A 104,066-nucleotide genomic window follows, 5' to 3' on the forward strand; every position below is an offset into this window, starting at 1 on the left:
AAATAAAAATGAAGTTTAAAAAAACATAAACTTTTGAGACACACCTTTTGATGGTGAAGGGCTTTCCCACGTAGATTCCACCAGCGGCCATCACTCAGCACTGGCAAACAGCAGGTGCTTGCCACTCTGTACGGGGAGAGACACACTCACCAAACGAGAAAAGTCAGGGGCTAAACAAGTTTGCAAATAGCAACAATTCCAGTCCAAAAATCATTTCCACAGCAGAGGAAGGGAGCGCTCCCTGAGGACAAGGAGGCTGGCTGGCTTTCGCTTTTTTTCTGCTGAATAGATGTTCTTTTGTATGCGGTAAAGAAGGAAAAATAAAGGGAGAATGGGACGAAATGTAAAAATTCGGAATTGCAGCGTAAAAGTTACCACCTGCTCCTGCAAAACAGGCTATTCTTTATTTCCAAAGTCCTGGGAGTTGTAAACCAGGATTTCTCAATAAAGTGTGCTAAGCTAAAAGGCATGAAGATAGCGACAGATCCAGACTTGTTAGTGCCATGAACATTTGTCTTGGCCACAACATACAATGTGTACACAAAGTGCTGCATCTACCATCTAATGCCTTCCATGTTATACCCAAACCTGTGCAGAAAGTCCCGCCTCGGAAATGTTCAGAAACTGAAGTTAAATTGCATGTCGTAGTATAAAAACAAACCTAGCACTTTAAAGGCCAGGATTTCTGCTGTAAAGTCCTTCCTTTTAGGACTCTCCCAGAGTCACCTACACCCAGACTCCAGTTGTTTGAGATCTCCAGGACCAAAGCCAAGAGCGTAACAGGAAGGAGAAAGTACAAACCTCATACCCAGTAAATGGGAACTTTATTAAACTACCGAGTTACTCCGAAATGTATAAATGTTCCATTAAATACATTCAGTTTTCTTTTACACAGATTTATAGAAATTTATTTACATATTCCAAACACATTTAAATTATTTTTCAAGCTTGCTACCAATAAAATTTTTTGGTTTTGTTTTTGTTTTTTTTTAAAAAAGGAAAAAAGTCCATCATCTGCTCTTGCAGATGTGCATACACACACACAGATACAAATAAGAAGGGAGACGCTTTTGTATCTAACCCACAAAGGAGGCAGTATCCAAAAAGCTTATAGGGTTTCAAGCAAAAATTCGCCCTTGCCAAAAAGCGGGCTATATAAATTCTCCCTGTGGGACAGACTCAAACAAGAGGCCCTGTGCAATACTTTATGGTGTTTGGGTATGATGTCTGCATCAAGATTTGCTGGTACGTGGGAAGAGCTAAAGGTCCCTTGCCAAATTCAAAACACAAAGCTAGCTGTCCCCGATACTAGCCTATGAGAAGCATGTGAGCAATTAAATGGCTCACTCCCATAGAATTACGCTCTCCCAGCACTGAGTGATAGAGCAGACAAACAGAACTACCACTAGTAAGTCAATGCCACTTGTCCGAAGAGATTTTCCTTTTATTTTTTATTTTATTTTTAAATGAGGCTTCATTCATAAGTGAATAAAAAGGCAACTCTTCAAATAAGATGCTTAGGAGAACAGCGATCAGTTTCCCTACCTACCTACATTTCTCTTGGGAAGATGCACAGCATGCTGAACGAGTTTTCCCTCATTCTCTGTACCTTAGTCTGACAGGAGTTAAAATTTGTATCTGCAGGAAAAAAGTGGTGGTTTTATTTTGTAAAAAGCTTATCAAATACTAGTTTAATTCATCCTTTAGAGTCTTTAAACATTAAAAACCACATCTGAAGCAACCAATGAAGTCTACAAAAACATTGTCATGCGTAAGCTCTGTGTTTCATGCTAAATACTCATGTTGACAAGGAGAGGGAGAAGAGGAGGAGGCGGCGGTGGCAGGGAAACCAATGGCTCAATCAGAGCCATTGCAACATTCAAGTAATTTAGTAGTAGATAAACCAGTGGAAACATGGAATGGTAAGAAAGTGCTCGGCACTACATCGCAGCCTTCAAGAGTTGAACTGCAAACATCCTTGATATGTATCATAAATATATGGCACTTCTGTATGACCAAAAGCTGGCAAGTTTGCTTGTGACCAAAACAAGTCAGGAGTAGTCATCGTCCCAATGGTTACTGATGGCCCTTCCAACAGGCACAGCCTCCAGCCGCACTACTCAATGCAGCACCAGCCATGTCTACTTGTGCATGCAAGACAATGCTGCCACATTCTTGGAGAATAAGCCTCCTGCCCAGCAGAAAGCCTTCTCCAGACACACATACACATTCATAACACATGCTATCAATTCTTCAGTGAGGTTAAAGACAGTCAGAAACAGCAAATGTCTTGTTTTACTATTTTTTGGCCAGCAGGTCCCAGTCTGTCCAATTGCCAGCAATGGACTTCACAACAGGCAAAAAGTGTTCCTGAATCCAAGGAATTGAAAGCAACGGAAAGCACAATCACCTAAGTTTGTTTTCAGTACTGTTCCACAGGATTCACTTTGACATCGAATAAGGAACCAAACAGCACAAAGGCTTGAGTCTTAGCAATAATCTTACGTACACAAAAACTGGCCTTTATCCATGTTTTCTGTCACAAAGCGTTTCATCTTGTAGTTTAACTTCTTAAAACTTTTTGGCTTTTTGTGACCTTCTGTATCACAAATACGCAAAGATTTGCTGTTATGCTCGCATTCCATCACAGTAGCTTCAAATACATTCAAATTCATAAAAAAGGATTCAGACCAGAACACAACTACTTGCCCTTTTCCAACAGTGTGCCGTACTTTAATGAGCGTATGATGTTGCTTATCGGCAATGTTACTGTTTTAAGGAATTTCACGACACAGACATCCAGTGCATGAACAAGTGTTCACATTCCAAGATTCAAAAAAACCTCTCCCTTATTTCAGTAACGGCTTCAGTATTTTACCAATTGTGGTCCGGTTTGCATCTTTCAGTTTGAGAGAGGCCTTTTCCACTGTTCCCTGCTCCTTTGGCGCAGGCTCTACTTTAGTGCTGACAGCTTCTCCCTGCAGGATGCTTCTTCCAACCACTCTGGCACTACTTGCTCTCTTTAAGGTACTCACACTGTTCTCCTTTGGACTCGGATCATCAGAGGTCGCTGCTGGCTTCGCTTTAGGCAGCCTCTGGGACACAGACCTCGTGATGGTTGGAGGTTTGGATGAGCTGGATAGATCCACTTTTGCACGCTTAGAAGAAGAAGCCACTGTATTCCTTGCAAAGTTTGGGACAGCGGATGGTGTTTTGGGAACAATGACTGTGGTAACCTTGGTGTCATCTGTAGGGGTCTGGGCTTTTACACTGGAGCGACACATCTTCGTTTCGTCTATCTTTGATTTTACGTTACTTCTAACAGGTTTAGAGCTTGGCTTCTTGAGAGAGACTCTGTCCCTCTCAAAATGAGCACTGCTTGAAGTGACAGTGCCCCTTTGTAACTTTGGCTCTTCTACTGACATGCTATGCCTGTAAGGACTTCTTGGCAGTGTGTCTGTTGTGCCTCGGACAGAGCTGCGACGAGACAGCCGACTTTCCACTGTACTAGTTTCACGAAGTGCCGGCTTGGCTTCTGGCTTTTTCACGCTGCTCGGTGCTCTGTTTGACCGAGAAATAGGCACCACTTTCCTCATACTTTCGTTCTCAGAGGCATTCAACGTTCTTACAGGTCTGGAAGGAGCTGTGTGGCTAGGGCGAGTGCCACTGGATTTTGAGGAGCTTGGAGATCTATCTTTTAGAGAGTTTCTCTTTGGTCCTGCTAGGTCTTTATTTTTTATGGGCTTTTCTTTAGGAAGGGTGTGCTTGCTATTGGCATCACCCTTATCATTTGCAGAAGCGTGAAGAGACATATCCTTGGCAGAAGCAGAATTCAGGTTTGAGAAGAATGTTCTAGCCCTGTATTGAGCATCATTCCCAGAAGAGCGTGCTTTGCCAGCTTCACTTCTTATTTCATTGTCTGCTGACTTAAAATCATTTCCCTCTTCAGAGTCCAGTGTCAAAGAACAATCAGTTGTTGTATCTGACACGTAGAACATCGGCCCATCTTCCCTACTTCCCGAAACACTTGTATCCATAGACATGGGGCTGCTGCTGCTGGGCTCTGAAGCTTCACTCTTGCAACCCACTGCCTTAGCCTTATGGTCGTGGGCCTCTCTGGAACTTCTGCAAGCTGGAGGCAGGTCGTCATCGGCAGTGCTAAGGGAATGAAAGCTTAGATCATCTAAAGTCTCCAAGTCTGTTCCACCAGCATCCTCTAAATATATTAAAGGTGTATCCTCTGCAGGTTTGGCTCCATGAATATCAAACTTACGTAATCCTTTAACAAGTTCACGCTCCTCAATTGCAAGGGCCAGAGCATTTATATCTGTGGACTCCTCGCAGGACACATTGGAAGTGTGCATGTTGTAGTCGGTGCTTCTCCGTGAGTAACGGGCACCAGAACTGGTTGAGCCACTGAAGTGACTGGGCTGAGCTGGAGGCACCTGCAGTAGGCTACCACTTTTCACTTTGGTTTCAGACTGTTGGTGTAAGTGCAAGGTATTTAAGTTGAGATCTCTCGTTTCTTTGGATTCAGTCCAGGCTACGTTTGGTCTTGCTTGTCGGGCGTTTGTACGGGGAAGGCTGTTAAACTTGTTTGGATCCTCATCTTTGGAGATTTCCAGGAAACTCTGCAACTCTCTGTCTGCAGTAATCCCCAAAGAAAGTCGAGAGCGTCTAGAATTGGGGTTTCTGTACGAAGGGCTTTGAGGTCTCTGCTGCAAGAAGGGAAGAAATTCTTCAAGTCCTTTTTTGGCCAACATCTCCACATCATTTTCACTGCTGCTCCGCCCAAAGCTCCCAAGCTCTCCAGCTGCCCAGGATCGCCGCTTCTCCTCCAGCTCCTTTCGCCTTTGCAGACTATGAAGTTCCTGGATCTCTCGTTCCCTATTTTCCTGATGAGGAAAAGCATAAATACATGTCTCAGAGGACAATGTCCTATGCATGAGAACAAGTCACGCTCCTTTATCCTTCCCTTTATTTCTTCCCCTCGAAGTTAGCTCCTACTGCTATCACCCTCCCCCTACCCCCAACACATACACACATGAAATCACCATGGCAACCACAGCCTGCAACCATTAACTGTATGGAGAGCAGTTCCCTGCATAACTAATGCTGGCAACAGATCAGTCTGGTCAGCATAAGAAAAAAAATGCACAAGTCCCTGCAGAGACCAAGAACGTGACCTATCAAACCCAAGTAGATGTCAAGTCCAGCCAAAGAGTTCCTGCTGCAAGATGGAGAGCTTTAAGTCCCCACTAAGTTTAAAGCTGGCAGTTTTATCAGGTGAGCAAACCTCTACCTGATCACTACATTCATATTTTAACACAAACTTGTCTGACAAGCACACAGCCAATGTGTTCCTTCCATCCTCCCTTATAACAATTGCAATTGTTCCTCAGCAAGTGCAGTTTCTACAGGGTGCTACTTACCTCTCACTTGAACGTTAATGATTAGAAATTTTGTGAAAAGACATTACTTAATTGCATATGAAAGCAAATGGAAAAGTTTACACAATGCCTCACAATCATTAGACATTAACTGACACCACTCAAGGACCATTAATCAATGCCTCATTCCAGTTTCGGATCTACTATTCACTGTTGGCTTCGAAAACCGGCAACTATTACACAGAAGTTGCCCAGGGCAGTCTGGAGATTTTGGCAGCTAGGCTGAGGGGTTTTGGTCAGGAAGCCATAGAGAAAGGTAGTTTGTGTTTGAAAGACAACACAGTAACAACACCTTTTTACTAAAATCATTAGCAGTGGATTATTGCGAATATCAACATTTTAACTGTCACCTCTAGGCTTCATATTTAATCTAGCTGAACCTTCGGTTGAACTTCCCAGGTTATTTTCTGAAATGAAGACCTTGGTTTCTACAGCCAGTACAGCTATAGCAAAAGAAAGAAGGGGGAGGCTAGTCTTGACAGAGGATTCAAAAATTACACAATTTTCCAGCACTGTTAAATCTGTTCTGAGCAATGACACACTATTTAAAAAAAACACACCTATATTTGTCTGAAGCACTGTCTAGTTTGATCTTCCCATTGTTGTGACAACAGAAGAGCTGCACAACTAGAAAAAGTCACCTGAAAGCTTTCAGTAAACAAAAGCCTAACGCTTGAAGTTCTTTTTGATGAACGGGTTAATCTACACCTCTTGAGGTGGATTTGAGACGACACTGGGCTCTGAAAGGTAAGATGTATCAGAGACCTAAAAAATCTGAACAGCTAAGAAAGGAAAAAGAAAAAAACTTGCATTTCAGGAAAAATGTCTGTGGCAGGGAGCTTTCTTTCACAGGTATGGAATTACAGAATGAATTCTTGCCAAATGCTAAAGCTCAACTTTAAATATCCCATTGTAAAGAGAAATGGTTAAAAATAGTTGTAGATATCATTATCATATTCCGTATTAGACACAGAACATTTTAACCCCACCCAAAACATGCTTCAGGAGATTTTATTCAAATGAAAAATCTATTTTAAGCACACATAGGCATGTTAAAAGAATTGCAAAAAATGTTTAAATGTTTGAAGTATGTGCACATGGCCATTGTGGTATGAGCCATCTTTTTAGACTGCTGGCTGTGCTGTCCACACATCACATTCATTTGTCAGAACTGCAATCTTTATTCTGAATTGTTCTGTTAATTTTGTAGGGACAGAGGTTAATCGCCACAACATACTTAGTAAGCAAATCTCAAAATTTGCAAATAAGAGACTAATTTGTCATTTTTAGAGTGCAACTACTTATTACAGAGAGAGGAAGAAAGATCCCCATTGGACCTTGAAGTAACAGCTATCCAACAACTACTTGTAATGTGTGACTATGAATTAAATCCCCAATCCCAAATAATAGACCATATATGCATGAAGTCACTTCTCACTAAAATGTCTGCAATAGTTACCACCATTTGGTTTTATATATTTGTATAATGTTCACACACATGCATAACTACACGCTGTCTTGGGTGGTAAAGGTTAGGTAAGCTAATGGTACAACAGGCATGTTAGCTGAACATCCTGTCAGCTTGCTACAAATCAAGATTGTTCTCTCTATTCTGAGCTAAAGCTCTTATACAAAGTGCTGTCAAATGCAGATTGTGTAAGGCAGAAGAATAAAGAAATGTGTGGATCCACCTATTTCATGCTATTTATAGAGGCCTAAAAAATATTTGCAACAATAGGCAGACTTTGCTGATCCAAAACTGTAACCCATGCCAATACTGCTCCTTCATCTCAATATACTTCTTGAATTATTTGGGACCAATTCAGGGTACTTCTCAAGTGAATGGTAACACTGGAGATGAGATATCTTGGTACTGCAATTTTCACTCACAAAAAGCATTTGAAAGAACAAACTAGAATACACAGTCCTTACTTTACTTGGCAAAGTGTGTCTAGTCATGTAAAGGAGGGCAGTGGAGAGCCTGAGCTAGTGCTGATTCAGGCTGATATGTCCATGTAATGGGCTGCCACATCTCAAGGCCTTTCCAGTGATCTAACATTACCAGTCCAAGGCCTGAACAGTGAGCACTAGTCAGGAAGTCTGTACAATCTGTCTCACCGCTCAGCTTAGCAATCACCAACCTCCTCACCAAAAGAGGAGGAAGGAGCCCACTTACAAGCTGGCCAATAGACCACCCTGACATATCATCTCGATGGTCTAGTCCACCTGCAGCAGAAGATGCAGAGCAGTGGGACTGCACACAGGGCTGGGCAGAATGACCATTTCCCACCTGGCTTCTGGCAAGGAATTCCTACAGGAGGGCAGTTTGCTGCCATGCAGCCATTCGAGCAAATATATCAAACACCACGAGATAAAAAATGTCCCTTAAGCAGAAAAAACAACTTAATTCATGTGAGCCAATATCTATTTCAAATGCGTGAGAATCTCATTCAGTGCTCTTACCTTAACAGCTTTGTTGAATCTTATGCAGAAGTCCCTAAATATCTGGAAACATTCATCCAACTTCATAGTTTCTTTGTCTTCACAGAAAAAGTCAATGAGAGCATTTCCCTCCTTTTGTAATTCTCGCTTCTGGTGTTCAAGTTCCTTTAGATGTCTTACAGCAAACTGTAGCAAAACACATACATGGCATGAACCAGACAGAAAAACTTAAGTCACAACAGGTCATATATACATTAGGAACTCATGAAATTCATGTTCCAACCTAGGAGCTGTTACAGAGCACAGGACATTAACACGTTGAAGGAGAACTCCTACTAACAAAAGGAAACATGTCATTTCAGCAAAGTAAGGAAGGTCAGGGAAAATGGATCAATCAAATTGTAAATTCTAGTGACTAGGATACAAACCAGGTAAAAGTTCAAAAGCCCTTGAACAAACTTAGAACTTCAATTTTTAGATGAGTAAAATCAAAGACTGTACTAGGACACTGACAGACCACCTGGGAGCCCCTTGAAAGCTCCACATGCCTTATTTTCCCTGCAACATTCAACGCAGCATAAATGGATTAATTCCTCCTCTGCACTCTTCCCCAAAAACCCCCATGTGGATAAATTCATTGATACACATCACAGAATCAACACCTTCCTAAGTTGACCCTAGACCACAATAAAAAATATTTTCATTCTGGAAAGGTAAGGAACCACTGGAAATATGTCTATTTAAGACATCCAGAAAATGTCCCTATAAAGTAGCACTTTGAATCATAAGTGTAGAGCTATACAGACAGGGTTGGAGTAGATTACTGGAAAAAGATTCAGAAGGAAGAGAATAAGGCTGTGGTTAGACTTTGAGCAGCAGAACTGCTTAAAACACTTTCAGCAGTTGCCCCTCTGTCTCCCCTATCTGCATCACCAACCGTACACTCCCATCCTTGCACAATCCCAGATCTGAGACCACATGTGGCTTAAAGTAACCTGGGGAGAAAAGTTAATTTTCAGACAAATCTGTTCTCTGACACTGTGTAACTCATGATCACCTAAATACTTTTGATACTGCAGCACTGGGATGGGAATAGACAGCTGGAGGCACTGGTGACCATTTAAGCCAACCCTGCAGCCAAAAAGCTACTTGGCAAATTATGCCAGTAGGGTAGGAACAAATCTTACTTGTTAGTCTCATAAAAAAAAAAAAAACCAAACCAAAACCAAAGAACCAAAACCCTCAAAAAAAGCACCCAATAAAAAGCTGGATTGAAGATAAAGAGGACAATTGATAAAAGCACACATAGAAAATTAGTTCCTCCCACATTTTTCAGTAATTTATGCACAAGGATGAGATAATGAAAGCTGACTTTTAAATCAGCTTGGTTATCACTGTAATTTAGAAACAAAAACCGGAAGTGTTTATGTAAGGTATGCATTTGTAAAACGATTTTTTCCCCCAACATTTCTTTTGGAATGCGGCCTAAACAAGGCTGTAGCGTTACATAAAACCAGCTATTAAATTAAAAAAAAAAATCCCAAACATGTTAGAACATAACATTAAAGAGTCTGGGTGCAATGGATAAAAGCCAACAATTCAGAGTGAATGAGGACAGGTATTTCAATCTTAACCTGTCCCTTTCTTCATCAACTTCTCATCACCTGAAAAACTGCAGGGACTACTAAATACATTTGCAAGTTGAAAATCAGGGCGGGTTAAGTTCCAGATCAACACCTGCTTTCTTACTTTTAATAAAATTATCTATAGTGTGAAACAGAAAAATAATTTAATTGAAGTATAATATGTATTTCTCCAGGCAGCACCACATACTCAGAAAATACCAAGAACTCTCATTCAAAGTTAAGTGCTATACACGTTCATGTCTATAAAGTCACTGCAGTACTAAAAAAGAAAAGGAGAACCCACCCAGAAGTAATGGTATCGCTCAGAATAATACACTCTGTGCCAAGAGTAAATTAGTAGAGAAAACAGTCCCTTAACCTTCCAGCTTCTAACAATATCTCCTCAGTCACCCAACAACCAGGATTCATAGGCATAGCACAGCCTCAGTTAAAACTGACATGCTCCAGTATAGCATAACATGCAGATACTATATTTTGGGCAGCTGCGAAGTACAAAACCAGCGACCAATCCAAACTGTCTTATATTTTAACTACTGATCTTCATCAGCCATTTCACAGGCATTAAACATGCTTGCCTAACAAGCCTTGGGCAATGTACGCTCAATATCCCTCCCTGTAAAAACACAGTCCTTCCAACACTCTTACTTGACAAACAGCATGCAGTTGGAACACCTTTGTACAACTGATACGGTAGACATATTAAAACAACGCTTCTGTTTACTAACACATCCACATGAATTACATTCAGCTGAGGAATGCTCCTGTCTTCAGGTGACAGTAACACATTAACACAGATACCCTACAAACCTGCAGAAAGCTTTCCATCTGGTGAAAGAGTTTTGGGTCTCGCCGAATGCTGTCTTTAACAGATCTTGCCTTGAAAGACAGCGACTGTAGCTCTGCTTCTACATTATCAATGGATAACCTAAAAATAGCATATACAGAGAATGTTTATTGAGGGGGAAGGAGTTGCCTACAGGTTAGCCACAATATGCTTCAAAAATGGATGTTTAACATGAGGTGCAACCTGGCTATCAAACAAGACCTGCCTGTTCAGGAAATCTTTCCAGAGTAGACACTGAAAGTTAGGAGAGAGATAAGCACGTTTCTTCTTATTTGCAACCTGAAAAGATTCCCATGGGGTGTGGTTTCACGATTAACTCCAGCCAGTCCTACCCAACCTTACCACAAGAAAGGGTAATGCTGCCCTGCCTCTGACCAGGTGTTCCTTTTCTCTCCCTGGTGCCTGTGCTAGCACTCATTTTCTAGATGGCCAGCCATATCTGTATACTGAAAATTAACCTAGGAAAAGCAAAAAACCAATTTGCTTCCAGATGGATCATTTGCTTGGTCCAGCTGATTACTGGACTGTTCAAGTACAGGAGCTGGCACAAAAAGGAGGTCACAAGGGATCGTCAGCCAGGACTACCCATTTTGGCAGTAGCATCTGGCATCATGAAACTGCATGTTACGTTCTTCTAAGCAGTCACAGCAATGCAGCCTACACAGTCTTAACCCAGCAGTTATAACGTTTCATCCTTCTACCACATACCAGCAGTAGAGCTGCTCCTGTGGAGAGGTAACTCAGAAATCAAAGACCAGAGGAAAAAGCTCTGATCTGATGTAATCTAAGCTTTATCCTGGGAGACCCACATTCCATACAACAGGAGCTCTCACCCAAATCTCTCAGTCACTTTGAGGGTAAATGTTCCTAAATCTATGGCATTTCCTTCACAAGAGAACTGAGTTTTGCCTAGGAATTGAGGCACTACAGTTTCCAAAACGAAAAAAATTAACAACTGTACACATGCTCCTAACTAAGGTCATTTCACCAGCAGCATGACTTTAAAACAGTAAAGCTGAAGAATTTGTGGCAGACTGAAGTGCACATGGCAGCGGATGGTGACAGCATGCATAAGTTTGTCAGTGCACACACAAATGAATATAATGTGTGCTGTTTTTTCTCTGCTTACTTCATCTGCAAAGGTTAGTTCCCTGTTCTGGACAGATCATGGGTGTTTTTGCAAATAAGAAAAGCAGTAGAAGATACAGGCTGTATTTTTCTGCCTGTGAAGGAGGAAGAGGATGGCCTACAAGTAAAGAAGGCAAGACAATAAAAAATAAAGAACATAATGGTAGCTGTTTTAACATGCTGTAATGGGGACAATTTATGAGCAACTTGTACATGACAGTTGTCTCTAATAAAGATCTTCCTCAAGCCCAATGGTGAGACATGTATTTTGTTTTGTTTCATTTTCCTGTACAGAATGCATTCCCTGAATAGATTTCAGCATGAGTTACAACAGAAGATTTCCAGCATTAACAAATATGATCAAAGAACAAAGTGGTTAGAAAAAATATCACCAGATTTGGGATTCTGCCTGTTCCCCTGCTGTTTGCCAGGGGCTTGGATGCTGAGGGAAGCTACATTCCCCAGCAGGCCACATGGCACACTGCCAAAAAGGTGTGTGGGTTGGATGGCAGAGAGCCACACAGGTGGTCCCTCAAAAATTTTCTGATTAACTCCATGGCCACTCCTTTCCTCAGAAGATTTCAGAGTCCTATGCAGACATTACTTAACCCTGCATCAGATCTAAGAGATTGGATCCATTTTACAGCTGGGAAAAGAATGTAAATAGATTGCCCAAAGCTCAAGAGTAAGGAAGCAGCAAAACTGGCAATAGAACTCCAGCATTGCTAGCTTCCAGTTTGGGGTTTTAGATCACACTGTCTCACAAAAGCAAGTACAGTTATCGAGGTACGAATCAGGTTCAGTTTAAAATTATGCAGCTAGAGACTTTAAGACGAAAACAATACAGAGCCCCAAACTCTTCAGATTCTCCATCCAAGACAGAAATGGAGAAGCAAATGAGATATCAAAAAGCATCTAACAGAAGCCAGGGCCAGTACCTGTACCTGGTACCAGATTTGGAAAAGTATTACAGCCTGCTCAGAGGCAGATGAAAATTGGTTTAAGGAAAAGCAGTAACATGCTTTTAGTTCAATCCCTTAAAAGTAACATACATGCACATGTATTTGACAGAGACAAAACTACCAAAAACCTATGGAGATCATGTCATAAAAAACCTCATACCTGAAGGCACATTGCAGGCATACTTCTGCTAGCAAATGGAAATAAAGCCCTCAAAGCTATAGTAAACAGTTGTAAAGATCTCAGTTTTTGTGCCAAGACTTCTCTGAATAAGCCTCATTGCTTCACAAATAAGAAAATTCCAAGTCACAGTCTAACCATAAGTTCTCAGGTTTCTTTTGACATACCTGGCGGCATCATGAACATCCCTAATTTTTTCTGAAAAGTTGAGAAGAGCAGCATCTTTCTTTTGGGCTTCCTGAAACAAACAGAACAAAACCAAAACACACACAATCCATTAACATTCCACCACCATGCCAAAGTCCCTAAGTCCAGCAGTTCTAAAGACCCTGGGAGGGCACTTAAAGGTTTCTCTCCTGCACTGTTTTTCTTCCCATTCAATCCTAACACAATTGACTGGAGGACACCCCTGAACAAAAGGCAGGGATCAGAACTGGAAACTTTAAACAACAGCTTCCATTTTGCAGTGTACAATAATAGCTGCTTCTGCCAGTGAACACAAGCCACGTGTATTAATAGGGAATGTCAGGGAAAGAACAATTTACTGATGCCCATTGTTTGAGCAGATACGATGTTTCCTGCACAAATATCAATTAAAACCCTATTGTTAGCTGACTGGAAATCTGTTAAACCAGTTTGTACACAGATAACCAAAGTCACATATAGAAGCATTTAAATTCTCTCCCTTTTAAAATCAAGAAGTTTGAAAGGAAGGAAAAATAACTTGAAAAAAGTCTGCAGCAGCTTTAAAAATACATGTCAGTCACTGAGGGAGAAAAAAACCCACCTCTACCAAAAACGCTGCTCAAAAGATTCAACAGGAAGATTGAAAGAATATTTATCAAAATAAGCCACTTCCACAGTGTAAGAATTCAGGACAATAAGAGAAAAGCTACAGTGAAGAAGTTAGATGAAGGGAAGCTTTTACATGATATAAAAGACTTAAGTTTTCCATGGGTTTCTGGATAGGATGACCAGACATAGGTAAACTGGTGGATTTCGTGGCAGGAGAAGAAAGGTGACAATTAGGATCAAAGCTGTAAAAAAGTTGCTTTTTCTGAGGCACGTGGCCCCTTCTATTGTCTATCATCTGTGGCTCTACATTTGTAGCAGTTGCTTATACCAGCAAAATAGATTTTCTATACCAGAGCAACAAAATGCAGCAGACTCATCCCAGGTTTGTTTGCTTTTGTGTCCGCCAGCTTGAGCAGTGACGACAGTTTAAATCCAACCGCATTGCCAGCGTAACCTCCCTAAAAAGAAACGAGCAAACAGCTGAGGCATGACATCAATGGACTGCAATACTAACAAGGAAGTTTGGTCAATCAGCCATCTCCATTTTGGATGTCACTTACCGCATTCATAATATTCCCAGCCTGGAGGACCAAGTGCAATATAGAATGCAGTTCCTCACAAGTCATTAACTCTGTACGGAACAAGAAAATTGCTGTCTAACAATTGTTTGTTTAGAAATACACACAGTCAGTTACCAAACTCCTCTTCATCTCAAGCTTTTAAAGGTGAAAATTTTTATTTTAGCAGAAAACTACAACAAACTGAAAAGGTCATGGGGAAAAAAAGGGTACTATATAATTCAATTTCACAAGCACAGTTGACAAATCTCAAGTATATGTTCAGACTTTAGCTTAGCAAGTGTAGTATTTCCAAGGCAACCCCAGCAGCTAACAAAACATTTGGGGCCTAATCCTGCAACGTGCAAAGTGTCTCATGCAAATGGTTAAGAATCCTCACCACCTACTAATGCCAGTGTAAGGCAAGTATTCTGCACCCTGCAGGATCCATTTGCCATCTGCTGGGATTGGGCTTTTGAACAATTATTCTTTTTTTAGGAGACTTAGCCATCAGGCCTGAAAAGATAACAGGCAATGTTTAAATTTTCCTTGCTTATCCCACTCCCACTATGAATCATCATTTTATTTTGGTATGATCACCAACTCAGAGCAGCATTTATTTTACTTCAGTCACATCAGAGATGATTTAGCACAAAGTTATATCCAGTGTGATGCAGAGTCAAATGGAATAATAAAGTTTTTCCATCACAGAAGCCTGTTTTGTACATATGTCCATTTTTTGCAAAATGCACAGTAGTGCTCTATCTGAATTCATACACCTTTTCACCTAGCCACATATGAACACAAAACAATACATGTCTTAAAGTCACCAGAGGGATTGCCTTAGAAATAAGATACAGACATTCACAACTGTGAAGCGTTAATAAATTAGCATTATGCAAGTGGCACAGCAAACCAAATAACTCCAAATTTGCAAGTACGCATATGGCAAGAAAAATAACATGAACTGGTTTTAATGTAAGGTACTATATTTTACACTGATGAACATAATAAAAGGTGGAATCCTTCTGATTGCAGTGTAAATACTTTTAAAAACTATTTTGCTTGGAAGCTCACATTCTATAATTTACCCTGCATTTAACTGCTCAACACAATACACTAATCTATCATTTTGGAAGCAGACAGCCCTTGTATTTTTGGATTTCAGTATTAGCGGCCTAAAACCATAGAACTAATTAAATAACCTTTGATCTAACAAGCTATAGGTGAGGAAGCAAGAAGGAAGAAAGAGGAGAGAATACAAAAGAGAATACCAAATTTCATAAGGCCAAGAGGAGAAGGCAACTTCTAAAGATTTTGCATAGTAAGTGCCTGCTCAGTGTCACTATGAGATACATCCATTAGCAGGCTAGATGAGAACCCATCAGGCTATTTAAACCATCTTAAACCTTAGTGATTATCAGCGTTAGAATTTAAGTAAATATTCTCTCAGCTTAATTACAAGGAAAGAAACATAGGAGATGGGAATAGAAAAGTAGACATAATTCCTAAACAACTTTGGGCTATCAACAAACCCTGAAGTGAAAAGACCAAATGAAGAAGAGCACATGACACAAGTGGACTGAAAACAGGGAAGCTCAGTCAGTCTGATTTGCATGACTGGCCTGATGCAGGAGCTGGAGACCAAAGCGTCTCCTCTGGAGGGAATGAATTCATCAGTTCACAGATGTCCTGCGTGAAGGACATGAAGGACAATAGGGCGCGGCTGCTTTTATACATAACATATTCCCTCACATATGTCTGTTGCTCAAAACACAAAGAACACTGATTTGAAAGAGATCCCAATAAAAGCCCAAACTCAAACCTCAGCCTAAGCTAAGGCACATTTTTCTCAGTCAAGAAGGACTAGTTCAATCCCCACTGGTGGGAAAAACACACCAGGCTTTTCTCCCTTTCGTTGCACTAAAAACTACTATCCTAAGCACTAGTGCTCATAGTTGAGCATTTTTACTACTGTGCCTTTTTACACCACTAGAAGCAGTCTAAACAGCGCTCTAAAAGCCTGTCAGAAAATTTGCCAGCATGAAATAGGAATTTCATATTGAGGAACAGGACAAATAGGCACTCAAGGCATTTGAAAAGGTCAGCATTAATGTTTAACTGAAACCAGGAAATGAACTATTTTCCTGCAGAGTAGAAGACACCAGATTACCTTACAAAAAACCAGCTGCAGCATTTCAAAACTTGTGAAATGTAGAGAACGAAAGAAAAATGTAGAGAAACATAGAGAACAAAACCAGAAAACAGAGGAATAGCAACAGTATTGTCTCTACAATAAAGATTTTAGCCTATCAATATTGCCACCTCAAAAGGCAATGGCATATAGAGAAATTTGGAAACTATACAATGATTTTCTCTGTAGATCTCTGAAAGAGTGAGCAGAGAGGTGTAACAACCATATTCTATCAGAGACGATGCATGAATAATGCATGAATGAGCAAACTGTACTCAAAAGACGATTTATCCTAATTTGGCCATGGATGCCTTTACTTCTGTCAGTTTCAGATAGACCACTTGTAGGCTTTGGTCATGAACTCACTGCTAGTGTCCAAAGTCTCCAGATTTTTGATTTTGGAAGCAAAAATTCGCTAGGCACACCCTGAAGGCATTTGTCAGAGGGGAGTTAGCTTCCTTTTAATAGCAAAGGTACCTGAAATTCAAGCTCTACTCTTCATAATGCAGACTAATTAACACGCTAACAAAACCAAGAGTATTAGGCATGTCCCAACATGCTTCATTACCTTTTGTTGCCCGTCTTATAATTTTCATGTCATCCTGTAGAGAAGCACAGGAGGGTGAGAACTCCCTCTCTAACACCATGGCTTCAATCCTAAGAGCATAGCTGGAGCACACAAACAAACAGGTTTAGAACTGACAGCCAAAAGAGAACATTTATCGTGAACAAAATAAACCTACTATCTCCTTACTTTGGCACCTGGATTAGTAAATACATGAAGGAATCAGCTTGAGACAGTTTTGATACATCTCCATCAAAGGCTTTTAATTTCTTTACCTAGAAAAGAGAAAAAAACACTAGCAAAGAATTTTATCAAAGATCAAGATTAACTTGACTTTGGAAGGAAACACCTTGAAAAGCAGTAAATTTAACAGGAGGCATTAGAGAGTCCACTCAGCGACGGACTGAATGGCATCACTGTACAAACTCCCGTAATTTGCACACATCCCAATCACAGAAAAGTAAAACCACTAACATCACTCTTCTCCCAAAAACCTAGCTACGCAGTCCAGTGGAAGAAATATGATGCCATTGTTCTGATTGGTGATTCTGATTTCTGATTTCCGATTCATTGTTCTGATTTCTGATCAATGATTGCTCTCATCACTACGTTTAGGTCACTGCTGTCCCAGTTTCCCCAGGAGAACTGGCTCTTTTCTTTCCGACTGGACAATTTGCTGTTCTCTAGCTGTTCACCCACGCAATAGCTGCTTAAGTGATGATCTGAAAAATGATCCTCGACTCTTCAACAACTGTGATGATACACACTTGGGCATAGCTTAAAGTTAACTGTGTTCAGCATTTCCAGCACAGGACTGCCTAGATCTCTTTGGCACAATGCAGCCAAGGTTTAAGTTATGGGTTTTTTTCCAGATATTTCCTTCAACCATTTCCTCTAAAACTCTCTTAAGGGGTAAACTTCATGCTCTTGAGTTTGTATTTTTTTTTCATTCATACAAAATATTTTAAAGATAAATGCAATCTTGCATTTTAAGTTATTTGTTGCCAGTACTTTGAGAACACCATTTACATGCAAAGGAAATATCACTGCATTAATTTTGTCGATCTTCCTTCCCAGCTCCACCAAAATCCATATATTTGCATGATCTGGAAGCCACTGATCTGCTCACATACTTACTATTTGTTTATATAGAAGAACTGGAAAATACATGCATATAGTTTTAAGTGTAACTGGAATTGCTTCCACATCTGCCAACACAGCAACTGTGTCCAAAAGCAGAGCTCGCTTTCAATTACACTATTTCTTCATTCAACCAACAAGTTCACACCCAGTATCAGTTTTATGTTTCCACTGACTTACACACCAGCCCATCATCCTTCCTTTTTACAACACTACACTTAAAGCCCATTCACAACCACATTTACACAGATGGTCTTCAGTTTTGGAAATCGTATTAAGCTATCCTGGAGAGAGGCACACTACATCAGGAGATTAACAGCTATCAGGTTGCCATGATTTAGCAAGATACCCACAGTTTTTTAAAGCATCAGGCTCCAAATTAATCACATAAGTTATTTTTCTGCTTTCACAGTAAAAAAAGTAACTGATTTGTAGTGGAAGACAACATACGCTATGCTAAATCACGATTTAAAATAAATTCTGGACTAGCAGAGGAAAAGGATTCTTTTAACAGCTTTGTTCTGCTTTATTTCCATTCTTTCTCCACATCATAAAAAAATAAAAATGTTGAGAGCACATTAAGAAAGAGAAAACAAAAACTACAAATTAAATCCAGAACAGAAAAAACTTGCTTTTCAAATTAAAAAAACCACAAACAAACAAAAAAACAGCAAAAACAAATGACTGAGAAAGAGAATTCTAATCAAAGAGCAATTTTTATTCAGGCTACCTAACTCCATTTGCTAACACACCACACCACCCCCCCCAATTTAACTCAAGACACTCAGACAAAAGCTCCTTCTAAAGAAAAACGGCATACTCATTTTTTTGAGGCCTGAGAAAACTCCTAATTTACAGAGCCATTCAAGAAGTCTGCCAACAAAAAAACAGGAAAGACCAGACCTGACTTTCCTGATATTTCTAAGGTGTTAAACGAGCAAGAAACAAAATAAAAATAAACACTTTTTCCTACATCATGAAGTGGGGAGTGGGAGACGTCTACTTTCTCAGTTAGTCTTTGCAAGTGTTCTTTAACCTAGCTTCCAAAAAATAGTGGTCTGCAACCTAAACAACAAAAACTTCAAATTCTCCAGCCTCATTTTAGTATGTTGTAAACATGAAAGTTTGCCTGAAAAGGATACAGGCATTCAGAATTGGGGGCGGGGGGGGGAGAAAAGCAGCCCACCAAAAAACCCACCCCAAATCACCAAAATCAAGGTCATGTAAACCACAGGCAATTATAGGAAGGTAGAATTTTAAGATTTAAATGCACAAAAAGTGAACAAGAGATCCTGAGATACTCACAGGAATATTAACTTATTCATGCTACCTGTACTATATTTAAATATACTTTTGACAGTAAGTACCAATCAGTTATCTATGTGGAATGTTAATTTTACAGACATTGGATAAAATCCTCTTTCTTCTACCCTCTTATATTAGGAAAAATGCCTGGAGTGGTACAAGGGAGTACTAAATCCTAGAATTCATCCAGAGGAGGAACTTTCCTATACATGCACAACAGAAGACATCGATGAGGCTGCCTTCTGATGGGTAGGATGGGATGTGAATGTCACAATGCAAAAAGCTCTGGGCACTAGTCAACCCAAAAGACAATCTGTGTAATCAGCCTTAAAACAAAGATGTGCTCACCGCCTGGTTACCCTTTTCCAGCCCACATCAGCCATTCTAACCCCCACTGTGTTTGCCTTAGATGTCCAAAACTACCTTTATAAGCAGCAACAAAGCAGCTCACCTGACAAGCCCAAAACCCAAGCAAGGTGGAGGATAGTGACCCATTCCACAAACAGACAAAACAGAAACACAAAAGAGTTGTAAGGTCCTTTTCATCCTGGAATTCAGCACAGCATAGCCTGGTTCTCCCTATGTGTCAAAGTTTTCAACACAGGAGACTAAATCCTCTGTTAACTTGGCCTTAAAACAGTAAATAGTCTGGGGAATAGCTAAGGTAAAGTTAGGACAACAATTTATTTTGTGTTCCCTCTGTATTACAAATTTCATAATTGAAAAAGACCAGTTACATCACCATGAAGCTGAAAAAAAAAAAAAAGTTATTTGACTTAATTGACACTATCTATAAACTAAAAGAACAGCTTCTGAACTCCAAAGCTAAAAATTACTGAAACACATTTTGGATGGCTGCCCCTACACGTTCCAATGGAGGCTACTCAAAAGCCCGTGGAATTGGTCTCTTCTCTCTGCAGCCATGTTGTCCAAGTCTTCCCAAAGAGAACCAAGACTCTCAGGGTTCAAATTCAAATACCAAATGCAGCCAGGAACTGCAAAGAAACTATGGGGATTGACAACAATGTTCACTATTAATCACGTTAACAGATATAGTAGGTAGGTTTATAATTAGTCTGAAAACACAAAAGAGCTAAAAAATGTGGTTTATTTTAGAATCACAATGAATAACTCTATCAGTCCTGGCCTTGACCTCCTCTCTTCAAGCACAACAAAATCTTTTCCACAACAGTATGCAGCCACATACCAAGATATGGCAGTGTAACGTATACATGCAAGAGAGCATAATTACATTGTATGCTCGGTTCTGTATTAATCAAATTGGGTGCAGAGCTACTAATTTAATTTTTCATTATATTTGTATATGGAATATGCATTTGCCCTGTCCATGCACGCCCATGCACACTAAATCAGATTTTAGATACAGAAGGTTCTCACATATGTAATTTGCTTCATTTTAAAAACAGTTATGAAACAGAGAAAGCCTGATCTTTGATTTGATTTGTGAACAATTGGAGTTGATATGCCTATTGCAAGTATCTCATTATTCTTCACAGGCAGGAAAGCTACTGCAGGCAGGAAAGCTACTGCATTCCTGCCACTCAAGTTTTCAATCATTTTTGAGCTACCAGTAGCACTTCTTTACAACTAGTGGGATTTTACTTTATGGCATAAAACAGGTATGTTGCACTCCTATGCAGGATCTTTGAAGAAGAATATAAATCAGTACACCACTCATCCTTATATATGCTTGCAACTAAGTATTTCTCTGCATTCTGATCAAATAAGTCAAATATCTGCCACGTTACAAACAAGTAAGTAAAGCCGAGTGCAAGAGTCCAGAGAAGTAAACATTTTCTTGGGATTTTTTTTTTTTTTTTAAATATTTCCATACCATTGCAAACATTCAGGACACTAAAGAAAAACAGAGTTAAAAAAATACCAAAACCCCAAAAGCCATCACAGTGGAATCCAACTACAAGGGCATGTAGGAAAGCAGCTAATGTATTAGCTGTATTAGGCACCATGGGGCACATGCCAGGGCAGTGGCAAACCTTTATCAGCAAATGATAGAGAAAAACCTACAGCTATCACAAGGGGCGAAAAAGGAAGCAGCAGATGAAAGCTATTAAGGATGGTCAACCATATAACAGCACTGGCTGAGGAAAGGAGGAGGCAGTTACCTACACAAACATGGTTTGAAAAGGGTAGAGCTGACAGACAGAAACAATTCCAGTAAAGCAGGTGACAGATGATGACGGTTTTAAAACAGAGTATACGAGCAAAGGACAGGCTTGAGACATTATAAAGGAAGTTAAGACATTGTGTTGATAACCTGGGTGTGCATGTGTGTGGGTGAGCTGATTAGCAGTATGATATGCTCTCTTCTGTATATATTTAAAGTATAAATTCTGGCTATTCTAGCTCGTTAAACACTGGACTCTCTCAACTTTTACCAGTCTGGGCCTGCTGATGAGTGCAATGATATGCACATAAAAGGAGCTAAAAGCTTCTCCTCTGTTTTGGTCAGGATGCCAGTAAATGACAGCTGTCAGCCATTTTAACAGTATATTGTTAAGAAACAGCTAGGAATCTTTTTAGAAGTGATATAGCAGAGAAGGGCATTGCTTCAGTCAAGACAAAGGCTCCATGGAAAAAAACATGAGCTGCAAAAGGGATGAAGCAAAGAGATTCCAAATTGGCATTTCTTCTTCTTACAAAACTGCTTACCACAGTAAGGTACAAACAGCAGGACTTCTAACAAGGCTTACACAAAATCAGTCATCTTATCTTATTTGTTAATGTATTGAGAATTTTTATACCTTTTCTTGCTCTTTTTTTTTTTAACCACTGTATGATGGTTAGGCTGGTGCCACACCCACAGCCCTAAACAAAACATTGAGTGGAACCTTGCAGCAAGCTCCAGGTTTGCCAGCTTCAAGAACTTAGCAAGTTTTTCAAATTAAACATTTGAAAATACCCAAACATTTTCAGTTTGACAAAAGACTTCACAGCAGTGCCAATATTTCAATAATGGTCTTAGTTTGACAAAAACATCCAGCAAAGAGTCAGTATTTGCCATTTATACACAAAAATCCCAACAGCTTTCATAGCTGTTGGGATTCTTCATCGAAAACAGCTAGAAAATTACTAGAAAATTACAACACCTATTTTTGCATGTAAACAGAGTTGCCACATTACAACACTGCAAAAAGAAAAAATAATTTTAAAGACAACAGATGTTAAATGTATTTGTTAGCTCGAGTACTTAGCCTCCATTGTGAAAAAGCTGTTCCATTTCAAAACTCTGGAACATCCATCAGGTGCCTGAGATAATATAGACTGCAATTATGTAAAATACGTCACATATGTCAAACTGGTGACCAGGGGAACATTCAGGTAATGTGACTATATATCACAGCACTTCTACATAAGATAAGATTGGAGTATAAATCCAGTGTTTATTCACACTAGATAAAACTGTAAAGGTTGTTGGTAAAAACGAAGAAACGTGACGGTCCAGAGTTGCCCTTTCTACAGCTATGACCAGAATGGTGTTCCTCTCTCCCTCCTTTCACTTTTACAGACTAAGGATTTATGGTACCGTATAAAAGAAAAAGTAGAAGACATCTCCAAACACAGTTATTAGGGTGGAGCACATGCCTGGCAGGGGGTACTTGGCTCTCATTGCAACCTGCAAGACAACTGTGCTACTGGGAAATGTGACTGTAAATACCTGAGCTGCTGAAAAGAAGAATATATGGAGGAACTGCAGAAGCCCATCCATGGTTAACCACCAATTAACCTTTTCGGATCTGACTGCTTAAGTCTCTGCTCAGAGTAATTCTCAACCCCTACAACACCAAAGCAGGTCTTTAGGAGAATAGTAAGTATCTAAGCATAATCCCAGGGAACCCTTGCTGAGGACAGGTGCAACATTCTGCAGGAACAGGCCAATGTGATGACACCTTGCCAAAGCGCTCTCATGTGATACGACAACCAGATCAAAAAGACATTAGGGACTATTAAACAGAGTAGGGAACAGCAAAACAAATAACACCACTTCATCCGATATCTCTAGTGATTTTGGATTATCTGTATGTGGAGAGGGACCGTATAGTTTGGATGGCTTCCCCATAGCTCTGATGGCTTCCCCTTAGCAAACGGTGGATCGCTATTCCAGGAGACAGGTATTCAGACTAGGAGGCAGATAATAAACTAACAAAAAAGAAGGGGACATACAAGGAGAACGATGAACATACATTTAGGGGAAAAAATAGTGCTGAGAAAGACGAACAACAAAAGCTCTGAGGCTCCTAAAGAGAATGGATTTTTTAACTGACTACACTAAAATTTTAGGAGTCATAGTAGTAAATGAGTTATTAGACCTGCTTATTCTTTGAACACTTGAAGCATGAGGACATGAAGGCACTGAAACATTTTTCCATATCAGCAGGAGCAGCAGTCCCTCACACTTGCGATCTTCTCCCTGTCCCCCCAGCTCTCACCGAGAAAACTCCCAAGAAGTTAAACAATTACAGGGGAGTAACGAAGGGAAAGGGGGGGTCTTTCCTTTTCCTGACGGTGAGCAATGAAATCTCTGAAGCATGGAACTAATTAAATACATACAAATACCTGCACACTGGGAACAAGCCTCTTTCCAGCCTTCTCTTGGGAACAGCAACAAATCTAATGTCTATTACCCCTTAATTTCTAATACTCCTCTGCACCATAAAAATCTCTTCTATTAATTTCTCAAGCACCTCCTTAAAAGCACTTCTTAAGTGCTCTGGCCCCACTATCTTGAGGGGCAGGCCTGTTGTCAAATCATCTACTAGGAAATAAATACACCTTTTCCTCTTAGCAGCACCTACTGGATATCTAAAGCATCTAGCTGAGTATTGCAGACAAAATTCTGATAAAATTCAACAACTTACATTACAATTCTATCTGAATTACAACATTTATGTAACATATGAGTATGTTATTTGAAAGATTTTCTACTTGTCATAAAATAACAACCAAGATATAAACCAGAAAGAGGAAAAGAAGAAAAAACACCTTCCTTTCAGTCTAATTTGCTGAATATACACAAAGTTAACTAGGAGTCACTTTCTTTTAAGTTAGTACTTCACCGTTCTCCTCTGTCTGACTCTTTCAGGAAGGAGATAAATTCTGCTTAAATACAGGAATATGTACTGAAAGTCGAATAAAGAGGGAATGGGGAATAGTTTTGAGCTCCCAGAACCAGTTACCTCTTTTTTTCAGATTAATTACATTTCAACTTGTTAATATCCCCCAACTCTAAAAAATTATTAATGAAATATAATAATGTAACACAGTTTTTACAAGATTCCCTACAAAAGCAGCCAAGTTTAGGGTTATATATTTGACAGCAAAATAATACAACATGCTATGCTGTTGACTGGATCTGAGATTTGCTGCTGCACAGAGGAAACAGAGTGCTTCGACAGTATGACCTTGAAGTGGTAAAGCATGGGACTTGAGGCTGATGTGTATGTGGACGTTAACTAGCAATTTCCCAGGTTTCAGACATCACTTTGATGTGAAGCACTCAAGCAATTCTAATGCTAATTTTGTCAAGTTTGTGGTATACATTTCTCTCAAGTACATACAAATGGGTCAGTGGAAATACATGAGCCGACAAGGAACTGTGCATCATTAAGCAGGGCTCCCAGGTCAGTGGATGAAGCTTCACCTCTTTAATCATGTGAATGGACTTGAAGGTTGGGACTGGGAGGGGAGAAAGCAGCACTTGCATGTTGGTCATATGGTGAGCACAGGGACATTGCAGAAGGTGCTGCTGGTAATTCTGTGCCTTCTAACATGTCTCCTTCGGAGCACTAAGTCATGTTAGCAAATTCTACGGGTGCTGTACAGCAGAGCAGCCTTTCTGCCCTGTTGGAACCCAGTGACCCAGGTCCAAGAGCAGGCCCATCCCAGATGCACCAAGCAGGCAGCAAACCAGAAGGGAGAAGAGACAGTAGCATAGGGCTACCAATACTCAACTCGCAGGCATTGCAATGGGAAAGCATAAGGCAGGTGCCAAAGAAGTGAAACTTGGTTTGTTTGCATTAGGATATACTTTGAGTCTGAGTTTTCTGACCCCCCTCCAGAGCAGATTTATCTGCACACAGGAGGGTTCTAGGTCTTGCTTAAATGTTCATGGTACAAAAGGGACATCATAAGGGACATCAGAGAAACAAAAATACCTTATCACTACTTTCATTAAGAAGCACCTTAAAAGTAGGTGAAATTACTTGATGTGAAGGGAACAACTACATTGCAACCTCAATACCACATGTCAAATGAAGATTGAACCTTTGCACTCAGTGGTTTCCTATCCCCGTTCTCAGGAAGGCCTTGGGATTCCTCTTTTACAGACCTTCATGTTGGAATCCCAGGCAGTAGAACTCTACAAAAAAAGAAGTTCCATATAAAACCATTATTTACCTCCTCTGCTTCTGGTAATAATTTAAGAAATTCATGCAGCAGTTCAGAACCATAGGGCTCACTTCTTCCATGATAAATATCTTCAATGATAGATTCAGCAGACCTTGAAAAAACAATTGAGCATACACATTTCTAACACTTGCAGGGTGAATAGTTGCAACAAATTGAAAAAAGCCATGCCCAGGCTACTCAAAGAAATTATAATGAGGTTATGTATCAGTGTCCACAGCAGCATTGGTCTAACACCACTTTCAGTGATGCCTTTACTGAAGGGCAACATTATCAGTGAATAAAATCAGCATTGAAAGAGCTTGCTCTTAAAAAAAACAACCCTCATCTCACTCCTTTCTATTAATTCTTTATAAAGAAAGGAAGCCAGTGAAAAGCGGCTCTCATGCAGTATTACATGAGATATATGGGCTTCCCGTAACTATACATGAAAACTCACTTTAACTGGTTAACAGTAGCAAACTCTAAATGTTTGGTGCTAAGTCATAATGGCACTCAAAACTAAACATATTAGAAAACAAATTATGAAATGTAGTTACTTATGACAAATCTGTATAGAACTGTAACGTCCACAAGGAACAGAGCACAATATACACTACATTTGATGAGAGCTACAAAGAATTTCACGTATCTGCAGCTTGCACTAGCTGCATGGAAAAATCAAATCTTACTTTTTGAATTGTTTGAGAAATATCCCAATGTTCATACTTCTTTTTGCATCCAAAATGGAAACCTGAGAGAGAAAGCAAGAGAGATTAATCTACCAATACCTAAGAAAATAGTATATAATGCAGGTATCATTTCTTAAATTGCTACAGATAATTGTTTGCAGTTGCCACCAAATCACAGGCCAAATTAATACACAGTGTCACTTCTTATCAACAAAGATCATATATTACAGAACTAGTTTTTACCAGGGAAATACACAGCATACCCACAACACCTTTTTCCAAGTGAAGAAAAAAACCACAGCAACATTTATAGAAGAAAGGAATCAAGGTAAGTTCTATTTCATTACAAAGTAAAAACATTCTTCTTGCTCATTTCATAATGCTGCATCTGCAAAATGTTGCTTATCAAGTAATACGTTGTATTGCATTTGAAGCTCCTGTGGTTAGTGAGCACAACACTTCAAAACCTACATATATCAGAGGTTTTGTAACAAATGTGAGGATGGTCTTTCTAAGCAGAGGTCAGTATGCACTACTGATTTCATTCACACAAACTAACAGCCATGCTGATCCACAGAAAGATAAGTAAGTTGATCTTGAATCAAAACTTGAGACAGATAATGCTCAAATCTGTTTGCTTTATCTAGAAGCAAACAGAAACTCATAATACAATAATAGTCTCCCCCTGCTTTATATTTTAAAGTTGATTTGCTGTATCATCTTATGTGTACAATTCCAGAGATTAAGCAGAGAAAAAACCCACAACTTTTTTTCCCTAATTAATTTTAAATTTTTTTTAAAATAAAAGTGTTAATTCTTTTTATGCTAGTTTTTCTTCCTGTAACAGCATACAAGTTCAAACCTGAGATGTCTGCCCCATTCTAGCAAATCGCATCCTTAAGGTTAAAATTTTACCACAGCTATTTTGGTGATAACAGCTATACAAAAGTCATGAGATTTACAAGGACAAGAGAATTGTTTCACATTAACAGTGCCACCTGATTGCTACAATAAAACAACTCAGTACACACAGATGTTCAAGACTGCTGTTGGACTCACATGATGTTTGAGGTTTTGACAACTGTAAAGGTGTCTTGACCTCTGTGACAGTGCATGAATTAGAAATACATATATAAATGCAATGTTGGCATCATCATGAAATTGAATTAGCCTGCAGTCAGCTGGTGACAGTGAAAATATAGGTATGATTAATGTGCTATCCTCAACATACACCCAGGAGACAGCTTCCTCATCTGCTGAAAAGAGTGAATCAGATTTAAAAGTTTTCTGAAATTCTGGAATTTCCTCTCTTCTGAAACCAGCAAAGACTAGAAAACACAGGAAATATCAGCTTATTAGTTTTAATTAGATGATTGCTAGCCTGAAGCCCTTCAGTTTTAGCATATGCAAAGATAAGAGGACAGATTGTGTTTTATTCTCCTGTTATCTTAGGAGTTGAGAGGCCCCCAACAGATCATTAAGGGAAAGCCCTTTAACATAGGACAGGTTCAACTACCTCTCCCCCTGCAGTATCTAATCTTTTTCAAATGTTTTACTGCAGGGACCTCTCACTGACCTCTCAAACTCCAGCTCCGGTCTCCAATTGCTCTGGTCACTCCTAATTCTCTGATTTCTCTGTACTAGTTTAAGCCTATAAGCTTTGCCATCATGATTTGGGTTTTGGTTTGTTGGGGTTTTTGAAAGCATATTCACAGTTAACCTTCTGTACATATTATTTTCAGTCACAGTTGGTAACTCTTACAGTAAGGCTGACCATCAGCTGCATAAACCTCTGGTTTCCATGGCACAACCCAGATTAACAGTACAGCCTCAAACAAAACTAGAGATTTTTTTTAAACATCTTCCCTTGAAGAAAAACAACAGATGGCAATGTATACAGCTGCATTTGCCTTATCAGCACAACATAAAAATGTCATAGCTGTTCTTAAGTACAAGGATCTTAGACACACTTCTTGCTCTATATATGACTGTACTCTATTTTTTTCTCTGATTTCTTGTTCAAGCACACAATCAAAACACTTGGCTCAGTTTTTGGTCACTCTTTGCTTGGGGTCCACTTCAAGATTATCAGAAGTGTTTGAAAAAGCTGTCATTACTTAACTACCTTCAAGGAGTTTCTAGCTGGGAGCGTAAGGAGGAGAAAAGGGGAACCTGGCAGATACTCCATAAATACAAGTTCCTACTCCTTGCACACAAGTACGATACTTTCCATCTCACATTGTTGCAATATTAGATTCATAATCTTAGCCTTAACATATTTGTAATGTCTACTCTTCTTCCCCACCAAGCTTTCACTCTACTTTGTCCTTGCAAAAAGCTGTCTGCATATGACTTCCTACCACGCTGTTGCTTTTTACCCTCTAAACATTACCTCAGCTTTTTATAAATTCTGCTCAGTCTGGTCCTATCTTCTGTTCATACACACCTTCAGCACTGGTGCCAGCACAGCATGTTCCAAATCTCTGTTCACCACCTAAAGAGATTTTAAAGTGCTGTCTACCAGTAATACCCTTGGACTTCTTGACTCAAAAAAGTTGCACTGGACTGTAAGTAAGAATTGAAAACAGACTTTCCTAGTCTCACTGGGATTCTTCATACCAAAGAAAACTCTCATATCGTTTCTTATGATTTACTTCAGATAAATTCAGGAGAGTTTTCTCCATTGTCATCTTCCTCAACTCTCCTGCCAGAGAAAACTATTAAATTTTTTTTTTTGTCCTACTCTAGAAATACTACAATTCTCTCAGATACTTCGCAATATCTTAACACCTGCACTTTGCCAGCCAATGCAAGTGTCACTGCTTCACACACTTGCCACCTCTCCTTCATAAAAAATGCAATCTTCGAAGCAAGGACAGTTGATTGACTCATGAATCTGCTTCTCATCACCATAGTATTCAACTCAGCGTATTTCTGCAATCTGCAGCAGGCATAGATCATGTGGGGTAGTAACAGCATCAGTTTGACAAATGTTAATCTACCACTGAAATATTTGCTGGTTTAGATGTATTAAGGGGAACATTAGCTTGAGTACCATGGTGAAGTTGTGATGATGGTAACAGGAAAGCTACTTCTGAACTCTCACACAAATTCACAACCAACACAAGAGATTCAGACTGTTCTGGGAGACACAAAAAGCCCCACATCAATACTGACTTCGTAGTGACTGCAGAAATGCAATAGGAGTTTCTTGCCATGAGACTGTCAATAAGGAACAGGAACATGACGAAGTGGATTTATGACAGATCAGTGAAAGCAAAACATCACATGTGTTCTTTGGATAAGAACAATGGGGTTTCACATGGTGGGATACAGTTTACAAATTACAGCAAGTGTGGAACAGCCTGCTGGCGCAGGCTTGGTGCTGGAGGTTAGGAAGGATATAAACAACCTCCTGCTTCAGCTTCCACTTCACCTTACAACACACTAACCATCACTGTTGAGTTTAATATTTTGGCCTCTATTCTCTGAGCCACACGCACTGCCTGGAGTGGTTGTGGAAAGGTGCACTTCCACAGTGCGGCAGAGTGAACCTCGAAGCTTACTACAGCACTGCCCCACTCCATGTCATCCTCCCTTGTCACATTCCTAGCCTGCTCTTTCCCTTAGGCAGGCACTGGTACTCATCTCATTGGTTTTTTGCTGTGTTAGTCCTCTGCTGGATTAACAGGTTGAATCAGCTCTCAAGAAGGTGGAATGAGCATCAGAGCCAGCACAGGGAAAACAGAAAGAGGGCATGACTAGGAGAAGGGAGAAGAGACATCCTGTTTGCCCCTTCCATCTTTCTTCTCTCACTAGCCCCTTGCACGGGCTCTGGAATTCACTGCACCCTTTCGCAAGCCACCAAAACTCACTAAAATAGCAGAAAACTACTCCAGTTGAAAACAAAACAAAAAACCCCAACAGCATTCTGCTGAGCTACTTAAATCTGTTTACAGAGGGTCCAATGTCTGCCAGAGCCAGCGCACAGATGGGGGGAGGTGAGGGACAGGAGCAGAAGGACAGTTCGAAGGAGAAAGCAAGAGCAGCTCCCTTGGCTGGCAACAAGCTGTTTTGCCCACTCCGCTGCCAGGCTGGCTATAGCCTAGGTGAGTGTATGTTGTGCCATACTGTGAAACCACTAAAGGATAGGAAAAGTAAATTGGTGCGTAAACTTAACTCTACACCCTCTATTTTTCAGAGGCTCAAATCACATGAAATCATAGGGCAAATTAAGCCTTTAGTCAAGGCAACATGTTAATTAATCGCCTAAGGGTTTGGTGAGGGATTGTTTACAAAAAGGATAGCATTTGCTGTAGGAGTTTGACTCTAATCTCAAAAGAGAATTCTGTTATAATGATGATGTTTAGTGCTAAGCCTCCATAATTGGGATTCAATAACCTGAGTTGGGCATCTGAATTCCCTGTATAAATCACTGACAAGTGAGGAATTAAAAGGACATGCAGTATTGTAAGCTCCTACATGAAGAGAGGGCTTTTTCCAAAACTGCTTATGATTCCACAATCAACAGCGATCTCTGGAGAAGGTATGAAACCCCTATCCCTACCACAGTCTCTGGGGGAGTGCCCTCAACACTGCCTGAAGAGTCACTCTTCACCATTTCCACTGAAGCTATGCCACTACACTGAGAGGAACCCCACTGAGCCAAAATAATAGACTCTCCGGCCACGCACTTTTGTACAGCACTTTTGGCACATGCTGGTTTTTTCGGATTTGGATTTAAGTGATACTTGAATTTATGCACTTGAAGTTATCTTGAAAATTTGCTGCTGACATACTATGCCAACTAGACTAATTCCACTATTTAAACTGCAAAGAACATGTTTCACTGCTAGACCATAAAGCACTTTCTAAAATCAACTGTGTTTTACACAAAAGGAATAGAGGTAGTGAAACACAAAATGTCTTGCCTATCTTCTGCTGCCAGGCCAGCGATGCAGCCAGGAACAGAACTACAGCTTCCTCAGCCCCACACTAACGTGCTTTCCGCAAGGTCACATGGATGCTGTGTACCTCGGCCTGCCCCCAACTCCTTTCAACCCCCCTAGATTTTACTACAGTGAACTGAGGATAACCGTCATACATTAAAGGAAGTGAGCAGCAGCTGACAGCACTGATGACGGAAATCACACACATTGCCTATGCCTTGAACCTCCGTACTTTTGCTGAATGATGCCTGTGGTAACGTTAAGCATGTGAGCTGTTGCGTATCTGTGCTTCCGCACTTCCAATAACACATAGCTCTTCTGGATTATCTCCTTCCCTCCTTGCTAAGCAGCTAGTACTGCAAAGTCCATTAACATACAAGAAACTGCTCATCGCTGTCTGACACACTGCTGCAGCATGCTTGACAAAGCTTAGCAACGGAGTTGAACATTTTGTCACTTAAGTAGCATAACTCAGAGACAAGTACTGTTGCCTCAACCACCTGCCATGCGCAAAGGCACCATGGGAGTCCTGAACCAGGCTGGACAAGCATCAGGCAGTGGAGGGAGATGCATTGAACTACCTTATCAGCTCCAGACGGATGCACAAAAACATTAACTTGTAGCAAGGCAGGTTTTCGTTTCCAAGGCACTGTATCTTGGAGAAACCCTTGTTTTGCAGGCCTGTAATTTTAATCTCTAACACTGCTCTTAACCTTCTCAGGATGCCCCGAGTTTCAAGCTGTACATGAAAACGCGTGAGTTCTGGAGCACGCCGGGGTTTTCTCTGCCCCAGCTACTGTACGCTAGGGACCACATTCAGTTGCTTATCGTCATTTTTGCTATAACTAGATCTTCTCCATATGGCAGTCCTGAAAGGGGGAGCTTCTAAGGAAACACACACGGGGCCAGAGTTGTGTACGTCTGCATGCAGTACAGGAAGTCCACTCACTGCAAGCCGGATTCGAAGATGAACATAGCCTGAAAACAGCACAGAGGTTAATGACTACCTCTGACGATGGCCCCAATTACTCCTTCCCGATGTCAGGGTTTCAGAGTCTGCAATACCATGTCTGTTTTAAACCCCTTATTTTAGTCTATGTACAACATGCACACTATCAGTACATTGGTTTCTCTCCTTGTCCCTGCTGATCTTATTTTGACATTCTCTGAATCCTGCAAGATACCATCAACTTCAAGTCCCTATTTTCTCACTAAAAACTGATACATTGTTACATCTCTTAACCCCATGCCCTCTGTATTTTGTTTACAAGCTAACATGTATGTAGAAGCACACTGGTGATTAAATCTGCATTTCAACCCTGCAATTACTTCACAGAAAGATCACTTGAGACAATTGAATTCAGGCTTCACAAAGAGGCTGTCTATACATCAGGATTTAAGAACTAGAAAAGCTACTTATCAGTTCACCGGAGAGTATTTCAACCTGAAAGTGCTTGGTATATACCTTCTCACCACCAGAACTGAAATCAGTAACAATCTTCAGACCTTCTTAGAAGGTTATTTTAGTGTCCAGAAAAAGCAGGGTAGATGAAATAAAGTTTTCATTAGCAGGAAAGCAATGTTTATGAAAGTTGAAACTTTAAAATTATCTCAATTAAATAACAAATTCCCTTAATCACTATATTATGTTTTATTTCCTTGCTGTCATACTGGTACTTCCCTTCCTGAAGTCTCTAGGACATCAAGGATATATACACCATTAACCCTTACAATAGGATTCTCTTCCTTCTCACCTGGTGCATGTTTGCAGGTAGAACATTTTGTTTGTACAACAGCCATAGTGGAAGAGCTGAAGAAAAAAGTTACAATACACCTATGTTTCACACTGAAAACTCAAGGGCTATCCAACATGAGTAAATACAGATGCCTTCAGCTCCCTCCATTTATTTATATTTATTTTAACAGGTGACCAAATCACAGCACTTACCAGGTAAAAATAATAAAATACTATTAGCTCTTTGAAAAACAAATGTGTGCCACTAAGAACAAATTGCTTATCCTCCCCATGGTTCCCCTCTCCATCAAATCAAGACAAATTTGACTTAAGGATAAAACATGACAGAGAAAGAGACAAAGGGGAGTCAGAATTCACACCAATTCCTACAGCATTATGTAAAAGAGAGGTTTTACTTCAATTCTTACCTCCTCTTTAGTCTCTTTAAATGAAGACTTTAAAGATCGACTTCGGGGGTCCTGGGGCTTGGTTTCTTCCTGCTGCCCAAAAAGTTCCTCGATTGTCTTTGTATCGATCTGATACTGCGGTCTTGCAGCAATTGTCCAGATATTGTTTTTACCACGGACTTGTTCTTCAGGAATAGTTTTCCAGAAAAAGCTCCGCATTCGTTTTTTTTTGCCATGGTTGTCATGCCCATTTATCAGCTGTGGAGGCAGAGGTATGTTTGGCCCAGGCAGTGGAGGAGGGGGTGGGGGAGGTGGCGGCATCCCCGGGGGGAGCGGAGGGGCTGGGGGTGCCCCTGTGAGGGGACATGGCGGGGGGGGCGGTGGTGCTGCAGGCTGAGAAAGTTGAGATGCTGTCGTCGTATCCTCATTCATTAATCCTGTTGCAACTGGAATAGCCCCATTTTCTTTATCATTGACCAAGGAGAGACAATTCATAACATGCATTTTATGTCCTCTCCAAAGAGGAGAGTGTTACTTCCTTGGACCGGTTTGAAACATTGAACAGTGAGCGCAGCAGCAGCAAGTATCACGCTCTCTCAAACTCTAGTCTGCCAGCAGTAGCAACACAAGAGAGGACTGTACCATCTTCGCAACCTACAACAAAGGACAATAGGGAGACTCAGATCAGAGAGACCGGATATTGTCCCTCGCACTGAGGCGACACTAAAATTAAGGTATAACAGCTATCAAGTTTTTAATCCAGAAGCGAAATTTAGTGAATCAAAAGTCTTTCCCAGGGCAATTCTATAAAACTTATCTACACCAAGATTTCAAATAGCTTTAGGTACCTAGATTTCAAGAACATACGTAAAAATAAGAATACCTCTTAAATTGCCCACAGTTGATACTGAACCCACCTATTAATCTCAGTTCAGTGCAATTTTGTAAGAGGATATATTTATGTCAAATTATTAAAACAAACAAATATTATTCCACTCCTAATTTCAGATTATTTTTTAAAGGTGATTACACACAGTTAGAAAATATAAGTACTAATTATGGTACTGGATTAACTGGATCAAACAGACCTTGTTTGAATCCTTTTAATTCATTACTTAAATCCAAGCTGCATTAAAATAATGAACAGTATGTTGATGATTTAACAGCCTAGCATAATGTACTGGTTTTTTGCCTTCATATTTTTCACACAATTGTCAATAAGGGAAAAACAGTGTGCAGCCCCTAAACTCTCTATGTTCACTGAGCATAAACATACAGTATTTGCATTTTACCATTACTGGTCTGGTTACACTACCTCCCAAAATGCACTAAGAGAAGAAAGACCACAGTTTGATTAAGCTGCCCCTTATAATTTACTTATAGGTTAACGGAGCCAGTTCAATAAGGGGCGACAGATTGAAAGGACAGAGGAGCTGATAGGAACAGTAACCTACACATCCTAAGCGCTGCACGTATGCAAAGCCTTAAATATTTAGGAAAGCTTTTACATCTAGATTACCTCATGAAGCAGCTTAACAAGAACCACAATAGTTTTGAGCAATTTTTCTTATACTGTCACCTACTAAACAAAGATGCTGTTATCAACAGTAAACCTTCAAGTAAGAGAATGAATTCTGCAAAAAAGCACAATTTTGAAAGCCAAATCTATTAAAACAGATTTACTTCGTAAGTCTCAGAGAAAACAGATTAAGGCGTTTCAAATACAGACCAATGAAGAATCCCATGGTTTTATGGAAATTTGTAACTTATCTCAAAAAAAATTTGGGAATTTACAAAAAAAAATACCAAAGATACCACACAATACAAATGTAGAAGACAGCCAGTCCCTGAGCAAAAATCAGTCACAAGAAAGCTCAATAGACAGAGCTGAAGTAACGCACTGGCACAAGAACAATATCAAATCACAAATTTGGCACTGATTTAGCTGTATGCCTCTTCAGCAGGGTTCACATAGAGCTAATAGCAACCCAGATCAATTTGACATTGTATAATAGTGATGAAAACACCTTCTCTATTTTTGCCAGAGATCCATCACTAGAGTGTACACGAACAAACAGACCCAAGTCACAGAAACAAGCCTTAGGGCAAATTCTCTCTTGGTCTGCAAGGACTCAGCCACTCACAGCTTCACTGAAGTCAATGTAAACCGACACAAAATGATCCACTGTACCTTTTCTTCTCAAAAGCTTGCATAGGTAGCAACAAACTCCTCTTTCCTGCTTCAGATTTTCTAACCTTATACCTTACATTATCAAGGTATTAGCAAGAATAGAAAACATATATAAAAACCTGTATGAAGTTTAAGTCAGTCATAGGAACGATGGAAAATATTTTAATGGCAGGGTAAAAAGGGGAAGAGCTACAAAGAAAGTGGATCAGGATAGAGGGTTTCAAATTTAAGTCAGCACTAATACCCAGTTGCTATTACACAGCTCTGTATGTTCATGCCTCTCCTCCTAAGTTCATGATCATAGAAGCAGAGAGGCATAAAAAAGCAGGTGCAAGGTGGTGGAAAGAGATTAACCACTCAAAGCAATTAAGTGTTGCATTAATTTAAAGAAATACTCAACGAGGAAAAAATCTTTTCTTCCCTACCACTTATTTAAAAATGAAAAATGTATTAGGTAGTCTTCCATCATCACAAAGCAGTATTCAACAGTTATTATTTTCTAACTCAGGTTCCCACAGAGTTAAAAAAAAAAAAAAAAGGAAAGAAGGAAAGAAGGAAAGAAGGGACAGACAGACCAACCGACCATGCCCCTGGGCGATGTGCAAGAACGTCATTTTGAAACTTCCAATAAATCTAGATGTTTTAAGAAAAATGGGATCAAATCCTAATGAAACAAAGTTGTAGGCGATGAATCATCAGAGTCCCGGCACTAACACAGAAGAGTGGAAAACGACTGATCTCAGACCTAAGCATTTCTAAGTTAGACAAGGGACACTCCTAGTGAAAGGAGTGGAAAACGCAAGGGGAAGAAAACATCCCAACCTAGATGTAAAGATAGATAGATAGAACAGGAAAAACTGTTTTCAAGCCAATGAGCCCTGTACTGCTTTAGATGAGGTAACCGTCACCCAGAACCAGGAAAGGGGAAGAATCAGCATTTAGAAGGGAGGCATGAAAGGAAAGGCACAGCATAAAGGCTGGCATTCAGCTTTGTCTTCTGACAGATAAGCACGATGCAAGTGACAGAGGTCACCTGCTTGTAAGAGGACGGCGGTCTCGAGTTACCAGATACCAGGAGACTAGTCAGAATTCTCTTCTCCTGCTGCCTCTCAGAGGAGCGGCTTGAAGACGTTCCCAGCGCCCCCGCCATTACCGTGGGTGGGAGAGAAGAGAAGCTGGCAGCCAGGACAGGCTCTGGGCCGCTTGTTGGTATCAGCAGGTGCCTCCAAGCAGGAAGTACAGCGAGGGGAGGTGGGGAACAAGGCAGCCGTTCCGACTGTGAACTACAGATTATGCCGGGACTGGGATGCATAATAAAACCCAAGCAAAATTTTAACTCCTAAGGAGCCTCTCTGCACTATTCAAAGGATTAAAGAGATAAAAAAGAAAGGGACCCAAGAACAAACATTTAAGATGTCTCAATTACACTTCATTATTGCATGTTTGTTATCCAAAACATCCCAAGAAGTGCAAGAGCTTTACTGCACGTTTTAATTGTGTCCATATTTGGCATAAAAGCAATATTTTATTTCTTTGTCTCGTTCATTGTTTTAGGCAACCTAATCTAAATTGGAAATGTATTTCAAATTTAGAGGGTGGGGACAACTTTCTCCCCAGGTAAGAAGACAAACATTCTGAAGTAATTCGTTTCTTGCAAAAAAGGCAGTTGCCACTGAGACGGGACATACATTACATTTGCATACACAAATTAACAGGTGAAATGCACGATGCGCTGAAGGGCATTTCATAATTCATACTGCAAGATATTACTCCCTTTAACTCACACCTTATGTTCTCTGCTGCCCACGTTTGTGTCAGGCATCGTCCAAATTCTCATGAGAACAACGCCGATTTTGACACCAAAGCCCAACCACAGTATTTGGATGTCTGGGTCTCAACAACAGCCACACAAAAAGGTAAACGGAGCAACCAGTTGCTAACTGCAGATAAAGAAACTGCGAACGCTGCCTCATATAACTAGCCGCTGATCTTGCCAAAACGTGTGGGTTACAAGGAAGACGCAGCTCGCGCTATCACAGCAACTTAGCACTTCACCGCTTAACGCATCCGACAAAATCCCTCACACGGCACGACCTTCCTGCCAGCCAGCCAGCCAGGATGGGCAGGGAACCCCGAGCCGGTTCACCACGCAAGCCTGACGGGCAGCGGACAGAGGGCCCCCGCGCCAGGCAGGGACATTACGCGTTTTGTCAGGGGGGCTCGATTCCAGCTGGTTTTTGTCTGGGCTCCCAGCCGCTGCGCTCACCTCGCCGCAAGGAAGGGGACGCCAGGGGAACAGCCCTCAGCCTTACCGTCTTATTTTCCGTCCGGAGCGGGTGTTTTAGCCCGGGTGTCCGCGAAAGGCGGGCAGCGTGTCTACGCGCCCGCCGCGGGGACCCTGCCGCCGGGACCACCCGAGGGGCCCTGAGAGAGATCCTTACGTCGTAACTCCCTTCGACCGACGCCGCAGGCCACGGGGGAGCGCCGAGGGCTTTTCGGGGGGGAAGCTGCGCGGGGGTGATGCCGCCCTGCCGGCTCGGCCGGACCCGGGGTACCACCGCGACCCTCTCTCACCTCAGCCTCCCGCCGGATCCCGGGCACCCTGAGGCGCCTCGCACCCGCCGCTCCCTCGCGCCCCGCCCCAGCGGCCGGGCCGGGCCCCGCCCCGCCCGCAGGGGGCGCCCTCGCGCCCGCCGCTCCCCGGCGGGAGCTGCCCGACCCCCTCCCCTGCAGGAGGTGCGCGGCGGGGGAGGGGGGACGGACCACGCTCGTCCCGGCGGAGAGAACCGGGGTCCCCGAGGCAGCCCCCCGTTCTGCCGCACACGCCCACCGTGCGAGGGGAGCGGGGGCGGCTCTCGCCCCTTGACGGGGGGGCGGCCGGAGAGGTGAAAGAAGCGGCGGGGGGCGCCGGACCCCGGGGTCCCGCGGGGGGCGGGGGGAGAGAGCGCTCTCCCCTCCACCGTCTCGGGAAGGCGGAGAAGGACCCACGGCAGGCGGCGGCGACCCCCCGGCCGCGCCCCCCGGCAGCGCGGAGCCCCCACCCAGCCAGGGGGAGACCCGCGCGGAGCACACACACGCACACCCCCCCGGCCCCCTCCGTGCCGCGCCGCTCCCCTCACCTCCGCGCCCGCGGGAGCACGCGGCGCCGCGCGCAGCAGGGCCCGGTGCCGCCGCCGCCGCCGCCTCCTCCTCCCATCGCGCCGCGGCCGCGCCGCCGGAGCGGGCGGGGGCGGGGCCGCGCGCGCAGGCGCGGCGCGGGCGGGGCCGCGGCAGGTGACAGCTGCGGCGGCGGCGGCGGCGGCCCCCGGGAGCGCCCCGGCCTCCGCCCGCCCCCCGTCTCCTTCCGTCGCCGGCCGGTGCTACCGAAACGCCTGTGCGGGAGGAGGGCGACCCGCTTTTCCCCAGCGCCCGGTGCTGCCGCTGCCGCCGCGGCGTGCGGAGGTGGGCATCGGCGTCCGCGGTGGGTCGTGTTCTAAGCAAGCTCCTGCGAAGCTCTCTGGTGGGCATAGAAATATGTATATATATATATATATCTATATCAATATCATTTACCGCATGCTATCACCGGACTCACAGCAACTATTTCCGTAGAAACAGAGCGGCAGCGCTCTGGGCCACGCTCCCGGTTAGAAGGAACGGGCTCCCTTCCACGGCTGAAGCCTTTCACCCTCTGCCCTGGCTCCCGGGCAGGCATCCCCTTTTGCATCCCCTTTTCCATCCCCTTTTCCATCCCCTTCCCGCACCGCCGCCTCACCCCGGCGCTTCCCCGCCAGTCTCCGAAGCGGACGGGGCGAGAGAGCATCAGGCAGACTTAAGGTACCATCGCAGCCCTGGGTTATTGTCGCCCTAGGCAGCTCACATGACTTGCGGACACCTGAAAGCCAAAGTACCATCCACAGATGATTCAGCAAACAAATACATCGTCTGAAAATATTTTGCCAAGAGATTGGATCACATTTCAAAAATAAAACCATTTTCCCAAAAAGAGTAAAGGTGAAGAGCTTTGCTCGAGTAAATATAGAGTCACGGCTGTAAGGAACAAACACAGCGTCCACACCCCAGCACTACTTTTTACGGGAGGCCAATTCTGAGGCAGGATCAGAAACGCTTCCTTTCCTGAGAAAGGAGGGAGGGAGAAAGAAAAAACCTCACCTCCAGCCTTGCACAATCAGCCACCAGAGCTTCTGAGCTGAGCGCGAGAGACAAAATAACACCTAGTCCCAGCCAGGGGTGGGAAGGCAGGAGCGGGAGGACGAAAGGGTGTCTCATCTTGGTGCGGAGTGCTTAACCTGCACTGCTGCCTCTGCCCGGGGTTTGGGAGGCAGGAACCGGAGGAAGAGGGGGAGGCCAGGCAACCTCCTCCGGACCCAGACCTAGAGCTCATGCCCGTGGTTGCTGAGGTTACACCATCCTGGCTCGTGGTTGCTGAGGTTACACCATCCTGGCTTACAGTTCTGCGGCCAGAGATCTGACCTACTGGTCTGGCAAGACAGCCTGTTCGAGTCACCGATTTAAAAAAAAAAAAAAAAAAAAAATTAGGAAGTATTAGAACAAAAGGAAAATTTAAGGAATGCGATGTCAGAACCTGGTCATTTAAGCTCAAAATTCACCGAGTGAAAAACAGTTCAGCTGCGGAAAATGGCAATTCATATCACGCCACACATCTCCACTTGGCAGAGTTAGCGGCAGCTGGGGAGGACACGCTCAGCTTTGAGCCAGCACGGACATTCCTCGAGAGTGTCGGGTCACCCCTGAGGTCGTCAGCGAGGAAGCGCATTGCTGCTTGGACTGTAGCTGCTTGTGTTGGAACCAAAGAGACTCGTTTTCGTTGCTGCCAGTCACGAGCACAAATGTTCACTCGAAGTAAGATGGAAAGAGCAAGCCAAACAAGAGACTTGCATAATGGCATTGTCTTAAAAAAAACCAACCCAAAAACCAAACGGGGCAGCAGAGGAGCTGGGAGCCAGTCTGGATGTGAAGTTAAACTCTTAACTTTTCCTCACCCTGTGGATTTTTTCCCCAGAGCTTTTCCAAAATACAATGTTAGCAAATTAAGTTTTTAGCTGATATTTCCCCCTAAAAATGTGGACACTCGGCAGGCAAAGATTTTGCCCACATGGCTAAAATTAATCTGAGTTACAAACAACTGAAAACAGGTCTTTACAGTAGGAAGTGTTAAGCAACTTTAATAATAGGTAGATCAAGCAGCCCCACCTATAACAAGCAACAAATGCACCTCCCTAGAACAGATAGCATTTAGATGTGTTGGTATAATACAAGAACAAATCCTACTGTTAATATTTTAAGATTTCTAGTTAATAAAATGCTCCAAACGGTTTTCAAGATGACTACTTCTTTTAAGGCATTACCTTTTTTTTCTTACGAGGAAAAAAAAAATGTCTTTTGTAAACTCTGCTTTTCTTTAGAGCACAAAGAGCTTCTAATGCTTTAGGCTGAACACAAATTTAATGGCCAAACAGATCTAATGGGAACAAAGCAATTTATACCACCTGAACAAGAGGTGTCATCTTCATTACAAGCACTCATTTCTACAGTGTTCGGACAAAGGCAGGAGACAAAGTTGATTGTGACACGCCAGTCACATAAAAACCAGGTTCTATTTGGTTTCAAAATTAAGCACTGTGGTAGTTAACCTCTCGAAAAAAACCCCTGCAATTCATTACCACTATCACATAAAACTAGCATTATGCATACACATATGTAAGAAAGGCAAATCAAGACCGAACAGGCAACACTAGTTTTTAGCATTATTTAACTCTTAAGTGCTTGAATTTACAGCCTTCAGTATTCTTTAAAAGGCAGCAAGGTGTATAATTATTTTTTTTAATTAGCACAGTAGGACATACCATTTGTTCAGTACCATTTACTAGGAACACATTGCTGATAGCTGAACTGTTCCTGACTGAACCAATGCATTTATGCTGGCATAAACAGTAATAACAGGGCAAACCTGAACTAAAAATCTGTTTCAGGTTTACTCTGTTCTATATCTGATCTCTGCACTTAATTAAGAAACGTTATCATACAGCCACACTGGTACCCATCTAAGTTCTACCAACCAATGATGCAAGGGAACTCTGGAAAGATACTCTTGAACTCTTTTTCTGCCTCTCCTGGCATATCAAATATTTCCATTCTTCCAATAGCTACTATCTTTAAAGTGGGTTCTCATAAAGAGATGAGACTGAGTTTATTTTCTCAGAAAACAAAGTTTTTTCCACAGACAGCAATTACAAAAAGTTGAACACATTTTGCTGAGTGCAAGTACTTAACAGAAATACGCAACCAATAGCAGACACCACAGAATTGTTGCTGCTCCTGCCCCCTTCGTAAAAAAAATTTTTTTAGAAAGGCAGCTAAGTGTAAAAAGTAATGCTTTTGTGCCAGCACTCTCAGCCGTAGGAAACAAAAGATCTGCAAACTATAGATTGAGCTTTTATATCCAAGGCCATTACTCTGCAAGGTTCATACACTGCTTCTCTGCATTTCAGTATAGGGACTCTGATGAAACAGCAACACATCACTTTTCCCTTCCACTGCTGCTCCATCAATTTATGCCCCCCCTCCCCAAGGAAGGCACAAGCCATCCTACTTGCTACTCTTATGCTACAGGGTAAGGTACTTCCTTAATTCACTTCAAACTATTGCCATGATGACAAAAATGTGTAAAAAACACCCCATCTACCTGGCCACTTGGTTTCTATATAAGACTGACAGAAATGCAGAGGAAGGACCTTGGTGAAAATAGGTGCAGTGAGGTGAACAAGACTGCTGTCACAGACACAGAACCGTGCTTTCTATGCAGCACTAGCTTTAACACCAAAACAACCTGAAAAAACCACAAAGATGTCAAAGAGCTACTAACAAGGCCAAGTAACAAGGAGAACAGAGAAAAATATAAACCAAGCAACAGTCAACTCCTCTGTGGATCTTCTCATCAAAAAAAATAAACTTCCAATTTGACACAACTTAGCTGCCAGTAGTCGGATAAGTTTGGGGTGGGGACAACAACAAAATATGAAAAGATTAATGACAACTTAAAAATCTGTGACTAGTACAACCCCCACATCAAGCATACAGCATGGAAAAGATAACCAGACTAAAAAAGAACCCCTAAAGATAATTGCAGATGAGGAATGCTAAATAATTATAACATCTTATTATTCTTATAACACCACAACAAGGAACAAGAGCAGATAAGCAGAGAATAGAAACTGAACATGCCCCCCGTTCAGTTCAAAACAGAGTTGAGGGGAACATTTAGCTTTCCTTTTATATTACTTTGATCATTTTTTGAAGCAGAGACAGAACAGAGATAAGGTTGCTGGGAAAACCAGTTGACAGAAGACTGAAATCAAGCTGTTACTTTAATGATACTAGTGTGTTACTATACTCTACTTGCATAGATCTCTCTTCAAATATAACTATAGATACATTTTATAACCAGAAAGGTTCTTTGTAAAGGCTTGACAAAGGATTAAATATGCCAAAGAGCCTTGTTAGAGAAAAAAAGGCGTTTGTAGAATTCATACAAACAAAATAACAGGAGCTACAAGTTTCATACAAGCCAGGAGTGCAGATAACTTACAGTATGGTCACTAAGAAACGAAACAGCTCCCTGGATCTCTGTTTGGTAGAGCAGCTACAATAGCGTATCTGAAACACTATTAACTGCTTTAAATTCTTCCTGAGAAACCTCGCACAACACTAGAAGCACTAATATGGTAACTTGCAACAGAGATGAAATCTTTCACAGACAAGACTCTACTAGGTAGGTATGGCGCCCTCTTCAAACAAACAAAAAATCCATCCTGACAACTGTCTACCTAGATAAATGCCAGCATTACAACCTTAAGATATTTATACAGCTTTTTTGTTAGTATCAGAAAGCCTAACAACCATAATTACTTCCCATTAGAAACTTCAGAAGTGTCTTCCTCATAAAATCACCAGAAGCAAAAGTTTCTAAATTTGGTTAGATGTAAAGAACTAACTTTGAATATACGACATGAGCTTGAATTATTTCATAAGCACATATATTTGAATGGGGGCAAAGGAAGAAAGTTGAAGTACTACAAAAAGCAATCAATTTAATATCCTATCGATCAGCTGAACACAGAACCCTCCTCACTGAGGCTATCAATTAGAACAATTGCTTGGGTGAGCAAAATGGAAGTAATTCTTCCTTCCCCTGGTATTAAACAATACACAGACATATTTTAGCAAGTAGTTTCTTTTGTCCAACCTTTTCTTCCAGGTGAAGAGCCTCTAGCAGTTTTAAGCCATTGCAAAAGTTTGAGGGTTACACAATGCCACATGGGTCATTCCTGCATGAGGCGATTTGATTCAAGTTCACTTTTACTGTTTCTGACAGATCAGTTCCTTCTGGGCAGGGACTATCCTCAGCAGGAAACGCGTGAATCTGAGATAGAAACCAATAGCACATTTTCCATATGTATCCTTTTCCTATAGTGTTCTGAAAGCTGATATTTCAATTGTAGTCAGTAGGTTTGCATTCTTCATCCTTGCTATAATGCTATCTGCATTTCCTAGCTCAACTGTACAGTTATACAGCTAACTTCTTTCTTGTACCATCATACCATATGCATGCCAAGATTCAGAGACAGTGGAAGTCAATGGCTTCGTAAGAGTTGTAAATGTAATGAAATTTCCTTTAAAAGTTTAAGTCAAGGATTACATATACTGAAAGATTTGTTTCACTATGAGTTTAAATTCAAGTTGAACTTGCACACTATTAAATCACCCCGAAATAAAACACCATCGCTGTTACCACCTAGTACTGCTTTACCAGAAATTCTTGGGCAGGGATGGCAACTCAGAAAAACAGGACTAAGCTTTCACTGCAGAAGCTGAGTTCTACTCTTAACCATCACAAGTCAAGGAAGTTTGACTGCAAACACCTTTAATATGAATACAAAATTCACATAGGATATACATTCGAGGGAACGTAAATGAACTATTACAAGAGATTCTGACAGAACAAAAACATAAAGAAGGCTCTGTCAGGCCAAGAATTTAATGAGGAATGATTAAAAAGTTTGATTTACAGTTACATTACAGTTGTGTTAAACACTGAAAACTTTAAGAATGTGAGCTGAAAGGCATTTGAACATACAGTACATAAATCATACAATCCACACCGCTGTAAATAGCAGATTTGAAGTATTTCATTTTACTTAATAGAACGCAAAGCAACGTAACGTGCAAATGAGGACTCCAATATATTGAATTTAAAATGTCTATAATAAAATTGACACAGAATTTTACATTTAAGGACTACATGATTGATGGAGAAATTAAAAAAGTATCCTCCATGTTACTCCCATTACTGAAGTACGCTTTTCAATTAAATAGAAAAACCATACTGGCCCAATTTCCTCTCTCAAAATCATACCATGAAGTTTAACTAAAGCTTTAACTTGTTCTAAGTGTACAATGAAACAGCGTTTACACAGTCTCTTTCCCCTTGTTGGGAACTGACAAACCATTATGTGAAAGGGTTCTTGGACTATGTACACTGCTGGAAAATATTATCTAATAAAAAGGCACATACCTGTGATTTAAGGCTAGTACGGTATTTGTTTCATAGAGAAAGTAAAATTTTAAATGAAATTAGTACATTGCATGGTTGGCCTCACTCAGCAAACCACTTGGTGCAAAGCAAAAATATGTGCTTAGAAGCCTCAGACTGACAGTGATTCTTGCTTTAGTGTTTCTCTTTTTTTTTTTTTTTTTTTTTTTTTTGAACCTATGATGGAAAGGTACATCTTTTAAAAAGGCATTTGCTGCAATTCCACTAGTCAATGAGCCATCTGCTACTGTTGCCTTATATGCAGATATCGCATATAGGCCTTATATTATTAATCTGCAAAATACTCTTTTAACTCTCTCCTTTTTAAAAGTCATATGAAAATTACTAAAGATGTTTTCTATATTCATCTATAAAATACCAGATGTTGGTACAAATCATGTAAACCTCCATATGGAAATATTTTGACTAGCCACCAAAATGACCAGATATCACAAACATAATTTGTCAGTGCAAATCTATAATAGTTTTGTTTCCCCTCCCTCCCTCCCCCATCCCACTTACAGAAATAACCACCAACCTTTACATAAAAAAAAAGGAGTGCTTTATATTTGAAATGACAGAAATTATGTTTGGTTACCTTAAAGTCACCCACTTTCCCACCAAATTCAGTTTTACAGTATTAGAAAAGGGGAAAAAAATTTAAAGCTGTCTGTGCAAGAATCACTACAACAGTCCTTCAACCCCAACCCTTAATTATTATCAGATTTAAAGATTTTAGGTTAACATTGGGTCCTCTTCTCTAACCCGATTACTGTTCTTCAAGCCAGGATGGGGCATCTGCTCCAGGAGTTTTCAATTTGATGTGGAACTGTTTAAGTGTCTGTTCAAGCTGCTTTTGATTCCCAGCAAAGTACGCAGCAATGGCATTGTGGAACAGAACAAGCTGATTGTGCAACACCTTAACCTGCAGGCAAGGATAGAGATAGGTTAAGAGGAAGAGGCAGATGTTAACCATATCACAGGTCAGTTAAAAAAAATAGGTGTATTTAAGATGCTCAGACTTCATACAGGTTTATTTAATAAAAGTTTAAAAATACAAATACAAAATTCTTTAACATTAAAGCAATTTAGAGTTTTCATAAAGTATTCTTAACAGTCAATACCGACTCAGTATGCATGGACCAAAAGCAATTCACTAAACAGCATAATGTTATCAAATATCAAACACTTGACTGCAAGTACTTGATTCCTTGAAATTAGATGCCAAACCTCTGTATAAGATACCTACCTGCAGGCTGAATGGACTTCCCTGAGACAGTACATGACAAATGCATTATCTAAGTATACAGTTCATTTATTTGCCCCCCTTGCAGAAAGTTGCTCTTTTCCAGCTCATGTATACCTAAGTCAAATGAAACTGATGTTCTTTTCCCAGAAGTATTTCTTGACCATCTCCTGTAACACAGGATTATTTACAGCACTTGGTCAATATTTTGACTGTAACATTTGTGCAAAGTAGTCATGAAACACGCAGGTCACAGCTGCAATCAAAACTTGGGGAGAAGAGCACAAGAGCAGCTGGAGGCCATCACTGTTTTTCTCGTCCAGTCTAGTCTATGGTGACAAGCTATAGCACTGATGAAGTCAAAGTCAAACAAATGTTACATTCTCATCCTAGCACACCAGTAAACCTGAAGTTGTGAATGATGAACAGTAGTATGCTGAAAAGGCATCTGTCCAGTTTCTCCTACAATCAAAACTTGCCCTTTTTCTTCTTGAGTGCACTCTCAGCCCAGCACCTTACTCTTGTGTCAGAGCCCAAATCCCTAAGGTGGTGGCCCTGTAACTGTTTTCAGCCTGCAAGACCTTGAGCTCAATAGCATTTAGCCAACAGAAGAGAATGGAGGAACAGGGTGGCTGACTAAGCCCAAAGGGAGCATGTGGTAGGTAGCAGATTAAGCTTTCTCTACTCAAATTTTGGGTCATTGCCTCATCTCTCAGCACAATCCACAAGGGACAGTCTACTACTGTCATGCTGGGAAGCAAAATTGTCCTTGGGCCAGGTCTGGCCTACGCCTACCAGTTGGCCATGCCTGTTCTAACAGGTTATTGGGCTAACGTTTTTCTGAAATGCATGTGACTCAACACAGACATACTTCATTTAAGAAAAGATCTCAAATTAAAAAAACCCAACATATATTAGACATGCTATTACACTGGAAGAGTATAACATTTACACTGTTACAAAGACATGTAATAATATACTTTTAAAATAGAATACTTTGAGAAAAAATGGGCTGAGCGTGTGTGTGTGTGAATGCATGCACACAGGTGTATATAGAATTTTCAGCACTAAAAGTTGGAATTTCTTTTATGAGTATACAACAATTTTTTTTTTTTTTTTTTTTTTTTTTACTGAATAGCCTTATTTCGTGAATTAAGTTTTGCCCATAAACTGACAACTGTACAGACCTTAGTATCCTACTTAAGTCATAACCTCTCTTTGGTGGCCCAAATCTTGGTCTAAGTTGCTCTGACAATTTGAAAACTGGTATCCCTATGTTTTCTCCCCTAATAATTTAGGCTGATTTAACTAAATACATGTCAAAGAATAGGCTTTTTACCTCATTAATGGTGTAAAATGGTAGGTTATTCCATTAAAAGGGTCTCCAAGAAAAAACATAAGAGGTGTGTATGGTTAGAAAGGAGTTCACCAGGCACATCATATCTTGAGACAATGTTTTTTTCATTTACAATAGACTTCACAAAATTCATCACGTACAGACGTTTTAACATATAGGAGATAGAGAATTTAGCTAACTACACTTGTTCAACAAACATAGTTCAGCTTTTCCAAGTCATAAAAGATGGCTTCTTTTTCAGTTTGTGTGGGAATGTATGTATATAAATACATGTATTTTTTTAATCTATAAAAATTTTCATCCCCAAAATATTACATCATACAAGTGGAAAATGTCACAACAACATGAAGGGTTTGCTTTTAAAAGTTTAGAGAGCAAAAAATTTAGCAGTTACAGTCTTGAGCAGATTCTTTCATCATTGACACAGGAGACTTCACACAATCCAAGCTAGGAATTCTACACAGAAGTACACTTGCTATTCTAGCATATTATTAAAATGCTGCAGGAGTTTTATTCATACTGTTTATAGGAACTGAAATAAAACAGGGGTTATTAACCCACCTTCCCAGACCAAGTTCATTAATTTGAGATCAAATTTGGTACTTTCTTAGGGGAGCTTTTAACAGAAAACTTCTGTGAACTGCCCTTAAGTCTTCTGATAATTTTATAAATTCAGTCAGGCCTGGGCTCAAGCATGCATGCACACACAAACAGAGGCAGGAACTGACAGTGTAGAGGCAGATGATTTGGACTGAAAAAATATGTTCTGTTTTGGTGGGGTTTTTTGAACTACCAGAGCTACCTCATTGTATGAGGTTCTATCCCCAAGCCACATCATTGTGGTGTAAATTTTGTGATCATTATCAAACTGGTTGCAGAGGTTCAAGGTGTTACAACTTCTGCTCTCCTCCTTCAGAAGCTGATTGCTAATTGAATCCCAAAAGTAATGGTGGGATCTTCTTATCCATACCTTCATTCAGGAAACTTTAAGATTAAATTTCTAGAAAAAGACCACTTAAACTGTCTGACACTGTACAAAGAAGCTCTACTATGAAGCAGCAGCCAGCTAAGAGAAAAGAGAAAACGCTGTAACATCTCAAATCACCTGATGTCCACTGCAAAAACACCTGCAATCACAGCTAAGAATTGGACAACAAGTATTCACTTAAAGCCAAGTTCAAACCTAACCAGTTTTCCCATGAAAGAATCTCAGCCTTACCCACTCCCGTATCCAGCCATTGATTCCTACTTCCACACTATGTTTCACCTTAGCCCTCTGTTGGCAAAACATTCATGCAGTTATGTAGTCAGTTGGATCAGGGAACAGATCTAGATTAAAACTAACCAGACAACAACATATTCACCTTAACCTGGATCCGCTCCCCAATCTGATTCTCTGCACAGCTGCAAAAACACTTTTGTAAACACAACAGAGAAGGCAATGTGGGGGAAGGGGGATAGAAGATGAAGGGACCACTTTTTTTTTTTTTTGCAGCCAAGCCTTGAAGTGACTGTCAGACTACAGCGCTGAAGGCCAACTCTTGAGCACCAAGCTGTAGCACCTACTCCAGTAAAGGAGCATTTGAAGATTTGCCCTTCAAAGAATGTTAATGGTATGTTGCTAAAATATGGGTTCCAATGTATGACTAGCATGCCTGTCAAAAAGCCATCACGTTTTACAGCTGAACATCATTTAAAATCATTGTTCTTTGTTAATTAACTACATACACCTATTTGTTCCTAATTACGAGCAGAGTAAGCACTCCATAATAGACTTGGCAAACTTAAGTCTCAAAACAAAACTGAACTTTGTGGATAAGCATAAAAAATGGGCATGCCCTAAACAGAAGACTTAAGTTTCATATACAAAAGATACTATAGGTTGGATACGAGTTTTCACATTTCCTCTGGATGCACTTAACATTTAATTTCTTTTTAAATACTGTCCTCTTCCCCCCACCTTCCTCTGAACGCCATACATTCTGTGGCACAGCAAGTACAAATTTCTTTACATCCTCCTCATTCAGATTTTCAGCCATCTCAACAACCAAAAAGACTACCCTGATTCTAACCTTTCTGTCAGTTTGTACCTCTTCAAAACTATCAGAATCCTTTCCCCTAACTATCTTTATTTGAAGTGATTCAGTCTAAACAGTTACATCATCTGGGTTTCCATTAGATGGCATATTGCTTTCATTTGTAAAAGCAAGCATTTAAACATTAAACTCCTGAAGTACAACTCACAGAAATGCATTCAATTTCTTTCTCTACACAGAATGATATTTGACATTTCTCAAGTGCATACATAAATCACAGTTTTTCCTTTCTCAAAATTACAATGCCTTTTCAAAAATTTTTCAGTGGCAGAAATCTTTAAGCTAAGAACAGGCCACAATCCTTATTAGAAAAAAAGAAAAAAAAAAAAATTAACTATTTGTAAGCTACAGATTTTGACTGCGGGTATTCTTATACTCATTACCCAATACCACAAACTGGCACAGAACTCTGCTGGCTGGGGATAGCACCAATACAACCTTGCAGCAACATTAAAAAAAAAAATAAAAAAATCTAACTTCAAGATCAAATGCTATCTTGAAAGTGAATAGAAATCTTGTGTATCTTGGTTTTACAGATGGAAACTTGCAATCCCAGCTTTACTGTAATGCAGTTCTCTGAACCTTTGGGGGCTTTTAATTGAAATGCTAACATGTGAACCCAGGAGAACAGGCACAAAGAGACTGCAACCACATGATGCCTTTTTTCCCCTAAACATAGGCTCAGCTAGATTACGGCTGTTTGGTGACATTTGCAGCAATGCACCGACCAGAGCCCACCAGCCAGTTAAACTGGCTTTATAGTTCCTTTGCAGTGACAGCTTGAATCACCTCCCCGTTTTCCCTGCTCTCCTCATATGTCATGCTTAACCAAATATGGGACAAAACTTTTGAGTGGGAGCATAACTGAGTGCATCTAGTGGAGGTACATTTACAAAAGAACACCTAGGATACCGTTTTGACATTAATTTGTCAGGCCAAAGATACACAATTTACTTTTTAAAATGTTTAATATTGGTCAGACTGTGAAAACATATTTATTGGGAGATAATCATGAGCTGATTTATCTAATCTAAAATTAAACCCTAAATTGCTTAATTGCTTTGCAATGGCAAGGTTTCATTACACAACTCTGTTTTCAACACAGAAATGATAATAACATCTAAGCTTGAGTCTACACTGTACTACATCCTGTATCAACATATACAAGACTTGAAGCCCAAAGGTTTAAAATCTACAATAGAAAAATTATATGGCTACCATACCATTTTCTTACCTAAAAAAGCTTCTTTAATTAGACTCAGAACAAATAATTCACATCTGGATTCAGCACCATGAGAATATGTATTAATAAAATTGATGATTAAAGATTTGCATGTTCTAGTATATTGTAACATGAGTCTGGCAAGGCCACACCTTGATATAGCTGCTCAAATACTAGCCCCCATTTGCCTTATATGCAATAAGCCTGCAACAACACAGGCTTTCTAAACAGGCTACAAAAAGGCCCTTTGTGAGAGACTAAGTAAAACCAGTATTCTGTCCATCTGATCTTCCTTTGTTTTGATCTCCCATTCTATTAATGGGCACTAACGTGGTCCTGGGGATAGACACACAAAATGGCAAGCTCCTGTTACTAAGAATATAGTATCAGTATAACCAGTATAATTCCCTCCCTGGGACTACGGAAACAGCTTAACAATACCAAAATCGCCCTTCCACTTGGGAGTTCAGCATCATATATGCTCTTCAGTTTAAGCCATCTCCTAAACAGTGCACTCCTCCCACAGCTGAAGCAGCTGTGTTACAGACACACTCATACAGCTGTAGCCATTGTGCTCTTTTCTTGTTTCTTTCTTCTCCTTCATGTTAGGCACATGCTATATTTATAGATGTTTAAATTATGATGGATCATAGCAACTGTTATCGTGTACCTTTGGAAAAAGTAGAACATCTGAGATTATTAAATCTAACTGAAATTAAAATCTAGTTGCTATACTTACTGATCCTATATTTACTGAGTTAATAATCCGTTAAAATATAAGAAGTAATTGACTTAAGAGCAGTCACATATACTTTGTATGAGGCTAAAAATTAAAAGTAATATTTAGAATGGTTATATAGCTGTCTGGCAAATCAATTGTGCATTCCAATTCCTTAATTGGACTAGCTGCAGTATAAGAATGAGGTCTAACAGAAGCCCCGCCCCCATTGACATTAATTTAAAAAAAAAAAAAAAAAAAAAAAAAAGGTTGACACCAGAAAAAGGAATAAAGACTTCAGATTGGTAAGGAATCTCAGATAACCACTCATCTCTCAGATAACCACTGCCTCCCACTACAGCCCAGGAAGCATTCTGGGCAACAGAATAATAAAAACTAATCAGAGACAGATGCAAGCTCGAAAAAAAAAGTGCTCCTGAAATGAAAATAAATTTAGGATTAGGATTAAGATTACATATTGTTTACTATGGAGAATCCTATATAATAAATAGAAAACACCAAAGTAAAGCTTACCTGAGTAAAGTTTTGAGTAGATAATTATATTTAAGCCAATATTTGACTGTAAGGGAAGTCCTTTCTATGGCTTATTTGGGAACAAAATTACATCCACCCTTTAGTAAATATTTTGACATCTCTAGTGTCAAAACTGAGAAATGTCAACTAGTGATAAAAAGGCTTAAGCATGTGAAAGTCCTCTATTAATCTAAAAGCAAAGGCAGGAAGGAAAAAACAATCTCCTTCAGAAACAAAATTTGTAGGCTGTGACTGCTAACAGGATGCTTGATCTAATTCAAGACTGTCACTAGGAAGACAACTTCATTAGTGTTCCCTAAATTATCTCATTTAGTTTTTAGAAAAATATGGAAACTTTTTTGTACAAAATGGAAATAAAATGCTTTCACTCTGAAGCTTTCCTATCTGTATAACTGTAAATTGATCAGTCAGCTATACAGTTAATGCAGACCAAGAACAAGAGGAAGCAGGCTAAGTGCTATTTTCAACCAATTTGAACTTAAGCATCAGAATTCCTGCACAGATATGAGCTGGAAGGATCAAACAATTTCAACAGAAGTACATGGTATTAGTAGCAAACAAACAACTTTCTAGAAGATGAAAACAAAGGGCGGGGGAGACACACCTTTAGTATACCTGTGTTCAACCTAGCATAGTTTTAAAACTCAGTTCTTATGAGCATCTTCTAATTTAAGCATAACTATCAGCATTTACAGTAGACTTCAGCTTGTTCAAGAAAATTAATTTCAATATGGATTTTTTCAATTTGAAAGTTAATGGGCTACAAGTTCAGCAAGAACAACCAATGAAAGTCAGGGCAATACCAGTTCTTAATCATCTGATGATCTGGTTCATCAACTCTTCATGGCTATGTGAGTCCAGACCCCTGGTCCTAATGCAAAATGCCTATATGAAGTAACAGTGCTCAGGAGGTACATTTTTAGCATATATTGTTTTGGAAACCAAAAGGTTTGTTGATTTTCTCCACTTCTTTCTTCTCATCTGTTGACAGTTCATGTTTCTTCCCTGTCTTCCATCTTTATTCTAAGTAGCTGACACAACTGCGTATATGATAATATATTTAAGAATTCAGAATAATAATCAGTTTTAATTGGTTTAGCTTGTTCCCATGATTTTCCCTTAGTTTCTTCCTTCCATGCAAGGAGCATGGTTTGCTACTGTTGTCATTTGGGGCCACTCCTGTATTTTCTGACAGGCAGTTGTCGCCTACATTCAGATCTTTAAAATATATGAACTAACACATACTGAAAATGTTAATCCACTGCTAGACACGGACAAACTGACAAACTGCTATCTTTTGTGTAAATTTTTATCATCTTTTCCTCCCTCTGAAGACATACATCTGTAGCCACAGATGATTATAACCATTTCATTTACTGTATGAACAAAAATCAGATCTTAAAAGACACTAATTTTTACATCTAATTAGAAACAATTTAGAAGGACTTGTTTATCAATGAAAGCACATTTTAAAAGTGTGTTCTGTATGGTAATTCTATTTTTGCCTGGTAGTCAGAATAAGAGGGGTAAGAATCCCATCGTTAAGAGGGTATAGATGAAATGGTATGGTTGGAATAAACACATATGGGAAAAAAACCTTCAACAGTTCAAGAGCCCTGCTTAGAATTAAGAAACAATAAGGGCATTAATTATAGAAAGTTGTATTTCTCAGTTCAAATTATTAGTTTAAAGAAAGGTTAATTTTCAAGAAGTCTCTTCAGAGTTCTCTCACTTTCTTTTTGCATATCCTCCATGGCAGTGTCATCAAACGTAAGTATTACTTTGAATCTTAAATCAGTAGTTATACAACTCATTTTATCATTAAATGCAATAAACTGGAAAAGTAATGCTTTTCCAAACTTGAAGCCTCCCATATCAACAAGAGACTTACTGCCAGAATGTTTGCCATTTGTAGCTGGAGCAGCTTGATTAGGGACTTTTAAGGTTGGCTGCTCTAAAAGCGTGTCCTCCAGTGATACAGCAAGAACTCAGAAAATTCAGCTTATTTTCTTTGCTCACTCTACTTTTTAATTACAATATATTTTAAGATCTAAAAACTAAAGTATTTCTAGCAAAGCAGAAACTTACAAGTCAAAACTCCTAAACATAGCATCAGTTGCAGCTTACCTTATTTTCTTCCAAAAATTTCAATTTGATAGATACATCATTACGCATTTTATCATATTTCTCTTTATGCACTTGAAACAGTTGTTGTGATTGCTCAATCTTTGGCAGAGTATTTGCATCACGAGGGCCAAGATTCAGCTCTTCTAGGTCTGTTCGATAGGCATCATATTCAATCCTGAGAAGAAAGAGCACAAGGGAAAAAAAAATCTGAAGGCAAAGCGTCTCAAATCAGACCTTACATATGGGGCCAAGTACAATAGAAGATGAACAAAACAGTCAAGTACAGAAAAAATAAAAAACCCAGGCAAGTTCCCCCCCCCGCCCCCAGCCATTTATCAAGCAAAACCTCCCGTAAGTACATTGTATAAAGCCGCCTCAACAAGTACCCTCCCTCTTCTGCTCCTGTCTCAGCCACATGCACCCAACCCTCTGTTTTGCACTGGCTTCAGTGGTCAGAGCCTTTCCTGGGACATCTCAGCTTATTAACCCAGATAAAGCTAGTAAATTTTTTTCAGGTTATTCTTCTGCTGTTGCATCACTTCAGTGAAGAGTTTGTGTTGAGAGCAAGAGAAGCGCCAAGAGCAGGAGATCCCCTTTAAGCAGATGTTTGAGCAATGGCTCACTTCTACCAAACTCTGTCCCAAGGCTTCTTCAGCATGCTCTAGGCTTCTCTGTATGCATTAATCATAACAGTTTTATAGTTCTTCCACAAATAGTTTTGAGATAACTTGTCTGCCCTACGGAAAAAACAGGCTGCAAAAAGATGATGCATTACTTATACTCTGCTGAGGGCCTATCTTATTTTCCTACGGAAGTCAGACTCTCTGGATCAATACCATCACTGAAGGAGATAAGGGAAGAGAAAGACAGAAAGTTAAGACTAACAGCCAGGTAAGTATTTAAGCTAACTCTGCACCAAAAGTATATATCCCGCTTCTAGATAAGACAGATGAAAAGTTTTTTTGAATTTATTCTTGTTCTCCCCAAAGGATCTACCCTGGATACTGCTAGCAAAAACAGAATTGATGTTACGGTATAGGCTCTTGCCTCCAGATACCTGACAACGTTTTAATTGAACCAGTTAGTCTTCACACACCACTATTTATTAAAATAGTTATAAACCTCCTTGATATCCTTCCATATTAGACTATACCATTTTATTATATGAATAGAGATGAACCAGTCATACATTCTTTCTCATTTTAATGGCAAAAAATCAGAATGTCTTAAAAGTATTTTTTAATACAGAAGTAAGTTTGAATATTCAGTTTTGTCTTCAAAAACATTAAGTAACTTCCCCCCCCCCCCCCCCGAAAGTGTATTTAAGTTAAGCTTTCTATTCATCAACACATAGCATTTAGGTGGGAAAAGCACCTATGGAATCTTCATAGTTTAAAGAATGTATCACTAAATTAATCTTCTGCTTTCCAGTGTTACACACAAGCCTACCAAGCACTGGATCCTTGCCAGATAAACTGTTTTTATGTTTTAAAATGTTATTGCAAATGAGTGAGACAAATGTAATAATAGCCTCTAACTTTTTTCTTCCTCCTCTCCTGCAACATGTGCTCCTTTCTTCACAGCTATCTAGCACCTGACCAGGTAAAGCAACAGACAATAACCAGAAATCACTCAAAGGCCGTGGGCAGCCCTGCCCAAAGTCTCACTCTTCCTTCCATACTTCTTTGTAGCTTTCAAATAATGGAACCTAGCACATCAGCACGTGATAGATGCCAATTTTAATGTAACAAACCAACCTATTTCTGGCTTTTTCAAATATGCTTTCTCACAGACACTGCTAAAACTGGAAACAAATCAGGATTAAAAACTGGTTATAAAAAACTTTTCAGTTGGTATAGCTGCTCCAAAATAAAATACAACATTTTCAGAGGCAAAAGGAGTAATATTCACAGGGCTGTTCCTGATTCTCACTGCCACTATGATTCAGGCTTTATTTAAAGAGTTTACGACTTAATTCCAAAAAGGAAACAAACCAATAGAGAGTTGACAGAAGAGGGGAACAGATGAATGCTGAATTGCAACTGGGGACAGGGAAGAAGAGGCACAGAAATAAATGTGACCTATTTTCACATTGCAAAATGATGGACTGGCTATGTAAGGAAAGAACCTCTGTAATTTATTTGCCTTATTGAAATGGCAAAATACTTGATTTCTTTAATAAACAGAAAGGGAAAGTAATGAAGGTATTTCAGGAGGGAATAACCGTATATTGACAATGACTGGCAAGAACAATTGTAGCAGATTTATTTTGTGTAAATTTTCAAGGGGATACCTGGAAAACGTGCGAACTGATTTTTTTTTCTTTTTAAATACTTTAGTGTCAAAAATAAAGCAATATGTTATGTTCATATTAATTCTCCCTTTCATGCCTTTTGAAAGTTTACCTAAATATCAAAACAATAACCTACTATTTTGCTTATAAATAAGCATTAGAACAGAACAATTTAGAAAAACGGGGGAAAGAACTTCAAAACTCAAGTGGCTTGCAATTTTTGACCAAAAAAAAAAAAAAAAAAATCACAAAAAATTATATGCATAAGCTACAGCCTTTGGCAAATTAAAAGAAACACACTTTATCCTGTTAAGTGAAAGAAAGTCAGAACGGAACCAAGCATCAGAAAGGAACACAAGTCCAAACCCTGACAGGAAAAGGGAACCTAGCTTTAGAGTACTATGCTACATCCAGAAGTAACCTTCTCCAGGGCAGGAAACCCATTATCTACTGCTAGATGTTATTCACTCGCTAAGAAATTTCTTTTTATTTTCCCCTTTCTGACCAAGCCTGCAATTTCTGCATAAAAATTGAAGTATGAATTGCACGTATTGTGCATCAACAGAAGCACAAAATTAAGTATTTTTCAGTCAAAGAGATTATTTTACCTATTGCAACGCAGCTGGATAAAAGGGTTAATCTTGCACTGTCACGCTGCTTAGAAAGCCACCTTAATCTAGCACGCAGGAAAAGACCACGTAATTACACCTAAAGCTAACAAGTAAAATTAAGTCTACAACAGAACGTTTACAAAACATTTGAAGATATGTGCAATGAGGCAGTTAACTGTAAATCCTAATTATATGAGAGTTGTGTTACAAGGTTTCTATCTGACAGGTTAGTCACTAAAATACAAGGACTAAGCTAATACAAAGTCTGTTTCCTGAAGATTAGTATGTAATGAAAATAGCTAGACACAGAATAGCTACCTGGCACTTTCATACTGTTTCACAGTCAATAAAGTATCTTCAATTGTTTTATTCACCAATGTATTCACACTGGCAATAAAAAAGTTAATAGCCCCAAGAAGAGTTTCTCCATTTTTAGCTAGAAGTTTCTGTGTTTCTGCATTGTAGCCAAACTCCTCCTATAAACAAAGAGCAGAGAAAACAAAACTGTAGATTATTTAAAGTCATAACATTCATCAGCAACTATATAAAAAAAATACAAACACACAGATGTGGCAGTTCTTTCACTTCTGTTTGGGTATGGTTATGATTAAACAGATAACATTTCAATAAAATATTAAGTTCACAGTTTTTATGAAATCTCTCTAACATCAGTAAACCATAGTTCACAATTTTGTTACCAGGCATGACGTTAAATCCTATTTTATAACGTGATTTTTCTGCACTCAGAAGTCTTGAATGTTAATTAGAGGTAAGCACTAATGTAATCTTTACATTGTCATTAAGCAGGGTTTTAATCCAGCATCTCTCACGTGGTTGTCTAGGTAATGCTTTAATACCAACAGAGACACGACTACATTAAATACAGTAATATAACTAAATTCACAAGGGCACACAGCATTAATTAGCTATTAAGTTTTATTCTTACATTCTGGAAAAGAGAACTGCAGAAAACCCCAACATCTATCACAGTTTAACAGGCTGTAAATAATTGAAGAGCAGAGCATTATAATGGATAGCAAATAAAAATTATGATGCAGCTCAGCCATAAATTTTAAAGGGACAAGGGCAAAATTATTTCCAAGGCATTTCAGTCACATTTGGATATAATATGGTTGTTCACATCTTTTTGTTAAGAGCAGTGTAAGCCCTGATCAAGGCTGCAAAGATTTTCCTAATGCATGGATGCCAAACGAGTCCAATTATTATATTTATGTCATCCATATGGCATCTTCATATTCTGCAGATGGGAGTTCTCACAGAAGAGTGCAATCTCTGGTTGTAATGGCTGTAAAACGCATTAGGTTCATATTTGGAACTTGGTCTTTTTAGGCTTGCACACTGCCAACAATTGACTCAGAAGTGCTGTATTCTCCCAGTTTCCTTTCATCTGTCTAGAACACAAACAGCAAAGCCAAATGATATTTCATGTTAACATTAACGACTTCATGAGGGTAAGGGTAATGGGCAATGGTAAGGGAAGAATCCTCTAGAAAAGGAGGTGCAGTGGAAGTGAGCAATTTGAAGAAGAAAAAAGAGAACTTAGGGCAAGTTTTCATGAGCTAAGCCCTGTAAACACTGCGAAAGATCTGTCGCCTTTGCTTTGCACAGCTGCTTGGGTGGCAAAAGCAGTCAGCCAAATCACTACAGATCTTGCTGAAACAAAAAAGTAGTCTTTTTCAGCAGGTTTTGCTCTAACATTGCCAGATACACAGTAACAGAAGCACTAACACAGGGAAGAAATAGAGTATACAGGCAGAGACAACAGCAGTAGGACTGCCCCTTTCAGCAGTGTTTGGTCCCATCTCTTTTCCCTCCTGCAGCAAGTCTGCAATTAGTCTTCCAGCTGGTCCTCTGACCCAGATCATCGCAGGCCCAAACGAGCAACACTACCAATTCAAAAAAGGGGGGTAAGAAGGATGGGAATGCAGTGGCCTGCAGTACTAAGAAACATGCTAGCCACCGAAACTGTCCTCCTACTGGTTTGTAGTTTCATACAAAAGCTTTGGAGTTTTGTCCATGATCTCTGCAGATACCTCTTACAAAACAGACAGGAAATCCTTTCTGTATCAAGAGTTTACACTCAGTTCATGCTCTACGCACAGGTCAATTAAAATTGGAATTCATCTCTCTGGAGTTGGAATTCATCTATAACTGGAGGCGCATGAGCGTGGAACCAGGAGTTCTCTTTGCGTCCAAAAGAGAAACAGTAGAACATTCACATTAAGTAATACCTCTGCAGATAACACATCACAATCTTGTTATCATGTATAAAATAAGAAATACTACCTTAAGAAGTGGTGTGGGGTTTGTTTTTGTTTGTTTGGGGGTTTTTGTTGTTGGGTTTTTTTGGTGTTTTTTTTTTTTTTTTCTTAGACTTATATCCTGTTATCACATTAAACATTAAAGACTACCTGTTCAGAAATTTTACTTTTAGTCTTGCACAAGTTTTAGAGGCAACAATGCTATCCAAGCATCCAGGAAGAATAGGCCAGGCTACAGATGGTAATACAGTATAGGTTAAACAAAGGGGAAACACAAAGAGGAAAGAGACAAACATCAGGCAAGTCTCCAAGAGGCAAGGTTAGATAACTTTTATTACAGCAGCAGAAACCTTTATTTGATTTTCATCAACAGCCCCATTCAATAATCTACACAAGAGATGAATGACTGAAACAAATTCCAAGACCAGTACAAGATGCTGAAAGAATCTGGAAGGACAGTATTCCCATTAGAAGTTACAAGCTATTCATGGAAAAGACCCGCATTCATTAAACAAGAGCATGATGCCAGATTTAATCCAAGTTTCAGAAGAAACATCCTGCTTCAGCACATACGTCATAACAATCACTAAGTTCTGCCACAAACCACACGCCCATATTTGTGTCAAGAGTAAACCGATTATTAAAAACTTCTTCTTTTAGCAGATTATTTAATTTCTTAGCTCCTAGTAGTGCTCTACTTTCACAGATTTTCATCTATCAGACTGTAATATTAAAAACTCCTGTACTCCAGTGCAGGACTCTCAATTTTTTTCAGCTAGCTATCAGTTAAGGTTCCTCTGTGCAAGCATGAACTCTACCTCCTCCCTCAATGGGAATAGACAATCATGAAAAGGGAAAAACAAACAGACAGAGGTTTTAAGTTTAATAACCACAAAGATAATTTGGGCTGTTTCAGCAGCTATGTTTTAGGGAATCACTGAGCCCCTTAATACTGCTTTTCCAAAGGATCAGTAGCAGTATCAAATTGCTTTAACTTCAGAAGTACAGAACAATCAATGTAGAAGCAAGCCAGCTACTATGTTTCTTATGCAACATCTACCTTCTGTCTCTTTACAGCAGACAGTTTTATTATCGGCACAAAAAGTGCCAGTGTTACATAAACTTCTAAACCAAGGAATCATAACAACCCAAATGCATATATCTAAAGATTGCCTCTCTTGCTCAGAAACTCCAAACAACGTAAGAATATGGCTTAGTCCTATTAGTAGCAAAATTCTGATTAAAAAAGGACTTTGAGATGAAATCTCAATGCTTAAATATGCTACAGAAAAATAATTTACTGACATTCAATGTGCACAAGTGAAGTAACGTGCTCTATTCTACTTACTCCCAGGCATATTCCCCAAAGACATCCTGTAATTGAAATGACGTAACACTCTGGAACACTTTGATGACACTTCATTAGAAGCAAAAATGAATAGTAAAATGCATTTTCTATACAAAGGAAAGTTGTCAGTTCTTGAGTCCAACCATCAACTAAAGGCAAACATTTAAGAAACAATAACGAACTACAGTAATTTCAATAATTTCCTATAGTTTTAAGTGAATTACATAAGCTTTTAACATAAAGAGCATGTAATATATTTTTAACTACAATGTTTAGTAAAGTAGCTGCTAACTACTATATACCCTGCACGAGTCAATTAGGCTTATCTTCATCTCTGCCATTTTATTTTTTAACACTATAAAAGTCTTACATGAAGTTCCAATGATTTCAAACTCAGGTCAGCAAATGCATCTCCAAGTTGCCTTTGGGTATGTACCATCTGGAAGAGTTGTGTGGACAGTGTCTGTGCCAGTCTCAAGATATTTTCATATTTCTTTTTGTTATCTCTCAATATATCTATTTGAGCTTCTAGTTCCAGATCTACTGTTCTTGAGCCACGACCCAATTTTTCAGAGATGATCTGACGTGTACACTGGGGAAAAAAAATTTAAAGAATCAAGTATATTCAAGACAACACAGCATACACCCATTTTCAGCTTCAAGGGACGTATAATTACACACAATTCTTTCACAATCACCCCTCCCAATATAAGTTTGCACAACAAACTGAAAAAACAACACACTCTTTAGAAGTTTATCTGGACTCAGCAAGAACAGTTGGACAAGTCTCAACTCCTACTAAGATGAATATTCAAGTGAGCAAATCAAGAGCATAACTAATTGTTTCTCAAGTAAAAGAGCACTTATCTCTTTTTAGGTTTGGTGAATCTCATTAAGTTAAAAGAAGCAATTTAGCCCACTGCATTAAAGTCAGTTAATGGGAGTATTACTAGTTCTGCATAAAAATATCTAGTTAGTGATCTTTTGGACTTTGTCTATCAACCACCTAATTCCAGATCACCCATGGTATGCTTTCCAAAAATGTTATTTTTGGAGGGTTTTTTGGGGAGAGGTAAGGAGGTGGTGGTTTTCAGCATGTTTTTTAAAGCTGACTGGGAAACTGGGAACTCCTACTGAGAAATATGTAAAACTATTAAAATGCATTTCTCATTATTTACACATCTATAAAATGGAGCTGATTGTCTCAGAAAGACTTAGTATTTCTTCTCTGTCACAAGTCAAATTCTTAACAGATTTGCAGTTCATTAACACAGTGAGCAGACAACGTGCTCTTACAAGGCTGTAGACACTTTCACCCAGCCAATGGCTGTGACAGCTCAGGCTGCTACCACATTCCACTTATCTGCCAGAGATTTGAGCCCAACTTGGCAGTGAGCCTCCCAAGATGCACACTGGGGTTTCCCTTGACCGAGACATAGGAGAAGCCATTTGCAAAGCACATGTGTAGCAAAGCCACACAATTTCTCTATGGAAAGCAGAAATTATTTACTGTTATGGCAAGTTACTTGAAGTTAATCTGTGGTCCCAAGCGGTGAAGAGATAACCAAGTTACACATATGAAGAGTTACTGCTAGAAACCAAATTACAAGGAAATGAAGTTAGCAGTCAAGGCCACAACTACTCTGAAGGGACTTAAGTGCAAAGCTGCTATTTTGTTAGGTGAAATAATGCCCAAGCCTATCTTATATCACATTCCCCAAATACATTACAGCACTGGATTTCCTAGGGTTTCTAAATTCAAGGACTTTAGTTTAATCCAGTCTTTACTTACATCCAAAGGAGATACACATTTAACCCGCTAGAACTTTTATGTCCTTTCTAAATTTAATAGACAAACAGAGGAAAGACTCAAGAATCATCAAGCTGAATGAGTTGGTCATAACTCATAAGCTCTAGATTGGAAAGTACAGACTATTTGGGCTACTTTATTAGATTCAACCAATTAACAAGAAAGAGCACAGCTAATCTAGGAGACATTTGTCTGTCAAGAATCAGAAATCTGGGAGAGCATAACACATCATATCAACACAGAATACAACTTTACAGTCTTCATAGAAATTGCAAAATACAGCTTAGCAATGAGTGTGGTCAGAGCATAAATAAGCATTTCACTAGGAACTATGGAATTGGTAGGCAAACTTTGGCTATTTTTCAAAAAAAGTTGAGACACACACACCCTTCTATGGATGGAAATGCAAGAGAAAAATCTGAATCACGGAAGGCAAAACTTGGAAGCAAGAATAAATTAAAGGAAGGAATTATTTTCAACCCAAGAGTATTTGCTTCAGAAGTTACAGTAAAACACCTAAAAAACCCCAGCAGCCACAAGTAAGGAAAAACTAGTAATTGGAAAGACTTAAACTGCACACTTTATCTTTAGCTACATCTCAGTTTAACAAAGTTGAACACTGAGACTGAACAAGAATAATTGAGAAAGAAGATGCACCTATCAATTTTGATTTACTCTGGTTCTGAAGAGACTAGTACAGACACACAAGTTGCTGTATATTCTCACTAGCAAATGGAGAAAATTCCATATATTAATTCCATTTTGCTTTGTTCTAAAAGAGTATCTATAAAATAACACTGTCCTCAATAAGACCATGCTCCTCAAAAAGAAGTCACACAAGGCAAAGTTTAACAAAAACAACTCTCTCAAAGAAAAAACTCCACCAAAATACATTTAAGAGAAATATATTTTAAATTGCATATGTTAAAAGATGAACAGAGACATTACTGGACATGTCTCAAACAGATGTTCCACTATTAGCTCAGTATTAGAGAGAGGCTTGTAAAACAGGCATATAGGGTTTTTTTCCCCCCCTCAAAGTTTAAGAATTTTTACGAAAAACAAAAAGATAAGCTTTTTATTGGAATTGCTGAAAGTCAGGAAGAGTCACAACTTTCTTGTGCCTATGTCTTTTTGCTAAACTGAAAACACCTTTCTCATCCAAAGGGGGAGGGAGGGGAAGGGAAAAGAACAGAAAAAGCTCTTGCCACTTGATTATGGAAAGAAGGGCAATTTCTTTTGACGCTAACTCATGATTCCTAGGGAGCATAAGATTGGAGAGAGTGAAGAGGGACAGTAGTTGCAAAGGCAACAGAATAATCTTATCAGGTTATAAATTATGGGAAAAAGTTAAATACAGTCTATGAAAATTCATGGTTAGGCTAAACAGAAGAGCAGTTTTAACCTCCTGTGATTTTCAGTTGGAAACAGTTTCTTGAAACAGAAATAAAAGTGGGAGGTAACAAAAGCAATTGTCTCATTCACAGAAGTGCATATGGGACAAAATGCAAGGTCCTCAAAATATACGAAGGCATACTCAATCCTCTCTTCACAGATGGGTATGACTTCTGAACGTATCCAATTTAGATTTCACAACTCCTGATACAGACACCATGAGGAACTACTCATGTCAGATTCCTAAAGAACTTCCTAACAGCAAGTTTCACCACTAACTCCACTTGCAGATTAACGTCTGGTACATTGAATAGCACAGATTTCAGCTCAGAGGGGTTCAACTGCTGACTTCCCTCCACTAACTATTTACTCCTGCCCTGTATTTCTGCATCTTCTAACCTCTGATCAGTTAGCTATTATGAGATAAGGAACAGACTTCTTCCCGTGACCTTCCTAATGGGAACCAAAGCAAGCCAGTATGTCTACAAAGTGAAATACTGTCCTTAATCAAATTAAATATGCTTTTTGCACATAGCCTACATATAAAGTGTTTTCAAATGTATGGCACCTCCAGGGACATTTGCATAATGCTCCCTCAACTCAGAATGAATTCATAAGCTCTCTCTGAACAATCCTATTCCTCAAAAAAAGCTGTACAAGAAGTCAGTATGGGACTCTAGAAAGATCATAACTGACCTACCTCCTTAAGACATATTTGGGAAACAACTTCAAGCTTATAGATTTCAAGCAAACAGATTCATTTAAGTTCTCTGAAAGTGCTAGTCTTTGTTTGCTATGCCATAACTGGTGGGATTCTGGATTTCAGGGAGGGGAAGGTTTAAGCCAAGAAAGAAGTCTAAAATTCCAGACTTTGCAAAGACTACTGCCAAAGAAATAACGTTCTAAACAAGGATCTGAGACCACTTTTCCCTGCATTTTTCACTAGTCCTCTGGCTATTGCTTCACATAAGTGGGTTTGCAATCATTCCGCAATTGAGACATGGGGAAGTTCTGGGTTTGTTTTCTAAATCAAGGCACCAAAAAGAGAGAATAAGTTCAAGTTCTCTCCTATTTAGTTGTGGCATAGCAGATTCAATCTCAAGAGTCAATGTTTCTTAAACAGAATTTTAAAGAACAGCTTCAGCTGAATAGCACATATTCTGATTAGATCACAGCATACTCCAGGAGCAGCTGACAGACATCTGCAGCTGCTACAAAATTTAGATTACAAGAAACATAGAAATTCTAAAAGCCATTTAATTAGACATTAAAAAAAATGCAAACTTCTGATTCTAACATAAAGAACAGCTTAAGCATTTACTAGTGGGTAGAATGTCTTCATCCCTACTTCCCATCCTCACTGGGGAGGAAGTCCTTACCTGGACTTAAGAACACTGGAGGCATTCAGACCTGTGTTTTACAAGAAGTTTTTTCCACAGATTCTTCATTTTTTCACAGTTTGATGTGGATCCCACTGATGCACAACCCACCTGTCCACAGCTCTGTCATTTAAGTTGCAGGCATAACAAAAAGCTATTTTTCAAAACTGGTCTTCATTTAAAACTCCTGAGAGTAACATATTCCCTGACAATTGTTCCTTACCTTATGACTTTTTAATATGAGTCACTTCTGGCAAACCGGTGTGCTTTAAGCACCTTTTCTTTATTCTTTTGTTATTATTTTAATTTCATCAAATCCCAATTGATCACAAAGAAGCACCATACAAGAGTAAAACACACGCAAACTGAAGCAACAATTCCAACACTAACAAAAAACAACCAGCCAAGACAGAACAAAAACATCAGAAAAGCGATTAACAAGTATGGAATTTGTAGATGGGTCTTTTTTCCCCATCAGCTAAAATTTTATTGTATCAGCAATCAACTCAAAGATAGCAAAAAGATTTAATTACAACCATTAGTGCTGAAATCTGTACATTCTGTATGTTGAAGGGGACATTAGAAATGGAACATTCTTTACGTTGTTAAATCAGTAATACCTGTGAAAGATTTTCCACTTAAAACTAAGGATTTAAAAAGGCTTACAAAGAATGCTACATGGGAGAAAACTAAGCCTTCCCTATGCATTCTTGCTTATGCTCACTGCAACAACAGATTACTTTCATACAGTAGTACAATACTTTGAAAGCTTTAGTCCGATCTAGCAGCAAATTCATTTCTAGAATACATACATACACACACACACAAATATATGTCTGCATACCTTGTAAGTGTTCAGGCTCCACTTTCTCACCAATTCCAATTTCTCCATTGCTGGATTCTTTACTTCATCTGCTAACACAACAGGTCCACTCTTCTGCTGAGCTCTGCCCCCTGTGTCAGACACAAAGCAAATCTTCAAGGCCTTGGGGTTTTTTTGTTTTAAGGGATCAATAGCAGGCATGAAAGATTTGTGCAATTGCAGAAAAAAGCAGAGCAAGATGACAGTAAGAACTTAAGATGAATATGCAGATTTTCAAAATCAATTCCAGAGAGAAAGAATTATTTTAAAACTGATATAAAGCATGTAACTCTCTCAGTATTTCATGTAGTAATAGGCTGAGTAAAGCTTACCTGAATGCACAGTTTTACTAACCAACCTTAAAACAGCTTGAGATATATTTATTATTTAATCTATGTTTTAAAGTTCCAGCAGTTGAACAACCTCTTGGATTTAGCCAATCTAGAAGACTGTTTACAACCTGCAGACTATTAAATGAAAATTATCGGCATATAAAAACTGTTGTCAGAGTACAACTAATAAATTTCAAAACAGATTTTTCATCTTTTCCAATGAATGCCATCCTTTCCAGAAGATGTGTTCAGCCAATATTTAACTTATTTATTTCAACTTTATTAGCTCATTGTATTAGGAATAATTAATTATACAAACCACCAGTATAAAAACAGCAACAAAGAAAATATTTAAAGCAACAAATTAAAATATCTAGGGCAAACCACCACACGTTAATTGCCAATACTTAGCATTTTCAAGCTAGTACGGGATATCATGTGGATTCCAAGTTTTAATTTTGCAAAAATATTTCTTAGTGTCCTAAACAGTAAGAACTGCAAAGCACTACCACTTTTTAAGGAACATTTTTATTTATTCATATACAATTTTGACTACTCCTGCTTCTAATCCCTACTGCTACTTACAGTCACCTTAGCCTTGCCAGGTTATTTATGTAAATAAGAGTTTGGAAAAAAAGTCTATACAGATGCCTCAAGATACTCGTTTAGCATCAAGCTCTACTATGTTCTTTACGTCTTCAAAATGCTGTGCAAACATTAAGTAATTAATCCTCTCAACACCCTTATGAGGTAACTGAATAGGTTTTCTCCTTTTATATAGGAGGAAACAGACAAAGATGTTAAGTAATTTGCCCATAGGCACAAAATGAGTCAAGTGGCAAAGCCTAGATTGGGTGTTATGAATTCCTAATGGCCACCTCATACTCTATTCTACTGGAGTATGTGATCATTTTGGCAAAAAATGCCAAAAGTTTCAGCTTTAACCTAAATAAAAGATTTTGATTACTCCCATTTTAGCTACTGTTTATTATTAATATTTGGTAATTATTTTTTAAATATTATAGAGCAAAAAGCAGCATACAGAAAGGAAAGCAGAGGTTACTTTGTGAACTGTTAAAAGCCAGAAATGAGAGCCACCAAAAAACCCCAGAAGTTATATTTCCAACTAACAGTAAATCAAATTATTAGAGACATGGAGGAGTTAGTACAGTGTCAGCAGAGACAAGGGCGTTATCCATTCAGTGCTATGATACCTGTGGGAATAATTAAATCGCAACCTTGTCCAGCCAGTCTGCTAGCTGCTGCACTGCTAGGAGATATAACAGATGATTTGGGTGATGCTGAGGAACCTGAAAAGGGGACACATTTAACCATGAAAATCCATCATCTTCCCTTCAAAGGCAATGTGCACTTTTACACACATAGGGTTTTTTTCAAAACAAAGAAACATTTGCTTCAGCAACACACTAGATAGAAGTGTTCGCAGAAAAGTTACTGGAATTTCTGATGGAAATGCTTTTTAAGAGGTGCAGCTGTTCATGTGAACTACTCCAAGTTTTCATGATTTAATCTTTTTCTCTAGGTCATGATGCCAAATTTATTTTTTTTTTTTTGTAAGAGTAATCAAAATGCAACTGACAGCTTCATGAGTAAAGTATATACTATCACCAGAAAATTCCAGGAAAGATTGTTATATACAGCTTCCACAGCTGAAACCTCCTTTTTCAGGTCTAGGTAGATTTCACTCTGCACTGTCACTGAATGGTACCCACAGCATTAAGGGGTGAAGTAAGCTCTGAAGTCTGTGCCAATTTCAGATATACTTGATTAACATCTGCTCCTAAGTCTGTGTAAACACACAGCAATAAGCCATCCTGAAGATCATACCAGCCATTAGTTGTTAAGGTGTGTAATCTCCTTCCCAAAAGAAAGATTTTTACAGCACTTGCTTGTTCTCTTTAAAAAAAAAACAAACAAACAAACAAACCCAACTTTAAATGACCTGCACCATGTGTGTTCTCTAAGCTGTTCCAGGATTAGGCTTTTCAGAGCTTTGCCACTTTCATATCACATAAATGTGAAGTGGCATTCTTATGAAATTTTCAGGATTGAAAAAACAATCAAACAAGTTAACTTCTTGTCTGTAGTGATGAGTAACCATCCTATTGGGGGGGAGCTTTTATTACGCTTGCTGAGAAATTCGGAGATACTTCAGGGCTAACAGTGTGCTGGGAGGGAAAGGAAATCAAGCCTAAACTTTAGCCGTTTCAACAAAATTATCAGTAATATCAAAAATATCACTCAACGTACCTGAATCAACAATCAGCTTTTGCCTTTTAAACATACCACTGAGCACTACTAACACGGGGTACATGAATCCAATGATTTGGATCCAATTACACAGAAAAGATGAGATTGAAAGACGGCTCACTCGCTGTGTCCTTCTATAGCAATACATTGCATAAGAGCTGCAACTGGATTCATCCAGGCAGAGAAGTTTGACTGCAAGATCCTGCTAAAGGCCTAAAGACTGAATCACTTCAGCAAGCGAGCCAAGACAAGCAGTTAAAAAAATCCTTATCATTTGACAGAGTATTAATGCAGCTTTATGCATGCTTCATCATTCAACATCCCCCAAATTCTAAAAACCCTTCCCCTCCAGTATTGTCTACTTTGCATTCAAAAATGCAGCCCTAATAAGGACATTCAAACAGAAAATAGAATTTCTAGAAACAGGACAATCATTCTACTTTTGTCCATAGTTTCATAAGAAGCCTTAATTTCTACCACTTCTCTCTCCCTCTGATTTGGTTAGAGCATTAGGAAAAATCTGAAGAAAACATTCTTGGAGGAAAACTGTGGTATCTAAAGTGTTAAAAATGACATGTCCAAAACTCATCATTTGTGTACATAACTTTCTACAGAACATTTGGATTTCAAACATATTAATGTAGCTTGAAACACATTTTAGACACTTTTTCCCTTACAGGTTAATGCACTTAACAGCTGCTACAGTTATCCTGCTAATAGAATACAAAAAGGCAAGAATGGTGAGCAGTTTGCCATCTGGCCAGTTTTTAGCTAGATATTTTGCTAATTTCAAAGACTTAAAGAAACCACAGCATTCACTTCATAATATATGTAAAGTACAGCATGTAAATCACTGTTTTCATAAGCACAGAATTTTACCAAACAGGAAATGAAGCAAAATGTAAATTAAATCTATGACTACAAAGAGACTTATTTTCACAGCTGCTCATTTGAGATCATTTCAAACCTTTCAAATTCAGAAATTGTAGAAGCTACACAATTCATTAAAATATCACTTTCACATACTATATCGTGGCACTCTTGTTTTTAGACAGATGGGAAACACTGACATTACTGGCTTGTTTATCACTTTATACTTCTCATTGTTTAATACTAGCTTAGATTCTCTAAAACATACATTAATACTTGCATAGTGAATTAAATATTAACTAAAATCCTTCTGGTATAAACAACCGCAACTTTGTGCTAAGAAAATATGAGAACAGACATTTTTTCATTACGTAGTACCTAGAAAAAGAGACCCAAATACATTAAAGTAATATAGGCACTATAACAAAAAAAGGAGAGACAAGTCTCAGGGACAACAAAGAACTCCACTCATTAATCTGCTCCAGATAAGTGAGCTGTGTATCAAGAAATAAGTAACTCTTCAGTTATGTTTCAAATCAGAACAGTACCTACAACATTTAAAGAAAGCTTCAATGAAATGTAATAGTAAAATTCTTCAGTCTGACACCATTTCAAGGTGCTCAAGGACTTCCCTTTCTGTAAACACAGACCAATTTAACACTAAGTCGCTTCCACTAGTCCCTTGACAGATACTACAAGTGTACCATATTCTCTCTATTTTAACAACACAGCTACCAGAGAAGATAAACAGGTTGTCAGTAATGCATATCTCAATGTGTACATTTACACCAAAATGCTCAAAGCAGCTACAGAACATTGTATACCTGACCATATGAAAATATGCCTTAAGATTTTAAATTGAGAAGTAAAGACAAAAAAAGCAGTTACCTTTACCTGGAAATGGTCCTGCCTCAACGACTCCCTCTTTGGTGCTGTCAAAGCCATGAGATGTTATTTTGGTTTCAGAAAGTCCAAGTCCAACTGGTAATGAGTGTTTCAAGTCCTTGGAAATATTTTAATAAAAATGGAAAGTTAATGTTTAAAAAAAGATAAAAGTGACTCAGAAGTATTATAATGCAATTTCAGCAGCTCTCAGACAGGCAATTCTGCCTTTAGCCTGGGATGTCTTCACTGGTGTCACAGCATTCTACTGCAATGCACAAATAAATGAATGAGAAACACTGTTAAGTATAGCCTGTGTATTTATTCTAGAATTTTCTTTTATATTGATGAAGAACTAGAATGCCATCTCTTAGAGCAGCAGTTACCAAAAACGTGGCCCGCAACATCATGTTATGTGGTCTGAAGCTGGTCCAAACAGCCATATCAGTTTAATAATGTTTCCAGTTAAAAACCAACAGGGGTACAGAATGATCTAAGACTAAGAGCAGACAACATTTTACAAACCAAAAATGTGGAAGCAACTGTCATAATGTTAAAGATAAAAAAAAATTACTTTACTCTAAGCAAGAAATAGCTTTAAAATTCACAGCATCCTTACTTAATTTCTACAAACAGCACATGAAATCTCTTCAATATTTGACATGGGAGAAACATCCAGAAAGGCATCACTTCAACAGCTTCCTTCTGAGCACCTACTCTACATCATCACAAGTGCTCACAGCACAAAGTTGCAATTTACTTCTGTTTGCTTTTGAAACTCATTGATTTAAAATTGCCTGAGATCACCTTGTTTAACTTTTGAGAGCTAGGTTAACTACTACAACCAACTTCAATGCAACTGAAGTTTTCACAAAAGCCCAATGCAGGCCTATAACTGAGCTATGAATTCACATATCAATTCACATACCATCCTACTGCCCATTTTTGCTATCTTACCCACCTCTACAAATAGCTCCTAAAGGTTTCCGGGACTATATTTCCAGCCATCTGATTGAAGTTTAAGCCTCTGGTGTTATGGAATATACTTAGGGCTTTAAAAAAAGTTCAGGTATTCAAAGCAATTTAAAACTACTAATTTGTAAAAATAAGAAGTGGGTGAAAAGCTACTCTGGAAGCGAAAGCAAAAAGGTAAAATACACTTACAAAAACTTAAGCATCAAGAAATTGGAAAACTGGAAGTTTCTGGAGTCAGGTACTCTTTTGCATCCCCTTTGCTTCCATACAAAGGCAAAAAAGATGAAAAAGTATAGAGGAGCAATAGTGAAATTTGCAGAGAAAAACTATACATAGCTTTAAGATGTCAGTGTCTGGACATGTGCAGTAACTATTTATGATATACGCAATGCTTCTAATTACAAAGAAAACACAACCTTTAAAATCCAATCTATGTTTGACGTATTACTGTAGTCACTCGATCCACAAACCAGAAGCAAGCTAGTACATAAGAATGATACTGCCTAGAGGCTCAGACTGTCAAGAACTGGCTTTGAATCACATCCCCACAGATTTAGTTAGTTGCCTTCAGTTTAAGACAAACTCCTGGGAGGAGGAAAAAAGGAAGAGCTACAAACATATGAATTCCAGCAGAACAGAAATCTTGTTGATATTGAAAACCCAGGATGTTACTGCAATCAGAGTAACCAATTCCTATAGCCATACTTTCACTCACATGAACTGGCTACTTAACAGTAGATTATGCTATATTTGTGTATCTGTAGCATTATACAAAAAAGAAAAAGGAAAAATAAACAGCATGAACAACAAATAGTAGTCACATGCAGAACCTGATTTCACAAATTAAGCATATAACAACATTGGATACATACTGTTTCCAGTCTTCACAACTGACTTAACACTGGTGCTTCCATTTAAGTACTTGCAGTTGGTGGTATGCTGCAAAGCCTTTGCTTCAACTTAGGTTAGCTAACAGAGTCCATTTAACTAAAAATGTAGTAAGTCAATAGAAGCTGAAAAAGCAGACAGACTTGAAAAGGGATAACCAGACTGCAGAGGAGAAGATGCACTGATATAACAAAAAGGACATGGCTTTTTTTTATTTTCCTGAAGGCACCTTGGCACATTGCATAGTTTTCAGAAATACCTAAATCTGTAGCCAAACAAATGTAGACAGCTAACCTGCTTAAGCATGTTCGCAATAGGAATCTAAGCAATCATCTGTATTTAAGGTTAAAATGCAGAACATCTGCTTTGTAAAGACAAAAGTTTCGATATAAATTTAAGCAATTGTACTACTTCTGTACATTCAACTTAATTCTAATTTGAAGCTAAACATAGGCTGAACAAACTACAGAGTTAAATAAATCAGCATATTACAACACATCCTTCTCTTAAATAAAAACCTGATATTTGGATCATGAAAATTACTAAGATCTACAATTGTGTATATATACATATCAGGTTTTTTTCCATAAATATATACATATGTATGTATAGGTACACAAACACATATTTGTTTGAAGAGATCTACACTTTTTTCATTAGCAAAAAGGCAAAGTTCACTGTAAAGAACTGCATTCAAAGCTGTGTTTAAACACCTAATTAACTAATTGAAATATACCCTGCTGAAGAAAGTTATCCTTGCATATGAATTTAAGATATTCACCATTTGTCCATTTATACATGACCAGAATTGTCATAAAAAAGTCAGTGATCATCAAAACACTACTTTTTTTGTTTATAAACATGCAAGTTACTGTTCAGTGGAGACACACTTCTGCATGTAAACTTCAATTTTTAACATGCCATTCTTGCAACTGATTTTGCTTGCCTTTTTTTTTTTTTTACACAAGTGTAGATAAAAAAAAAAAGCTACCCAAAAATCTGTAATCATTCTGACAAAGCAATTTATCCCTTCAATAATTTACAAAGAAGGATGATTTACAAACAGCCTTAGACTAAGAAAAGATTGTGCATAAAACCCCACATTTAAGAGAAGATATGACAGTACTTAAGGAGATTTTAGAGTGGTAAGAAGGCTAGGTAAATAGCCTGCTATGTATTGCTCTTCTAGCTAAGAGGAAGATTTTGATTATCAGAAGATCTGCTCTCAAACTCGTAAGTGATTTCCCCCCTTCTTCATAAAAGGGAAATCAAGTCTTTAGAATTCATCAAAATTTGTTGGTGTATTTCAAAACTACAAATCTGTTAAGGGATCACCATCACAAAAAAAAAAAAAAGAAAGAAGATGCTTCATTCATAATTTTCAATTGCATGAGGCTGAAAACTATTGCATGTTTATGCAATTATCATCTAGCAGAAGTATTTTAATATTGTAACTTCACTGAGACCCAGAGCTAGAGGTCTAAAATGTCTACAACTCAGAAGATTCCCAGTTGTTAAAAGGTTGGATTACCTACCCCACCCTCAGCCATTTAGCATGCTAAAGGCTCAAAGAAGCAAAAGCATGAAATATAGGTACGCAGAACAGCTGCACTAGCTTAATTAGATCTAGTCAAGACAGTGCAAACCTGTATTGAATAGAGCATTTAAAGCACTTTAACCCTTTGTTAAAATCCCATTTTAATTTGTTCAAATCACCATATTAAACTAAATGTGTAAATGAGACTAACCTTACTAAAATACAACTCTAACAGCAATATTCATCAGGTTATTATACAGATCATCCAGATGAACCAATATGTATTTTTGATATATCAATCCTGTTAAGACAGTAGACACAGCAAAGAAGGTGCTCAGAATGCATGTTCATGAAGGAAAGCTGCCTGAATTACAAGACTACCTCCAAAAAGTTACTTCCCATCCATGCTATCCATAATGATCTAAAACGAAGAGGGGAAAGATACCAGAACTGTATTGTTTCTCCACCAGTACAAACCAACCTAGTCAGAAACAAACCTAGTCAAAACTAACTTAGTAGAAACACAATACAAATACTCAGGACAAATGCGCTCCGGAGAAACTCAGTCAAAACATACTTCGAAACTTAACAGGGACTCAGTTGAAACATACTTAGTACAAACTTAGTAGAAACTCGGTCAAAACACACTCAGGAGAAAGGCGCTCAGGAGAAACGTACTAAGAAACTTAGAAGCACAGTCACTCTGCAGCAGCTTAGTAGAAACTCAGAAGCAAGTATTAATTGTATTAATTTCTTAGTTATGTCAATCCATTATTAATGCATGACTAAGCATTACCTTTTGCTTAGTACCAAGAGTAAGTTTAACAGATATGGTTTTACTTGCCTTTACTATCTTGAATAAAGGTATTTTAAAAACCGCATATCACTAGCTAGGTCAGGGAGTCCATTAAAAGTGGAGTGACTAAACTGGGAACAATCATATGCTCGTTTATTTTTTAATGATGGATGACATTTTAAATAAAACTACTCAAGTAACCTTCAGGAAAAATTTGCAACACATCTTACTGTAAAGTTCACAGTTTAAAGTTTTAAAGACTACAAGTCCCATGAAATAAAACATAATGTAGATAGACATAACATCTATCCAGTAAGATAATTGGCTCTGAACTTTAGCTTCTTATCCTAATTCATGTGCAAGTGGAGCTCCTTGTACATATTCAGCATTTTCTTCTTCTCTTTGCCCTATTATATCACTCAGCTCCTATCTTCCATTAATTAAGCCACTAGATCCTCACATCAATATAAATTCAGGCATAAAAATAAATGGGAGGAGAGCTGAAGGCTTTAATTGATGCTGAAGTGGCAAACAACATGGACTGACATATTTCTTCTATTCTCCAATACATTGCTCTTCACTCAGAAGACCCTTTCTTCTACTACATCCCTTTTGACTTACTTAATATCATACTACAATCCAGTTTTAAATTAGTTTCCCTTCTACTCTCATCATTAACATTGATATTTTTTGTTTTTAAGACTGTATGAAGCAGACCACTTGGCAACAAAAAGAAAGACTGGTCTTTTTTGTTCCATCTCCTAAAACCAGTCTTCTAGAACTGACACATAGAACTGTATTTTAAATCAGTCTACATTAATTAAAATGTAATTGCCCAAAGTAAAATCTAACTATGCCAGTCAACATAGCAAAACCTAAGAGATTAACTTGGATCTTTCAGGTAGAATGTGAGTGACAAGGCTGGCATTTTTTTCAGAAGGCAAAAGACAAAAAAGAATTGACGTTATCTATTTGTGCAGCCTGGCAATGGAATTACAGAACAAGATGCTGAACACATGCACTCAGAATCATCAGATCCCAGAACTTACTTCCTAATTTTAATAAGATAAATTGAAGACTCACAACAAAGTTAATTTATCTTTTGCAGCCTAAAGTTTATTACTGGTATTACATACACATTTAATAATGGTTTTGCCCCCATAAGAATAAAAAAAGAGCCAGGAGAAGAGAGTCTACACTGAAAATGAAAGGAAACAATTGGAACAACAATTTCAGAGACTCAGACTGATAATAACTTCATATAGACTTTGTAGAATAGTTTAAACATAACAAATAGCTTACAGCTGCCTGAATACCTTTACAGGCAGACCAAACAGTTTTGATTAATTTAATTTATTTCTATGCAGCTTTCACACTATATGGCATGTTACTGAATTAGGAATAATATACTTCCTCACTCCTTACCACAGTCCTCAGCTCCCAATCCCTTCAGTGACAATAAAACACCACTGTTCTAATCACATAATTATAATAGCATGGGAGGAAAACTGTGTTCCAGGAGTCGGGGATAAGTGAGATAAACCAGTGCAGAAAATAAACCAGCAAGACTTTCTTGTATGTTGAGTTTTCTTGTACAAAGTAGTAAGAAAAACATGTTTGATTAGGAAATGCTGAAGTCCTCTGTTATTAAAACAGACTAACAAACATCCCAACATTGGCTAAACGGTTCTATACACCAAGCGTTTAAAGCTTAAGCGAGTTCCAACAGAGCTTGGAGAGCTGAAAAGCACTGGGTCAAGCTTTTTCGTAATGAAAGGACATTAGACATTTCATCCAATGACGACTGAAGCTACAGCCTTTTTTAGTTGAAAAAAGTTTCCATCCATCATACGGGCAGGACAAAACTTGTCAGAATTCCACAGGCATCTCTTATTATTACAAACAAGACAGAATTAGAATGTAGCAGCATATTTCTGAATGAGACTTTGTAGTTAGGCAAACACTTATTTAAGTCACCTTATAAAATATGCTTTTGATTCTTTTTCTTAAACATAAGGAACAAAGAAGATGCATCAAGTAGTGCTATATCACATTCCCACAAGACTGGAACTAATATGCTTCCTTCTGAAATGACGTTATGGCAATCTATGCTGTCTGATGTTCTGCAAAACTAATGGCATTTTTCTTCAAAGAAGGAGCAACCCCACTTTGCCACTTCCAGGTAAATACATTTGCACTACCTTGCCTTGCAAAGTGAAATACTTCTCATGCTTGAGTACATACAAATACTGCATTTGGAGGACAGTAAACACGCATTTTCATGCCTGAGCAGCTTATGGATGAGGTCTGATGGAAGCACTAAATAGAATGCAAGTCTAGAGGAAAGCTTCATTTTGTAATTAAAGAACCCTGAAGAAAAGGTTGTAGAAGACCAAATAAAAAAAATACAGGATAAATGATGTTTTATTTTTTACATCTGAATTGTACAACATCTAGATGAACAGCTCCCTGATCATAACAATAAGAAAAGAAGAAACTAAAATAACCTCGTTTCCCAGCTTCCCAAGAAGGCGTAATTGAAATCAATATATTGGAGTTTGAGTCCTCTAAACTCTACTGTGGTCATATACTCTTACTGAGCACTGTGGTAACAGTGCAACTTCAAGTGGTAATGGTTTCTTGCCCCTTTCCTAAGCAACCTCCTAAAAATCAGTACTTGGCTTGTCATTTCCGTAAGTCGATAGGAAAAAAGACCCCTGAAAACTTGGCACAGAAATTTTGTGGTGCAATGCATATTGCTTTAGGTTAAAACAAAAAATTACCTGGCAAGGAAAAAAAGAGAAAGTGTAGCATTAAGTATTAGAAATAACAAACATGAAACAAGATGAATAGAAGCTAAATATTAGAATTTCAGACTAACAGATTAGTAAACAGACCTAGATGTTAACTCCAAGGAGTTTGTTTTCTTTGTTTTGTTTATAAGAAGCCCTGATTATCACATATTCTGAGTTTAGGTCACACATGCGGGTGTTAACTTGTACAAGAGTTCAAAAAAATAGTTGAAGCACACTTCATTGATCTCAGAATAAGCATTGTGAAAATAATTACAGCAGCAAACTCAACTATGTGCGCATAGTATAAATTTTCTGCAACTCAACCAAATATCTGACCCATTTTTATGGAAGTTTCGAAATATAGTTGACTCCAAGCCAGCAAAATAATTAACATGACAAGAAAAACCTACTTGAGCTTTTATATGTGGCCATAGGAAAAAAAACTACCTTAAGATTGGAACTTTCCATTGAAAATGGTGATTATATTTTGACTGAACAAGGGCTCTGACCCAGTCAACAACAGTGCAAGTTCCGTTAAATACTGGATGCACTACACTGAAGAAGCAATTACTATGTAAGGAAAAGATAACTTAGCAGTCATGTCACAGCAGCATCAAGGTCATCAGGCTTAAAAATAGTAAATCTGCTTCTCTACTTCCAGGTGAACCCAAATTCATCACCACTTAAAGGTGTATTTTTGTTGCCCCCCCTAAACATAGGTACATCTTTATCAAAATTTAGTTTTAACTTTATTTCATTAAACATCGTCCTAATTTTTACATTATGTTACTGGTAGATCTAAGTTGAATAACAAATCTTAAGAAACATAAGCCTTCCCTCATTGCAGTGCTATTCATAAAAAAAAAACCATGGCCCATTCAGCAGAAGTAGAAAAAATGCCCAGTAATAAGTGCAGTATTTTTTTAATAAGAGCTCTAATATGGATGCATTTCCATCTCATGAAGTTTTATGCTTTTTTTTTTTACAGCCATGCTTACTATACAGCTACCCTGCAATCATAGTCAAATGGTCTCAGATGTTGTTTTCAGGATCTATTTTATTTTTTAAATACATATTTTTACATATTTATTTAACATTTTGATTTATAATGATAATATAATAAATACATGTTTAAAATTATACTTTTAATATATATTTAAATGCTTGTTTTCCCATTTTATGAATAAAATTGCTGGACTAAAAATCAGTATCCTCAAGGCTTAGAATCAATAATTAGAAAAGTATACACTTGATTGTGCATTACAGAGCACCCAATACTTTACACTATTTAACAGTCAGAAAAGATTTGCCACTACTAACATACCTTTCATATAAAAAAGTTATTGCAAGATGCAGTATCTGCTTCGTTTTTTTTAGTCAACTTTAACAGTAATTTATCAACTTTGAAGGAGTTTTTCCATTAAAGCTAAAACCAGCAGACAAAATTAGGCAGATGCTTATTTTACCAATATTCAGGATGTATATATAATTTGTTTTTAAACTTATGAAGGCTCCCCCCTCTAATCAGCATTTTAGCAGGACAGAATAAAATGTTGAAGTTCTGCTCAGTATTTCTTTTAGAAATAATCCTGCACTGCAAGTCAGCATGGGAGTGTTAAAGCTTCGAGATTTCCTTAAAATCTAAGTCTCAACAGATATCTAATAAATGTGGATAATTAACTAGACCTCATATTTCCAACTGAAAAGCAAAATAAAAAGAAAACCAACCCCAAATTACATAAACTATACCATAGCACCCTCTGCTGGACAGCCTAACACAAGAACTGATAGTAAAATATATCGAGGTTAAGGGAAAGAACTCAAAATTGCATACAGATGATCATGGAAGTATAACTTTTTTTCAACATACAACAAATAAGGTGGATTCTGATACATCTCATCTATATAGCATATAGCAATACAGTAGTAATTTTTCGTTTTCAGCACAAGAAAAGTTACTTCTCTCCTTTTTACAACTTCAAATCAGAACTTGACTATCTTTCTTTACTTTTAGGCATGTTGCTTCTAAACTTAATACCCCTTAGAAGTAGCTTGCCTCGAACAATTTGATACTTTTTCATAAAAGATTTAGGATTTGTTAGCCTGAATTTACAGGACCTGTTAAGTCTCATATTTTAAAAGTGCTTGCTGTCCTGTTTTATGAATAAAATTGTCGGATTAAAAAATCAGTATCCTCAAGGATCAGAGACAAGAATGTAGAAGCATATGCACTTGACTGCGCATTACAGAGCACCCAATTCTTTACACTATTTCACGTTCAGAAATATTTGCCACTACTAACATGCCTTTTATACAAAAAAGGTTATTGCAATGTGCAATCACATTATGTCAAATAATAATTTATGAGCTTCAAAGGAGTTTTTCCATTAAAGCTCTAGAAAACCTTCAAGTGAAGTCTGCTATGCATTGCATTGTAACTCTAGCATTTCTGATAATGGGACCTTATTAGACAGCAAAGAAAATTCTTACCCTGTTAAAGCTGTGCTCGTGAGAATCTTCCAGCTGTCCGTTGCTAGTCACAGGAATTTCTGCTGCTGAATTTTTCGGAGACTCTTGAGCCATTGCACCTTCCTATAGTATAAGGACAAACAAGTTAGCATTTGTCTTCAATTTCTAATGAGTGATCTATATGAAAATATTTGATGTATAGGTTTCATAACAGTTGATTTTATTTCAAACTCCTATTGGTAATATTCTGATATACTAGGTCTGTATACATTCATTTAATCACATACCAAAATCACATTAATATGCTAGCACAGGTCAGACAGAAGTAATTTAAAGCTTCAAGATCTAAGAGAAATGAAACACTAAAATTTAACCCATTGATGTGGGGGGTAGGGGCGTGTCAGACAAATGAGACATGTGGGACCAGACAAATATTTTCTACACACACTCGAACCGTAAGAGTAGTTTATGTACCTCAAACTATAAAAAAGGTGAGCTGGCTAAAAAAAAAATTGTACTAGCTACTGGTAAGCAAGAAATATTAGAGAAGTAAAATGAGTTTAATCATGTGTTACAAAAAGAAAAGTACTGATTCCAAACTGTAAAATAGTTTAACTTGCTTCTTATTTTCTCATAATATAGTGCCACCTTCTGACTAAACTGTTGGTATGCAACTGTCATTCAGTCAGCGGTAAATCTGAAGTGAAATGCAGAAACAAGAACTTAAAAGCACCAATGCAATTCAAGAATCAAAGTTAGTTTCAAAACACAGCTGCATTGTGAACAGTAGCAGCAGCTGTGAAACCACGGCTTTCAAGAGTGACCTAAGGTATAACCTAGAAGAGACATTCCCAGAAGAAATACACACCATTTACAAGCACCTGAAGAGGGAATGGCACCCTAACACTCCCCAAAACTAAGAGAAACTGAAAATTTCGGCCCTCTCAAAAAAACTACCCCTAACTCTGCAAGACAGCTTCATTAGTCAACTAAAGCGTCAACAGTAGAAAAAAATCAACACACAACCAAAGCAGTGTTTGTTCAATTACTTATATAAAAGTTGTCTGAAGTCTTCAAACCAGTCCGTGCACCTGTGCAAGACTGGCAAGACCTGGTACACCATCAAGGCGTACTTAAGAATAGGTGCTTTCTTCGCTTAAAGTTCCTAGATCATCAAACTGAACCAGCTCTTTTCAGTCAAAGGGTCAGGAAGAGGCCCAGTCTGAGATCAGGCTGAAGAGCCAGCAGCTTCTCCAACCACACGTGGAGCTTTTACAGGATATCCATATAACACAAAGATTTTATTGGTACTTACTCAGGATCACCTGCACCATTCTTAATCAGCAACATCCTCTGTCATACCCCATTGCCAATATTTCCCCCACTATCACTTCTCACCACTTCATTTACATTAGTAAGCTTGATTTCCTTAGTAAGCTTTGAGGCCTCCCAAGCTTTTAGTCTAACTAGTCACTGTCTGTGCGCTCCAATAAACATGCTCCTCTAACTCCTGATCGCTTTCAAAGCTATGTTACTGTAACTTCTTCCAAAGACTGTAAATTACTGAGACTTCATCTCTGTTGGTCTTTTGAAGCAGAGTTCACTACTCAAACTTTATTTGGTATCTACAAAATCCCATTTACATTTCTGAAAGTGTACTAAGCTTCTTCAATTAGCAGCATAAAACACCACCAAAAGTCCATTGAGTTCTGAGTAATGCTGCCCTTTACCCATATGGTGAAGAGAACGAAAAAGGCCAAGGACAAGCCACTCCAAGAACCATACATATGAACTACACCCTAAAATACTATCTGAGGCGATACATCTTCCCCTTTTGAGGATCAAGACTTTCTCTACAACTAACTTAACAAAACTGAATTGAAAGCTACTCTTTCAAAAATAGTGCTTTATGAAACACTTCCCTAAGAGGAGAAGCTAAACATTTAGGCACACCTTTTGAAAAAAATTCTAAATACACAAAGAACAGATTTCAAATCATTTAAGAAAAAGTCAGCGTGCTATGAATTCAAGAAAAAGTGACTTTATAACACACTAACTTACCCCATCGATCCCTCTCATTTAGTACCCAGTAAGTGCCTTCTTTCAGTACTAGGAAGGAATAGCTCACATGCCATATATTCACATTGGCCTAGCATACCAAATTCTCCATATAGTCCAGTCTTCACCCACAACTAGAACACAGTTTTGGGTCATTCTTCATACAACAGAACAAACTCTAAACTCATAGCCTTTAAGTAAATGAAAACACTGAAGCACACCAAAAGGTCTATGTTTATTTTATGAATACATTTAAAACAGTAATTTGTTTCATTTCATAGAACAGAATATCTCAGGTTGGAAGGGACCCATAAGGATCGAGTCCAAGTCCCTGCTCCTCACAGGGAGTTGCTATACAACACCATTAGATAAAATGTTCTAGTTACCTGCCATTTTAGATTTTAATTTAGGAAATCTGTCCAATAGCTCGAGCTTCTTAAGCTTGCTCTAAATCTCACATCTGCTTAAACTCCAAGACTGCTAGGAACCATACTTCTACTTGACACAGTAAAGTGAGTTATTTTTCAAAATGCTTGGCCTGTCACAGCTACCTGCCCAATACTGAAACGTCAGCATAGGCCAACATAGCTATTCTTGTTCTTCTTTCTGCAAATTGTCAGAAAACAGTGTCAAGGGGAACTCCTGGACCGTCAGAGGATACACTTCATTTGGCAGCAATCACAAACAAAACTGCATCTCCAAATTTAATTAAAGGCAAAACAAATACTTGGTTGGGGTGCTTTTCATCAAGAATCTCAAATAATTTTGCTAATATTGTACACTGATATATGTTTATGCATTTATTCAGAGATATACACGCTCATGCATATGCATACGTGTCTCTAGTAAATACATGTATTAGATAAAAATTCATCAGCTTCTCTGGACAACTTTTGAAATCTAAGACAACCTAGAAGCAATTCACATATTTTTTTAGGCATTCCTACTTGAGTCAAACCTATGTATCAAATTCAGAGAAAGCAAAAAAATGACTTGCTAACTTGAGTTTCATGTTACATCTGAACTAAACCACCATTTTCCATTGCTGAAAGGAGGATGTTTCACCACTCTGCTTTTCAAGTCCCTACCGTGAGCCATACAGTGTCCCATCTCCCAGCCACTCACCTGGCTGTGCAGTAAACACACTCAACTCACTAGCCTGGCAATAGACCTTTTCACTGAATTCATTTTCCACAGTTTCAGTGAGTTGAATCAGTTTGCAATGAGGTCAGACAAGCACCAAAGACATGAAATGAGCAGCTGAAAAAGGAAAGTGGGATAAACTGCTAATTTGGCTCAGCCATAACAAGAAATCACTGCCTGCATTTTAGTCAACAGTCTAAGCTAGAACTGCTGCCAAGAACAAATCCTCGCCTTTTTTTCTGCCCTTTACTCCTAACTCTTCCCCCCCATCAGCCTTCCCCATTCCCCCACCTCTTCCCTGGGCCAGAATAAAGTATTTGTACAGCAAACAAGATTGAGGAAATGCTGCAGGTTAAAAGAAGGTGACCTATGCCCAAAAAGGGGACGGGTAATTTTTCCACTCAAATCGGTTCTCCAAAACAGTTCATCACACAGCTCCAACACTTGTGCCTATGAAACAGAGGGTGTAATAATGCAATAAGAAACTACTGAGAATGAAGGACTGCTCTCAGCCACAACATCAGCTTACTTCAGCAGTGCAGTGTCTCAAAATACTTACTCTAACTGTAGGCTACTGCCAAAACCAGCTGCCATTTCTCTTTACCTCTGGATGCATGCTCCTGCAACCTCACGCAATTAAGGTAAGTTTACTGATCTGAGAGAAAACTAAACCACCAAACCACAACAGTATTTCTGTTGCAACAATGAGTATGATTGCTGAATTAAGTATCCCTTTGGCAAGTGTAGCCCTCAGCTGATTTAAACTAAGTATATAAAGAAACTGAATCCTCAGAAGAAGATTATCATATATACGAATAGCCTGAAGTAAATCTGAAGAAGTTCCTAAATTTGTACTGATGTATTAGGCATGAATGACATAAGCACTACAGAAAATCATGAAGTTTCAGCTGGACATTTTATTTAGAAAAAAAAATATTCATCCTTTAGTAACTTAATGACTACCTTCGTCACACATCTGTTTACAAATACCAGGTTTGGAGAGATGCTAAATATCTGTGGAGTCACTATTCCGTTTTTATAAAAAGTTTAAAAACAATTCACTGGCACCGAAACTCTAATAGTGATAAAGTCAGCATCACCTTTTTTCATTCTTATTCTAGAACAGTCAGGGAAACATTTACTCTTTGTTTCTGAGACAGCCTCCCAAACACAACTGATTGGCTAAATATTATTGGGAACCTTAGGAATTTGATCATAATTTTAAAAAGTCACAGATTTCTCCACAAAGAAGGTACAAGCTGTATTTGCTTCCAAGAAAAAAAAAAAAAAGAAAAAAAAAAGATTCACCACTCCAGCAGCAGATAGAATGCCTTGTTATCATGAAGTTACACAAAGATTGCTGCCTTTTAAATACCAACTCTTTCTTCCTGCAGTACTTAAAACATTTCAGACTCTACCACGCCTATAACTATTCAACTTACAAAACAAATACCGCAGCACAGCAATAGACTACTGGTTGAAGTAATGCTTTTTTATGAATTAATTGGATTGTTCTTAATAGTGTCTCAAAACCAACCCCACCCATTCAAGATAATGTGCATGAACTCATGTCCCCCTACTAATTTCACTGTGCTATGTATATCAGAATTTTTGGCAGTCTGAAACTGTTGCTGGGATTGGTTGATTTTACACTAATATAACTATCACCCAATCACCTCAGAGTCAGACTGGATCTCTTCTGCAGCTGGATGAGATTCATCAAGTGCTGTGGATTCATTGCTGTGTTCTGACATACCTGAAAATAAAATAGGTTTGGCATGCATTAATTGATGTGAAGGGAGCTGGATGTTGCACCTTACAGGAAGCGAAGTAGGCTTTCAGAAAACACTTCTTTTACAAGTTATGATAAAGCAAAGAGAAACCTCCCTCTTTTGATGGTGACCAGGCCTTTAGCTCTCCAAAATCTAACCAAGACTAGGAATACAGTCTAGCATAAGCTTCCACTGCCAAAGCAACCTTCCCCGCACAGACGGCTAAGCTTGCAACGTAAAACCCAGGAAGTCAAACAAGGTTCTTCAGCTGATCTTTACCATCACCTGCAACAATACACTGACTGTATCCTACCATTGCAAAGATCACAATTTTGTTAAGACATGAGATTTATCCAAATGTTGCAAGTTTATATTGATGCTAAACCACTGGGACCTAGCAAGCTGTTCAGTCTGTTATACCTAACTAGAAACAGAATCCCTTCTGTTTTATTCTCAAAAAAAAAACAAACAAAAAAAACCCCTCACGTACAAAGGCAAAGAAAGTTGGTAATACTGAGCACTCTGTGAAAGCAATCAACTCTGTGAGTATAGTGATCATGAAAGGTAAGTTAGAAACCTAATACAGCTTAAATAAGAAAAGTATCTAAATTTGATTTCAAATAGCTGGTAACTACAGGTTATACTGCAATTCCCTCAGCTGTTTGAGAGGAGACAACCAATCATTAAAAATTAAACTGAGTCTGTCAGTATTGAGTATAATCACACATGACTTCAGTTCATTAAGTCTTGCACCATTTTATAGATGTTCAGCCACATACCAGATTAAGAAAAGTTAGAGAGATCACTATTTATATTTATATTGTATTTCAATTTCCTAAGCTATAAAACATTTTAATTAAAGCAAATAATTAATAAGGTAAGCAGCTCACATGACAAGGGAAATAAAATAAGGACACAAAGGCTGAGAAGCTGAATCATCTAGATCGTATTACACTGGATAACCTACTACTTTACTTTGGAAAACAGAACACAAAATAAGACATTTCCTCCAGTAAAACAATTCATTCAGGGCTATCACTGAATGAAGTTGGATTTTTCTCCAACCAATACAAAATTCCTTTTGAAGTAATTAAGAAAGAAGTATAACTACTCTATATAACTTTCTTAGTTTTCTTTAATTCTTTTGAATATGAAAGACCGTACAGCAGAGATGCTGTTTTCCCACACAATCTTGTCCAAACTCTGCTTGCGGTTGAAAACAACCTCCATGTTTAACAGCTTATTTCCGAGTAGATAAAAAATTTCCATTATGGACTAGAAGAATAAGTGTGACTTCTTTGCTCTGATGGTTAAACAAGAAGCTAAATTCATCTTGTAGCGCAGTCTTGGTTAAGACAATCTGTACCTCAGTTTCACCACATCAGTGATCCTGGAGTTATGTTTGTACCTCACATTACAAACTTACACACCACGGTATCGCTGTTTAAAACTATTAAATGCTATAAGCAGCAAAAACATTTTCTTGATAGCCTTAAGAACTCTTAATAACCTAATCTAGAGGCATGAACCATCTCACAAACCCATGTAGACGACACTGTGTAAAGACAAAGAATTCATTTTTTTAAAATCCAAATTTAATTCACCATTTGTGTTACAACCTCCCCCCCCCCCCCCCCAACTTTTTGTACAGTATTCTTTTCCTGCAGGCAGTATCAACACTTCCAACACAGCTCTGCAGGATCACACTGACAAACCGGAAAACACGAGAAGGGGAAAACTGTAGATTAAAGGTGGCTTTTGTAAAAAGTTTAACTGCACATTCTAGTTTAACTACAGAATTCCCTGACAATTGCTTCTATAGCAAAAAAATGGGGATGTACACATCAAATGCCGGATGTAAGGATGAAAACTTTCTACATGTTTACAAAGATTCAGAAGTTAAGATGTGCACGTGAAATTGTGGCCAACATGGCATCTACATACATATATTACTTATATTTAAGGTTCCATTACAGAAATGCACATAGACTTCTGTATCTCAGTAGTTCCTGATTTTCTCTTACAGGTGTCAAAGGGCCATTCTTTGTAAGAGCTTGCTAATCTTCAGTACAGTATGAATTCTGCATTATTGATTATTTTTTCACTAAAGCAGCCACAACTTTAGAACATAGTAGGAGACTCTTCAGTGTACCAGGACATTCGTTACCATCAGCTGCAACTACAGCAACTCAGAGACGTTCTACCTGGAAATACACGCCTGATCCATATTCTGACATTAATTTAAGCCTGAAACCCTGCCCTCATCACCCCTGCCCCTCTGGATTTTCATTTTTTTTCCCACTAGACCAATTCTGCAAATCCACAGAACTACGGCACCAGAGTAGAACAGAAGAGACAAAATAGACTGAGAATCTTCCCCACCATGGCAAAGCCACCTCAAATGCACATCAGATCACAATCTCAGTCATTTTAAGTTCTGCTCACCATAAATAAAACTGCACAATTTTTAAGTCCTGGGGATTTATATAGCATTTCTTCAACTGGCAAAGTAAAAAGCAAAGCAAAGCAAAAACTTATAAACAACATACTAAGCTTCCTCTAGGATGAAGACTTCAGAGACATTTAACCAATTATAATCAGTGGTTATAAGAGCACACTTATGGACTTTTCATTAAAAAGGCAGATTCTTATTTGCTTATTCACGCAAATATGAATTAAATGTCATCAACAATAAATCCATTTTGAATAAGGGGTTTATTCTTAACATAGTTACATTACTTAAGTAATGTAATTACTTAAGTAAATGACTTATGGTGTCAGAAACAAGAGCCATGGGATTCTCAACAATTACATCTGCTTTTCCAAGCAGAATGCACCGGCTGCTTCACTTCAGTTTTCTCTTAAATTGATTGCCAGTAAGGTAAAAGCAAGATATCTTCTGTCCACATAAAGTTTATTACACACTTTTATTGCTGTCTTATTAGTCCACTGCATAGATAAGTGATAAAAGTTTTTGTAACACGGCAGAAAATGCAAGTGCTCGTGGAAAACAAAATGTATGTAAAACATATTTTCTTAATTTAAATTTCTAACTAAGAACACTATCACTAGTTCTTGTCAAGATCAAGATCAATTGCTTTTTAAAAATAATTTGAAGAACTGTATTAAATACTTTCTGCTGCAATCACACCATAGTTTTCTCTTTACGCTCTTGAATTCCCTGGCTGCTGCACTTGCAAGATCTAATTATGCTTGCAAGTTACAAGACATGATGGAGATAAGGACTGGAGAACAGGGCTGCCACTAACTTCCACACTCCCTACTCTAGGTCAACCTGCCCCTAAGTTCTTTAACGCCCTGCTCGTCTCCAGATTAGCTACAGCATGGGCTCCTGTTATGGTTTCAACTTCTACCAACACAGAAAGCAGCAGCTGATCGAGATACTGCCTCAGCTTCCGATTTTTCCAATCTAATGTTCTTCTGGATTACTTACTCCTTACTTTTTAACTGTGTGTGTACATGCATATATACGTAAACATTTATATGATTCAGACAGCCATTTAGTTTTGGAGTTGCACTGATCACATGACATCCTTCTCCAGCCCTGCAAAAGAACCCTTCTGCTATCTTTTCTATAGAATCAACACTTTGATAACAGCGCCACTGACTGCAAGAGCTAACTCCTTGTTACCAGTTCCACCAAGCATAAAAAGCACACGTTGGACGCTGAAACTACATCCAGTTCAGGGGACACAACATGAAAGGCTATGAGGGGGTTTCAGCTAAAAACGATAGATCAGAGATGTGCTACAAGCAACACCAGAAGAATTGCTTATAGTTTGTAAACAATACCAGATGCAACACCTGCTTGTCACACACCACCACAGTGCTTCCACGTTTTAAGAATAGTAAGCCAGCTGCAAAACACAAATTGGAACACTTAGAACAGTAACTGTCAGGGTGCGAAATAAGTCCCAGGGGCATGAGATTTATGCAACACCTAGAGTTTTCTTCCTCCACCAACAAACAGGTTCCTCTTCTCTCTCGTGAAACCCACCTTCGACCAAGCTCAGGCTCTGCCCGCCCTCTCGGGGTGCCCGCCACCCGCCGGCGCGGGGACCCCGCCGCGAACCCCGCAGGTAGACGGGCAGACCCCCCAACCCGCACCGCACTCCCGATCCCGACGGCAGGGGCACCCGCCCCGCACCTGGGCCGGCGGGCAGGACGAAGCGCGGGCGGGGGCAGCCCCCAGCCGGGCCCCGCTGAGGGCTGGGGGCTGCGGGCTCCCCCCACGCCGCCGGCAGGCCCAGCCGGCCGCTGCCCGCACCCGCGGGCCGGCGGGGAGGCCGGGCAAGCGGAGGCCGCTCCCGCCGTGCAACACGTAGGTCAGGCCCGGCCCGGCCCGAGCCGACCCCGGGGCCCAACGGCCTGCCCCGTCCCGGCCCGTCCCTCACCTGCCGGCGGCGCTGCTGCGGCCCCGGGGGCGTCGTGCTGCGGGGGGAGGGAGGACGGGGCGGAGGGAGGGAGGGGGGGAAGGAGGAAGCGGGGCGGGGCGGCGCCGGTGCCCCCTCTCCAGCTTTATTTTCTTCCTTCTCCGGTACCAGCAGGAGCCGGAAACGCTTGGCCGGAAAAGCGGCTGACGGCGGCCTCGCCGGCGGAGGTGCGGCGGGAAGCGGTCTCTCTAGGCGGCGGCGGCGCGCCTGTGTCTATGGTCGCTGCCCCGCCGAGCCGTAGCCATAGCAACCGGAGACGGGGCCGCTCTGCCCGCTCCTGCCGCCGCTTGTCTTTTACTACCGCCCGGCGGAGCCCTCTGGAAGCGCGGCCCGGGTCGGGGGGGGGGGGGGCGCGCCCAGAGGCGGGGGGGGGGCGGCGAAGGGGGGGGGGTTACACCGGTCACGGCGATGGTGGCGGCCGTGCCCGGCCCTCGACGGGCGTGCGGGCAGGCCGTCTTCCTCGTTCGGGCCTGAGGCGCCCTTCCGGGCCCGCTGCTCAGGGCCGGCTGCTCCCCGGCCGAGGCATTGGCGGAGTTAAGCGGCTCCGCGGCGCTGGCGTGTGTCTGCCGGCTGCAGTCGGGAGGCTGCTCCGGCCTCTGCCAAGTGCCATGCCCCTGAGATCAGAGGCGGTCTCGAAAACCGGCTCGGTCGAAGGCGCCCGCAGCCGCAAGCGGCAGAGCCGCGGCGTGCCCGCCCGCGTGTGGGTGTGCGCGCCGGGGAGTCGGTGGTCGGTGCCATGGCAGAGGCCTCGGGGAGTCCTCTGCCCGAACCCGCGGTGAGGAGGAAAAAAAGCATATCTATTGAGGAGAAGATTGACATCATCAGTGCCGTGGAGAGTGGCAAGAAAAAGGCAGACGTCGCAGCCAAGTATGGCATAAAGAAGAACTCCTTGTCTTCGATTATGAAGAATAAAGAGAAAGTTTTGGAAGCCTTTGAATCTTTACGATTTGATCCTAAAAGAAAAAGGCTAAGGACTGCTTTTTACGCCGACCTGGAGGAGGCGTTGATGAAATGGTACAGAATTGCTCAGTGCTTGAATGTGCCGGTAAACGGTCCTATGCTGCGCCTCAAGGCCAATGATTTTGCCCAGAAGCTCGGACATAGTGATTTTAAATGCAGTAATGGCTGGCTCGATCGGTTCAAGTCAAGGTACGGTTTAGTTTTCAGAGCTCAGCCTGTAGAAGCAGCTGCTGCTACCCGAGTGGATGCCCCAACTCTTTGGTACCAAAATGTTCTTCCTTATTATTTAAACGATTATCAGCCAAAAAACGTGTTTTATATACAGGAGACTGGATTGTTGTATCAGATGTTACCACATAACACATTTGCGTTTAAAGGGGAAACTTGTTCTGTAGGTACACTAAGCAAAGAGAGAATAACCGTCGTGGTGGGTACAAACATGGATGGCTCCGAGAAACTTCCTTTGCTTGTTATAGGAAAAAACAAAAGTCCGTGCTCTTTTAAAGATGTGAAGTCGCTACCTGTGGATTATGAAGCAAACGATATGGCGTGGATGACTTCAGAAGTGTTTGAACAGTGGGTGCGTAAACTTGATGACAGATTTCAAGCACAGCAGCGACGAGTAGTTATTCTCGTTGATTCTCTCCCAGCTCACACAGAAGTAAAGAACCTGAAATCTGTCAAATTAGTGTTCTCTCCTCCGGACTATTCTTCACGTACAGCTACGAAACAAGGAGTTATCAGAAGTCTGAAGGTTAAATACAGGCACTGTCTTATCAAGAGATTTGTTGACTGTGTAGAAGGCAATAAAGAGTTTATGCTGACTCTTCTTGATGCAGTTGAGATGTTGTACCTGTGCTGGAGGGAAGTGACACCAGAGACTATTGTAAAAAGTTACAATGAAGCAGGATTCAGATTAGAAACCAAAGCAAATGGTAATGACACAGAGGTTGAAAGTGACTTTGATTTGATTGCACATGCACAGGCAGCTGGAGTGGAGTTTCCAGAAGGTTTATCTTTGGAGGAATATGCAGCTCTAGACGATGGCTTGGTAACTTACGAAATGCCCACAAATAACGAAAGGATGTGTGCCAAAGAAAGAACAGCAGATAAAGCTGGGACACGTGTTGGTGATGAAGATGAGGATGAAGGTGACCGATTTCAGGGAGCTGAGCAGCCTTTACCATCAAAAAATGAGGCTTTGAGTGCTTTGGATACCCTTCGAAAGTTTCTCAGAAGTCAAGACACGAATGATTCACTTCACGATTCCCTAGCTGACCTGGAGAATTTTATTCAACATGTAGCATGTAAATAAATATTTTAGCGATGTGTGAAAGCATGTAATTGAAAAAAAGGAATTGTGTAAGTAAACAAAAATAGGCAGTTTAATAACAAGTGTGGCTGCAACGTTCTCTAGTGTGTCTTGCTCAGGTGCCTAGATGTACATAACGAAAGAAATTTGAAATTATGAAAAAGGGCTGTGAACTGAACTTTCCCACAAAATCAGGAGGAAAGAACACAAAATTTGGGGTAGAGAGAGGAAATAAGTTGAACCTTTAAAATGATAACTGTAGTTAAGTACAATGGAGGCAAAAGCAATTGTCTGAGCAGTTCGGTGCACTCGGGGTAAACTGGTGCCCACTCAGAATTCTTTTTTCAGGAAGAGATTAGCACTTCTTCACATTGATAACTTTGTTGGTGTCTTTGGAACTGTTGACAGTGGAACAGTGAATATTTATCAGCTTGGTGCTTTTGATACAAAAAATTGAATAACACAGAAAATAGATGCTTAAGTTCTGAGAACTAAGGGTTTTTTAAAATAAATTCTTTTTGTCCTTGTTCAAGAATTCTGGCCATAGTTTATTTCTGCAGCAGATGAACAGCAGAAAGTTAGCAGCTTTGGATGTGTTTTGTTTCCTTAAAGCTGCCTGCGTGTGGATACACAGGAATGGCATAATCATTTATCCAAGAGTCGAAAGACAAACAAACCTTTACTTGGTCTTTGAAGAGGTCAAAAAAGAAGGTCATTCTCTCCCTTTCAGCCTTTTTGGTATTTGGATTTGATGTAGGTCCCTCTGTGCAACTCCATGTATTTCTACAGTAAATACAGAAAAAAAAATCAGCTTATGCAGTATCTGCACTCAAAACCTTACTGAACTCTTGTTTTATTTACTATACTTGAAGGCTTTGCTGTAGGATTCAGTGCACCAGTGTGGCTTATTATTCTAAGTACCGTTAACAGGGGTGCTGTTTGCGTGAATGCAGTGTGAGGTTGAGTAAATCACAGTACATTTACACATCTTCAAGTATGCGTTTCAAGCACTGTAATTATACCAGAGCCAAAAATCTCAATTCATGAGATGTACTGCTTGTGACTTTTTTCAAAACCTGTTTTAAATATTTTCCATATCTGTCAATTTTTTTCTAAAGTTAGAGATAATAATCTTTCTAATTTAGAGGAAGAAAATAATATTTTATGGAAGCCCTTTAGGAAACCTGTGTAATAAAGAGTTAATTATGGTGCCTATAATTAAACCATGAGAAACAATCTCTCGCTTATTTGCGTCTTCAGTTTTCAATAAATAGTTTGGCTAAAGCTTTGTTTACTGTTCTTTCTGGTGGAGGACAGTTTATCCATTTGTAAAAGCATTTCAGAAATGTATCAAATTGTTGGAAGACACTGAAACTATTGGGGGGTGGGGGGGAGAAAATGCCTATGGCTAAACTGTATGAATGTTTTACTAGAACCCCTACAAAAAAACCCCACAAACTTCTGGTTTCCTGTTATGAAATATCTGATGTGAATTCCATCCAAAGGATATTCTGATTAAATAAGAAATTTCTGTTGAATTTCCAATAAATAAAGTCCCACACAGAGATTTATAGATTCTGTGAAAGAGGTACCCCTCCACATTATCTCTTTTAACCATTTTTTTAAACTATTATTTTAAAATACAGATGCAAAGTCTTTTAAATTTGGAAGCTGTGTCAAATAAATCAACACATTTTGCTTGGTTAAATACTTTAGAACAAGCTTACGAAAAGTACTTTTTATTTTGGCTAAGCTTATTTGAAGTTCATATAAATCCCACAGAGCCCTATGGATAATTTTCCTATAGTAATCTTCTTTTGATTTAAAAATCTATGGCTTTCTTGCGACGGCTTCTCCTGCTAAATGCAAGTTTGGGGAAAAGTTTGTATTGTCCATATAGTAGATGTGTATATTCTTTAAGATTCGACTCCATGTGGACCTCATTGGCCTGGGATCCAGATAAGGAGACTCTGTTTCCTTCTAAGAGAATACTGAGTGTCAAAGTGTTGGATCTGAGCGAGAAAGACTTGCATAAGTAAGCAACAAATCTTGGTTAAACAAGGGTTCAATCTATAAGAAGCGTAATCTTTGCAAAATGAGGCTTAGAAAATCAGGAGATGGGAAATAACGTCGTTAGCTGGTAACGAAGGAAGTAAATTACTGAGTGCTGTCATAGTCCCTCATGAAAACAACAGGAAGGATTTACTAATTTGGCCTGGACTTTGAAGGTGAATTGCGGAACTTGCTTTAAAAAACATACAACCCGTCGAAATCCTGTATCTTTAGAGAATATATGACTTTTTTCCTAGCCTCCTAGCTCATTCTGAGAAACCAAGCTAAAATGCACTCACTGAAACTGGTTTTGTAGGTCAGACACTTTATATTGTAACACTATAGCCTTCAAAATTATTTAGGAGCCCAAATATTTCTTTTCACTTGGATTTTTGTCACATTTATGGTCAAACAGAGAACATGAAATCCATTTCGAAGCTTGTTGCTGTTTCAGGTGTTTGTTCATGGGGAAGTGCAGGCTCCTCAGATCCGAAATGCTAGCAGTGAAAAAGGAAGCGGTACGCTATGTAAATGTTAGTCATTTTAGCCTGTGTACACAGCTAGAGCTAGAGATTTTTTTACATTGTCTAGGTAAACCACCAGGACAGTGGCTTTTTATGTCTGGGGTGGTATGATCTGGAGGGAGAGGAAGAATATTGCTTTAGACTGCACCATATTTAAAAATAAGAACCTTTTCTGCTAAAGGCAGGTTACTAAGGTTGTCATTTGCTTTAATACTTCAGGTATTAGTTTGGACAACTATGTGCTTTTTCCCATACGCTTTTCTACTTTATGCTGTGGTTAGATAAAAATTATGTGCTTTGGCGTCAAGTCAGTGAGGTCACTTTCAGCAACCCAAAGTGACTTCTAGAAGTGTGAACTGAAAATACGAAGTTTTAAAAATATAACTGACTTCCAAACAAGGCCAAAATAGAAAAAAAATATTTGGAAAGTATGTTTGATATAATCAAAAGCATTCTCAGAGTCATTCTTGAGACAAGTAATATGTAAAATGAAGTATGCTTTTCAAAACACATCTGCACTTGAAAATTTTAATAAATATTACACTGTTTCGGATTTTTTGTGTGTGTTACTGTTGTGTGGAGTTCTCAATACCTTTCAGACCTGTAAAACTACATCTCCTTTTAAAAAATGTTACTCAAAGGAAGGTCACTCACCTCTAATCATAAACGGAAATTACTTTAACAAGTTTTTGCAGCCCTAGGCAAAAACAGAAGAGAGGGGGCAGTCAAGGATTTATAGGAGAGCGATCCATACGTGCCTGTATACACAAGATTTCTGACATTTTGATAGCTAAGTAATTAAGGGAGTAAATAAGTCGATGGTTTCTCATTACTATGTAAATTTTGAGAATGATAGTCTCAAACACACAGAATCTTCAGTGATTTTAAACTTTGACTGCAATATTTTCATAAATGTAAATTAAATTATAACATTAAAATATTAGTAAAATACCTTCCAGATTTTTTTGGTGGTTGTGCTCGTTGAAATGATAGAGTGAATATTGGCCTACACAACACTTAACTAAAATGTGTGGTGACTGGGCAACCAGGGCATGCAATGACAGTGTTTCACATTATTTTCTTCCTTTAATATCAATAAAACCTGGTGCTTCCTATTTTTGGGAGGCAATTGTTGAAGGAAGACTTTGCAAAGTTCTTATTGGGAACTGAACGGTGCTGTTGGCAGAGAAGAGTTTTTTATATTTAAGCAAGGAAGTCAGTATTTGTATCTGGATGTTTTAATATGCCTATTTTGGGGGTTGCTTCCTGGAAAATCAGAAGCAAACCCAGCCAATTCATAAGCAAACAAATCTAATTGAGATTTTTTGCGATGTGATGAGTGACAGTGTACTTCTATCAATACATTCATTAACAATAGAAAAATCTTTGCAACAGATGAAAAGATAAAAATTTTATGTCTGACAGCCTGTTTTCACACGTAGCTTTTATACTGGTACAGCAGCATTGTATAGACATGTGATTCCTTTTTACTGATACAACTGCACTAGGGTATAACCACATCATTGTTTTATAAGATTAGTAATTCAAGTGTAGCTCATTGCCCTTCTCGCTACTACGGTTACTCCATTTGAGATGTATTTTCTCTCTTACAACTGTAGCTGTTTAACTGCATTGGTCTAGTAAAAACCGTACAACTTCTGGGTTAAGGCAGAGTGGGAAAACCACTAGTGTCTTGCTAACTTTTTCATAGCTGTGTCACCTCTGAGCGGAATGGAAAAGTGTAAATTACGTATTACTGTGATCAGTAACGTGAACAAATACCACGCTGAATTACCATATGTGCCGAGTGAGAAGATGCCATATTTACAACAATTTTTAAAACGCCTTACTGTGCTTTACAATATTCCAGCTGAAAGTCACGTTCTTCCTAAACTTTCACGCCGCCCTACCTCTGGCGCAACTTCCCAGCCTTGTGTGTGAATAGCACCAAGGGGAACAGGTCAGTCCCCTCCCCACACACGCAGCTACGATCCGTGCAATCTGTCAGCCTGCACGCAGGTCGTCGGCCACGTCATCGGGGAGGTGAGCTCCGGACCTGGTTTGCATCCTCCGCTTCTGCGTTGGTGTTGCTTGGTGTGCCCGTGCGAGCGCTTGGTTATAATCACCGGGGTGGTGACTCATCTGTCTGAGAAAGTTGTAGTCTGATGGGATGGTGCAACCTCACCCCGAACACCGAATGCAGCACCATTCAGAATATATTGATCGGCAGTTTGAAAACACTGCGGGACCCGGGATTGCCGATAGAGACATCCCGGGAGGGTGGTAAGGGGTCTCAGCTCTCCTGGCCCCTGCTCAGGAGGAAAGCTGAAGAGCTCTACTCTCTGGAGAAGTTCTTGCAAAACACTTGCTAATCAAGAAGGATTACTTCGACGTGTGATAACTAGTTGCTGGATTGCTCATCTGAAGTCATCCACGTCTCTTGAGACATGTGCTGTGAGGCTGCCCTCGTGTCAGCCATACAAGGAGACAACTTACTGAAACCACTGCTTTTCTCCTAGCAGGGTTGGTGCCTCATACTTCTAAGCTGTATAAATGATGCAATATGATATTTTGCTATTTGAAATTATATTTCTTTCCTCTCCCACCTTTTTTTCATCCATTGCCTTCTATTGTTTTATATGCATTGACATCCTGCTTATTCTAGTGTTAATGTTAGAATCGTTGGCACAACCTTCTGGCAAGCTTCTTTTCTCCTTACTCTCCCTATTTCTAATATTATCTTTTGCAGGTAGTATTTTTGAATCATCTCATGTATCAGCTAGTATCACCCTCTTGGTACACGTGCTCGTGATCTCAGGCCCTAATTTCTCCATTGCTGTATTTAGTGGCCTTCCCAAACCCTTGCTTCATTTAGCCGAGAACATTTGGTACGTCCATATTTCTTTTTGTCTTTTCTTTTTGTACAGGAGGGTGAGCAGTGCTTTTTCCAAGATGTCTGAGAGAATTGGTAATAACACACATAATCTTTCTCTCCTGTCAGGCGTCTCTGTGTTTTCCTTCTGTCTGTGGTCCCTTCTGATCTGTACTTTTGAGATTCTCAATTTGACATTTAGTATCTTCATCTAAACCATTCCCTTTTCTCTTTCATCTCTTACCCTTATCTGCCTGTATAGCATCCTTGCCACAGTTCACTTTTACATTTCCATTTCTAAATATCATACTCCTAACCTCAGCTCTTTGTACCTTTCTTCCCTTCTCTTTTACTGGCCGCATCTAATGTTTAAACTACGTTTCAAACTCCCTTTTCCTCCTTTCCATGATTTGATGTCTATTTCTCTTCTCCAAAACCAAATATTTAACTGTTTCTGGAGACAACCATTTTTTTACTTTCTGTTTTGCTTGGCGTGTCTTCATGATACCCTTAGATCAAGGATTATGTAATGATTAAAAGTATGTTATTTTCCCTAAATTTACCTCTTTGCATTTTGTTTTCTCCGATTCTTTATTCTTAGCACTTTCAAGTCTTTCCTTTGCTTGAGCCTTTCTTTTGCACTCCTGATCACCAGCATGAATTTGATCCATTTTTTAAGCTTGTAAAAAAAATAAACCCACAAACAAAACCTGCACAAAGAAAGAGTTTGGAGCTATTTGTTTACATAGCTAACCGTGTTACAATGTTGCATCAAATCAATCAGATTGAAACCCAGCTCAGACAGTAGCTAGTTTCTATCAAGGTTTTCCATTTGAATTTACATTTTTTATTGTTTATTTTCACTCTGATTTTTCCTATTTCAGTAGTTGTTTGTGAGATTTCAGATATTTATGTCCAGTTTGGCTTTGTAGCCAGCCCATATGGCCTGAGATCATGGAGAAAAGCAGGTAGATCATAAAAAAGGAGGAGTTAAAAGGCAAGGTCCTTGTCCACTGAGATTCCTCTGCAGGAACTCGAGGAGAACTTGTAAGTCAGGTTCAGCAGAACTTTTTATTTGAAATCAATATTCAGAGTCCTCTGAAAGTCGACATCCATACACAAATTAGCCACAGAAATTGATACGAGAGATAACACCACAGGTTGTCTGAATTTAGAATGGCAAGAAATGGCCACCCATAATTCAGCTCCACTTCAGAATTAATTGACACAAGGCTTTTTTTTTCCCCAGAGCTAATGAGACATGATCTATGTAAACAGTGTGTCACTGCACTGCCCAGGGCTCATCTACGTTCAGTAAGCAAATAGAAATTTGCCTAGAGACAAGGCAAGGCTGAAACAGCATTTCTGTGTAACAGAAGTATTTCTGTAGATTCTAGAAGTTGCAGGAAGAGTCAGATGAGCTTGCAAATTGGCATGGCCTTTCAGAAGTTACTGAGAGACACTTTGTAGTGCAGGCTTGGAATCTGAGTTAGAGAGATACTTACTGTGTGCTGTTCCCAACAACTACTGAACTACTTTTGAAAAGCTAGCTTGATGGATATCAATTTTGCCGCTCTGAGAAAAAGTGGCAAAGAGCGTTACATGTACGTTCAACACATGGCACAGACAAACACTACAATTCAAATTCTAGCAGAGACAAACCCTCAATTCCCTGTGAGAGCTGAGGGTAACCGGAATCTGCATTATATGGTGAGCATCTGCAGAGAAGCAGGAGCAGAGGTGGCATATGCCGTAGACATGCAACAGTGAGACTGAAAAGACGAGTACAGGCAGAGAGGGCTACAGGCTCTCGGCTCTCCTTGTTGAATGACTATAAAGGACCGTCCTACGCCCCAGCAGAAAGGCTTTTCCTACATGTCCCATTACCAACCCAATTTTTTCAAAAAGCAAAAGAAATCCTCTTAGCAACTGAAAGAGATTTAAGATATGATAATTTCTTGCCAATTTGGCAACGTCATGCTTCATACCTTTGTAGTATGTAGAAGTTGGCAGCAGAACTGTAAAAGGTAAAGCTGAAGTAAATGAATAATGAAGCTTGTAGGGTTTTATGTCCCATTCTTACCTGGCCTTCGCTCAGCCCTAAATCATACAGGCCGTTCAAAGATTTGTCAAAATCTAATTTAATGCCAGCCACTTGCCCACTACAGCTAACAAGAGAGCATTTAGAAAACTTAATGCTTGGATGGTTAGAAACTGTCTTGCGATTTCATCTTAAATATTCATAGTTAAATAGCTTTAGGAAAATAAAAGAACTTGATCATTCCCTAACAATACCTACACCATTATCTATACCCAGCCTTAATGCACGTGTGCAGCTCCAAACCTGTATTCCTCCTTAAATGCCTGCATTCTCAGTGTTGGTCTGTTGAGGACTAGCACTGGGATGGCAGATAGCATCCTGGACAATGAGATTATATGAAATTTACATTAATGTAAGCTTCCTAAGGGATTATTTATAATGGGGATTAGGGAGCTTTATGAATTTAAAACTTCCTTCAGATTTCTTCATCCTCTCACTTCATCTCACAGAGGGGAGGACCCAGTGGCTTGCACTGGTGCAGTCTCACGGGAGGTAGGTAGCATGGTCATTTTGAACAGCTGCCTTTGTGGGGAGCTCTGCTAGCATTTGCAGGCATATTAGTCTGCAAGAATTAGGAGGAAATTTTGCAACGTATGGAAAACAGCCCTTACGCTCCAGCCAGCGGGAGGTATAACTGCTGCTCTGCCTCCCGAGTGGGTTGAGCCAGCCTCTTACGAGGATGCCGACTCCTCAGGCAAGGCACATATTTGTGAGATTACATCTTCCAAAAGCAGAAATGCAGGTGCTGGTTTGCTTTTCATCATTCATCCTGCACTCTCCTTCCTGTCTGCCATTCCAGCTCCTCAGAGATTAAAAATTCCCCGTCAGCCGCCTGTCTGATCTGATCTGTCCCCCAGTTTGGAAACCTGGGATAGTTCTATGCCATCCACCCACCTCATTTACAGGCTTTAAATATAGCTCCTATATTTGGCAGGCATCTTTTTGCTTTTTTTGAGTACCAGATATTTGCAATCTCTAAAAGCATTTTCAGCTCTAATGGGAAAAGAATGAGCTATGGACGTCAAATGAACTCCATGTTTCTCTCTCCGTGTGGAGATAATAAGAGTTTATACCATGTGGAGATCTGCCCTTACTGACCTTCAAGGGGGTTGTAGACTCGGGCTATACGTGGATTGACCTTTGCAGACGTGGTAGAAGACGTAAAACTTCACAATTAAGTACTCAGAACCAAAATGGATTAACAGAGGAATTACACATTAGCTTCCAGGAAGCCTCTGTTTCCTATAGGATCACGTCTACAATTCTTTCCATCATGGGTTTCATTACCAGCCATTAGCATTGACCTCTTTTACTCTTGATGCATCTGCCTGTAACTGGACGAATGCCAGTTCTCACAGAATTTTAATACTGCGTACCTTGTACAGAGAGTACACCTAAGTATAAAAATGGTACCTTCTGACAGTGGATCAATCTTCAGAGAGCAGCATATAGGCAATGTAGCAGCCTGTCGGACCCAGAACTTCCCACGTCACACCACACTTGGTGCACCTACGCTTTGGCACGGAGGTGTGACTGTGGCATGGATAGGTACCTGGAAAAGGAGCCATAGGAGTCAAGGGGTATCGGTTTGTGTACTGCTATTAAGATATGCAATTGGGCTGCTAGCCCGTACTGAAGTATATTTCACTGTCACAGCTCTCTACAGCAACCAAAAAAATACCTAATGAAAGCATGCCAACTTGCACTGCTGTCACAAATACTGGTCAAAACTTGGATCTACCTGAAAATGAGCTACAGCACATCTAACCCAGCTGTTTGGAAAGGACTTCTCCCCATACCAGACTCAAGCAGGAGGAAGAGGACATAGACAGCTGCTTGTATTTTGGCAAACTCAACGTTTCTACAATCTATACAGATTCATGAGGTTTCACTAAGTGACATTTTGGTAAGCTCAGCTCTTGCCAAACAATCAAATTCTTAAGGTTTGACTAAGTGACAGCTATATTGCAACTTAAATAGGAAGCTATTCTGTATATTCAGACAAAATGAAGTGAATAAGCACACACACTTAGTTTAACCATGTCATAAACTGGCATAGCTCCTCATGGGGAATGAAGAAAGGCATATCTCAGAGAGAAAGAAACAAAAATAAAGTAGCAGAAGAGACACAAGGCAAAATTTCTGATTTTTTTTTTCAGGTAGTCTTGCAGCACTACAGTCAGCTATACTGAACTGAAAGTTAGATTTAAACACAGAGTGCTGAGAAGTGGTGCCGTAACTCCACTCAGCATGTCCCTCCTGGGTTGTGATCAATGGCATTTTGCATGAGTAAAATACCACAAAAAAAAATATTACCACCTGCATGAAGTTGTGGTCAGTGGTTTAACACACCACGTGTTGGGACAGGGCATTGTTTTCAGAGAAATAGGAATTGTAGGCAAAATACTACTCGCATTGCCTACCGAAAATGAGGATGCAGGTAGTACATGATTGTCCAGGTTTCAGCATAGCGTCTGAATGATTTCAGATACGAGGCAGAAGTTTACAAATTCCTGAAATAGTGTCTTTGGCATTGCAAAGACTGTAGAAAACTTGTCGAGTTAGCAATCTGTGTGCTTAATACGATCACGCTGGCAAAGGGACATATCGCATACTAGTGTCTGTGATGGTCAAACCAGTATTAACAATATAGTGCCATAGAAAATACTTTAATTGCATATTTGTTTTTTAAATTGTGTTTCAAAAATATTCTTAGGTCCATTTTAAAATAACCACCTATGCTTCATTGCTTCAGTCCTAGTTTCCACTGGCATAGAAGAGTGGGCAAAGTGCCTTCAGGAGCTTCAACACTTTTCTGTACAGGGGCCTGAAGTTAAAAAGGCACATGTTGGAAGCACAGGCTGAAAGCCATCCAAACAGCCATAATTTAGCCTCTTGCTTGTATACACATTATAAATACAATCTCTCTACAGACTATCACACTTTTTTCCTTTAATATCTGTCTGGTTTTCAGCCGGATGACATCTCTTTGATTCTACTGGGACTATTTATATGCTTAAATATGTGCACAACTTCTGCAGAGTGGGACTAAGACAGGACTGGAGGCTGCCTCCATGATTTTAAAGGGTGGCTCATAACACCATACTAGAAGTGGGCACTTGCATTAGATCCTTTAAAGATATTTAAATGACCATCTAGGAAAATACACTTTTTCAAAGTATGTAGGAACCAAACTTTCCCCAGATCAGACATCCATACTTTTGAAAGTAGTTAGTGCTTATTTGCATCTTTAAGTACCTGAGTAGCTTTAAAAAAGCTCACCTTTAATGTTTCTTTAGAGTCTGGACTCTATATTAACTATTTGTGAAGTAAAGCTCAGTAATTACAGTGAAAATATGCAAAGGAAAAAGAAGAGAACACTTTAATTCAAGAATAGAGAAAGGGACTTAGATGGGAGGATCAAATGAGAGCTGCCACAGCCTGAAAAAGTATCAAGCAACATTTAAGCAGCATAATTTTAGGACATCAAAGTTTATCTTCAGATACTTAAGGCGTGGCTGGAAAAATCTCACATTACAGTTTGGATGTGCTGGTGTGTTTTTTTATGGTCGAGTATTACTGAAGGAATGTGCTTTTCAGATTTTATTATCTTCTTATGAATTGTTCAAAGCTGAGAAAATACCTTCAAACAGTCAGCTGAAACACCCTAGAAATAAAAATAAGAAGGGTTTAAAATATCTAGTTTACTTTCCCTCAAGTACCTTGTTTCTCTACTCTTCATTTTACTAAATTCACCAAAGATTACACCCGAGACAGATTTATGTTTGTTTTTCAATCCTTTACCTCATCAATCTCACTTTTCACTACCTCTTTAAGAGAAATGTTTCCATTTCTATAGACCACTGTGAGTTTTTTTCAAGCCAGATCTTAAGCTAACACTGACTTGAAAGTGATAACTAATGAGTAGGCACCTCCATGTAAGACACGCAGTACTGACATTTCATGTAAAGATCATTCACCGGCCGACGGCTTTTTCCCCCATTTAAGTTGCTGACTGTGCATCTATTAACTGAGCTGGCACATGAAAGCCTGTGGCCAGACACGGCTCTGATCCTTGCGCCCCGACACCCAGACAGTGTTTCTTCTCTTGCTCCCAGGAGCAGTCACCAAGAATTTCCATTCTCTGAAGTGTTTTTCCAAATTGCACAGATGCTCTTTTTAGCATTACAATTGTATTATCCATCCTGTATCTGTCTGTACTGCAAGGTCTGCTCCCCTCCTGAGCCTGCATGGTCATTTCCATACAAAATGGCTTTATTCCTGATACCGGAGACTGCAGTCAGCTCCTGTTCTGAACAGGCATTTGAGCACATTTACGTCCCACTGCAAGGCATCTCAAGCAATTTGTTCCTCCTAGCTTGTTACACAGCTCTACTTTTGGGGGGTCCACTTTGGGTCAGCCGTCTTCCCAAGCCTCTGACGGGGAGTGGAAGGGAACCCGCTCCTGCCAACAGAATTGCAGTGC

General features: G+C 39.3%; 3 protein-coding genes across 16 annotated transcripts; 1 reads left to right on the forward strand and 2 right to left on the reverse strand.

The window, feature by feature from the left end:
* Nucleotides 1-805: 805 nt before the first annotated feature.
* On the reverse strand, nt 806-38,811 carry FHDC1 (FH2 domain containing 1). 3 transcript variants are annotated; one of them, XM_030023335.1, is made up of 12 exons: nt 38,723-38,811; nt 33,434-34,066; nt 26,322-26,383; nt 25,642-25,744; nt 16,951-17,036; nt 16,765-16,865; nt 14,006-14,076; nt 13,796-13,903; nt 12,818-12,888; nt 10,346-10,463; nt 7,914-8,078; nt 806-4,895 (listed from the first exon to the last, which is right to left on the reverse strand). In XM_030023335.1, exons 2-12 carry the CDS (start codon nt 33,914-33,916, stop codon nt 2,850-2,852), a joined length of 3,414 nt encoding a protein of 1,137 aa, XP_029879195.1. In that variant the 5' UTR covers nt 33,917-34,066; nt 38,723-38,811; the 3' UTR covers nt 806-2,849. The 3 variants fall into 3 exon arrangements, with proteins under 3 accessions (XP_029879195.1, XP_029879204.1, XP_029879214.1); XM_030023344.2 differs by lacking the exon at nt 38,723-38,811 and adding an exon at nt 37,916-38,225; XM_030023354.2 differs by lacking the exon at nt 38,723-38,811 and adding an exon at nt 36,669-36,799.
* Nucleotides 38,812-44,530: 5,719 nt separating this feature from the next.
* On the reverse strand, nt 44,531-89,843 carry ARFIP1 (ADP ribosylation factor interacting protein 1). Of its 12 annotated transcripts, none has more exons than XM_030009243.1 (10): nt 89,721-89,830; nt 85,228-85,289; nt 80,354-80,455; nt 70,879-70,993; nt 68,064-68,159; nt 66,500-66,609; nt 61,442-61,663; nt 57,760-57,917; nt 54,538-54,712; nt 44,531-46,141 (listed from the first exon to the last, which is right to left on the reverse strand). In XM_030009243.1, exons 2-10 carry the CDS (start codon nt 85,285-85,287, stop codon nt 45,986-45,988), a joined length of 1,194 nt encoding a protein of 397 aa, XP_029865103.1. In that variant the 5' UTR covers nt 85,288-85,289; nt 89,721-89,830; the 3' UTR covers nt 44,531-45,985. The 12 variants fall into 12 exon arrangements, with proteins under 12 accessions (XP_029865103.1, XP_029865123.1, XP_029865095.1 ...); XM_030009263.1 differs by having other exon boundaries at nt 68,088-68,159; nt 70,885-70,993; nt 85,210-85,289; XM_030009235.1 differs by having other exon boundaries at nt 70,885-70,993; nt 85,210-85,289.
* Nucleotides 89,844-90,168: 325 nt separating this feature from the next.
* TIGD4 (tigger transposable element derived 4) lies at nt 90,169-93,315 on the forward strand. The gene has a single exon (XM_030009205.2). It carries the CDS (start codon nt 90,496-90,498, stop codon nt 92,032-92,034), a length of 1,539 nt encoding a protein of 512 aa, XP_029865065.1. The 5' UTR covers nt 90,169-90,495; the 3' UTR covers nt 92,035-93,315.
* The last annotated feature ends 10,751 nt before the right edge of the window (nt 93,316-104,066 follow it).

This window comes from Aquila chrysaetos, chromosome 1 (genome assembly GCF_900496995.4).
Source record: "Aquila chrysaetos chrysaetos chromosome 1, bAquChr1.4, whole genome shotgun sequence".
NCBI classification, from domain to species: domain Eukaryota; kingdom Metazoa; phylum Chordata; class Aves; order Accipitriformes; family Accipitridae; genus Aquila; species Aquila chrysaetos.

What these genes read in the sequence shown, in the direction of transcription:
- TIGD4 (XM_030009205.2), top strand. Translation starts at nt 90,496, where the DNA reads ATGGCAGAGGCCTCGGGGAGTCCTCTGCCCGAACCCGCGGTGAGGAGG.
- ARFIP1 (XM_030009220.1), bottom strand. Translation starts at nt 85,287, where the DNA reads ATGTCAGAACACAGCAATGAATCCACAGCACTTGATGAATCTCATCCA. An exon ending in ACGAGCACAGCTTTAACAGG is followed by an intron (nt 70,994 to 80,353) that starts GTAAGAATTTTC and finishes AATATTTCCAAG; the next exon opens with GACTTGAAACACTCATTACC. An exon ending in TGAAATCATTGGAACTTCAT is followed by an intron (nt 57,918 to 61,441) that starts GTAAGACTTTTA and finishes CTTTGTTTATAG; the next exon opens with GAGGAGTTTGGCTACAATGC.
- FHDC1 (XM_030023335.1), bottom strand. Translation starts at nt 33,916, where the DNA reads ATGCATGTTATGAATTGTCTCTCCTTGGTCAATGATAAAGAAAATGGG. An exon ending in TTTCTCAAACAATTCAAAAA is followed by an intron (nt 25,745 to 26,321) that starts GTAAGATTTGAT and finishes TGTTTTTTCAAG; the next exon opens with GTCTGCTGAATCTATCATTG. An exon ending in GATGTTCATGATGCCGCCAG is followed by an intron (nt 10,464 to 12,817) that starts GTATGTCAAAAG and finishes TGCTATTTTTAG; the next exon opens with GTTATCCATTGATAATGTAG.